At 37.1% G+C, this 144,179-nt stretch overlaps 5 protein-coding genes across 10 annotated transcripts in view; 3 read left to right on the forward strand and 2 right to left on the reverse strand.

Annotated features, from left to right (window-relative positions):
- The first annotated feature begins 10,409 nt into the window (after positions 1-10,409).
- Positions 10,410-40,603, forward strand: cntnap1 (contactin associated protein 1). Its single transcript, XM_067375277.1, has 24 exons — positions 10,410-10,473; positions 19,156-19,257; positions 19,911-20,104; positions 20,384-20,537; positions 23,192-23,395; positions 23,913-24,097; positions 25,098-25,250; positions 25,397-25,658; positions 25,833-25,982; positions 26,275-26,446; positions 27,058-27,164; positions 27,282-27,401; positions 27,497-27,700; positions 29,430-29,586; positions 30,106-30,233; positions 30,499-30,672; positions 30,789-31,007; positions 31,090-31,329; positions 33,582-33,824; positions 33,896-34,023; positions 34,115-34,208; positions 36,689-36,919; positions 37,487-37,531; positions 38,611-40,603. The coding sequence occupies exons 1-24, from the start codon at positions 10,410-10,412 to the stop codon at positions 38,808-38,810; spliced, it is 3,930 nt and encodes a 1,309-aa protein (XP_067231378.1). The 3' UTR covers positions 38,811-40,603.
- A 2,190-nt stretch (positions 40,604-42,793) lies between these two features.
- ezh1 (enhancer of zeste 1 polycomb repressive complex 2 subunit) lies at positions 42,794-67,465 on the reverse strand. Of its 2 annotated transcripts, none has more exons than XM_067382179.1 (20): positions 67,164-67,465; positions 66,131-66,278; positions 62,047-62,172; positions 59,537-59,659; positions 59,013-59,130; positions 57,971-58,204; positions 57,268-57,370; positions 55,319-55,482; positions 55,017-55,108; positions 54,748-54,904; positions 52,543-52,724; positions 51,955-52,046; positions 51,804-51,832; positions 50,296-50,415; positions 49,460-49,638; positions 48,600-48,695; positions 48,418-48,499; positions 48,187-48,267; positions 48,024-48,108; positions 42,794-46,496 (listed from the first exon to the last, which is right to left on the reverse strand). In XM_067382179.1, the coding sequence occupies exons 2-20, from the start codon at positions 66,263-66,265 to the stop codon at positions 46,436-46,438; spliced, it is 2,259 nt and encodes a 752-aa protein (XP_067238280.1). In that variant the 5' UTR covers positions 66,266-66,278; positions 67,164-67,465; the 3' UTR covers positions 42,794-46,435. The 2 variants fall into 2 exon arrangements, with proteins under 2 accessions (XP_067238280.1, XP_067238279.1); XM_067382178.1 differs by having other exon boundaries at positions 42,795-46,496; positions 50,290-50,415; positions 67,164-67,463.
- Positions 67,466-77,166: 9,701 nt separating this feature from the next.
- On the forward strand, positions 77,167-86,436 carry ramp2 (receptor (G protein-coupled) activity modifying protein 2). Its single transcript, XM_067382180.1, has 6 exons — positions 77,167-77,300; positions 78,159-78,223; positions 78,359-78,416; positions 84,472-84,501; positions 84,645-84,810; positions 84,908-86,436. Exons 1-6 carry the CDS (start codon positions 77,246-77,248, stop codon positions 85,155-85,157), a joined length of 624 nt encoding a protein of 207 aa, XP_067238281.1. The 5' UTR covers positions 77,167-77,245; the 3' UTR covers positions 85,158-86,436.
- Positions 86,437-101,130: 14,694 nt separating this feature from the next.
- abcc6b.2 (ATP-binding cassette, sub-family C (CFTR/MRP), member 6b, tandem duplicate 2) lies at positions 101,131-124,003 on the forward strand. Its single transcript, XM_067382188.1, has 31 exons — positions 101,131-101,247; positions 105,368-105,544; positions 107,340-107,465; positions 107,978-108,115; positions 112,333-112,458; positions 112,578-112,639; positions 112,750-112,881; positions 113,085-113,291; positions 115,201-115,378; positions 115,454-115,615; positions 115,872-115,964; positions 116,280-116,483; positions 116,582-116,728; positions 116,814-116,901; positions 118,395-118,464; positions 118,549-118,675; positions 118,759-118,935; positions 119,089-119,256; positions 119,711-119,894; positions 119,993-120,065; positions 120,145-120,262; positions 120,566-120,773; positions 120,863-121,173; positions 121,254-121,453; positions 121,540-121,666; positions 121,743-121,844; positions 121,958-122,104; positions 122,190-122,348; positions 122,455-122,621; positions 122,713-122,907; positions 123,001-124,003. Exons 1-31 carry the CDS (start codon positions 101,206-101,208, stop codon positions 123,107-123,109), a joined length of 4,524 nt encoding a protein of 1,507 aa, XP_067238289.1. The 5' UTR covers positions 101,131-101,205; the 3' UTR covers positions 123,110-124,003.
- A 93-nt stretch (positions 124,004-124,096) lies between these two features.
- Positions 124,097-144,179, reverse strand: part of abcc1 (ATP binding cassette subfamily C member 1 (ABCC1 blood group)) — a 22,543-nt gene continuing 2,460 nt past the window's right edge. For 2 of the 5 annotated variants that reach the window (XM_067382183.1, XM_067382185.1), the window contains exons 3-32: positions 143,938-144,063; positions 143,521-143,658; positions 142,763-142,888; positions 142,612-142,673; positions 142,188-142,319; positions 141,844-142,071; positions 141,230-141,407; positions 138,890-139,051; positions 138,701-138,793; positions 138,403-138,606; positions 138,121-138,267; positions 137,808-137,895; positions 137,486-137,555; positions 136,529-136,655; positions 134,929-135,105; positions 133,475-133,642; positions 133,208-133,394; positions 132,949-132,990; positions 131,209-131,260; positions 130,668-130,806; positions 130,281-130,488; positions 129,220-129,530; positions 128,857-129,056; positions 128,602-128,728; positions 128,425-128,526; positions 127,154-127,300; positions 126,819-126,977; positions 126,199-126,365; positions 125,913-126,107; positions 124,097-125,800 (exon numbers count right to left, since the gene is read on the reverse strand). In XM_067382183.1, the coding sequence (XP_067238284.1) occupies positions 125,692-125,800; positions 125,913-126,107; positions 126,199-126,365; positions 126,819-126,977; positions 127,154-127,300; positions 128,425-128,526; positions 128,602-128,728; positions 128,857-129,056; positions 129,220-129,530; positions 130,281-130,488; positions 130,668-130,806; positions 131,209-131,260; positions 132,949-132,990; positions 133,208-133,394; positions 133,475-133,642; positions 134,929-135,105; positions 136,529-136,655; positions 137,486-137,555; positions 137,808-137,895; positions 138,121-138,267; positions 138,403-138,606; positions 138,701-138,793; positions 138,890-139,051; positions 141,230-141,407; positions 141,844-142,071; positions 142,188-142,319; positions 142,612-142,673; positions 142,763-142,888; positions 143,521-143,658; positions 143,938-144,063 (4,371 nt within the window). In that variant the 3' untranslated portion in view covers positions 124,097-125,691. Of the gene's footprint in view, positions 125,801-125,912; positions 126,108-126,198; positions 126,366-126,818; positions 126,978-127,153; positions 127,301-128,424; positions 128,527-128,601; positions 128,729-128,856; positions 129,057-129,219; positions 129,531-130,280; positions 130,489-130,667; positions 130,807-131,208; positions 131,261-131,672; positions 131,827-132,948; positions 132,991-133,207; positions 133,395-133,474; positions 133,643-134,928; positions 135,106-136,528; positions 136,656-137,046; positions 137,081-137,485; positions 137,556-137,807; positions 137,896-138,120; positions 138,268-138,402; positions 138,607-138,700; positions 138,794-138,889; positions 139,052-141,229; positions 141,408-141,843; positions 142,072-142,187; positions 142,320-142,611; positions 142,674-142,762; positions 142,889-143,520; positions 143,659-143,937; positions 144,064-144,179 lie in introns of those variants that run through there. The other 3 variants (XM_067382184.1, XM_067382186.1, XM_067382187.1) reach the window with 3 other exon arrangements.

Consider the following 144,179-nt stretch of genomic DNA (forward strand, 5'->3'; position numbering starts at 1 on the left):
ACTTAAAAGATGCTGATTATATCCTGTGTGTGGATGGACTTCTTGGCTAAAACCGGACGATTACATTACTTTAAATGAGTATAGCCCTCAAGGTTTATGATTATCGACACAATCCACATCAGAAAGGCAAAGGGGGTGGTGTTGCTGTAATTTATAGTAATATTTACAGTATTAGTCAAAAGTCTTTCAAATATAATTCCTTCGAAGTGATGGTACTTTACGTAACATTATGTAAGTTGACATTTGTGCTGGCTACTGTATACAGGCCACCAGGACACCATACAGACTTAATCAAAGAAATTTCAGATTTTCTATCAGAATTAGTACTAGCTGCAGATAAAGTCCTTGTTGTTGGTTATTTTAATATCCATGTAGATAATGATAAAGATGCATTGGGATTGGCATTTACAGACATTCTAAACTCTACTGATATTAGACAACACGTGTCAGGACCCACTTATTGTCATAATCATACTTAGATCTAATATTGTCACATGGAATCGATATTGATGCTGTTGAAATTCTGCAGCAGAGTGACGACATCTCAGATCATTATCTAGTCTCGTGTATACTACATTTAGTCAAGGCAGCTAAACTGCATCCCTGCCATAAATATGGTAGAACCATCACTTCTACCACTAAAGATCGCTTTATAAATAATCTCCCTGATCAGTTTCATCGCCGTAGCATATCATACAGCTTAGAAGACGTCGATGTTGCAACAGAAACTATTGCCTCTGTCTTTTCCAGCACATTAGACTCAGTTGCACCTTTGCATTTAAAAAAGATTAAGGAAATTAATCCAATGCCATGGTTCAATGAGCACACTCGGGCCCTAAAGGTAGCAGCCAGAAAAATGGAGAGCAGCTGGAAAAAAACAAAACTAGAAGTATTTCGCATTTCGTCGAGAGAGAGAATAATTGAGTACAGAAAGGCCTCAAAAACTGCTGGATCAGCGTATTTTTCAAAACTTTTAGAAGAAAATAAACACAACCCTTTTGATACAGTGGCTAAATTAACAAGAAATAAAGCTTCAACTTCTGATGTTTCCAAACAGCACAGCAGTAATGACTTTATGATCTACTTTACTTGCAAGATTGATAATATTAGAGAAAAAAATTATAACCATGCAACTGTCTACTACAGTACCACGTCAGACAGTGCATTATAGTGTCCCTGAGGAAAAATTCAATTCATTTACTGCTTTAGGAGAGGAAGAATTGTCTAAACTTGTTAGATCATCAAAATCAACAACATGTATGTTAGACCCTATACCGACTAAGCTATTGAAAGAAATGCTTCCAGAGGTCATAGATCCTCTTCCTAATATCGTCAATTCATCTTTATCGCTAGGATACGTACCAAAAACTTTTAAGCTGGCTATTATTAAACCTCTTATTAAAAAAACACAACTTGATTCCTAGAGAATTAGTCAATTACAGGCCGATCTCAAATCTTACTTTTCTGTCAAAAATACTTGAAAAGGCAGTATCATCACAACTATGTTCCTTTTTAGAAAGAAATAGTATCTGTGAGGATTTCCAGTCAGGATTTAGACCGTACCATAGTACTGAGACTGCTCTCATTAGAGTTACTAATGATTTGCTCTTATCATCAGATCGTGGTTGTATCTCTCTATTAGTGTTATTGGATCTTAGTCCTGCATTTGATACTATCGATCACAACATTCTTTTAAATAGACTCAAAAATTATGTTGGGATTAGTGGAATTGCATTGTCATGGTTAAAACAAAGAAATGTCATATTGATCACAAGTTCAATATGGAGTACCACAAGGCTCAGTACTAGGACTGTTGCTTTTCACTCTGTGCATGCTACCCTTAGGAGATATCATTAGGAAGCATGGCGTTAGTTTTCACTGTTACACTGATGATACTCAGCTCTATATTTTTTCGTGATTAATGGAATGCATAGCTGATATAAAAAATTGGATGACAGGTAATTTCCTACTACTAAATTCAGAAAAAACAGAGATTCTAATTTTTGGACCAAAAACTTCTTCACATAATAATCTAGAATACTGTCTAACACTTGATGGCTGCTTTAAGTCTTCGTCGTCAGTTAGGAACCTGGGTGTGCTCTTTGATACCAATTAACATAACATCTGTAAAACCGCATTCTTCCATCTTAAAAATATATCTAAACTACGACATATGCTCTCAATGAAAAATGCAGAACAGTTAGTTCACGCGTTCAAGACCTCAAGGCTAGATTACTGTAATGCTTTACTAGGTGGTTGTTCTGCTTGCCTGATAAATAAACTACAACTCGTACAAAATGCAGCAGCTAGAGTTCTTACTAGAACTAGGAAGTATGACCATATTAACCCAGTTCTGTCAACACTGCATTGGCTTCCTGTTAAATATCTTATAGATTTTAAAATCTTGCTAATTACTTACAAAGTACTAAATGGTTTAGCTCCCCAGTACTTGAGCGAGCTCTTAAAGCATTATAGTCCTTCATGTCTATTGCGATCTCAGAATTCAGGCCAGCTGATAATACCTAGAATATCAAAATCGACCGCAGGCGGTAGATCCTTCTCCTATTTGGCACCTAAACTCTGGAACAATCTTCCTAGCATTGTTCAGGAAGCAGACACACTCTGTCAGTTTAAATCTAGACTAAAACTCATCTCTTTAACCTGGCATACACATAACACATTATATATTTATATTTTCAAATCCGTTAAAGGATTATTAGGCTACATAAATTAGGTCAGCCGGAACCGGGAACACTTCCTATAACACCAGATGTACTCGTTACATCGGAAGAAGAATGGCATCTACGCTAATATTAGTCTTTCTGTTTATCCCGATGTAGTAATGTTCGTTGTAAGGAAGGAAGAGGACAGGGTCGGCTTGACTACTGACTGCTTTTATTAGGAAGTGACAAACAAAACAAAAGGTGTGCAGACAGGCACAATGCGGTCATATAAAGTACAAAAGTAAATCCACAGGCAAAGCCTCGGGCATCCGGACGTGTAGCAGCCAGTAGTCCTTCTCTCTCTCACACGCTCCTGTTTCTCCTGACAGAGACAGGTGTTTGTTATTTGCGCTTAATCCACTCACTCACCGCATGTCTCCCGTCTCTCTCTCCCATTGCAGACCTCGCCAAACCACGCCCCCCTTGCCACACCCGAGGTTTACCGTAGTCAACCGTATCCAGGCCGTATCCAGGTGAGACCGAGGACCTGCACCTTGACACGACCACAACGCAGCCCTGAAGTATCAGCAGAGATTGAGTCAACTGGATCATCCATTGTGAAGGCCTCATCAACACGACAACCAGTGGCACAGTTCCTCAACAGACCATCCATACCGGCGTGATGAATATGATCCTCAACTGGATGGAACTGAAATAAATACTTTGAATGTTGCGATCCTATCAGACTTATGATAGCAACCTGAGTCGTAACAAAGCACTGTTCGCCAGAGGAGGACTGGTCCCCCGACTAAGCCTGGTTTCTCCCAAGGTTTTTTTCTCCATTTTAACACCTATTTGCCATTTGTTTGCCACCTGATGTCACCTGATGGAGTTTGGGTTCCTTGCCGCTGTCACCTTTGGCTTGCTTAGTTGGGGACACTTGACATTTGATATTCAACAGTGCTTTGATCTGCCTGCATTGACACTATTCTTTAAGAGCTGCTGTGCAGACAAAATAATGTACCAGTTATCAATGTAAAGCTGCTTTTACACAATCTACATTGTAAAAAGTGCTATATAAATAAAGGTGACTTGACTTGACTTTAACCAGCATCTGTTTAAATGTTCATTTTCTGCCTTTTTGCCATATATAATGATATTAAATATGTTGACAGGAAGCAAAATTGGTGAGAAAAGGCAGACGGAAAAAATCACAAGCCTGGACTCAAACCTAGGATTGTTTGTACACAACTGCACCAGAGATCAGCACACAGTCCACAAAGCCACCAAGAAGTGTCCGATCTCTTCCGCGACAGCCGGAAGAGACAAAAACGGTTTTGCGGTTTCTGATTGCTGAGGAGTTATTTTCAGTTAGACACCATGCTAGCCAACAGCGCTATTAAGATGATAGGCCCAGTTTTTGTAGTCTATTTGCTTTACTCCGGTCATGTCATTTTCATACGAGGGAAAGTTATGTATATATTAGGTTATGTTTTAACCTTGATCCATCCTGTGTACTTGTACTGAGCTGTACAAGCTAGCTACTAAGTAGCTACTAAGTAGCTATAAAGCTATACACTATGGCACACTGGACTTTAATCAGCATCAGTTTAGACGTTCATTTTCTTCCTTTTTGCCATATATAATGATATTAAATATTTTGACAGAAAGCAAAATCGGTGTGAGAAGGCAGACGGGATCCAGAAAAATCCACAAACCTGGACTCAAACTTAGGATTCTTTGTACGCAACTGCACCAGAGGTCAGTGCACTGTCCACAAAGCCATCAGGAAGTGCAAGATTAAGCCAGTTTGATTAATATTAGAAGCTAATGGGGCAGGGGGAACAGAATTCGATGACTAACCAAGAGGGAGATGGTGAGATGAAGGAACCCGGTGGAGCCGCTAGGCTGAGGGTTTTTGGTAGAGCTGAAAGTGGGAGGAAAGTGGTTAATCAGCCAGTCCTCAGTGTCGACTTAGCCGCTGGTGTCGTTGGCTCACACCCCTGGTCATACTTACTCTGTGTCTCCTGTTCCGGGATGATAGTCAGCTCTGTCCTCTTTTCCTCTGGCTCTGGCTCACTCATTGCGGCGGGTAGTCGCTCTCCGTCTGCGGGGGGGCACACACAAAAACTCTGTGGTGGTAGATGGATGGAAGGTGATGGATTGGGATCTGGGTCTGACTATGTTCCAGAGCAGGGGTAGACGCTCTCCAGACACTTGTCAGCTTCCCTCCAGTAAAGTCCTGTGGTGTCTTAGAGGTCTACTGCGTGGTGGTAGGTAAAATAGCCGCCCACGTGTAAACGTAGCCTAAAAGTGACAAAAATTTACATTTTACAGAACATTTGGGACATAAAACGTCCTCTTTAGGTAATGAAACGTTTTAAAACTCACTGATGGTCCGATAGGTGCTTAATAGTTAGGCTATAAGGCTTATTAAACATTTTTGCAAACCCTTTGTGCATCTCTGTCCATGCAATAAATGCACATTCTTGAATGAGTGCAGATTTCTAGCAGATTTACTTGAACTTCTCAGGTAATATGTTTGACCCATTCCAAAATGCAACCAAAATCAGAATTTAAAATGGACTGAATAAAGCTCTCTCAGAACTTGACGTGTGATGCCACACTGACTGACATATGCACATGAATCACGGTCACATGCACACGGACAGAGCAATATTGTTTTAGCTATGTTTTATAGTATTAAAATATTTCAAAGGACAAAAACATGAACTTTATTGGATTTACTTCAAGTCAGCTGTCACTTTACTTTGGCACAAAGCCCTATGCGCTCGCCCACTTGAAACAGCTCTTGTGACGGTTCTGCCGGACACATTACAGTAATTAATATGTTTAGCCTTTTGCTTGACTATGTTATCAAACAGCTAATAATGTGTTCTAATGTTACACAAACCATGCTCCCGTTATTCCCTTTATCCCGGACAGCTGCCTTCTAATAATCATATTCTTACAAATATGTCTTATATCTCTTTGAACAACTCATATTTTTTCATATGAACCAACGTAGAAGGCAACGTTCTCAGGACCTTGTGCAACTTTGCCGAAAAGTTCTCTAAAAGTGACAAAAATTCTGACATTTTACAGAACATTTGGGACATAAAACGTCCTCTTTTGGTAATGAATGTGCTGCAGTTCAAGGTTCCTTATATGACTTTAGGGGGACATTCCAATTTGGTTAATTTTATGGTCACTTAAGAATGTTACAAAGAGAATATTTGGGACATTAACTGAACGTTGCCACATGGTCCTCTGTTGGTCATTTAATAACGTTCCCGATATGAGTTTAGAGGGATGTTCTATTTTGGTTATTTTATAGTCGCTCAAGAAAGTTACAAAGAGGACATTAGGGAAGTTAACAGAACGTCCTATAGTAATAGTCCTCTATACATTCCCAGAACATCCTGAATGTTCCCTGAAGGTCCACCAAATAACGTCCCCCAAACCTTGAAAGAAATCCACATCGTGACCGTCCCTGAACATTCTGGGAACGTTACTAGACAACGTCCTTAATATCAGTGGATGTTCTGAGAATGTTCTGGGAACGTAAAATTTCTTGCAGGGAACATACCGGGATAACTTGGCTTCTCTCAAGACTCTCCTACTTAAGAACAGTCATAGTTGATATGCTAAAGCCCACTGGCACGTTGTCATAATCACCAGTTGGAGTGCCCTATTTAGCCACCAGAGGGCACTCCAACCCGGACTGTTCCTCACCACACTTTTGGACTTCATTTCCCATAACCCACTTCTCGGACTCATTATTACGTTCATTGCACCCAGCTGTTTTGTGTTTCATCATTAGTGTCTGTCTATTTATACCTGGTTTGTTTCTGCTTTTGTTATTGTGGTTTCATTTACGGTCACTGGCTTTTGTTGTTGTTTTCTTTGTTTTATGTTGACTGCTCTGTGGAATTTTGATCCCTGCCTGTCTGACTACATTTTTGGATTACCCCATTAAAGCTGCATATGGATCTTACCTTCTCATCTCTGTGCCATCCATGACAGTAACCACAATCAACTTCAGATCCAGCAGTATGGGGTTTCAGGTTCTTCCTCCGGCCACTGTGAGGGAGCGGATGGCTCTACTTCGGGTGTTGTCGGCTTTACGCAATGGGGAATGGAGGTGGAAGGCTTTGCCCAGTCGTTTTGGACTATGGCGGTGGGGCTGGGTTATAATGATGCAGCAATAAAGGAGATCTTTAATAAATGCCTTGATGACCCTTTACCTCAATGGGAGTTGGAGGGGCTTCAGATCCTGGATTTTGGGGGCTTTGTCAAGTATCTCTCCCATAGAAGCCATTGGGCAACACCTGCTGAGCAAAAACACCCGCTCCAGAGCCCATTCCAGTCCGTGAGTCCTCTCCAGAGCCTGCTCCAGCCCGGGAGTCCGCTCCAGAGCCCGTTCCAGCCCGTGAGGCCGCTGTACTGCCTACAGAGGAGGTAGGCACAGAGCCACCGCCTCAACCACGTGAAAGGAGGAAGAGGAGGAAGAAGGCTTCTTCCATCCCTCAAGGCCCGGAGGCCTTCCCAGAGCCCGTGGTAGGCCTGGAGACCACCCCAGAGGCCGTTCTTGCGCTTCCCAACATCTTGCCCTGCCGCCGCCACCCAAGCGCCTTGCCCTGCCGCCACCGCCCAGGCCATCTGCCCTGCTGAAGCCCACCTGGTTAGTTAGGCACTCAGCCAGGATTCCAGACCTGCTGGTTCCTCCGGCGCCACTCTGGCATTGAGCTAGGACTCCAACCTTCATGGAGCCCCCGTGGTCTGGACCTGGCCCGCCGTCCCTCCCCCTGGTCCTCCTCCAGTCCACCTCCCTCCTGAGAGTTTGGTTTTGTGTTTGGTCAGGTGGAGCGTCTGGTAGCTGCTCCACTGAGAGGTGGTACTGTCATGATCACCAGTTGGAGTGCCCTATTTAGCCACCAGAGGGCACTCCAACCCGGACTGTTCCTCACCACACTTTTGGACTTCATTTCCCATAACCCACTTCCCGGACTCATTATCCCGTTCATTGCACCCAGCTGTTTTGTGTTTCATCATTAGTGTCTGTCTATTTATACCTGGTTTGTTTCTGCTTTTGTATTTGTGGTTTAATTTACGGTCACCGGCTTCTGTTTTCTTTGTTTTTGTATGGACTGTTCTATGGATTTAGTCCCTTGCCTGTTTTTGGATTACGTGTTTGGATTACCCCATTAAAGCTGCATATGGATCTTACCTTCTTGTCTCTGTGCCATACGTGACACACGTTGGCTTGATTGGTTACAAGGTAGTCTGTGACGTCACAGACACCAGCGATTTCAAACCGTGGATTTTGTCTTTTTTTCACTGGGGTTTTAAACTGAAAATACTCAGCAATGGTGTTGACTTATGAATTTGCACATGGTTTGTCTTAAAAACAACCATTAAAAACACCACATAGACATATAAACAACATTAAAAACTTGATTTTCACCACAGGGGGTCTTTAAATCTGGTTCAGTGTTTGCTGTAGAGTATATCAGAGAGTATATGCAGTGAGCTATCAGAGTTCCTCTGAAAACCTCTACCTCCCCCAGCTCCACCTGTCTAGATATTCTAAAGGATTTACTGTATTTATGTCTATTCATGCAGCAACATATCTTAATTGCTTACAGGAGCATGTCTCTGTATCTAGCAAGTCCATACTTGCTCTGCAGCAGCAGCAATAATCAACAGCAGCAGTGTAGTACACAGCAAAATCCCCAGAGTTAAACCAACTCTGCTCAGATTACATATGGTCCCGCTCTATATAGTGTTAAAGTAACACTGTAGCAGAGTTAAAGTTAATGAGATAATAAAGTGATTAATTAAGTTATTATTATGAACACCTGCTGTTAACAAGCAGAATCAATGAAGAGAAACATAATAACAACAAATGACTTCCAGACGCAGCCTTAGATGTAATCAACCAAAGATAAAAGACATTAAATTAAACAACTCCACAAACAGCATATTATCTCATTAACTTTAACTCTGCTTCAGTGTTATTTTAACTCTATATAGAGAGGGACCATATGTACTCTGAGCAGAGCTGATTTAACTCTGGGGATTTTGCTGTGTATATCTAATCTGTCAAGACCAAATACATTAACATTGCCATATTCATTACCATGCTAAAAGAATTGTCATGATTTAAATGCTTTTAATCTTTCTTCTGCCCACCCAGATGACCAGATAACTAATGTATTGGTAACAAATCATGTTACTTGTACATTTTCCTCAAAAGTGGAGCAATTGTGGCTTGAACTAGGTGAATGAGGATAGTGATCTTTCTTAAATAATAAGACATCTTAACACTGCAAATTTCTTCCCAGTGCATATTGATATTTATGAATGAGTATTGATGTGTGTAAGATGATTGTAAGAACAGGGAGGGACTTTGATAAAACTCCAATCTGATTTGATTAGAAACACTGCAAATCCCTCTCTGACCCTGTATATGCCCCTTCTCCCCCCTGCTCAGCTGCTGTCCTACAAACCTACTTCTTAATCCCAAAGCCTTTTTATATCACAAAATCATGGAGAGAACGCCTTTTCCAACATAAATCCGGCTTTTCCACCCATCTGATTGAATCCAGTTGGGTTTATTTTAGTAATGAGCTCGTGGTCTCTGGGCAAACCTGCACTGCAGGGAAGGGACGCACCAGAAATGCAGACTTGTGAATTTTAAAGTCACAATGTTTGATCTCTGCATTGGTGGAAGGGACAACTTGGCTGAACTATTATATTTCTCACATGACACAAATAGATAAATTGAAACATTGCACGTTGCAGTACTTCATAGTGAGCGATGTCTGGATAGTGAACGAATTAATCAGACAGACCAGTTCTCAAATTAACAACTCACTTGCTGAATCCAGAATCTAATGATACTTTGATTGAATCGAGAACAATCTCTTTCAAACAGCATGTCCATCTCACAGTGATCATCAACTTAACCAGTTTATTCAACCATCTTGTCGTAAAGACCTGATAACCAATGAATAAGTTGATTTGAGAGTGAACCGAGTATTTTGCTAATTGGGTAAAAAGTTATTTTTAATAAAAAATAAAAATTATATTTAAGCTTTAAATGATGCATCAAGTCTGCAACAAACTGAACTGGGATACATGACAATAAAACATATTTATTAATAAAAATAAATGAGCTTTTATTAATAGGTGAACTGCAATTCAGTATGTGCCTGCTCAACATCAGGATGTCAAGGACAACGTGAGCGCGTCACTGCGTATAAGAATCATTTTAACCGTCTGTTCAAAAGAACCGATTCGCGGAAATGATTCGGATTTCCATCACTATGACGAACTGCATGAGTCCAAAACTTTTTTTTCTGTTCTCATCTTGCGCCCCCTCCCTCACTGCGAACCCGGACACTAAAGTCATGGCTGTCCACTGTCTACCCAAACCATACGACTCCACTCTCCCTCTATATCAAATAAAAGAGAGTTTATGTATTTATTTCAACCAGATTGTCACCACTTTCCAAGTTTAAAGAATTTCGTTTAATGAAAGTATGCGCGCTCCCGCCAAAACGCAGCATCAGCACCGCTATCTCGCGCGCGCGCGCCTCTAGCGAGCGAATCTATCGCCATCCCGGCCGAGACAGTTAAAGTTGGCCGAAAGGACGGCTAAACGATGCTGTACTGTTCGGTGTCGAGGAGAGGATAACATTTGATTTACTCATCTAAAAACGACTCCGTCTCCCGGAGAGGATGGATATCAAAATTCTTGCCCCAAGCCTTTTACTCTTTCTCGCCTTTCAGCATTGCTCGTCACGTAAGTGAAACTGCATGCAAGATGTAATGCAAATACAATGTTTCTTATCTGCCATATAGGTGACTGTTATTCTGTTTCATAACAAGTGCATCAGTAAAGCTATGACATAATTATTTTGATCTCAAAATTGCGATATTTATAAGCTTGTATTGTTTTAAATAAGCGCGAAATTCTTAAATATTTTTGTTAAATATTTACAGTATTCAGTCTAGAGGGTTTGGGCTGAAAGTAAAGCGCTAATGTAGTCCTGAGTCCGGGCTCGCGACTCTGCCTGTGTCTATGGGCTCTTTCTGCATTGCAGTGTTTCCGCGCGCTCACTTGGGCAAGTTTCTGCTTGGAAAGGTGCGTCTTGCGCAGGGGACACGCGGGAAGGACACACTCTCCTGCTGTTAAACAGAGACTGCTGAACGCATCTATGTGCAGATTTAGCCGTGTTTTTAGTGTCTTACGGGTGAAAAGTTGAGATTGTCGGTGTATTTGAAATGGCGTGGTGAAAAAATCCTATTCCGTGAAGTTGCTTGTGGGAGCAGCCCTATGCGGAGACAGAGGGCGGGCGCATTAACTCACCGAACTCCCAAATTCATATGACGTAGGACACTGCATGCGAATTCTCACGTAAGGTTACCTTTAAGACAGTAATGCAATCTGCAAACCGTCAAAATGATACAAATTATATCGAAATCGATTTTCTTATTCTATACAATTTAATAAATATCCACCAAGCAAGTGCTGCAAGAAAGCTTGTTATATATTTTTTTTCTAAATCTTCTTAAAATAATCTGATTGTGTGCCATGGTATTAAAAATTTGCTTCTGACAAAGTGCATATGAATCATTCTGTAATTCAAGGTACAAATTTGATCTCAAATATTTTATGCACATTATGTTTAGTTTATTTGAAATTGCACAGTTTTGAAGTGTCTGTTTTTGAAGTGAGAAAATAATGAAGTGAGAGAATAATAAATAAATAAGAAGAAAATAATGAATAAAAAATGTTGCAGTCAACACTATATTAAATTATATATATATATATATATATATATATATATATATATATATATATATATATATATATATATATATATATATATATTAAATTGAGTTTAAAATGTTTTTCTTTTTTATGTCTGCAAAACTTCTGTTAACTAAAATATATTTAGGTCATGTCTGGATTTTTCAATGTATATGAATAAGAGTGAGCTCTATACTAAATCTGCTAATATTAACTAGTGATGGTTTTTCAAAACAGTGTTATATTGAGACCATAATAGCACATTGTATCTTGAAACAGTGAGGTTTTGTGAAATCCCAAATGAGGGGGTTTTCTAGGCTTCCACTTCACTATAAATTCTTTGACAACAAAGAGAGTTGATGTATGATGTATTGTGTACAGAGGATAATCCAGCAAGCTCTGAGGAGAGAAATGAGACACATGGACACAGCACTCTTGCTGTAAGAATTCATTTGGCATAAATCTTTGGGAGGGAGTGGAAGCTATCTGAACTGAAAATGGGTGCTCTGACGATACAGAAAAATAGTTTGAAAATGCCATTTTATTGAGATTTAAGATGCCTTGTCTGTCTGTTACATATTGGATCCTGTTGAGCTAGGTGTGAAAGATTCAGAGAAGATGTTTGTGTGTATTTTTAGACTGTAGACAGACATGCTGTGACGTCTTGGATTGGCTTAGTACTTTGAAGTCCTTTTTGAGATTATCTTTTTGTTTCATTCAAAGACAGCCACCTTCTGTGCTGCCAGTCCTGTTCTGAATAATTTATAGCAATGTGACCCTCTATTCTGCATTCGTCCATGCTAAAAATGCTAAACACAGCCTCTCCACCTGGTTGATAGTTCAAATCCTAACCAGCTCAAAGAGATTAATCCAAACCAGCAGTCTTAGTCTAGACCCATGTGTACCGCGGCCTCCTTACAGTGATGAACGATAGCTCACATGATATGCACTCAGTTCTCCTAGAGCAGAAGTGCTGTGTCAGCCTGCAGAGACTGGGGGAGTGCCTGTAATTCAACACATGTGTCGAGAGAGAGAGGGAGAGAGGGGGGGCTGTTCAAGATGCTCCTTCATATGTTTTCCCTTATCTGTGAGTGGAAAGCAACCAAGGGTTCTATGGGTGGAAAGCAACCAAGGGCTTTGGAAGCACTGGACAAAATGTAAATGTTTGTGAAATTAGATGGTTTAATATTTCAGCAAGGTGTTTTGCAAAAATTGGTAACACCACTTTGTGAGCATAGATTGAGTGAGAGAGAGCAAGAGAGGGATGGCTAAAGGCTAAAGTGGAAAAGTGAGAATTTAATTTTGCACTCTTCTGTTCCAAAACCTAGTAGGTGCCCACAGAAGCAACATTTTAAAGGCATTATGAGATCCAAAATGAAGAATGTTCCAAAAGGTAGCCATCTTAAAATGTGATGCCTCATAAGATATCTTCATTGTGTGCACTATGTACTCAACCATTTATTGTATACAGTTTATTAAAGGTTAAATTATTTAAAGGTTATTTTGTCATCCGGCATCTAAATCTGAAGTACAAAAGGAAAGCTGCAACAGTTATTTAATTATCCATACATCTTTTTTTCATGTTACAAAGGAACACTCCACTGTTTTTTGAAAATAGGCTCATTTTCCAACTCCCCTAGAGTTAAACAGTTGAGTTTTTACCATTGTCGAATCCATTCAGCCGATCTCCGGTTCTGGCGGTACCACTTTTAGCATAGCTTAGCATAGATCATTGAATCTGATTAGACCGTTAGCATCTCGCTCAAAAATGACCAAAGAGTTTTGATATTTTTCCTATTTAAAACTTGACTCTTCTGTAGTTACATTGTGTACTAAGACCGACAGAACATGAAAAGTTGTGATTTTCTAGGCTGATATGGCTAGGAACTATACTCTCATTCAGGCGTAATAATCAAGGAACTTTGCTGCCGTTCCATGGCTGCAGCAGTGCAATGATATTACACAGCGCCTCTCACAAACGTCTCCATGGTTGCAAGGCACGCTTCCCTGTGCAAGCAGGGGGTCACAGACGCTGCATAATATCATTGCATTCAATCAACTATGCTAAGCTATGCTAAAAGTGGTACCGCCAGACCTGGAGATTGGCTGAATGGATTCAAAAACAGTAAAACTCAACTGTTTAACTCTAGGGGAGTTGGAAAATGAGCCTATTTTCAAAAAAAGTGGAGTGTTCCTTTAAATTGTGAGCATAAAATATGATATATCAGGCATTTAAGGAACGTTTATTTGTACATCTCTCAATCATCATTGTTGAATTGCATTATTTGCCCCTACAATAAAAAGCTACAGAGCTTTGATCATAATACTAAGCACTTAAGTATTATCTTACAAAGACATATTATTGCGAGATATACAGTGACAACTGATGTTTATATGCATTAGTAGTCTGCTATACAGATCTCATTGATGCTACCAGAATTTCATCCTTACTTTTTGGCCACTACTTTTTGGCATAGGATAGTGCAAGTACACAAATTGGGACACACCTCTTGTTTTAGCCAGATTGTAAAGCAGAATAGTATGAAAGTGGAATATGATTTTTTTTTTTTTTTCTCAGAATTGCAATATGTAAACTCACAATCCTGAGAAAAAAAGTCTTTTTTGGACTTTATAACTCAATTCAATTCATTTATTTGTATTGCCCTTTTCACAATACATATCGTTTCAAAGCAACTCTACAGAGAATGCATGTCAACATAGCTCAGAGATTACGAGTTAATATCTTACAATTCTGAGAAAAGTCATTGTGAGATTGTGAGATGTAAACTTGCAATTGCACGAGATAAAAAGTCACAATTATCTTTTCATTTTTTTATTCTTACAAGCTTCCATAGACAATCCCAGAATGCACATGAAGAATTTCAGTGAAAAAAAAAAAAAATCTAAGATGGTATACATTTACATAAGATTGATGTAAAATACTGATGTAAAATATTTTTATAAAATATTTTATAAAATACTGGAAATGATCAATTAAAAATAGTTTAGTGTTCACACAATATTCATTTATGCTGTGTTTTTATGCCTAATAAAGGATTATGCTGTTAGCTACATGTTAACATCTAACACTATTAAAATCAATTGAGATGAGTCTCCTGTGCTATTTCACAGTTGCTGCCAATGTAGAGAATTCTGAATCTATCACTTATTAAGTCCCATAACAGGAAGCTGCCTTAGAAGACAGCTGTCTATGTGTGCAGTGGGAAGTAAGGCTGCTCATTGGTAGGCTTTGGAGGAGAGCTTTTGTTTTAGGTTTTGCACGGGTGCGTTTGCAAGTCTCTGCATACATCTTCATGACCCTTTCATTGTTTATTCCCATTTTTCCCTGCAGCTCTTCTGCACTGAGTGCTTTAATAACTGTAATGCTTCTCCTTCAGGGCAGGCACTCCTCTCTGCTCTGCACAGCTGCTATCTTAGAGCTGGTGAAAAGGGACAGACAATCTCTGCAGCTTATACTTTACAAAGATTGATGAGGCTGGGTGACATTCAATCGATTCATTTATCTGCCTAATGTGAATCCGAATATTGCACTGCAGCTGTTGCTTATGGGAGAATATGGAAGTGAGGCTAATCTTAGACAAGGGTCTTCAACCCTTTTCAGGTCAAGGACCCCTTTTGGGCTTTAATTGTTCGAGAGACTGAGCGTGAACCTCGTGTTACCTGAATCTTTAAGCTTATGCTTATAGTACCATGTTCATGTATTTACATATGTTAATAAGATGCTTAATTAGCAAGTCCATTTAAATACTCATTAATGATGTACAGATTCTTATAGATATATATAGGAATCTGTGCATAAATACTCACTGGCCACTTTATAAGGTACACCCATTCAACTGCTTGTTAACACAAATATCTAATAGCCAATCACATACCTTTAGGCATGTAAACATGGTCAAGACGATCTGCTGAAGTTCAAACTAAGCATCAGAATGGGGAAGAAAGGTGACTTTGAACGTGGCATGCTTGTTTGTGCCAGATGGGCTGTTCTGAGTATTTCAGAAACTGCTGATCTACTGGGATTTTCATGCAACCATCTCTACAGTATGTTTACTGAGAATGGTCGAAAAAGAAAAAAAAAAACAAGTGAGGGGCAGTTCTGTGGGTGAAAATGCCTTGTTGATGCCAGAGGTCAGAGGAAAATTGACAGACTGGTTTGAGCTAATAGAAAGGCAAAAGTAACTAAAATAACTGTTGCTGACCACGTCCGTCCCTTTATGACCACAGTGTACCATCTTCTGATAGCTACTTCCAGCATGATAATGCTCCATGTCACAAAGCTACAATCCTCTCAAACTGGTTTCTTGAAAATGACAATGAGTTCACTATACTCACCTGGCCTCCGCAGATCTCAATCCAATAGAGCACCTTTGGGATGTGGCGGAACGTGAGATTCACATCATGGATATGCAGCCGACATATCTGCAGCAACTGTGTGATGCTGTCAAGTCAGTTTTGACCAAAATCTCTTAGGAATGTTTCTAGCACCTTTTTGAATCTATGCCATGATGAATTAAGGCAGTTCTGAATGCAAAAGGGGGTCCAAACCGGTACTAATAAAGTGGCTGGTGATCATAGTTTCAAATACTACAGACATCAAACAAACTTTAATCTGTGGTAATCTTAAAGTGATTCAACAGCATGAATGATTGTTTTACCTTTACCAACCACAAATCAAGGCCACAAAGATATCACCCAGACATCTTACACACAAAAACAAACACTCACAGGACATTCCCACCGGTGAACATGTTTTCACCAAGTAGAACATGTTCCTGGATCAACATCCTTGTTGATCCTCGAACAACATTCCAATCAACCAATTAGAATTGAGGGATTTTTTCAGTTTATGTGAAATTTAGGCTTAGAACCAGGGTTAGGGGCTTCTACAATAGTTATCCATCATTTCCCTCTGATTTTAGTAATAATTTATGGGTAGAAATGGGTTTAGGAGTAGGGGTTAGGACTATGTTTTGGACAGGAATGTTGTTCTAGGATCATCAGGTCTTACTTGGCAAAATCACAATGACCTGTTTCCACCACAAGCCATTTCTTTCAGAAGACTTTCATAATGAAGTTCATGGCTTTGTGAATCCGGCTAGTCAAAGGCTGAAAGAGGACTGAGCAGAGGACTGTGAATCAAATGGGAATTGAAATCACTTGAGACTGAACTAGATGACTCATGCAATATTCTTTTACATTCCTTGCGTTTTCTCTCCATATCTCTCTCTCTCCATCTCTCTCTCTCCCCATCAGACGGTTTCTTTTTCCCCTCTGTTTCCTCACTGGCAGTGCAGTGGTGAGAATACTAATAACCTCTGCAGTGTTAAGCAGTCTGACTCCTGCAGTCTCTTTGTGGTAGCTACAGGATATGATCATATTTAATTGAGAAATACACACAATTATTTGAGAACATAACATAGTGGACTTCTTTTGTTCTTAAAGAAAGCTAATTACAAATACTAAAAATATAACTTACTCAATCATTAACCTTACCCGCAAAAGAAAACTATTTACATTATACTGGGACTAGCTTAAGCCTTGTCTGTGAAACTGGGGATTTAAGACTTTATTTAGTTTATTTACTTTATGAACCATTCTTTTGATGACATCCCCAATGTTGGATTTATAAGATCGATGAAAGTTCTTGGAACATTTGTAAGGCAATTGTTGTTGTCATTGTTGCAATGTAATTGTCTTTTTTTTTTTTTCTTAAATATACTGTATGTGTGATGTAATTTATAATATTGGATATTGCATCTAACAATCAATATCTACAAAAACTCAGCTGCTTGCTTATGAAGCAAGGTATCATTTTAAGATATAAAGTAAAAATTCAGTGATTTTATATCACAGTTAAGATTATCTGCTTTCTTAAACACATAAAGGCCTCATAGGACCATAATCCTTCTTTGCTAACACTCTTTATAAAATAGGATCTGCTAGAGAGCTTTTTATTGTATCACAACAGTGTACAAAGTCACTTTCCAGATCCTTCACACTCTCTGTTCCAACTCCATTCTATCAATTTAGTCCTTCACTATCTTCAAAACAAAAAAAGAAAAAAGAAACTACTGAAGACACAGCTCTGCTATAGGCACTTATCTCTCTGCTGTAGGCAGTATCTTCATAACCATCTTCAATAAGGCACATTCAATATTTCTGAAATGATCCCCTTAAAAATATTATTCTACTGTCTACAATTTGCTCATGCATTTCTGTAGAAGCTTCTGATCAACCATAATACTTTGCATTGAATTTTTTCCTTACTCATATATTTCCTTTGGATAAAATCATCTGATACATGAATAATTGTAAATTTAGAGGAATGCTATATTTTGAGTGGAGGATATAGCACTTATGTTCTTTGAAGTCCATTTCTCTTGGTTGATTTTTGATCTTTATAGCTTGTCACGAGTTTCTTTTCATTTCCTCTCCTCTTATTCTTGTTGGTTTGTGTGTCAGCTGTAGTTAGGGAGGTGGATGTGATGCCATTTGGGCAGATGGCTTTATTAGAGCTCTGTTGAGAGGGTGAGATTGAGGTGGGTTTATCTGACTCTGCCATTTAGATTAGGCTGAAATGTTGCCAAGTCTAATTGAAGCAGGGATTTGTGTAACAGAGGTACTGATGAAATGCCATGGCAAGACTTGCTAAATGGGCCTGATTTATATTGTGTCCCATCTATCCACTATGACACACACACACATTATTGTATATAATTCAACTGTAATGCTCATTTCACACATGATCCGTTCATATGCTCATTGTTAGACTCTAACAACATTAACACACAAAGTGGGCCTGTAGAGCCTGTTTTGTTTGGTATTGTTTGATAAAGTATAAGGTCTGAACATACTGTAATTTTTTCTGACAGATGCATATGTTTTGTTGTTTGCTTTGCCATGGTAGGTTAAAAATTTTAGCACAGTGTCAAATGTTATTGTTGTTCATTCGGCCTAGTAATAATCTCAGCTAGAACAGCCACAGCAGTCTTTTATGTTGACCAATGCAAGTTCCAGTACATAATATTTTCACTTTGGAAAAATGGATATTTAAAACCACAGACACTTAGTTCTTATGATGGGTTTTATTGCATTTGTGGTGATTCTAGATGAACTGAACTGGATGAACTGAATACTGTATGTATATATCATATACTAGTTAAAGGTACACTATGTAACTTTTATTTTTCAAAATTTATAAAATGAGTGAAAACATTATGAATCCATCTTCCAAACCGTGTTTTGTCTTATCCTGATTCACTGCAGTATGCCTATAAGTGTTTATACTTGCAATGTTCTAGACCGGGCGGGATGGCAGCCGCTGCGGAGTAGCCCAGTCATGTACATAAACAGAGAGAAGTAGCTACACTAGCGTACCTTTAAAGGACAATTTATTTTATATTTATATAATTTAACTTTAAAAGCTGCAATTTTGGCTGGAAATATTATACATAACAGTAATTAAAAGTACTTATTTCAGGTAATTTATGTAAATAACTTTTCTTGTGTCAAAAGTAAAAAAGAAAAAAAAAGAAACGTCATCTTGCTTTTATGAAAATGCATTCATAATGCATTCATAATACATTTATGAAACGCTTTTGTCATTAAATATTCCCTGTAATTCTCTTTTTCTTTATCTCTTTTCAGGGCCATGCTTAGATCCACTGATTTCTCCTCTCTATGCGTCCTCTTTCCATGCTTCTTCCAGATATAACTTTTTTTACTCTGCACACTTTGCCAAACTGTATGGTAAGTGCTTGTCAAGAGGTATGTGTTGCACTTTGCATTTTAAATAGGTCTGGCTGAGAATAGTGATGAGAAAGAATATTATCCTCCTATTCCCATCTTTGATTTAGCCGATACAGGATGTAACTACTATGTGATATCATTGAGCCATGAATAAAAAAAGTCAACAATAATATGAGAAATAATAAATAAATGTCACAAGATCACTTTGTTCCATTGAAACGAAATTGAATGCTGCACTTTTTAAAGTTTTTTTTTTAAAGATCCAGTATTGTGTATATTATCGTGTTGAATTATCAAAATGTTGTTATTTTATTTTATTTGTTTTGTTTTGTTTTGTTTACCTTGGTGGAGAGAAAATATTAAGAATTTTAATAATAATAATAATTGTAAGACTTTATTTGAAGTGAAAAAACACAGAAGGCATGTTCTTTCAAAAAATATTACAAATCTTTCAGGAATTTCTCTCAATTTTCCCCCAGAACAAAAAAACAAAAAGTAGATTACTTGTATTTTTATGACAATATCTGTCATTTTACATATGACCAAAATATGTAGGACTACTGACTAGCCCATGACAAGAAATCTGAAGCACCAAATATCGACATGCATATATTTTATCAGCTGAATTTTCAAATGTGTGTGTGATGATGTAGGGAGCAGCGGCTGGTCTCCTTCCCCTCGGGACAGGCAGCCATGGATGCAGATTGACTTGGGGAGGAAGTATCGTATCATGGCCATTGCTACTCAGGGTACCTTCAACTCTTATGACTGGATCACCAAATACATGCTGCTGTACGGGGATCGATTCGACACATGGACTCCATATGTCATGAAAGGAGGAAACATGGTAACAAATTATCTATGGTTTATTAGTGTTTGGAAAGCCCACCAAAAAGTATAATATGTGCTGATCAAGTTCTGATGTTTGGTTAAAGGCAGTGGTTCAGGACAGGCGTTTTTATCTAATTTGACCTTGAACATGACTCATTCAATCAGAATTTAGAGTTCAATCATTTATAAATACATTTTTGATGTAGGATTAGTTGTAGGTGAGACAAGTTGTTGATTTGTTAAATGGTGTGTAACATTCATAGAGCCTTTAATGTCAGATTTTTGTGTCTCTCAGACGTTGCCTGGCAACTGGAATTACTACCAGGTGAAGAGGAACGTCTTTCATTATGCGTTCACTGCCAAACATCTGCGCATCTATCCCATGGGCTGGAATACTGAGAGCGGAGGCAAAATTGGCCTTCGCGTAGAGCTCTACGGCTGTCCTTACGGTAACCGGCACATGACTGTTTGAGTTTTATCAGCTGCCAAGAACTTTAGGGCAATTCCACGCAAAGGTCATCTTTACCATGAAAAAAAAAAGTTTTAACCAAAAGAACAAAACCCTTTTTAAATTGTCCATTTAGGTCTGTAATATACTGTATTAATGTGCTCTAACAGAAATTTTAAGAAAATTGCCTTGTTTATCCACAATATATGTGGTAAGCAACAATGCTTAAATTAAATTTTCAACCAACCATATTTCATGCTTTCAAAAAAGGGATCAAAGACCCCATTTTTTAAACTTTATTTTAGCAGTAAGCATTGTGTAGAAAGATGGAGGCATGCCTGAGAAATAAATACACTCATTTAGTCATAACAGCACTGCCTGATGAATTTATAAGAGCTAGAATAAAGAGGTCAGGACGCTTCAGAACTCTGTCACGTCCGTAACGTTTTAAAGATTAAGTTTATGTCATATAACAATTATAAATGCAAATAACTTGAAACTTTATATGCAAAGCTAAATTATGTTTATGCTTATTAGGATCAACAATTCATTTCACTACGTTGCTCTGAACAACCATAATAAGCGTTACGGACGTGACCGTTACGGACGCTTCATATTAAATCCTATGAGTTTGCTTCTTTATATTGCTATCATCTGTTTCAGGCTTACCATATCAGAACATATCCAATAATCGCAATACTCTTTGTGCTTTGTTAGTTTTAATATGAAAAAGGTTTAACTTTCAAATTCAGTCGATTTTATAACAAAATTTAAACAATAGATGTCGCTCTTTAATAGCCTACGGCGCGTGACAGATTAGCTACTGCAGCGCCTGTAAGCGGCGGATCAGGTGCACATGAACCGATCTTCTCTTCCTCTTGCCAGAGAACGAAATATGAACATCAAAAGGTAGGCCTATATGATACAGTACAACTTATAGAAGAGCATTGTGTCTCATAGGACACTTCCCTCGAGAATTGGGATGTCGCGTTACCGGTTGGTTAAAAATGAATAGCCTAGCCTATATTGATCACAATCCGCGCGATCAAGCTGACAAAATGAAAATAATAAGATTGCAATAATTTTGACTTGAAATAAAGTTTGATCATTTTGACTCAAGACTCCGCTTTAAACTCTGAAAACTAGACGAAAAACCGTGTGGTCATTTAGACACAAAACATAAAACTGACATGATTGCGATTGGCAATAGTGTCAATCGGTTCACCTGACTGTGGGGAAAACATGCGATTTTAAACTGCTTTATGATAAACATAAATATTTGTCAATGTATTTTAGCAAGCAGTTCTGTAAGAAGGAAAATCATGGTCTCTAAATTGATTCTTGAACAACGCACATGCTGGTCAACATGAGAAATAGGTCTAATCCATAACCTTTTGCACTACAGAGTATAACGTTACATTTGTATAAAGTTTAGTAAAAACTTGATAAATTGTGGAGTCTTACCATACTGGTATCCCAGATTTCAGTATTTGGTGGTTTAAATGCTTGCTTGAGGTCTCTGTGAAAGTTTTAAAGCAGTTTTAAACCAAGTCTTTTGTGCCGCTTTCAGACCGGTCACATCCGTAACGGAAAACTGTCACATCCGTAACATTGTTTTTTCCTCATTAATGCGAACATGAAAAATTAAATAAAATTATTATTTTATGCTCTGTGGAGAGCCAACCCTTCTTCATTCAGTGGGCAGTATTACTTTTGGTTTGCTCAATGTAATTCACAGAATTCTTAAAAAATATGTTGTCACCCAAATCTTAGTGACTTTTTTTGTCACGTCCGTAACGCTGTATATTTCCCTCATCTAAAATATAAAACAGTTGAATAGACTGACATTTTTCTAATGTCTGGACTCCTTTAGTAAGGGATTATGAATATATAAATAGACGGTTCAATATGTTACTATTAAATGCATTCTTTGAGCGTTTATATTTCAAGTTTTGACTCCAAATGTCACGTCCATAACGCTGGAATTGCCCTTTAGCATATCATGATACAGAAAATCTCCTCAGTGCCTTGTAATGTGAACCGGTCCTTTGAGTTGCACAGCAGAAATTCATTTTTTAATCAGTATTTTTGTCTTGTTTTCAGTAAATATATCTCAACGCCCTACATGCACTTGAGAAGGAAATTGGCTTGCGATAAGTTGTTTTCAGAAAAAAATGTTTACAACAAGGAACAGTTTCCCTCTAAATGAAGTGAAAGTTATTTTTTTCATACTGCAAGACTTAATATATCATTTTTCTTCTCAAGTACTCATCTTGTTTCAAGGATTTTTAAATATTAATACTGAAAACCAAAAGAAAAATTCTGTGTATAAAATGTATTTTGCAGTTTTCCATCATTTAAATGTTAATACATTGCAAAAAATACCAATATTTTTTTCAGATACAACATCAAGCACAAACACATACTGCCTGTAAAACGGATGTGTAAATTCAGTAACTATGAACACTGTAATGTGCTGATTTGTGCAAGAAAAGAAGCAATGTGTACCTCTTGATGACCTGGGCATCAATGTAGGCCAAAGTCAACTTCTTCTGTTCTGCTTGTATATTTTGTGTTTAATTTCTAGCATAAATAGAATTTTGTAATACAGTTTTTAACAATCCTCTCCATACTCTTGACCTTTGACCTTAACAGATTCATATGTGATGCAGTTTGAGGGGGATGACATGGTGGCATACTCATTCCCACGAGGCAGGATGAGGACACTTCAGGACCATTACGCTTTGAATTTTAAGACCTTGGAGAAGGATGGTATTCTCCTGCACAGTGAGGGTCTGCAGGGAGACTCTGTCACTCTGGAACTAAAGACTGGACGCCTCTACTTACACATCAGCCTGGGTAATGATGACAAGATCTATCTATCTATCTATCTATCTATCTATCTATCTATCTATCTATCTATCTATCTATCTATCTATCTATCTATCTATCTATCTATCTATCTATCTATCGTTCCATCTATCTATCATTCTATCGTTATATCTATGTATCTATTTATCTATGTATCGTTCCATATATCGTTCCATCTATCATTCTATCGTTCTATCTATGTTTTATCTATCTATCTATCTATCTATCTATCTATCTATCTATCTATCTATCTATCTATCTATCTATCTATCTATCTATCTATCTATCTATCTATCTATCTATCTATCTATCTATCTATCTATCATTCCATATATCTATCATTATATCATTCTATCTATCTATGTATTTATCTATCGATCCATCATTCCATATATCGTTCCATCTATCATTCTATCATTCTATCTATCTATGTATTTATCTATCATTCCATCGTTCCATATATCGTATCGTAATCATGAGGACATGTATTCATGATCTTTTTAAGGGAGCAGCACAGTCCATAACACCAATGGGATGACCACAATGATGCTGGGAAACCTGCTGGACACACAGCACTGGCACTACGTCACCATCAGGCGTTACGGGCGAGAGGTTAACTTTACCCTGGATGGACAGACTGAGACTGCTGTCCTTAACGGAGAGTTCAAGTACCTTGATCTGGACAAACAGGTGACATGTTGGATCAAACGCATGAACTATAATGCACACTGTAACACTCTTCACTGATAAATTACATATAACTCACTTTTTTACAGAACAAAGAATTAAATAGAAAAATAATCAGTGAATCACCAAATGGAGTAAAATAAATGATGTTTTATTAACAAAGTTTGGGAGAAACACATTCAAACGGTCTTTATAATCAGCTCGAGAGGAGGAATATATACACAGACGAGAGCCGATTCGCCTATAGTTACTTCGACAGTTTTCTGCATCCCTCCGGCATCCCGCTCCTCACTCTCAGCTGGGGATACAGGGAGAACTCTGGGTTTGGGCTAAATTCCAAGCTCGGAGCCCTTGATCCCCTTGGACAGCACACCAAATACGCTTATTATATATATGTTTTTTACTCTATTCATTTGTAAGTGTGAACTCATGAAAACCACTGCCACAGGTAATCAGAAAATATTTATTTATTTATTTGTTAAAGTCTCATCGTAGATTCAAATCTATAAATCAAAATGTATTGCATTTATGAAGAAAAGGTTCAGCACCTAAGGCTCAATCGCTTTTGCCTCAATGGTGTTCAGTGTCTTTGGGTGGATTAGGACTGTTTGTGATTTGGTCTTAGTGATTTAGGAGTCCTCTTGACTACTCCTAACGTTTCACAGATTTAGGAGCTTGTTTTAGTGCTAAAGTGCTTTGTGAAATAGTCTTAGAGCAAAAATTTAGGACTCCTAAAATTAGGACTGACACACCCATTATTTTTAAGAATTTCTCCTAAATCGGCAAGTTAGGAGCTACTTTTAGCCTTAAGATGTTTTATGAATACGGCCCCTGATTATTTGTAAGTGTGAACTCGTGAATCACTATTAAGTAATTAAGCAGGCATCACAAACACTACTCCTGTCTGCCATTGGTCAGACAATCAGATAGTCCCGCCCCAAACCCATGCCATTGGTGAATGTTTCCTGCATCCTGATGATAACAATTATCCATTTCTCTTTAGATTTATGTTGGTGGTGTGATTGAGAAAGACACGCCCCACCTGCCTGGTAAGGTTAACTTCCGTGGCTGCATGGAGAACGTCTTTATCAATGGAATCAATGTCATCTACAAGACACAGTACCAGGAGCCTGAAATTCGACTAGCTCTTAAAAAGGTATGTAGAGTTTTCCTAAACTCACACAACCTAAAGCAAGTGTGTAATGTTGGATGAACTTATAATCTCATTTGGATATCCATTGTATTGCAAAATATTTTAGATATTATTTGCATATTTCCATATTCTCATCTGTCCTTTTTCAGAAAAAGATGCATTATACCTGCCGTGACCTCCTCTGGAAGCCCATGACCTTTGCAGGGCCCAACAATTACCTGCAGCTGCCTGGGTTCTTCCGGAAGAACCGTCTAGCGGTAAAGTTTAAGTTCCGCTCATGGGACTACACAGGGTTACTGCTGTTCACCAGGTTTGCAGATGATTTGGGCTCTCTGGAGCTTGGCCTCAGTGAAGGACAGGTGAACGTCACTCTCATGCAGCCTGGAAACAAGAGATTACGCTTTGCTGCAGGTACAGTATGATTGAGGTTTGTGTCCGTAACATTAGTTATGACATTTTGAACTCCATTTCTATAAGAGAGGACTGAATGGAACATCTATAGACCAAAAGTTTAGCAGGACCAAAACTGGTCTGGTCTAAGATTATATACAGTAAATATTTAACTATTTATTTTTCGTGTTTAAGGGTACCGTCTCAATGACGGCTTCTGGCACACAGTAGACCTGACCGCCAAAGACAACTTACTAACTATCACTATAGATGAAGATGAGAGCTCACCACTGAAGATCACCAACCCCTTCACGGTTCGCACAGGAGACCGCTACTTCTTCGGGGGTAAGTAACAAATCACTGAATATAAGGAGGATTAGTCTGTTATGATTAAGTGCCTCAGGACTAAAACCGAGTGCCAATCTTCTCTAAAACTGCCTCAGAAATGTCTGTAAATCAATGTTAACGTAAACAAGAATGCTTAAAAAAAATATGCATGTTACATATACATAAATATGCACATCTAATGCCATAAATGCTGCCTTAATGTTCAAAATATATGCTAAAATGAGAATGTGATGTTTATTGCCTTATAGTTGCATAGAAGATAATTAAATGAATATTTCATATTTTGCAGGTTGTCCTAAGACCAATAACACGGCTCGCTGCGTGACCAAGCTGTCTCGCTTCCACGGCTGCATGCAGCAGATCTTTATAGATGATGAGCCGGTGGATATAGATGTCATGCTGCAGAGAAAATGGGGCAGATATGCCGAAATCCTGCTGGGCACCTGCGGAATCACTGATAGGTGTGTATGTGTGTGTGTGTGTGTGTTTGTGTGAGAAAGAGAGGGGTTTGTGTGTGTGTGCAACTCGAGTTTGTGTGTGGGGGTTTTGCCAACACTGAAGGTCCAAATGTCCTCACAATGATAGTACCCAAGCAAACAGTCCTCATCAGGAAAACTGCTTAATAAACTCAAAAGTATGTATTTCAAAAATGAAAATGTGGAAGTAGATTAAACATATGAGCTCACTCTATAAAAACAATAGATACAAAACCTTTGTGTGTTGGATACACATTTAGTGTTCATTTCTTACCTCAAAGTCTAATGTCATAGTCTGCAATGGCATTTAGGATGAAAAATGCACTGCAATATTGTTTTCCAGTAAAAATATATAAATTTCTTTTAGCAAAATGACTTAAGATGTTAAGTCTTGTTTTCTAAAAAAAAAAAAAACTTTTGCAGTGTGTCTGTTACTGTAAAAAAAAAATGTAATTATCAATAATATAACATGAATATATAATCATAAATGCTCATAAAGGACACACAAAGTGTTGCAAAGGAGAAAAACTAAATGCCCAATGTTGAGATTTGTATTATTAGTGCACTACAAGTGTCAGCCTTTTCTTTTTTTTCAGGTGCACTCCAAACCCATGTGAACATGAAGGCAGGTGTATTCAGTCCTGGAATGACTTCTTGTGTGTGTGTAACAACACAGGCTACAAGGGGGAGGTTTGTCATAACTGTGAGTGTCCTTAACCAAGGAGATTCCTCTATATTGACTTTTTTGTTGGTGAAATATGAGAATCGCTCTTTTTTAAGTCTCTCTCTGTCTCTGTCTCTCTCTCCCCATCCATCCCAGCTGTCTATAGGGAGTCATGTGAGGCCTACAGACTGAATGGGAAGTACTGGTCAGGAAACTACACCATAGATCCAGATCTGAGCGGACCACTGAAGCCTTTCACAGTCTACTGCAATATGTGTATGTATGAAGTAGAAGAGATTGACATGTTGAAAGCAATTTTGAAGGATTTTACATGATTTTGGTGAGTTAAGATTGATCACATCACATTTTAGTGCAAAAATCATGGACCGTCATTGAGCACAACCGCATGAAAAGCACCAAGGTGAGTGGCTCCACTGTGGATCGACCTTATATTGGGGACGTCCAGTATGTAAACGCATCCTGGGATGAAGTCACTGCCCTAGCAAACACCTCCTTATACTGCGAACAGTGGATTGAGTTCTCATGCTACAAGTCACGCCTCCTCAATACTCCACGTAAGTTTTCACAATGATTGGTGAAATTCATAATGTTGATGTCTTTGGTCATTTAGTGCATGAATGAAGTTAAAGGGATAGTTCACCCCAAAATTATAATTTTGTCATAATTTTCCCTCAGGTTATTCCAAGCTTGTATGATTTTCGTGCAACTCAGAATATGAATTTTTGAAGACATGAGGCAATTCGCAATGACTGATTCATGAACAAATTATACTTTTGAGTTGAATTTTTTCAATCAGTTGATTAAAGCTGCAGTCCATAACTTTTTTGGTTAAAAGTTATTCAAAATAAATTTGAGCAATTACATAACCATCTACTGTTTGAAACTATCTCCCTAACTATCTCCCTACCTTAGCCCATTTCGCAATTGTAAACTTGTAATAATGTTTTATGATAAAATGAGTTCTGGTGGGTTTCCGCGGGAAATTCAAGCATGCAGCTGTTCGTCTTTGCGTCATTACATCACGTCTGTAAACAGAAAGAAGGAGTCCCAGCTAGTAGGCTAAATGTGAGGATGCTGCTGGTAGTGGATAATTTATAGCCAGCAGCTGCAATAATTAAACTTATCATTTTGATGGTGGATTGTAATCCAGAAAGATCCAAATGACAATCATCAGTGACAACTAGAGATATGAGCTAAGCTATTGTTAGATTTAATCACCATTGGCAGCACGGTTTATTGTAGGCCTAATGCTTTTTTTCTCAGTTGGTCAGAACAAAAGTGGCAGACATGTTACTTACTTGTTTAGATATTTTCCAGTGAAAATTCTTATTTTGGTCATACTTCCAAGATGTAGAATCTGTGATTCTGAAGTACAGTATCCACACAGGTGCGGTGACTGACAGCAAAGATGATAATTCCGCAAATAACTGCAATTGCAGGTTTCAAACAGAGATGGCGACAAATTTACAGACTGCAGCTTAAGTTCACAAAACTGGTCTGAATGATTTGTTCACCATTCAAACTGATCCGGTTGTCAAACTATCACTATCACAAACTATAGTCAAACGATCACAATAGAAACATGTAGTAAAGTATTTGCATTAGTAATGACATGCTTTAAGAAGACTGGAAGTAAAATCCTTTTGTTATCCATTAGGATGTATTTTTGTTGTTGTTGTTTCTTGTTGTTGTTTGGTGCTTGACATCCTCAATTCTCATTTACTTTCATTTTATTAAAACTTGGAAAGGTGTTCTTCAAAAATTCACAGAAGAAAGAAAGTCATACAGGTATGGGATTTTAAATTTGGGGTGAACTATCCCTTTAAATAATTGAACATATTTAAATGTTCTGTTACTGTGTAGTATATATCTGCAGCCATCGCTGTGTAGCTGAACTGTATAACTTGGTAGAAGAAAAAAATCTTGTGTTAAAGGAACCACAGCTGTGAGTTTTTAGATGGCTGTCCAAGTATTGATCTGAGCTAGGGATTTAGTGCAAAAACACTAGAAGAGTCTGACTCAGCTGAACTGTCCGGAGCTTTAGCATAATTGACCTGTGTCACTGACCTTCTCAGCCTTTTTCTCTGCTGAGTAACACTAATAGGAAGCTGCTTAGTCACTCAGTCTTTACCATTGAGTATTTTATGTTTGCAAAAATATATTAAGGCCCAGTCATCATGGTCCCCTGCTCTGTGGACCCCAGTGAGACTGGTTCGTCTAGACTGCAGTGGTTTGCCATTGCTCCATTTAGTTTTTCTTTGATTGATTTATTATTATTAACAGATGGAAGACCTTACACTTACTGGATTGGTCGGCATAATGAGAGTCATGAATACTGGGGAGGAGCTTTCCCTGAAAGTGGAAAATGTGGATGTGCTGTCAATCAAACTTGCACTGACTCCAAGTATTGGTGCAACTGTGATGCCGACTACCGCCAATGGTGAGACTGAGATGAGAAAGAATGACTTTTAAGATACCTTTTAAAATAACTTTTAAAATGTGTCTATATCTAGACTGTTACGTAACAGTCGGTGTTATATTGAGATTCGCCTGTTCTTCGGAGGTCTTTTAAACAAATGAGATTTATATAAGGAGGAGTTTGAGACTCACTGTATGTCATTTCCATGTACTGAACTCTTGTTATTCAACTATGCCGAGATAAATTCAATTTTCAATTCGATGGCACCTTTAAAATATCAACTTCAGACAAAAAACTGTGTATATATACTGCTGTTCAAAATTTTGGGGTCAGATTTGTTTAAAAGAAAGAAATTAACATTTTTATTCAGCAATGATGCATTGATCAAAACAGAAAATGCATTTAACGTTAAAATGTTAATGTTAAATGTTAAAAAAAGACTTCTATGTTGTATACACTATAACTACAAGCTAAACATTCATTGGTAATTTTAAAGGCTAGTTTCACTCTTACTTCACACTCGATCTTTACACTTACTAGGCACTCAGATAAAGGCTACCTGTCGTTCCGAGACCATCTGCCTGTCAGGAGGATTGTCATAGGGGACACTAACCGCACTGGTTCAGAAGCTCGCTACAGTGTTGGGGCGCTGTACTGCCATGGAGACAGTGAGTAATGAACATTACATACAGTGTTTATTCAATGGATGAAAGGTTTTTCTTATATAATAAGAAGATTCTTCCTGACATGTAAGTAAAGGGAAATGTACAGTTTTTTGGTTTATTATAACAAAATATACTCAAAGCAGAGCATCCTTATATGATCGTTATGATTATTTTAATGGCTGACCCTACATTATCCTCCTAAATACATGTATATTTACTTCTACCAAATAAAGCACTGCTGTATGTTAATGAGAAATCCTTCTCTTAGGGAGTATCTGGAACACCATAGCTTTCACCAAGCCCACCTATCTGACGTTCCCCACCTTCAAACCCGGCACCAGTGCCGACATTACATTCCACTTCAGGACCTACCGCACTAACGGAGTGTTTGTGGAAAGCTCCGATGACCACCTCCGTAATTTCTTACGAATTGAACTCAACTGTGAGTGTCGTTTCTATGGCTGTGGCATTGTGAATACCATGGTGAATCTTAAAACTATATGGCATATATAGTGATTCTGATATCTCCTTCATCAGTTTCTCCTTAAATTTTCACAGCTACAACTGAGGTGGTATTCATTTTCATGGTGGGTGATGGAATTAGAAACGTGACCCTGCGCTCTCCTAAACCGCTCAACGATAATGAGTGGCACTATGTAGAAGCTGAAATTAATGTTAAATTGGCTCGACTAAAAGTTGATTTCTTCCCTCCGGCCATACACAAGTTCCCAGGGCAGACCTACATCACGATGAAGTTCACACAACCCCTGCTCGTAGGTAAGAAACATAGAGCTGGAGTTTATGTGAAAACATTGCTTCAAGCAGTTGACTCAAAAACATACCACCCATTTGTATTCAGGTGCAGCCAATCACACCTTAAGGCCTTTCCTGGGTTGTCTGCGTGGGCTGAGGATGAACGGGGTGCCTGTGGATTTAGAGGGGAAGGTTGATGAGATGGCTGGGATACGTAGGAACTGCACTGGAGCGTGTCTGAATGCCTCCATACCATGTCGAAACGGAGGCCAGTGCATTGATGGCTACGCTTCATACGCCTGTGACTGCAATAACACAGCCTTCGATGGCTATTACTGTCATTTAGGTGAGTTAACACAAATTTGCATTTGTATGTGCTCTCTCACACTCACGCTGGTTCAAATTGACATGGTGCAATACAGACTACAGATGTTTCTTAATAAGCATATGCAAATTTAAAGCTGGGGAAAGACTTATTATTACAAACGCATTTTAATTTTATGAGATTTAAAAGATTAAAACAGATTCAAGTGCAGAATAATAAATGGGAGGAACAAACAAACTGGTGCCTCTGACAACATGTTAAAGAGAGAGTCAATGCCTGAATAGAGAGTGACAGACTTTGGCTTTAGTTTCCACTTTCCATTTCAAGCCTCTAAATCCAGAGCTGATTTAGGCTAACAGGGATTTGTCTGATCTGTGAATTAATATGCTTTTTTTGGGTGATCTGTGTGGGAATATTAAAAATTTTGGCTAAGAGCTGAATTGTGTTTTACAATAAACCATAATTTACTCACCCGTAGGATTCATAATGGTTCAATGTTCAATCAACAGAAGGTCGAATCTAAGAGTAAATTACATATTTAGTAGGGCTGTCAAAGTTATTGTATTAATGTATGCAGCTAAATAACTAAGCATCCTCTTTTTTAATGAGATGCAGAGAATATGCATTTTTTTAATTGGATGTAGCCAGTCACATTTATTTGGCGAATGAATGAATGAAACCAGTTGATTTAAATATTCAATGACTCATTGCTGAAGAACAATTGAGTTTGAACTGATTGAGTGAATCATTTAAAGGTACCCTTTTTCGTGGTTTTTTGAAGCTTTGATTGTGTTTATAGTGTGCAATATAAAATGTGTTCATGTTTCGCGTGTAAAAAAACACAGTATTTTTCACATAATTTACTTATCTGTATACCGCTGTTTCCACTGTCATAAAAACGGGCTGATGACTTCCTTGTTCTATGAGTCCCTTCTTCAGAAATATGTAACGAGTTCTGATTGTGCCAGCGGTTCCTGTGTTGTGATTCGACAGCAGCTTAGCGCTCCTTGCCCGGAAAGGTCACGCCTCTTACCATAACGTGTGCTGCACATAGTTTTACATGTGGATTATTGTGGTGTTGTGCCGAATGAACACAAAAGACAATAATTCCCGAGAGACTGAACTCTTTAATCTCCACAAGCAGCGACAGAAAATGTACAACGTTAGCACTCACTCAGAAGAGTACCTCATACGGAAAACAGCATATACATAAACATAGTCCCCTCTTGTGGCCATTATGTGCACTGCAGTCCAACATTAACTATTGCAGTAAGGATACCACAATTATAATTTTCGGGAACTGAGTTAAACATAAATTGTAACCATTGATCTCTAAGTACAGCGTCCCTGGAAAGGCCAAACAAAGGTGATTGGACTGCGGGATGAAAATAACACCGTTTCGACGACATGGCGACAAACACACTCTACAAACGCAACTTTTGCTCTTCTCCGTGGGAGCACAACAAGACCACCCCCCCTTTTTTGTGTATTCCTGTGGGCGGAGGTTAGTCAAAAAACTGTTTTAGTGACCTCATTAAAGAAGGAAGTAGAGGGATGTAGTCCAATCTGGCCGTTCGATGTAGGCGACTTCTGTTAAATAAAATATCTCGCTTGGCATTGAACTTTGAGCTTTAAAATTGTACAGATTTTATTTATACTCTAACAACAACATTACACACTAACTAAAGTTTGAAACATGGGATCACGAAGAACGGGACCTTTTAAATGACTTACTTATAAACTCACTTGTCGCCACCTACTGGCGTAAAAATTGAAAGAAAGAATCACTGTAAAATACCCACAAAAAAAAACGTAAAAAGTCTTAATGCTGTTGAACTGAAACACGCTTGACCATTCAGATTTGAGGACCGGATTTTTTTATTTAAGATATATAGATAAGGATATTAATGCGACTGCATACATTATTTAGTTTTTCTCTACATTTGTGTTATGCTTCCTTAAAAAGTAACTGAAAGACACAAAAAAATATTAATTGCTATCAAATATTTGAATTGTTTGACAGCCCTAATATTACAATTTAAAGACCAAATCCCACAGAGGTCAGAATAAAAACTTCTTGTACTACAACATTCTAAACTGTTACATTCCTAGGTAAGATGGATTGCCAGTGATGAGACTATTCAAGTCTTATGATGAGTTATGAAGATTTCTCTAATATGTCTATTTGATTTTTTTATAAAAAGTTAAATCAGCATGTGGGAGGGGTACCCATAAACAAAAGTATGATCTCTGCTTGTGTCACATCCTTTTAGATATCGGGGCATTCTTTGACGTGGGAGCGTGGCTGCGGTATGACATCCGCAAAGAGCCCATTTCCTTTGACGCATGGTGGGCGAACTTCTGGATAGAGCCTCACTGGCACAACTTCACTCTCGGCTACAACACGACAACTGATGACATAGAGTTCAGCTTCAGCACTCTACAGGCCCCAGCTGTGCTCCTGTATATCAGCTCCTTCGGCAATGATTACATCGCCGTCTTGCTCAAGAAAGATGGTAAACACACACACAATCACACCAGAGTATACAAACCATTAGCTTTAGCACTGATGTCACTTCCTTTGCAGGCACTCTGTCGCTGAGATACCGACTTGGGATAATAAGCTACAAATTTAAGTTGACTGACAGAAACATGGCCGATGGCTTTCCTCATTTTGTCAACATCACTCGACACAACTACACAGTATGGACACAGGTAGGATCTCAAACTAGATCTGACATGTTTTTTACTGTTATTAGCATACCAAAAGCACAGTGTTTGTATTTGTATTTGCACCTGGATCTAGGTGGACTACATGGATCCGTGGATTGAGAAGTTAATACCAGGAGAGATTCCCAGATTTGACTCACCAAAGTCTATATTCTTGGGTAGAGTCATGGGTAAGATGAGCATTTTTATCTTAAAGGTACTTTGTAACTTTTTCAGCCTCTAGCGGATAAAAAAACAAAACTGCACGCATTTTGTCGAAGAACATTGTTTTGGTTGTGCATGGGCTCTGCGTGTGCGGATGAATATGGTTATTTTACTGCTCCTAAAACATTCACTACTAGGCTTAAGACATATAACCAGTTTAGATGGAAAGGATCTCAAGCTGACTAGCTGATGATGTTACTGGAGCTATAGCCATGAATAGATACGGTACTTCCTTGAAAATAAATTCCAGCACAGTGCAAAAACAACCATAATGAAACAACCCTTTACAATAGATAATGCTGTACAATTAACTCTGTTAGAGAGCTACATATGGCAATTTATCTGTTCAATAAAATATATTACTCACCTGTCGAGTAATAAAAACAGTAAAAAAAATTCAAATCCATCACCATCTCTGAAAAGCCAAGCCAATGTTGATTCTTGTTTTATTACAAGCTCTGATGGTTCTCTTTTTGCCAGCAGACTGATGCACAGAGGTTCAAGATTTAGCTGCTCCATGTCAACCTTTCTCGCTTGTTGTGACAGCTAACCTATGCCACTCCCACACCATACACGTGTCAAAGTAGAGATGAGAGAAACAAAGCTTTTCAAAGCTTCGAATCAATTGAATCAACTGCTTCACAAAATGACTCACTGTTTCAAAGCGTTTGAAACACCACATGCTGTTGACGCCTGCTTGTCAGAACAATGTAAATGCAACAAAAACTCATGCCAAACACACATAAAAACAGCTTTTTCAAACCAATTGCAAATGTTTTATTGAAATTATAATCTATCATATGCAATTAACTAACCATCTAATACCATTAACCCTTAAATGCATGACTGTTTCACCAATCATTCTTACATGTTTGGGTCTGTATCGACCCGGATCTATGTCTAACACGGATGGATCTCTACCTGTCGCAATAATATAAAACTCTAATATTAGAGTAACAATTACAGAAGAATAAAATAAATCATATTTTGTTACCTTTTGGAGCTTGAAAGGGCTCAGTTTGAGCAAATGTTTTATGCCATCATCACTGTCCTCATCAGAGCTCATTTCCCAGTAAATTCAGCAAATAATAGGCTAGTTTTATGTTTGAGGTCGCGAATTTGAGCCCATTCGCAATCTCAAACATATTCTCAAAACTATATAATTTTCAGCATCTTCAAAATCAATATTTCGATTGCTAACAGCTTCACCAGATCCATCCAGTGACAGTTACAGTCATATTTGATTGCGTTCAGTACTTGATCTGCAGTAGATCGGTGAGCCATTTCATGTTTCTCTTATTATTTCGTTTTTTGTCTGAGTCGTCACTTCAGCATTGTGTATCAGACATTTGCCACCTTGTGGAATAGAGGTTAATTGCACTTATTCCGTCATCTAAGATTCAATTATTGCTGTGCAGAAAAAAATATACATACACTTATACACACCTCGGGTCGATAGCGACCCTATACAATTTTTACAAAAAATGAATACATAAACAGGCATCCTTTTATAATTTTATGATTTTTTTCTTGTTATAATCTTTATAATGAATTGATTGAGGAATACCAAGAAGGTTGATTTCTAACTTTAAAAAACGAACGAGGAGGAGGGTAGTGAATGACATCCCGGGTCACTAAAGACCCGAGGTATGCATTTAAGGGTTAAATATTAAGTGTCTGTATAATATGTATTCTTTTATCAATTTTCAGGGCTTGTTTTGTTTGTTCTATGGATGGGTCAGCTAACAGAGATTTATTAACTACTATTATTCATTTTAATTATACAAATACCTCATTAAAATGTCTACAAATATATAAAACTCATCAGAGATCAAGTAATAGAAACTTATTAGACACTTAATATTCAAGTAATATACCTAGACACTTGTTCAATGATTCGCCGCTGGGGGGCGATCTCAGTGAATCCACTTGATTCATGGATTCACATAGATCGCCCCCAGCAGTGCACTATTGAAATTTCAAAACATTTTGAAACAGTTATGATGTAACGAAGCCTCGTTTAATGAAATCTCGTGACTTTGGCAGTTTGAAACATGCTCTGAAACACTGCTTCGAAACAAAAGATTTTGTAAAGGTTTCGAAGCTTCATGAAGCAGTGATTCGTGACACATCACTGTGTCAAAGTAGCCAGAGCAACTTTTCTCTGTTTACAAATATGACAAAACACGCATGGGCAAGTGATGTATGTATGCAATTTCCTGTGAAAACCATACTGTCAGGTCTAAAATATAAACACTTATAATAGGCTTACTATAGTGAATCTGGGTATGACAAAAACACGTTTCGGAAGAAGGATCACATATTGACTTTTGTTCATTTTGAACAAAAAAGTTACATAGTGCACCTTTAACTTGTTGCCTGTGAATGAAAAGTTGCATTTAGTAGAGGAAGAGTAGATTGATTTGTTTTCTGGTCTTCTTAATAGAGGTGGGAGGTGTAGACTACGAAATCCAGAGGCACAACAGTCCAGGTTTTATGGGCTGTATATCAGGGGTCCGCTATAACATCTTTGCCCCGCTCAAGGCCTACTTCCGACCCAATGTAACCAATCCACCCGTGACGACTCAAGGCTATGTGGTGGAGTCTAACTGTGGGGCGTTTCCCCCCGTCTTAGGATATGTTCCTTGGGAGGATGACCCCTGGTTCACTGGCCTGTGTAAGACTACATATCCTGACATCACATGAATGCCTAACATATACTGTATTGTTCACGTTTGTGATCAGAAAGATATTTTTTAAAGAAATTAATACTTTTATTCAGCAAGGATGCATTAAATTGATCAAAAGGAACAATAAAGACATTTGTCATTTTTTAAAAAAAAATCTATTTCAAAGAAATGCTATTCTTTTAAACTTTCTAGTCATCAATTGATCCTGATTTTTTTCAACACTGATAATAAGAAATGTTTCTTATCACATTGAGGAGCAAATCATCATATTAGAATGATTTCTGAAGGATCATGTGACACTGAAGACTGGAGTAATAATGTTGAAAATTCAGCTTTAAATTTTAATAATATTTCTGTTTCTACTGTTTTTTTGATAAAATAAATGCAGTCTTGGTGAGCATAAGAGCTTTATATAAAAAAGAAACTTCAAAAAAATCTTTTTGAATGGTAGTGTAAGTAAATAATAGTAGAGTGAAATTTCTAATCTTACAATATGTTATAGTGCTTGTACTTTTCACTCTAAGTAATGTTTTTTTCTTTTCTTTTCATTTTAGTCTTTTATTACATTCATGATGATGTTACCCCACCTTGGATGACACGTAAGTTTACAGTCACAGTTTATTATCTTCTTTTAAATAATATTTAGCACTATTTTCCGAACATCTGTTATACCTGTTGCTTGCTGTCACATTTCCACCATCCTCTCAATAAAAGTGACAAAAAACTATTTCTGTTAAAAGTACAATTCTGTATTCTGTTCTCCTTGTTTTTTTATTTTTGCATTTCTTTCCTTTCAGCCAGTCTTGCAAATTATGCTGATCTTCACTGTTTGTGAAGCTAAAACCTATTTTTAAAATCCTCTTAATTTGCAGAACACAGGATTAGGGAACATTCATGGGAATATAAGCTTCTGCATAAAGCCGAGCTTCTGCACATGACAAAAACGTATCACCAGTCATAAAGTGTCATAAGGATAATATACTGTATATATTGAATAAGGTGTAATATGCATCAGATCTTTACAAATGACCATGACAATGCTATATATGTTACTATTAATATTTTATATTCATTTCATTGGGATCAAAGACCCATTAAAACAAAGACGAAATTGAACACTTCAATTTTAAAAAGATTTATCAGTATCCTTGCTCATTTTTTTGCAATCATCCTTTGTTGCTTAACTCAAATCCTCTTCTTCTCTAACTGTCTGATTGTCATCTCTTTTCCAGGATAAACAAGACTTGTTTCTCCTACACACCCACACACTCACCCCCCCCCCCCCCCTTAATCCTCTGCCAGCGGGTGCAGATCTCAAGAACATCAAAAAAAAAAAAAAAAAAAAGCCATCAGTTACGATCATAAAAGTAATACATATGAATTGAGTTGCATTAAAATTCTCCATTTGTGTTCCACAGAAAAGCATACAGATTTGGAACGACATGAAAGTAAATGATGGCAGAATTTAATTTTTTTTAGGTGAACTATCCCTCTAAAGCTTATGAGTAAAGCTTATGCGGGCTGACAGTCAGCAGTCGCTCATGTGAATTCTGCAACATGATACAAATTATGTTTAAGCCATCATTTGCAGACAGCTCAGCTAGAACACCATAAGAGTATTAAGCTTAATGCTAACGACTGCTCTCTCTATGTGTATGTGTGTGTGTTTTTCTTTCAGTAATCGTGACCGTGTCTCTGATGTTGCTCTTCCTGATCCTGTACGGCCTCTACATTTACCTGTACAGGTATAAAGGCAGTTACCATACTAATGAACCGAAGCAGCTGGAGTCCCCCAGCTCTTCTCGGCCCCTCACTGATACTCTGCGCAAGGAGAGAAAGAACCTGCCGGAAATACAGGAGGAAAGTCCCAATGAATAACACACAACTACAGAGTGAGGGATGTCTGGAAGAAAAGAGAGTAATGGTGATTATGAGGGAGGTAAAAAGACTGAGGAATGAGTTGCAAAGGTTATTTTTATGTATCTTTTTGCCTTTATGGTAATGTAACTGTATATTTATTTTTTTGTCCCATTATTTTTACAGTGTAATCTGATATTTGGTGCTTTTGGCAGGGTTCAAAATAAGCAGGCTAGAGACAATTTACCATCTGATCAATGAGCACTGGCAGTGCGGGCTGACTGAAGTGCCTCAGCAACATTACAGGAAACTTTTAAAGACTGATCCAGGGTTCCCACAGTCATAGAGACCTGGAAATATCAGGGAATTTTAGAATTGTGATTTCCAGGCCTGTAAAAATGTATTGGAAATGAATACAATCATTGAAAGTCATGGAAATTCGTGTTGAAAATGAATATTCTTTATAGTTATGCCCATCTCAACAATATTTCATTGGTCACTTTTTTTTTTCTTTTTTTTTTTTTTTTACAACATTTTAAAAAATCAAGAATGACTGGAAAGTCATGAAAACAACAACAACAACAAAAAAAAACTGTATAGCTCATGTAAATCTTTCTAGTTGTGCCGAAATTCACTTTTTGTGACTAGAACTGGCTAGAAATGTCATGGATATTGAAGAAAATCTGGAAATTTCTGTAGTCAGTATATCTTTCTAGCTATGTCCATCTCAAAAATATTATATTGATTGAAAATTCAATTAAAATGATTTAAAAATAAATAAAATACAACTAAAATAAATAATATAATTAAAAATCTGTATTATAAAATGTCTGGAAAATTTGAAAATGCATTTGTCTGATGGTGTGGGAACCCTGTATATAATAAGTGAAATCTTTATGGCTCATTATTGTGTACTGGCAAAAGTAGTGTAGATTTACTGTAAGCGTTTTTCATAGTCATGCTGTTGTGTTAATGAGAGAATCTGCACAAAATGCACAACAACCTTCAGACTACAAAGTTTTGAAGATGCAGATATGTTTACACATATCCGTTTTATCATCAGTGAAACTTCATTAACATATAGTATGGAAGATTTTGCTCAGACATAGCTAATGGTATTTAAGTATATGTATTATACTGCCTAAATTCGGTCGCGGCGCTTATAAGAGATGGAGAGTCAAATGGCATTGAATGGCTTCAGCTTCTTTAGAGCACAATGATTTTAATGTGCTGAACAATAATATGTATGGGGAAATATTATTACTGTGGCATTTTAAAAACTGCAGAAAGGTGTTTTTGTGATAGTAGCCATATTGCATATTGCTTGTGAACAACAATGAGGTATAACATTAGGACATTTTTGTAAAATTGGATCCATGAAAGGTTTACAAAGAAAAGTTTCTTGACTAAAGGCCAATGGTCGATGTGTAACCATCTGCCCAAGCATCAGACATGAAGACGGTGTGTTGTACTGTATGTCTCAGGGGTGGTAACAGTGATCATGATGGCACTGGATAGAGAGTTACAGTACGTGTTCTTCTCACTGCTGCTACAGCAACACACACCAGCCTTTTCAAGCCATTCTCTAGGCATTTTGACACTGAACTTCTAAATGACCTATAATGAAGAAATCTCTTTATATTTCACAAACCCAATGCAGGCAGGAATAATTTTGTATTGTGTCAGATGAGAATCATCCCACAGATCAGAGATTGTTTAAGCTGTTTTCCTCCTCGTGTCTTCTGTCTGTTCAAGAGAATTCTTCCTATAGGCCAAAGCAAACTGATAGTGTTTTTTATAATAGTGTACAGAGATGTCATACTTCTCTTCAGTTTACACAATATTCATGTCACGGGATTGATAAAAAAGTGTTTTAGGCCAGTGAATCCCAACCAGGAAGAATGGGAAAAAACTTATTAGAATTAATATATTTCCCCCCCCCCCCCCCTTTTTTTTTTAAAGAAAAGAAAACATTTTGTAATGCGTGCAAGTTTTACATATATTTATTTATATATTTATTTATATTTATGTGGTCGGTTTTGCATTCATAGCACATTTTTTCTTCAAAACTAGTTTTGTCTTCAGTAAAAATAATAATGGGGTACTTCGGCCTTATTGATGGGCCTATCAGGTACACAAGACAAAAAAAGTTTGGGAAACTGTTCTAGACAGACTTTTATAGTGTGGATCTTCTGCTGCCTGAATGTATTTACTTGTAGTCGTGGGGCCTCATTTATAAAATGTTGCGCAGAAACCATCCTAAATTTGATCTTACCATCATTTCGCAGATGTGCATACGTGTGATTCATAGAATGAACGCACACGCAGAGAACGAGAGTACGCCTCTCTTTCAGATGTGAAATCTATAAATCGCAAATGATCTTGAACTTGCACACAGCTGTATGGTTTCAGTTCTCTGTGTTGTAAACGACACCTAATTAATGTCATTTACATCTAAAAGATCACCAGTCATCTTCCAAATCCTTTAATCTAGCCCTTGTGCGGTCTTCGTTTAAGGGACTACACTCGTGGTCTTCAGGTCTCTGGAGACCCCGGCAACAAAATGCAATTTTGTAACAATATAATATTTTTTTTTAAAAACAGTGTAATTTTATTCTGTTTATTAATGTTTTTACTCAACATTTGTGCAGTTTTTGTGATATCTTTTAAATTTATATAAATAAATTAAAAAATATTATTTATTTATTTATTATTTATTATATTATATATATTATAATATTCATTGTTTTTATTGTTATAATTGTGATTTCATAACATTTAGATATGAATCCAACTGAAAAAAACTTGTGAAAAGAGATATTTCAGTCATTCAAATAACACATAGCAAATAGTGGAGCTCTGCAGCCATCTACTGGTAAAAGTGATAGTTTTTTTACTTTTAAAACTGCATTTTTCAAAAGATGGGCAAAAATCTTACACTAAACCATGTCAAATTATCCATGTTATCCACTTGAATGAAAGTTAGAAATCTGGGCCTTTTATAAAGTGAATTTTACATAAAAAGCTGTTCATGCATAAAAACCTATTTCAAAAAATATTTTTTTATTTATTTTATATATTTTTACTTATATATTTTATATAAATTTAAAAGATATCACGGATCCTCCAAAAACTGCACAAATGTTGAGAAAAAACATTATTAAACAGAGTAAAATTACATTGGTTTTTAAAAAATATATTATATTGTTACAAAATTACACAAACGTAACTTTTTTTTTTTACACCAACATAAAAACAAGATATCACTCCAATTTTTTATTTTTATTTGTAGATCTTAAAAGTGTTAACCACCGTACAAAGTCTCATGCCATTTGGACAAAGAGAACATTTTTGATCAAACATCATTTGCGGGTCAAAAAGACCCCGAAGACCGCACAAGGGCTAGAATGGAGAGCTGCAAGAATATCTTAGATTTCCAAAAACCTGCAGTAATCTGACATGAAAAAGTGCGTACGTGGTGCTAAGCACTTTTTCTGTTGGCGTGAATTTAAGTGTACGCACACTCTAAGATCAAATCTGTGCATAAGCATGCTTTATAAATGAGGCACGTGGAGTCTACAAACTATAGGGCCTATATATTAATCAGATTAAGGTGAACAGACTTGTTTTAGCTTTGGATCAATAACTCAAAGACAGAAACACTAAAATACAATCTTTAGAATATAGGGGAACAGCAAACTTAACATGTTCTAATATCATAAATTGCAATCTGGGTGTTTAAGGTAGTTCAAAATGAGACCATCTAGAGTTTGGACAGAAATAGTCATAAAGCAGCTGATATTTTTGCATGAGGTCACCATCGAAAGCTTTCTTAGCATGAAACACTGAGAAGTTCAGCACAAGTTTGGTTGTTGTGCTCGAGAGGCTTTCGCACATCACAGACTGAAGTCTGTGGATGGAAGACGCCCTTGTATAAAGTCTTTTTTTTTTTTTTTTTTTTTTTAATTCATTCATGCATTTGCTGTATGACACCATTATCGCTGCTGCTGCTTCTTAGCTGTTTTGACTGTGGTCTTACTCAGAGCTTAGATCACTTCCATCATCTTTACAGATGTAAAACAAGCTAATAAAACAAAAGAGCAAATAAGGTAGAACACATATATTATCTTTAGAGGCTATGCATTTTGCATGACTACTGCACTTTTCATCGAAATGCAATAAGAAAAAGAAGAATCTGCTGCTTCCAGTGCCAGGCACATGTTCTTTAGTCTTTCTTTAAAAGAGCCATAAGAGCTTTTATCAAAGAGACTGCATAATATTCACCCACAGATTATGCTGTTTATGTATATGTACAAATAAAGTGTACTTCTCTTTTTATCATTCTAATTTGTATAAAAAGGCAAGCAAGTGAGAGTATTTTGAATAGATGAGTGTTGAATGGATAAGTTCAGCTTTAACCTCTTAACCTCATGACCTCTGCCAGGTTTCTAAACCTTCTCTTTTGTCTCTTCTGTTATTCTTTTTTTTAAATGTATCCCTCATTCTTTTACTTCTTCCCTCCTGTCATCCTCTAAACCAGTGGAATATAGACTTTCAACTCATTTTTACTTTGAAAAGAGTCTTGAATGAAGAATGAAATGCTATTAAATTGCACAGGGACAAACACCTTTCAAAGTCTCCTCATACTTGACATTTACTTAAAGTTTATAGTGAGTATATTACACCAGATTGTGATAGTTTTCCAATGAATGTTCATGTGAAATGAGAAAAGAGCGGATGGTATAAATGGCTGGTACTCCGCACTAGCTGTGTGATGTATGTTTGTGTAAATGAGGTATTGTGCGTCGTCCCTGTCAATGGTTTTACCAGCTGCAGCTAATAGGAACGTTACCTCACTGACATACATTTGACTGAATGTTTGCAGAAAACCACATAACTTATCAGCATGTGGAGGTCTGATTGTTTCATTTGGAGATATGCATCACTTAATATGCGACCTTGACCTTCACTTTTGTAGGGATCCAACATATGTAAAACATTTTTTCATGTGTATATAGAAACACAATAATTCACTGTGAAATATTTTCTTTATCATCTTTATCATTTTAAGTCCTGTTTGACCAAGTAGAAAATATCTGTTGCTACTGTATTTGTATTTGGTGCAAACAGTATATAACATTATTTACTCTTCAGTGCATTGCCATTTAAAAGTTTGGGGTAAAATTGATCAAAAAAAAATTGATCAAAAGTTTAAATTGATCAAAAGTGACAGTAAAGACATTTATATTGTTACAAAAGATTTATATTTCAAATAAATGATGTTCTTCTGAACTTTCTATTCATCAAAGAAAAAGATGTATCAGGGTTTGTACTACAGTAAGCAGCACAACTGTTTTCAACATTGTTAATAATAAGAAATGTTTCTTGAGTAGCAAATCATCATATTAGGCTGATTTCTGAAGTATCATGTGACAGAGTTAAACTTCAGCTTTTAATCATTACATTAATAAAGTACATTTTAAAATATTTTACAATGGGGAAAAGTTCATTTAAATTGTAATATTTCACATTATTACGGTTTTACTGAATTTTGGATCAAATAAATGCAGTCTTTGGAAGCAAGAGACTCAACGAATCTCAAAGACCCCAAACTTTTGATCGGTAGAGCATCTACTGAGGGTAAATGAATGCTTCTGACATTTTTTTTTCCCTTTCCAGGATTCATGCTACCTTAGAACTACTAACACAAAGGTTGCAGATTTAGTCTCATGTTGAGGTGATCACAATCATCTTTTATTACCACTGTGCCCATGAGGTTGATTCAGGGGAACTGTAGGTCCTGTGAATGCAAAGCATCTACCGAAATAATTCCTGTGAGAACGCTCTAGGCAAAAAGATGAACTAGATTCATGGGATCAGACAAAAACTCAAAAACTTGCCGTCCCTCAAAGTGTTACAAGAAGGTAATTTCAGCTTTGTGGTCAGGTGTGACATGGTGTTAATTTTGAGTTTTCTTCATTCTTTAGTTCTGGTTTTGATTGTCATCCTCATTGTAAATGACCATGACTGTAGAATCAGTACAAATCCCAAATGACACTTTAATAAAAAGTCTGAAGGAAACAAAAACTCTGAGTATTCTTTCTAAAATTAATCATTTCAGACAGGCACTTCTCTTGTTTTTGTCACTTGCCAAAAGACCATTCATGGGTTCATTACTACATTTTCTACACATATATACCTGCTTCTAAACATATCTGTAAATTCAACTGCACTTGACTTTTTCGGAAAGCTCTTTTCTGTGGGCTTTTGGGATAAATATAAAGCACAAAATAGTTCAGATAAAAATGTAACTAAATTTACAAGACATTAGGAATTATTTTCTCAGCATATTTTCCATATGTTCATTTAGTAGAAATGTGATGTGCAGTTACAATCTAGGGCATGCATGTTAAACAAATATGATCATTTGGTTTAGCTCTTTATTTTACATAAAATGGTACAGTGGAACTCAAACCCTAACCCTTGTTAGGCCTATTTTGTACACTCACTCTTAAAAAAAAAGCCTGCTAAACAATGTCCTTTAAGTCGCTCTTTAGCTCACAGTTCACATTCAGTCTGTCGGTTTATATGGTTACTTGTTTTGTTTATTTCTACACAACATTAACAATATTTAACCTCATACAGTTTAAGCAGAAATGAAGATTAACTGCCTTGGTGCTATGTTAGTTAGAATAGTAATATCTGACAAAACGAGCCAGCATTGTGCAATACAGCAAGCAGCTTACAGCTGATAGATAGATAGATAGATAGATAGATAGATAGATAGATAGATAGATAGATAGATAGATAGATAGATAGATAGATAGATAGATAGATAGATAGATAGATAGATAGATAGATAGATAGATAGATAGATAGATAGATAGATAGATAGATAGATAGATAGATAGATAGATAGATAGATAGATAGATAGATATGGACTGCAAGAGCAATGCACATTACAGTAACAGGCTAACATCAAATGACACCAGGTAGCAGACATGTTTACTGAAGTTTGTTCTAGAAAGAGAAAATACTGACCTGACTGACTATAAGTGCAAATGTAACAATGAAATATTGCTTGATGTTTTGCACTACAGAATATTTTGAACAGAAACCACAACGACGGCTAGGTGTGATGCATTCAGTTTGCAGTTACAGTATATATTGAGCATATAGAGGTTATAGCTATTTCAAAAGCTGTTTACAAAGCATTTTGAATGGAAAAATTTGACGTATTAAAAAAACAAAACAAAAAAAAACCTTCATGACAATTGTCTGAACTGGCATTCTTCCTTCCGTGACAGAGAAAATGATGCCGTCTATCGATATCCTGTGGTATTGGCCATATAGTGCAAATGTGGAGGAGTGGATTTATCATTTTGAGGACACCTTTTGGTTTCTTCAATGTCATCACAAACATCATCACAAAAAAGTAAACAAAAACGCTTGTTCAGACAATTCAGTTAAACCACAGGTTAAAGTAGTGACATCACACTCTGACTGCATCATCAGATCAATATGTGATGTCATTACAAAAATATGCCCCATGGGAATTCTTAAATCTCACCCTCAGTGAAGTGCAAAGCATTGTGGGTAGGCAAAAATGTTACCAGCTAAACGTGGACACGCTCAAGATGCATATCTACACAATGTCGATTTCCCTCTCAATGCCCACATACTTCAACGCATCCGCTTGACTGTACCTAAGAAGCAGAAAAAATTAAATAACACCACAAAATCATCAATCTCATTAAAACGCTAAATGAGTGTTTAGTATGGAGTCAAATTAATGCCTTAAAGTTTTGCACAAAAATAAAGTTTTGTAAAACACAAAAAAGAATTGAGCTATAAAAAAATGTTTTGCAAACAAAAATAAAGAATTGCAAAGGAAAATAAAATATTGAGTGGAAAAAAAATAAGTTTTGCAAACAAAAATAATAAATTGCAAAATAAAATAAAGTAGTGCAAAAATAAAAATATAATCAATTACAAAAATCAATGACAGCTGTAATCCTATTTTATCTTTGCCACATATTTTTCATGCTCAAACCTACAAAATCATTTGTAACGCTCATTTTATTCTGCGTTTCAGTCAAGCGTGCGCTCACGATACCGGTTTTCTTTTGCGCTGCACTTTTCTGTGCGGATCTCTTTATGGCACTGGTTTGACGTGGGGGTGGAGTCAAGAAACGGAGGCACGCCCCCGCGAAACACGTCATCGGCAGGAGACGCAGATCGCAACAGAACAGGGCAGCGTTTCCCAAAAGCATCATAAGCTTTTGGAAACCAATGGAGCTACGATCAACTTAGGCTTACGATGCTTTTGGGAAACGCTACCCAGATCAGATCAAGCATAGAGACAGAGCGCATTTATTATAATCTGAAAACCACGCCCACCGGGGGAAAAACAACCCAACAGTCTCCATTGACTTTGTATTGCGTGAGGCTGCCTTCTTGTCTTTTCTGACTCATTACAATAAACAGAACAATGCCTAAAAGCTGCTGTGTGACAAGGTGTACAGCTAACAAGCTAAAAAAAAACAGAAATAAGTTTGTATAAGCAGTCGACCCCAAAAAACGAATGTTTAAGGACACAAAAGTGGATACAGGCAGTGAGACAGAGCGCAACGGGTCATATTACTATAAGAAATGCATTGGAGGGGGTCGTAATCGGTGACAACATATGCTAAACAAACCAACAAAAACAAACCATGCATTATTTTTCACCATGTCAAATAATTATTTCACCTGTCGCCGATTACGTTCCCTTCCAATGTATTTCGCGGGGGCGTGCCCCCGTTTCTTGACTCCACCCCCACGTCAAACCAGTGCCATAAAGAGATCCGCACAGAACAGTGCAGCGCAAAAGAAAACCGGTATCGTGAGCGCACGCTTGACTGAAACGCAGAATAAAATGAACGTTACAAATGATTTTGTAGGTTTGAGCATGAAAAATATGTGGCAAAGATAAAATAGGATTACAGCTGTCATTGATTTTTGTAATTGATTATATTTGCATTTTTGCACTACTTTATTTTATTTTGCAATTATTATTTTTGTTTGCAAAACTTTTTTTTTTTCCGCTCAATATTTTATTTTCCTTTGCAATTCTTTATTTTTGTTTGCAAAACATTTTTTTATAGCTCAATTCTTTTTTGTGTTTTGCAAAACTTTATTTTTGTGCAAAACTTTAAGGCATTAATTTGACTCCATAGTTTAGCAAAACCTACCTGTAATCAAAAAAGAGCTCTTCTCCTCGTTGTATGGAGCGCTTGGCAAAGATTCCGATGCGGTGATCGCCGTTGACCATGACAACTGCAATAATAACCAGTGTCAAATGTGCTTCATAGCTTCAATTCTGCACTATGATATTTATATGATGAAATAAAGTACCTTTTGCGTAACAGTTGGGGTTGACAGAATGGTTGGCGAATCGTATTTTATTCCCTTTTCGAGTGGCATCCACAACAAAGTCTGGAATGAAATAAAAACACTTGTGAAAACTAATAATATAATATAATATAATATAATATAATATAATATAATATAATATAATATAATATAATATAATATAATATAATATAATATAATATAATATAATATAATATATATTGAAGCCAGTACCATTGTTCAAGTTGAACAGAAAGCTGGACATGTACTTGTCATAGATTCTGCCCCTCCTGTCTGCTTCATCCTGGGAAATAAGCTACACACACAATGCATTAATCAGACCACTAAGAATATGTCACAGAAGAATCACAGAATCTATTGCTCATCATTAAGGGGTGCGTGTGATTTCCACACACCTCTCCACAGTACTCAGAGATGAACTCGTTCTTCTGGACTGGCTCTTTGATAAATGTACCCCAGCCTGCAACATCAGATGGGGCCAGGAGCAGGTGCTGGAAAACAGTACAATATTCACGTGACTAAAGCATCCTCTTTATCTTTTATTTCCCTTTCATTATCAGCATGTAACATATTGGATGAAAACTACATAGAGAGATAGCAGTTGTGTACACAAATCAAGCACTTGAGTAAAAGTACAGATACCCTTTTAAAATATTACTATATATTCAGTAAATTTGTCTGAATAATATATCATAGTATTTTAAAAATGGGGAAAACAAAATTTGTGAAAATATGTGGCAACAATTAGTATAAAAATACAATGTACAGATGTCACATGGTGCAAAATCTGTTAACATTTTAAGAGGAACTCTATGCAAACATACTAGTTTATATCATCTGTAACTGCTACAACAGCAGGGAAGATCCTTGGGCATTAACGCACATTTATTTTACTTAAAATCCTCTACCTCATACAGAAGGTGCAACACAAATGCGTACGTACACTCATTTTGAACAGGATAATTGAACCAGCGAGTTGTCGACTCAAGAATAGCTGCAACTGGATCAGTCCAATTCACAAATGATTTTGTTCAGTGTTATGTGTGAACCAATTCAGCAGGTTCATTGGAAAAATCAGACATCGCTTTTGTGGTGATTTCTTCAGTTTGAAATAACGATGAACGATATGTTCTTATGGAATGTAGTGGAGTAAAAAATATATTATACTTTGGAATAAAGTGAATAAAATTTTACTATAAAATATAGGGTATAGATACTTGAATCATGCACAGTGTCACTGAAAAGTAGTTCATACCTTCTTGAGTCCTCTCTGGATGCTGCAGTTCTTGCAGGAGACCTGTTTGCTGTCCCAGTGGTCTGCGGCCCCACAGGTCATGCAGAGGTCAGGGTCACACTCCCGCACAGCCAGGTAACATGGACACTGCTTGGTGTTACATTGAGTCTTGCAGCGACAGCCAGGAAACCGATTCGGACCTAGAACCAAACACAGAGGGAAAACTTGGTCAGGGTGACCTGTGAATTTTTGAGATGTTCATATGCCTAAAATAAATGGATGTTCAAAATGACATGATTTGAGCAAAGGTCAAAATGGTACAGTGACCTTTTAAAGATAAAGTGTATAATCTCTTCACTGCATCACTAGGGGTCTGATGATGTTTTGTTGTCGCCCCCTAGTGGTGTACAGATATTGCACCTTTAGCATTGAAGAACTTCTAATGTAAACAGGAGCAATAACTGACCACCAGAAATTCATATAATTATATAGACATTGTATGTTTTAAAGTGTAAGATAAGGTCAAGGAAGAGAGAAAGAGGAAGAAACTTAAGAGTACACAACTACAGTAACTTTCCTTAACATTTTCTCTGTATTACAAAATATATTCTCTATATTACAATATATATATATATAGAGAGAGAGAGAGAGAGAGAGAGAGAGAGAGAAACTGAAAAATTTATTTTATTTTGTTATAAAATTAAATGTTATTTGTTTGTTAATTTCCTTAAACAAAAAGTGGATATTTTTATCCCTTTATTTCATAACCGTAAACTTGAATTTGTATGTTTTTGTATGTCTATATTTAATGTGTTTGCATGTGTGTGCATATTCATTTGTGTTGAACTCACACTCACGATCACACTGGCAGAATTTCTCACAAAAGTTTTGTGTCAACACACATGGACAGGAGCTATCACATGGGTGCTCAGGGTGGTCACATGGCTGATAATTGTACACTTGATTGGATGAGTTGTCTGTATGAAAAACAGGAAGGTAAATGAGAGTAATAACAAAGGTTCCCATGCAGTTTGAACAAAGACATTCCATTATGTTTCCAGTCATTTGTAATTACTGCATAAAGAGGTTTTAAATATTAAAAACAAACATCAAACAAACAATCTTCTAACATTAGATTAATAAATGCTGTAAATTGCTGTTCATTGTTATTTCATAATGCCTGATGCATTAAAAAATTAAGCTTAAAGCGTTACTGCAATTTTGTATAATTAATAATTATATTTAATATAAATGTAATATTTTATAACTAAAGACAATAGGCCTTCTGCCATTTTTTAACAAAATGACAAGAATTGTACATTTTAAAATCTTAAAAGGTATTAAATATTATATAAAGAACTTACACATTTAGAATATTTTGTTAATGTCATTCTAACCCATTTTACAAAATCTTAAAAACTTTGTTTCCACATTTAATAAGCTTACAATGTAACTAATGCACATGAAAAAAACAGACCATTAACTCTTTCCCCGCCATTGACGGAATTTTCCGTCATGACAACGCTTCCCTGTCATTAACGCAAATTTCCAGCAATCCATGTTTTCACTGTTATATGGCTTGAGGGCGCTATTACGCATCTTCTGAAAGAGTACAGAATCTCCGGATCAAAACACAGACAAAAAAGAAGCAGAAACAAGTGATAAAATCATTGCTTTAAAAAGCATTGCAATAAAATAAAGTGATCATCAAACATTAAACAGCATATAAATCAAGTCTGCATAGCAGTACCGAATGAAAGGTCGACCCAGGAACAGGGTATAGGCCGGAGAATGCTTTGGGGGTGTTGATGAACTATGCTATATCTATGCTTTTTGTTCATCATTCTGAATCCGATCCGGACATAGCCTTTGACAAAAATGTGATTTTCTCAGCTTTTTTGCTTTTGAAACATAACCACGTTCAAGTGATGATCAAAAAGAATGCATGAAGCTAATATAGTATTTTTTATATATATATATATATATATATTTTTATATATATATATATATATATATATATATATATATATATATTTTTTTTTTTTTTTTTTTTTTTTAAGCAGAGGCCTTGTTCTTTTATATTTCATGTTTCATGATCAGCTATTCATACAAAAATATTCTAGGGGCCATGAAAAATTTGTGAAAATGATCAAAAAAGGTGGCAACTTCTTTTAAAGAACGCTGGCAGGGAAAGAGCTAATTTAATAATTGCCATTATCTATCTGACTACCAAATTGCCAGCCAGAATGTCCGAATTGCCCTAACTATAGAAAACTCCATGACTTTTCCTTCAGTTTGTCTATTCCTGAACCTGCCAAGCCACTGAAACCACATCTCAGCCTGGTATTTCAGTTGAGATTCTTACCTTTCTTCAGCTGTATCTTTGCCCATAATCTATCAAACAAACAGAAACACTGTTGATCTCTAGTGTCTGTATTTTGCTGCCTGTGTAACATCCAGCTTATTAAAGCATGAATATAAAGAAGCTGAAGGTGGATGGTGTGTGAACGTCTTGCCTGTGCTTTCGTTTTTTCTTCTGAGGTGAGATCCCACCATCCTCCAGTGGAACACGATGAATCAGCACCTCTTTCACTGCAAACTCATATACCTGACACAAACACGCACAGACATAAATACAGACAGAGCATTGCAACATGTACATTCCCCCACACACACCGCAACACTTAATGGGCGTTAGTCAGTACTCTGAAACCCAACTGAGACGTAACCGCTCATTATCATGTTGATTTTTGCCATATGAGCTCGCACACACTAACACACACATACACACATAAACACACAATCAAAACAACACTCTTCTAGAAAAAGATTTGGACCATTCCCTAAATGAAAGAAAAACACATGATTTGAGGTAATCACATTTCCAGTTAGCCAAACCACAGTCTTTCTGGGAAAAATACACAGGCACACATGCACACAGTCGTACATTTAAACAGACATATTTTTTGTTGTCTTTGCTTTTGAGTAAATATTGTAGAACTTTCTGTACATTCAACATAATTGCATTTAATTTTAATTATCTACAAATGGACAAGCAAAAGATACTTATTTGACCTCCTGTTCTCTGTCATTTTTATACATACCTCTCTACACGTCTTTGTGCCAATAAGTCGTGCAATAGAGCAGAAGTTGTTGTAATATGTGCCGTGCAGGACTCTAAACAGAGACTCCTCTGCTCCACTCCACTGAGGAGGCAACTCAGACTCCTCTGCTCCTTCCTCCCCTGGTCTCAGTTTAGTGGGACTGGGACACCGAGAGTTACCCTCTGACACACAAACATTCACACAGGTTAATGACAGGTTTTCATCCAAAACATTGTGTCGGTCTGACTCTTCACTGAAGTAAATCAGAACTAAATAGAAAAGTTGGGTGTCTATTTTTAAGATATTAATACTTTTATTCAGCAAGGATGCACTGAATTGATCAAAAGTAACAGTAAAGACATTTTATTTTACAAAAGATTTCTATTTAAAATAAAAAAAGAAATACTAGATGGTGCAAACTGATCTTTTTAACGCAACCTGCTGACAATCACATAATTAACTACACGGCACAATTGGTTCCTTTTGCATCTGTAGCCAATGAGCTTGCTGATCAACATTTAAATTTTTATGTAGCACATAAGAGCAAACCTCTTCCTCTTCCCTGCCTGCAATACCGGAGGCTGCACTTTTAGGACCGCAGCAGTTCCAGGACTGCATTTCTAGGACCCAAGTTTTTGTGACAGCGCCATCTAGTTTATATATTTCAATAGGGTTACCAACAGGTAGGTTTAAGTCTAGGGGTTGGTTAGGACAATATATAAATTAAACAATCAAATCGTCTGCTTATGTTCACTGACCAATTTTTACATGCGAGTAAAAGCCTCAATTAAATCTTTTCATCATAACAAGCGATCGATTCTCTTCAGAAAATTTGGACTAAACCGTTTGATTCATATGTATTAGGGCTGCACGATTTATCGTACAATATAAAAAATAATATTGAAATCACTTAAACTCGATTCTTAGAGCGATTATGAAATCGCAAAGGCTGCGATAGTTTTTTATGCGCAGCTTGTCAATGAACTATGGCTCCAAATGCTAAACCATCTGAAAGCACTGCGAGTTTGAGTCACTTATAATGTACGTTTGAAAAAGCAACACGCATCAAACATCTTTCCAGACGTGAGAAGCATTTATTAACATCTTGTCCAACAAAAGACAACATTTAATAACATGGTGTTACTCTAAACTCACTTCATAATGACAGTTGAGCATCATTCTGTGAGATGATGTGGCTGCTTACACAGAAAAAGGCAGTCGTGTGTTTATTAGTCATTTTTAATCAATCAAAGCGTTTCTATTATCTGTTTATTCAGCTACAGCGATATGACGCATGTTATCTTCTTCTGAGTCAGGGCATATTTAGAGTTTCTGCGCGAGAGCGCCCTCTGGCTTTCAGATGGAGAAGCATTTACGATTGATCACAGAGCCGTACAGCTCTGACAAGCTGCACATAAAATAATCACATCCTTTGCCAAATTGCATGCGGTTTAATCATGATAAATCATGCAGCCCTAATATGGATTCGTTTTCCGATCTCTTTATGAACTTTTTGAAGCGTCAAAGTGGTTGTTACATAGGCAGTCAATGGAAGGAAATCTGACAGCATTCTGTCATCAAAAAGATCTTATTTTGTTTATGAAAATGAACGAAAGTCTTACGGGTTTGGAAAGACATGAAGGTAATGACTAACCCTTTAAAAAAATGGTACTGATACATTGTGCATCCCTAAAGAAAGTATGCAATGAGGTTGAAGTTGTTGTTACTGTTTCTATGTGGTTACTACAGTGTTCTGGTGATTGTTAGGATATGTTGATTTTAGATGTTTACTTACTGACTAAAGTCAAAATCAAACCCACCCCCAAAATCTCTATCATACTCTCTAGATTAGGCTTGGATCCCTCCCTTAAACGTAGGTCTGTGGAATTACAGTATTTTGGCTTTTCTAATCTTTATCATCTAGAGTTTTATCATCCAACAGGCAAAAACAGTAATTATTGCCTTCCTAATAATGTTCTTGTGTTCCTAAAACCAATTTCAGTCTCTGGTGCAATACAGTCAGACAACTCACGTCCATGGGACAAGAGTTATTATGGCAATGCTATTTTTAGCAATGGAAGGTTTGCCTGTGTGTTTCATCTCTGTTATTTTGATCTTTATTAACTCTTTATCCACTGTAAATTAAGATGTGGATATGCATATTTTGTTTTGTATGTTCGTGTTTATGCACATTCTTGTGTGTACCTGAGGAACTGGTGGTCTCATGGTCACTGTCTCCTTCTTTACCTTCCTCGCCGGAGCCTGAGGGACCACATGAACTTGAGGGACGGGGCTGTCGGCGTCGACGCCGGGGCCTTTGAGACCTCAGCATGTTTTGATCAGCAAACTCTTTTGCCCCTTTCTGTGACCAAAGAAGGGAGAAAGATGAAGATTATTAATAAATAAATAGATTCTAATTCAATTATAAATTGACAGTAAAGTCATGAAATCATTATGTAGTTAAAAAGCTATACCTGCAGCAGGAAGCAGTCCAGTCCACAGGGCTCTGTCTCCATACGGATCTCTTTATTCTTCCTCTTATATACATTAGGAGATGCATGGAATGCTGAGCACAAACATTACATCACATCTGTAGCATTAATCTTGGCGGACAGCTTGATCAGATCATTTGAGACTAACTTTAATGGCAGGTTTAAACAGAGCCTATCTGTATGTTTGATGTACTGATGAAGACTGTAGATTATGATATAAAAATGAATACTAAACATCAAAATAATTGCACTGCAGACTAGAGAAGGACGTTATAATGTCTTACGGTGCAAGAAGCAGTCGTATTTAAAGCAGCGGCGACAGAAAAGTGTATGAAAAGAGTGCAGACTTTGCTCTCTCTGAACAGATTTGGCAAAGGGGCCGTCCATGCTGGGTGTGCAGAGAGGAGGCAACTTCACAGGGCTGGACGGCTCCAGGAGATCCTTATACCTGCAAGAGAGAGAGAAATACAGTTACATTATTACTTGTAATAGCAGCAAAACGAAATTGAAAATATAAAACTGTATGAACGTGTGATATTCAAAGCCTCAGGACGTCATGAGCTGTATATGAAAACGTGGGATCATTTTCTCACCCTGACTGAGAATGAATGTATCATGAAAAGAGAAATATTAATCTACTTTTCTCATCAAATCTCACCTATATGTGTGTGCTGTTACCTACATTTTCTGTAAAGTCAAAACTATTTTTTTGACCCACTTAATTATTTATTTGGTGGGGGAGGGCTGGATGTCACAAAAAAAACTAAAAAAACAAATTGAAAAGATTGTTCATAATTTTGGGGCTGGAAGAAGTCTCATGTTCACCAAGGCTGCATTTATTTGATTTGAAAAATACAGTAAATAATATTGTAAAATATTATTACAATTTAAGATAACTGTTTTCTGTTTTAATATATTTTATAATGGCATTTATTCCTGTGATGCTAAATTTTAATTACTACAGTCTTCAGTGTCACATGATCCTTCAGAAATCATTCTAATATGATGATTTGCTGCTCAAGAAACATTATGATTGTCAGTGTTGAAAATGGTTTTGCTGATAAATCTTTATCATTATAAATGTCTTTACTGTCACTTTTGATCATTTTAATTTGTGAATAAAAGGATTCATTAAAAAAAAGCGACCCCTAATCTTTGAATGGTAGTGTATGTGGGAGAACAGTGCATTATATGAGGATTTAGAGTATGGGAATCATTTTGTCTTAGTGTTGCATTTTTATGGTGTCAAAGATCAGTAGATGCTTTTAGCATTAGTTCACCTAAAAAATGAAAGGTAACACTTTACTTAAAGCCTACTTACTGACGCTCATGTTATTCCAAAACCATTATTAACAGCCGTGGTCACTAGTATCAACTGTAGTTTTGTATGTAATTTATACCGTGTGTGTATTTTATGTATTTTTTTGTTCCAAAAAAAAAAAAAAAGAAATAAAGTCATACAAGTTTGGGGTGAATACAATGATGACAGAATATTCTGTTCTGGATTAACTATCCCTTTAACGTGCTGAATTTGTTTTACAAACATAACAGGGCATTAAATACAACTCTCACCCACAGATTTCCCCCAGCCAGCGGAAAGAAATAAAATGAGCACAGCTGGTGGAATGAACAATGATGACAAGAAACAGTAAACAGTTGGATGATAATGCAAAGTGTGACGGGATTTTGTTTCCACTGGTGCTGTGGGGGCTGCACAGCCAGCTGACAGCAGAGCCCGAGGAGCTTCCCATGAACCTTCATTTACCACGGATTTAAATTGGCATGACATATTCTTTCCTATTCAAGTGAAGAATGTGCATGCATGTTAGGTTTGCCATTATGGTTGCATAAGCTTGTTGAATAAAGGTTTTTGTTTGTGACAGCATTGTGCAACAGGGTGTGTAACTTTGAAATTAAATCAAAATAAGTTAAATGGAAATTAATTGGATTTAACAGGACTGAACTGAAAATCCATCTAAATTATGCAAACAATGGGAGACAGGGGAGTGTTAGGAAAAAAAATGAAAAGTGATGATGATTCACATTTACATATACTAAAGTTTCACTATTAAAGAGATCAGATGTCATGGGATCTGCGCACGCGCTCTACGTGTTACACATTTGAAAGAGGCAGGTTTGAATCCAGCCTGCTTCACATCCTGATCCCATTTCTTTCTAAAAAGAGTCTAAAAACTAAAAAAAAAAAGTTCCGATTTTCAGTAGTGTGACCTACTTGTTCTTCAGCTCCTCCATGGTGCCTTTGTATGGAAACATGGACGCAATAGCTGTGAAAATCTTGTCATGAGGTATCTTCTTATTGGTGGAGAGCTCTCGTCCTGGTGATGAGAAAGCAAAAGTAAAATCAGCATTTCCAAAATTTGACTTATAAAGTAAAAGTATACTAGTGCTTATGTGTGTGTGTGCGCATGTTTCCTCTGCTGTGGCGTAGGGGTCAGTGTGTACTGTAACGGGATACTGGCCTAATACAAACTGAATGAACAAACAGGTTTACCCAGCTCTCTCTGGGAATAGAGGCGACACTCAGAGCAAACAATTGCACGTAGAGCCAGACACACAGAGGCTGATCTGATGGGCAACACATGTGAGTTCTAGTCAATTTGATATTCAACCAGTGAAATTCAACTCTAGTGTCTCTGGTCGTACAGTGCTATACTGCAAACTGTCTATTAAAAGCCCTAATTCTATGGTAATTTGACACAACATATGACCATCAAACTTAAAAGATCATAAAATAAAAACATATTATTATTTTTATAATACAAAAGCATTTAATTGTTTCATTTAAAAATGAATACAATTAAATTATTTAATTATACAAATAATTAACAGACGTACGTATTATATAATGTATATTTATGTGTATTTTTTATTATCAGAATTATTCATTAGTTTGTTTCTGCTCAAAACCAACTCACCTTCAGCAGTGCTCCTCCTCTTTCTCTTGAAGGAGCCCCCTTTTGACTCCTCAGGTCCTTCTACTACACTTTTCTGCATCCCTTTCTCCTCCTCCTCCTCCACCTCCACCTCCTCCTCCACCTTATTCTCCGCTCTCTCTGTAGGTTCTTCCTCCTCTTCTTCCTCTGGGTCTGAGTATTGGCTCAATGCCTCTACCAGCTCCTTAAAGATCTCATCATTTATGAATCCTCCTTCTGTTATCAAGGTACAAGATTCTTATGTACATCACACTGTCGGTCTAACACTCACAAACATATGATAAATTTACATCACAACAAGATGAAGAACAATATCTGCATTACCATTCAAAAGTTTAGGGTAAGTACGATTTTCTTTCTTTCAGCAAGGATGCTTTAAATTGATCAAAAGTGACAGAAAAGTCATTTATAATCTTAAAAATGACTTCTATTTTAAAAAAATGCTGTTCTTTTGAACCTTTTATTCATCAAAGAATCCTGAAAAAATGTTAAGCAGCACAGCTGTTTTCAACATTGACAATAATGAGAAATGTTCTTGTGCATCAAATCATCATATTAAAATGATTTCTAAAGGATCATGTGACACTGAAGACTGGAGAAATGATGCTGAAAATTCAGCTTTGCATCACAGGAATAAATTACATTTTATCTGAAAACAATTAATTAAAAATTATAATAATATTTCACAATATTACTTTTTTATGTTTTATTATATTTTCCATCAAAAAATGCAGCACAAACTTTTAATGGTAATGGTGTATGTTAGGATTGAGTGGTTGAATTAAATATGGTAATAATAACTGTCTGTCGAGCAGGGCGGGTGAGAGCCGTGAAGGAACGGCGCGAGGCTGGTGGCGCGAGTGTTAATGCTTAACACTCCTCTCTCATGGAGGAGCTCCGGAAGCATAAAAGGGGAGCATCAACAGTGAAGGATAAGAGACCGGTGCAACGCGCCGTTCCCTCACGGAGATTCAGTCTAGTGACGCCTCTGATAATGTGTGTAAATATGTATTTTAATGCTCACCTCTGTCACCATGCACCCCGTCATAATTGTCAATAAGCTCTTCCAGGAAAGCCTCATCCTGTTCCAACACCTCATCTCCCATGTAAGGGATATTATGCAGAAATGTCTCATCTTCCACCTCAGAGACAAAGAGAGGGAAAAAAGATGGTAGGAAGAGGGCTGTGATTTTTTCACTGCATTAGTGAGGTTTTTTTAAATGAGAGAGAAACGCACAACGATATTGTAAATGTGCGTTGTAGGTGGGTGTTTTTGTATATGCCTATATTTGTGCCTGCAAGTGAGTGTAGGTGTTTAAAGACGCACATCCTCCTCTACCTGAGAGATGATTTCAAAAACACATGCTTAGGGCTGTCTGAACATGTGAATGCGCTGCTGCAGGGTGACCTACTTTTAAAATGACCAGTGTCATAAAATGATGCTTTTCTCTCTCCTTCTTTTTCTGCAGACGCAGGCTGCTAATGGTGATCATGACTGAGTGCTTTTTATGTGTTAATGTGTGTGCGCTTATTGTCCACATCCAGTACCATGAAGTTCTGCTGCAAAGGGGACCAGGAGTACATGAATGGTATCCCAGCAACAGTTGTCAAGGGACGCATGGCAACTGCCTGGTTCGGAAAGGACGGAAAGCCAAACTCTACCATGCACAACTGTGATTGGACAAGAAAAGGAACACAGGAAAACAGAGGATAAGTCAAAGTGTCACTCAGAACTATTAGACAACTGTTAAATTGCTTTAGCCTTACATATATTAATTAGCCAATGTAACTTAAATATATATTAATTTTATATTAGTTGCATTTGAATAAATTGTTCCTAATTTACAAACAGATCACTGAATAAAAATAAATAATTATCTATTAATAAAGGAAATGTTTACCCAAAAATGAAAATTCTGTAATCATCATGCTAATGCAAACCGAAATGACTTTCTTTCTTCTAAGGACATTTTCAAGAATTAAACATGTCACTCATTTCCATGCATTTTACAATAAACATGGCTGAAGGCTTTCAAAAAGGATGCAAAAGCATCGTAAAAGTAGTTCATACGATGCATGCACTGTATTCCAAGTCTAAATTTTCTGAAGCCATATTATAGTTTATTATATTATCATTTGAATCAAGTTGAACTGATGAGGCTGATTTGTGGCAAAATCATTTCAATCATGACAACTCTCGGAGTGAATTATTTAACCAGCATTTATTGGCATGGGACAGATCTGCTACTGCAAATACAAGAATTTGTTCAGTTTAGTTAAAATAACATACATAAGGTAAATGTTGCTTTCAGGAGTAATATTAAAACCCCCGTAGCAGATCTCTACAGGTGGTGCTGGGGAGGAGGAGGGGTAAACAGAAGTTTTCATAATCATGCAGCAAGGAGATTCCAGTCTAGGGTACAAATATATGCGTTTATGTGGATTAGGAAGTACATCTGGTTGGCCGATGCAACTGCATTAGAGGAACCAATCAGAACTCAGTTAGAGTTTCATGACTGAACTATTTAGACCAGTTGTGTGTACTAGATTAACTGATTCATTGAAGAGATTCACATCTCAGTCATCAATTGAAAATAAAACGGCACATAAAAATTTTTTAAAAAATGAACTGGCTGCTGTGCGTTATTCTCCATGTATAGCACGTTCAGAACCCTAAATGCGTTTTATCAGAAAAGCCGGTATTGTGTGCGTGAATGTGTGTGCCGATCTGTTAGTGTGTGTGTGCGCGCTTGTGTACACACATGTGTTTGTGTGTTTTAAATGAAATTACAAAGCAATTACTTGGTTTTGTTTAACTCTGAAACATGAAATGTGGAGTTATCTGCTTTTGCTAAACAACAAACTTTTAATATATATAAAACACATACTTTCAATAAACTAATTTTGTTATTACTACTTAATTAAAACAACCCAACTGCAGTTTGATTGATATTACTTGGAATGCACAATAAAAAAAGAATTAATAAAAATGGAGTCATCTTATATTTTTGCAAATTAACTCTTCAATTCTGCTCATAAGCATGGTATTGAGATCAAGGGTGGATGCCAAAAGTGTTAGAGACTTATATTTTTGTCTGTTCATCACTCAAAGCTTGTATGGCTTCAGAAGGAATATAGTGCACTAATCATACAGACCATTTATGATACTTGATGTTCTTGTGTCCTTTTTGAAGCATGAAAGTTTCAGTCCCGCTTAACAACATGAAGGTGAGTAAATAGTGAAAGGATTTAAATTTTAGGGGTGAACTATCCTTTAAAATATCACACCAAATCAGTGATAGAAACTACTAGACAGAAAAATCAAACTGGGTACAAGTGTGTGCCCGTGGATACACGTTTACATTTGTGACAAAATCATAATGCACTAATCAAAAAATATTAGGCTTGGTGTATCTGAAGAACTTCAAGTGTGGTATTGTTTTGCAGTTCTGTTGCATGCAGGATCCAGCTGTGCTGGTATGTGGAGCAGTCTCTCTGTCTTCCACAGAGAACTAAGCTCTGCTGTGCCCGCCAGCTGCTTTTATTGTGGATATCACAGGAGTTTTAGATATTGAGCGCTGACTTGGCAAACATACAAATACATTTTTGGCAACAGAGCAATTTTATAAAAGAAAAAAAAGAAAAGAAAAAAATCACACCTTGCTACATTTTTACCGGTCTACTGGTAATATTTGCCCAGACTAATTAATTAGAGGTTAACTGTGCCACAGTCAGTCCATTAAAAACATCAACAGAATGGTCTAAACTCTTGTCAGGTACTGTATGATAAAGTGGGTACTGCAGGAAATGGAAGGCGAACTGTGGCACCTGATCTTGAGTCATTACTGGCATTTTGTTAGAATAAATTAGGTTTGGAAAATGCCAAGGCAAAGCTGACTATGTATTGATTCAGCTCATAAATCAGCTAGAGGGGACAGTCTTGTGCTGAATTAGCAGCAGGTTCAATTCACAGTAAAGCGATCTAGTGTCATAGAGCAGATGCAGGATGACTGACAGCGGTTAGTGGTAGTCAAGGTCCCTGGCTGTGTCATTCTTGCCTTTTTGTTGGGCAGAGAGCCACTGGTTGTGGACTGAGGAATGGACTGGATTCGGAGCTTGGACCATTCCTCATTCAGCAGCTCAGTTCTTTCTTCAATCTTTCGGCGATTCGACTGGAATAGAGCCTGTGAAAAACAAACACACACAAAGACTCAGCCTAATAGTTAAAAGACTGAGTTGTTAAAAGTACCGACTTCGGTACCAAGTCGCTACTGAAATTTTTAAAATGTGACGCTTTGAGCGCTGTTGAGTGGATTCATAAACACCTCTGATTGGCCATTGTGTTGACATGCTCATCAGATATGTCTGTGATTGGCTACAGCGTTTGAGAGCACACAGGGGTGTTTGAATTTGAAAGCGTTTTGAAAGCGTTTGAAATAGGGATGCTCATTTCGGTTAACTTTCTCGACCGACAACCGACGCTCGTTATCCGATTATTAACCGTTAACTGATAAGATTAAAATGTTGTATAGCGTATATGATGATAATATGACATATATATGACATTAAATAAAAAAATACAATTGACGAGTGTCTGTGTCTTCCACGGGTTTATTTTAACATGCAAACAGCAGCATAGAACAGATAAACAACAGAACCTGGATTCACATTATCAAATTGTCACGCACCTGCATAATTTAAATAAAAAGGCATAAAATAAATAGGCCTACACTAAATATTTTTCACTTAAATGTTTACCAAATTAAGATGACAAAAAAAAACACGGTGAATCGATTGAAGCTTTGAACAACCGGTATTTTAGACATTTTTTCCGTCAAATAAAAATAGCAGGCCTACCTCAAGGATTGTTATTTGTTATGACCACGGACGGTGTACGGTGTCCATTAACTACAAATCCTCACGAAAACTTCAGTCAAGCCAGCTCGCGCGTCAATCTGAGAGACCAGCCTCTTACCTTAAAGTGTCAAATTTCTTGGTTTCTGAATGGACGGTTTTGCTTGATTGACAAACGCTAACGTTCGGCCACGATTTATATACCATCGTCCTGTCCTAAAACGTTAGCACGCTGTGATCGATTGCTTGGAGATCGCGTGTTTCTCTGTTCGAGAGCGCATTTCCTCTTCTTCACATCTGCGACAAAACAGTTGATTATTTATGAAGGAAAGCTCACAGAAACGTGAAAATGGTCTCATTTGAAAGAAAATATCCTAAGCTAAAAGATGATATATTGTGACTGATTGAAGCAGCCCTTATCAAAAGTGCGGGGGGGTCGATTTCTGTCTTTTCAAAAGTGCGGGGTCGTCTTGACCCCCCTGTCCCCCGTGCCTATCGAAATGGTCAGTACTTCTTTTCGCTCGCTTCATTTTGCTTGTTGCTTAGCGAAATATGTCTGGCACGTGTGAAACGCCCCGCGAGTTAACAAATAAGCATATATGTAACTATATATAGCATATTTTTCTTTAACCATGCAGCAAAAAAAAAAACAAACAAACAAACAAACAAACAAAAAACGTTTAACTGATAGTATTAATCGGTTAAAATTCTTACTTTCGGTTAACGGTTAAACGGTCAATGTGAGCATCCCTAGTTTGAAAGCATGCGTCTGGTCAGTGATAGATGCCTGCTTTCAAACGCTCCTGTGTGTATCTGTGTAAGCGCTCATTGAAGAGCGTCATTGATGACTATTTACAACGTTTTTGAAGCGTTGATCATTGAAGCCAATCACAGACATATCCAGGGGCATAGAATACGCAGGGGACGGGGGGGACGTGTCCTCTGCACATTTAATAGAACGTACATTCGTCCCCCACTTTTTTCTGGCAAGTGGGTTCACACAGAGGCCAATGCGAATAAATCTAGATTTAAATTCAAAGAGACAAGATAATCTATGCATGACCTGTCGGTTTATTCTTAACTAAAATGAGGCGATCTAAACATTATAGATTGATCACTCTCATGTAATATATGTTTCATTCATACCGGAAGCCAGAGGGCGCTCTCTCGCAAAAAGTCTGAAAATGGATTCATAGAAGTAATTCAGTTATTCGCTGTAGCAGCAGCTGAATAAAAAGCAGAAATGTTTTGACTGATGAAACGTGAAGACAATAAACACGCGGATGCTACAAGATATGGATTATGTATGCTTTTCAAGCCATCTCAAGGTATTTATTGACGAAGTATATGAATAATGCAGTGCTAATTGACAACCTTTTTTAATGTTTTTGAAACAAGTCTCTAATGCTTGCCAAGGCTGGATTTATTTAATCAAAAATACAGTAAAAACAGTAATATTGTGAAATATTATTACACATTAAAATAGCTGTTTTCTATGTGAATATATGTTAAAGTGTAATTTATTCCTGTAATAAAAGCTGAATTTTCAGCATCATTACTCCAGTCTTCAGTGTCACATGATCCTTCAGAAATCAGTCTGACATGATGATTTGATGCTCAAGAAACATTTATGATTATTGTCAGTGTTGAAAACAGTTGCTTAAAATTGTTGTGGAAACATTTAATTTTTCAGGATTCTTTGATGAATAGAAAGTTCAATGAACAGCATTTATTTTAATTTATTAATTCATTAACATTTATTAAATAGAAATATGTTGCAACATAAATGTTGTCTGTCACTTTTGATAAATTTAATGCATCCTTGATGAATAAAAGTATTCATTTCTCTCTTTTTTAATCTTACCACAATGAACGGTGTCATGGTTTCCACAAATATATGAAGCAGCACAACTGTTTTAACATTGATAATAATCTGAAATGTTTCTTGAGCATCAAATCAACATATTATTATTATTTCTGAAGGATCATGTGACACTGAAGACTGGAGTAATGATGCTGAAAATTCAGCTTTGACAACATATATTGTACATTTTACAATATATTCACATAGAAAACAGCTATTTTAAATTGTAATACAATTTTACAAAAATGCTGTTTTTATTGCATTTTTGAATAAATAAATCCAGCCTTGGTGAGCAGAAGAGACTTCTTTCAAAAACATTAAACAATTGTATGGTTTCCAAAATTTTGATAGGTACTGCATATTTTCTGCCTTATTCTGTGATCATTTTTAACATTGTATAAAATCTATGAGGACTTAATGCACAAGAGTTTGTAGTACATAAACCAATCATAAAATTGTCATAGCCTAAAATATAGGGAAAAAATGTTATAAATATTGCTTATTGTTCAGCAGTGTATTTGATTTCTCATTAAAAGCAAACTGATTTTGAATTAAATAATAATAATTAAAATAAAAAATAAAAAAATCTGTCAAAAGTCAGATAAAACTGACATTTCTGTCCCCCTCTCTTCTGAAACGATGGCTACGCCCCTGGACATATCAGATGAGCGCGTCAACACAATGGCCAATCAGAAGTGTTTATGAATCTGCTCAACAGCGCTCACAGCGTCACATTTTTAAAATTTCAATACCAACTAGGTACCGAAATTCGTTACTTTTGACAACTCTACTGAAAGCTAAATTTATGAAATTAAAACAGCATGGAAAGATATCAAGAAAAATAAAAGACAGTACAATGATTAACAAAAAAAACTAAAAGAAATGCACTACAGTTTAAAAAGTTTAGGGTCAGTAAGATTGTTTTTATGTTTTTGAAAGAAGTCAGTTGCATGTTCACCAAAGCTGCATTTATTTGATCAAAAATACTGTAAAAACAGTAATATTGTGAAATATTTTAAAATGTAATTTATTCCTGTGATGCAAAGCTGAATTTTCAGCATCATTACTCCAGTCATCAGTGTCACATGATCCTTCAGAAATCACTCTAATATGATGATTTGATGCTAAAGAACCATTTCTTATTATTATCAATGTTGAAAACAGTTGTGGGGGTGGGGGGGGGGGGGGGGGGTTGAAAACTGTGATACATTTTTTTCAGGATTCTTTTAATCAATTTAAAGCATCCTTGCTGAATAAAAGTATTAATTTCTTTAAAAATACAGTGAACATTAGTGTATATAAAAACTTTTAAAGAAGAGAAGAGAGAAATGAAAAATACAGAATAAGACATAGTGAAAGTTTTGTAAGAGTAAAAGTAAGAAAAAAAAAAAAGAAAAAAAGTGCAACTGCAATAGACTTTCTACCTTGACCTCCTCAGCTTTGCGAAAGCGTTTCAACTGTCTCAACCTCATGTACTCAGACTTGACTCTCTTCTTCCATTCCAGCAGACTGCGTGGGGGCTTTGCAGTGCAGGACCGGGGACCAGACACCTCCTCCATCACAGGAGCAATACTTATGTATGGAATAAATATACATGTAGTTGAGCTCACATTCAGAAAACATCAACAAACACAAGTTAGGGTGTAAATAAAATGGAGATATGGTACATAAAATCCTCTATATTAATATGTATTCATTTGCATGATTCCATAGCCTCATCTTCAATGTTAAACATATTCTTTGGGATATGATAAACAGCACCTTCCAGAAGGGTTCCCGTCAGATGTGACTCATTCTCTTTCACGGACACACACACACTCAAGGGACCTATAAATCGCATGACTCAAACTTTATCATTCAATACTGACTCCATGTAGGACTCACTCACTGCCCCCTGCAGTTCACAAAACAACCAACATTCCGCATTATACACCATTTAAAGGTCTCCAATTCAGATTAGTACTTAAGATTAACGAAACTCGATAATAATTTAATGGAAAATGATAAGAACGTGTTGGCTGTCAGAAATAAAAACTGGTTATGCAAACAGCATCAAAGTGACACTGCACGGAAAAACACGCGCTCCTCACGCGTACACACTGGAAGTGGGCGTGTCTCTCTCGCGAGCTCATATCACCACAGTGCGGATAAGTGCGTAGTACACTTTTCACCATTTCTTAACCCCTCAATAATGTTTTCTCGAACTTTCGAGAAACTAACATGAAATATAAAAGGTTTGGAAAGGAATAGCGCAAGGCTACACGGGCCACGAACGAAAGCGTTCATAATGAAGGACGCTAAGCGTCAACAACGCCACACGTTGAAAATATTTGCACGAGAAGCTGTGAAGCAAACGATACACGCTAAGACGATTTAAACACGTCGTGCACACATGCTCTTTCTCTCTCGCACATGCTGGATAACGATACTCATAGGCGCTGTCGCAGTTTGAAATACCTTAAGAGTCCCTGCTCCTTCCTTTAAATCCTCGCGAATCAGCTTCAGCTTCAAGTGCGCAGCAAAGAAGTCCGCGTGCCCAAAAACGTCCTGTGGTGAAAAACGGTGTCTTGGCTACCGACCCACTGCAGATGTCGGTGCCAGAATGTTTGTGTTGACGAGCGCAGGGGATGTGAGGATTCCTCGGTCGTTCGTAAGCATGTCGAGATTGTAGTTGTACAGTTAAGAGCTGCGCACTTGGTTGGCACGGTCAAAGCACAGGGTGACGTCTTTATTATGAACATACTCCAGCGCTCTTTGGCTGGACCACAGGCTGAGTGCACTGGGGAGGAAAATAATAATGCAACTTATTTTCTGAATAATTAAAAGACTAAATACAAACATATGCATGAGCTCTGACATTTAACATTTAATTTGCAGAATTAAAAATTATAAATAACCGAATGATAATAACAATTATATCTGTCTATTAGGTATTATTATTATTATTAGTAGTAGCATTAGTATTAGTAATTTTAAAATTACCTAATAGCGTACGTTATTACAATACACATTTTATTTTTTTATTATAATTTATTATAATTTTTTTTTAAAGTATTTTAAATTTGAAAGTGCTGATATCATAAAACCGGTTGCCATATAAACCATTTAAGTTATGTACTTTATAGCAATATACCTAATCATGTATAGACGTGATATGTACACGTGGATGTTAAAATATGCAGAGACACAAGTCTCCGCTCAAAGGGGCTTGGCTTGAGGATCCAATGCTTGTTGTTTTTGCACGGCTCCCTTGAGATCCGCAGCGCATAGCATGTGCTGTTTTTCTCCTGAGAGTGAGTAGGACAGCAAGTATGGCAAGCCGTTTTTGCATTAAAGGGATAGTTCACCCAAAAATGACAATTTTTTACTCATCATTTATTCAACCTCACGTTGTTCCAAACCTGTATGAATTTCTTCTGCTGAACACAAAAGAAGATATTTTGAAGAATGTCGGTAACTAAACTGCCCCATTGACTTCTATAGTATTTTTTCCATACTATGGATGTCAGTAGCCGCGTTTCCACTGCCGGGCCAAAGGCGGGCGTGCTAGTGCGTGCCAGGGCCGGCGAGTTTCCACTGTCACTTCCGGGGCTTGATCGTGCCTCTTTGGTGCTTCCTCGGTGCCAAAGGCACGGGTTTTTAGGGCCGCCGAAAACCAAGCGGGGGCTTGAGGCGCGGTCGAGGTGAAAGGCGGAGCTAATCGTAGTCAGGTGATGGTCTACACTCTGAAATGGGTTGGGTTGTGTGACGTTTGATCAGGGGAGGTGTGTTTAAGGGCGTTTTTTAGATCAGCGCTGCGGAGCTAGCCGACCAACAGTGGAAACGCCTAAAGGCCAGAACACACCAAGCCGACGCCGACGAATTAGTGGCGACAAAAACAAACTGTGGGGTTGGCTCACGTCGGCAGCGTCAGTGTCCAAAGTTGCCCTGCCACACCAAACCGACGCTAAACAGCCGACGGCCAAGCAGCACGTCAGTTCTGCGCCTGCGTGAGATGGAATGCCTTTCCGAAACAGCAGGCGGCAGTAGCTGAGCAGCCAATCAGAATGATCAGATGGCCCGACGAGCTCCAACGCCGATTCAACATTTCGAATCGGCCGAAATAAAGCCGATGAGGACCAACTTCAGCCGACGGTGCGGAACACGCTGAGAAAACTTAGTCGGCCGACGAAGAAAAACTGCCAGATGGCCGACCGTCGGCTTGGTGTGATCATGCCTTAAGGCAGCCTCCTAAGGTCTATGGCCATAGGCCCAGCCCGGTACACTGTTAGCCCTGGCTCGCACTGGCCCGACAGTGGAAAAGCGGCTAATGGTGTCCATTAACTGTTTGGTGACCGACATTCTTCAAAATATATTATTTTGTGAGCTATCCCTTTAAGTACCCCTGGCTCTTCTAGTAGTAATTTAGTCAAAATTCAAATTCCAGACATCTATTCTGCAATTTTGATTTGTTTTAAGATATCTACAACATGATTCTGACTATAATTAGTACTGATTGCGGTACCTAGTCGGCAATGAAATTTTAAATATGTGACGCTTTGAGCGCTGTTGAGCGCATTCATAAACACCTCTGATGCCATTGGCCATTGTGTTGACCTGCTACTCGGGATATGTCTGTGATTGGCTTCGAGGATCAACGCTTCAAAAACTTTGTAAATAGTTAATGACGCTCTTCGCCAAGTGCTTACACAGATACACACGGACCAGTCCGCTGATAGACGCCTGCTTTCAAACGCTCCTACTTTCAAAATGCTTTCAAATTCAAACTAGGGCTGGGCGATATATCGCATGCGATTGTCACGCGCATTTCGTCAGTAAAGCCGGTTCCCTGATTACCGCTAAATCGCCATCACCTGCTTTCAAATGGAGCGCCATTTACTAGACAGAACCGTAGATCACTGACAAGCTACGCAATATTGCGTTCATATCGCAGATGAATCGCCATCGATAATGAACACGATATTGTGTGGCTTATCAGTGATCTACGGCTCTGTCTAGTAAATGGCGCTCCATTTGAAAGCAGGTGATGGCGATTTAGCGGTAATCAGGGAACCGGCTTTACTGACGAAATGCGCGTGACAATCGCATGTGATATATCACCCAGCCCTAATTCAAACACTTCCATGTGCTTTCAAAACTTAAGAGATATCTTGAATTGGAATTCTTCCTAATTAAATGTCACTTAAAAGATTTTCTGCAATTTAATTATATCTCAATCTGATTTTTGACTACAAAGACCTTTCTTTGGAGATATCTGCATTTACCTTTGTGACTGGGAAGAATTTAAATGTAGATATATTTGGAATTAACATTCTTATTGGTCCAAATTAATTTACAGATATCTGAAACATGCAAATACATCTTTGCTACGCCCCACCTTAAACATTTTGGGGCAGTTTCCTGGACAGGGTTTAAATTAAGCCAGGATAGGCCTTAATCTAGAATAGTTAATCGTGTCTTTAAAAATGGCTTTCTGAAACACAGATTAAATATAGATTACTAAAACCTGGACTATGGAATCCTGATTTAAACTAGATTAATTTAAAACCAACTGTGCTAATCTGAATTAGCATGAGAGAGGTTGCCTATAAAACATGGAATGAACCAAGAAAAGCTTAAAATTGCATGGAACTGAGAAGCAAATCCAAGGAAAACAATGGCAGCAGGAAAAGACGGCAATCCAAAAAAAAACAACAACAAAAAAAACAACAGAATAACTTTACTAAACAAGAGACAGTTCTTTTAAAGCAAGCAAAATACATCAGCTTTGAAAAAAAAAGTAATGCCTGGAAATCTGTTTGTAACTAAGAATAGATGAATTATATATATATATATATATATATATATATATATATATATATATATATATATATATATATATATATATATATATATATAATACTATGATTATTAATGCTTTTGTTTTGTCCTTTACACAGAAACAAACTAAATGTAACTATTTACACATGTGATAATCAGTGTTGGCAGTCTAGAAATGATACTGGTTTGATCCAAAGCACTATCAGAGTGGTTTCTTCATTATATAAAAAAGCAGTTCTTCTTAGCAGGTCCTCAACCCAAGCACAAGCTCTACACTTCACCACAATGGTAATCTGCAAAAAACACTAACATAACAAAAACATATTCTCATCTTTTGCTTCTGCAAAGCATGATGGGAAGTGAAAGTCCTGTTTGATTGGGTTACTTTACTAAAACATGTTATTTCAAAATTAAAACATCAGACGAGTTCTAGTAATCATTTCAAGTCAATTTAACATACAGCAATCACATTTGAACCAGAAACATTGGTGTTAAATCAAAATAAATTGTTTAAATAAAGTGAACAGCATCTATATATATATATATATATACACACACACACACACACACACAGTGTATATCAATATCAACATACTGTATATCCAAGTAATACATGTGTCTTCTCTGAAACACAACGTAAATCTGAAGTTAAACCTGCCTCCTGGTAGGTTTAATTTAAGCCTCAGTTTAATCCTGGAGTAGCTCTAGTCTTCCTCCAGGAAATCGTCTGATTAAACTCTGGAGTAGACTAAGTCTAGGACTATTTTAAACCATGACAGAGAAAGCAGATTTCTGTTAATCTGGTTTAAAGGAACATTTTATTCTAGGACTAGGCTTAATCTCTGTCTGTTAAACCACCCCTTTATTATGCTATGGGGCTGTTGAATGCTCGATTCTGATTGGTTGATCAATGTTTTAAGGTGTGCAGTTATTTTCAAGGAAATGCACGGCTCTCACTTCGCCAAATTATTTCAGTTATTTCAAGCCTACATACATATTTATACAGCCTACAACTGCAAAAGAACCAAAACCCACAATGACACAGACCAATCAAATAAATATAGTAAACAATGAAAATAACAAATTATTGTCATGGTTTTTGCCACAAAATACATTTTATTGTGCCCTGAAAGTGCATGTGCCTACTTTCTTTCGACATACAGAAATGTTTGTTCAGCGCTGCTCTGACAAATTAATCAGTAAAATAGTTTAGCAACTTAAAATGCATGACTCACCAGCGAGGAAATAACTGCGGTTCTTGAGATAAACTTGAGGTTTCGCTATTAGTAGAGAGACTGCTGCCATTAGAGACGCACAGATCGGGTAGGCTAATTCATGCTACTTATTTTCTCTCTCTCTCTCTCCCTCTATCTCAACTGCGTTAATACTGTTACAACTGTATTATTGTGCTATCAAGGCTCAAGCCTTCGTTACTAGTTCTGAAATGACGTTTTGGAATTAGCAACGTAGGCTCGGGATGAGATGCGTAAGAAATTAGTCCCACACACAAGAGTGTTTTAAGGACAAAAACCTGACAAATGTCTTGAAATACACCATCGAAACAGTGTCTTGAGGTGTGGTAACCGTAGTATAAGCGGAAAAATTGACACCAGGGCATTGAATTTTTTAGAAAATAATGCTTCACGTCGTGGCCGCATTACCACCTCGGGTGTGCATTATTTTCGAAGAATTCAATGGCCCGGAGTCAGTAATTCCTAACTTATAATACAACACTCCCACCTTGTTGGCTGTTACTTTAATGACACGAGTAAACCTGCGTCGACACAGAAGACAATCCATACACAATGTAATGTACTAATCAATGTCGTCAGTACATGTTAATACCAGTTAAACTTTTATTAAATTGTAATCTTTTTAAAATCTTCATTCTGAAGTATTTTACTTGTCCATCACGCATTTATTTGTACTATATTTCACGTTTTGGGTGTATAAGCACTGTTCTTCAGTCTTGTCTTTTCAAAGTGTATGATAAAATAAGACAAGCAGTTTGCTGGTCTCCGTCTTTATTGAACATTCCAGTTGATCCATTTTGCATGCTGGAGATCTTTTACCATATGAATGCATCCAGATATTATTTAATAATCTATGAAGTAATAATGAGTAAATTCAGTCCCACATCAAACAACAGCAGATTAGACTAACGTTAGTGCAATTATAATTGCAGATATCTCTAATTATCATTCTGACTAGTCAAAATATAATTATAACTCGTCGAAATACATTGTAACTATCTAAAATATATTTAGCTATGGATAGTTAAACCATAGTTTTATATGCCAACTCCGCCTGCCATACAGCGTGAGGTCCACCCGCCGCGCGACGCAGAAGGCTCTGCCCTTCTCTGCACATCACACGTGACCCAACGAGAACGCGCCTGAATGGACGCGCTCGAGAGATAGCAACACAGTTTAATAGTATGATATTGCTACTACACATCTAATATTATAATAATGGATTTTATATATATATATATATATATATATATATATATATATATATATATATATATATATATATATATATATATATATATATATGAATGAATCTTTTCGACAGATGTTATGATATTTATAATTCCGCTAGATGTCGCCATGTAGCAATTTATTGTTAATCTCGGTCCTATTTTTTAAAGAGATAGTTTTCCCAAAAATAAAAAGTTTTACTCAAGATCAAGCTGATCCAATCATGTTTGTCTTTCTTTCGTTCGTGAAACGCACAAAATGAGATGTTAGGCAGACCGACGGTTCATTCACCACTCATTGTATGGAAAATATGCAATGAAAGTGAATGGGGACTTTTCTTGTGTTTCACAGAAGGCTTGGAACAACATAGGGATTTTTATTATCAGTATTTTTGGCTTAATGTCCCATTGACTCTATAAGTTCCCTGCCTATATATCATTAAGTTACAAATGAAAGAACAAACATTTTGTCGTGTTGCAGGAACATGGAAGTGATATTTGGTTTGGTTTCACAGATTAATAGCTTAGGGAAAAACTTTGTAAACTGACTGTAGCATTCACTTTTTGCTGCATGCTTGCACGTGATACTTTAACATTCATACATGTAGAAAAGATGTAGACTAGTTCACTAAAAGAAAGAAAGAAAGAAAGAAAGAAAGAAAGAAAGAAAGAAAGAAAGAAAGAAAGAAAGAAAGAAAGAAAGAGAAATTCTGCCATCATTTACTCACCCTTGTGTCATTCCAAGCATGTATGACACTCTTTCTTCTGTGAAACATTGAGATTTTATTTTGAGAAATGTTTTTTGTCCATAAAATGGAGGTCAATTTCTTCAAAATAACTTATTTTGTGTTCCACAGAAGAAAGTCATACATGGAACTACATGAAGGTGAGTACATTTTCATTTTGGGATGAACTATCCCTTTGAGTGACAAGGATAAATTCTAACATGTGCAAACATTTGTAATGAACATAGTTTGTCAGATGTCAATGTTCTGTTTACAGTTTCCAACTTTCAATAGAATTTCTTTTTTTCTTTTACAATTAAAACTTTTTCTTTTACTGACATTGTGTGTGAGACTGGCAGTGTACAGGTGTTTTAGCTTCTTCCGTCGATGTAGGACTGAGGTGGAATTGCTCATCACTTCAGTATGTAATAGATAAAGTGTTAACACAATTTTTCCTCATACTCTTATCCCAGTAATGGGCCCATCCTAAAAAGTTTTTTTCAGTCCAGTGTTTATCTTGGACCTCACAACAGAAGCAAACACAGGCAGAAAGATAGACATAAGACGGAGGTCTTATCTTTGGAAAGTTTTTAATTATGTGCAGTGTAAACCCTGGATGTTGGTTTTGGCTCGTCAAATGAAGATTAGTATCAGTCAGTGTGTGGGGTACTGAGGGATGAGCTCTTTGCTCTGAGGAAGGAGTTTAGAGGGTGAATTGAAATATAATAGGAACTATGACATTTGAAAGGGTGTTGAACAGTTCCAGATACTGAGTCTTTAAAGGGATAGTTCGCCCAAAAATGAAAATTCTGTCATCTTTTACTCACTCTCGAGTTGTTCCAAACCTGAATTTCTTTCTTCTGCTGAACACAAAAGGAGATATTTGGGAAAATGTTTGTAAGCAAACAGTTAAAGGATCCTATTAACTTCCATAGTATTTTTTTTACTGTATGTAGTTTACCAATTTCAACCATATTCTTCAAAATATCTTCTTTCAGTGTTCAGTAAAAGAAAGAAATTAATTCAGGTTTAGAACAACTTGAGGATGAGTAAATTATAACAGAATTTTCTTTTTTAGGGTGAAATATCCCTTTAAAGCATGTAAATGCAAAAGTGTAAACAAGCTTTCTGTATGACAATGTTTGAATACAAAAGGAGTAACTTTCACATATTTTATGTTGTAATAATGTGACATTATTACCATTATTTTTTTCACCTATTTTTATTTATTAATTTTTATTTTTATTTTTATTTTTTATTTTCAGTGACCTAAGACAGAGGTTCCCAAACTAGGTCCCATCCAAACTTTTAACAAAGAAAATAACAAAAAGATTAAATTAAGAACAAAAAATATTTTTTAACAGAGAGAAAAAACACAATTGAGGAAAATAGTCTCTAAATAGTCAATGACATGACCTAGGTCATACAGTATGTTGTTCATTCAGTGAAGAATTCAAACTAAACTCCAGAGATTGAGAGTCTTTTTGAATGATTCATTAAAATAAATAATAATAATCCTTTGTTTCATGAATCGGACATGGGTCATGACACATAGTTTGAAAACAAATAACTTTTTACACATTGCATTCATGGACAATAAAGAGCATGTTTTCTGTGCACAAACTGGAAGAGCATTTTCATGTGTGTTTCTATGGGGAAAAGAAGTTCTTTGACTTCATTAAACTTTATTTGCATGAATTACAGTATCACTGTGGCAAGGTCAGCACTAGCCTGTGTTAATATCAGCTATTCTTGTGTGTAAAGTACATTATTGTATCAGGAAGTCTTCAGATTTTGTCTTTTGGAGCTCTAATTTTAAGAAATATAAGTGTCCTGAACTGCTAAATAAACTCCATGTTTTCTGTCCCTCTAACTTAATCTGCTTTATAAACAGAGCAAACCAATTAAGGGTGGAAAACAAGCCTCTCCTTACTAATGTGAATCAAATGTGGAAGTAATTTAGGTCTTCAGAACTTCACAAGGCACCAGACCAAGTCCAGCTGAGTGAGAGTGGGGGAATCGCCAGATGACGTTGACTTGTACATCTGTGGCTGTGAATGTGTGTGTGTGTGTGTGTGTGTGTGTGTGTGTGTGTGTGTGTGTGTGTGTGTGTGTGTGTGTGTGTGTGTGTGTGTGTGTGTGTGTGTGTGTGTGTGTGTGTGTGTGCATAAACTCTAAGGGAATGATACTTTCTCCTCTTGCATCACTCCTGAGCTGTACCGAGTGCACGCCAGTGGTGGTCATAGTGTACATGCGTCAATGGCAGTGTTGTAGCTCTGTGTACGTCAATAGTGAGGGTAGACACTCCTCTGAGCCAATACTCAAGGGGTGGATTTGTCATCAGTCTTTATCTCTCCCCTCCTCACTGAAGCATAGTTCACTCTCCAAAGCACCTGGGGTAAGACCCCCTGTAGGGCCCAATGAGGTTAACCGAATCCCAGCCAGAAACATTAAAAGAAACAATCTGTTTGGATTGAGGCTGCTTACTCAACTCTACAATAATAAACACTGTGAGACCTACCACAGAAGCCAGTTCTGGTGTAATATTTGAATGAAATGTCATAATTAAAATGTAACGAATATGTGGAGCCTGTTGTTGTCCATGCAGAAGCATCGATAGGGGAACATAAACTTTGTGTGTGTGTGATATATAAAATATATATATTTTGTTAAAACTTATAATGGAATTAGGGTTATATATATGTATATATATATGTATTAGTCCATTTCCACACTGTTTCCTCAGTTCTGAATAAACGCCAATTGGTCTTAGACCAAAACATCATGCATCACATCATATACTTTACATGATAAACAAATGAACCAAAGTAAAAGTAAATTCTGGCTCATGCTTTGTTGATTTCAAAGCTTCAGTCCTTCCACTCTCCTACTCAAATTGATTGAAATAGTGTTAGAGAAAAAACATAAAACATCCTCAAATGAATGTATCACAAACAACAAAAGTGCTGTTAGTGTTAAACAAAGGTGAGCAGTAACAAACACACGTACTTTAGTAACATCAATTGACATGTTTGGCAGAGCCACAAATGTTTGGTAGAGATAGAAAAACAGTTATTATTAATGCTTTGAATAGTCAGGAATTTATAAAACACACACACAATAAATACTTAAAATGGTGGGAATAAATCATTATAGGCTACACAATGCAAAGCCATGAGACAATATACAATTTACATGGCACACAGTACACAATTTCAAAAACAGATAGTTACGTAAAATCAGGAGAGAGAGCAAGAGAGTATGTGACAGTGATGAGAATATGAGTGCAAGAGAAATTCAGAGAGACAAATGATGGCAACATTAGGATATATTAGACAGCCCACTCTGTAATGTCTCTCCATGTATGAATCCACCACCCCTTTAAGGAAATGAGCACATCCTGTTGTTTTAATAGAGTCTTCCTGTTGAAGAGCTCATATATGTGATTTGTGCAAGCTGAGGTGGACAGTCAGACAGACAGACAGACAGAAGTATCCCAGGAATAAAGCATAATGGAGCACACATCTATAACTACTTCAAAACCACAAGGGACTTTACTGTTTTGGGGTAAGATATGAAACCTTCAGAATAAAAGATTGGTTTTATGTGCTTGATACTTAAAATTGGAGGCATTCTCTTAGAGAAAATGGCTGTGAATGCGCAAAGACAGAATGAAGAAGACCGTAGCTGTCTTCAATATATTTAGAAAATTTCCTTTGAACTGTGTCTAATTAAAAATTTAGAGCTATATATATATATATATATATATATATATATATATATATATATATATATATATATATATATATATAATTAACTCGAGATCACACCAGAATTATTGTATAATAATATACATTATATGATATTGTCTTTTAAATGTATTAAAGGGATAGTTCACCCAAATTCCAAAATTCAGTCATCATTTAACCACCCTCAAGTTGTTCTAAACCTGTACGAGTTTCTTTCTTCTGTTGAACACAAAAGAAGATATTTTAAAGAATGTTGATAGTAGACATTGACTTCCATAATACAAAAAAAAAAAAACTCATAAAGGTTTGAAACAGCTTGAGGGTAAGTAATGACAAAAATTGGGGGGTGAACTATCCCTTTAAACCATTAAAAAAAGAATGGAATATCATGTAAATTATACTGTTGACCTCTTCAAAATGATGCGGTAGATATAGATAAATAAGGAATTAGACGCTTCTGAGGAAATGACTGTCATGATCCAGCTGAACAGGACAAAGGGAGGATGTGCACATGTGCTCCCTCTTCATCTCCTCCCTTCCTGCATCTTTTTCCATGTCTGTCAATATTCCCCTAACTGCAGAAATATGTTGTCTTATAATGACAAATAAATGCCAGTGTGTTTCTGAATTTTAGTGTGATTCATGTGTATAATACAAAGTTTCTTCTTCATGATAGTCTGTCTGTGTCTAATGGTCTCAACTCTGCATACTCTGGTACCAGATGAACAGAAATACACTGTGGTGAGATATTGAAATGTTTTCTGATAAATATATGCACACAAGTTCTATTTAAGAATTCAATTTGCTATCAAAAAAGTATTTTTGTAAACCCATGCTCTGTATCTCATGAACATTTACTTTTCTTCTGTGCTATAGAGGCAGGCTGCATCAACCCCTCCGACAGAAGTACAAACCACTGCCTACACCAGAGCAGGTGAGTCATACAGCTGTATAAATATGACAGACATGTTGGCTCATTTTATGTTTTTCTGAGTTGTATGTCTAAATAAACCCTACTGTGAGGTTGTTTTCAGTGTATGGATTCAATTGAGTGCATATTGAGATGCTGATGTGTTGCAATGTAGCATTATATGGGTCAATGATGTGACGGGTCATTTTTTGTCCCCTTAATAATAATAAAAAACAAAGATATGACATCCAAAGTATGTCAGGTAGTACAACTAGATCACTTTTATTGAATCCAAAAGGTTATGTTTTGCCACATATAAAGGTATTTAAAGATTTTGAAGTGTCAAAAGGTCATTCGGTTTAACCATCCAAAGGCCAATAAAGCCATTTCATTGTGATTAAAATATCTTAAAATGTAATAAATGTATATATTTCTTTATTCTGCCATTATTTTATAACATCATATATCAACATAGTGCAAAATGGTATTAAAATGATGTGTAGAAGTCGTTGCTTTGTTATGAGAAAGAATGTTTGGAAAAAATAATTTCATTGATGTCATTTGGACTAACCGATATAAAGGGACCATTTTGGTTCAAGTCATGCGGTCAGTATCATGTGACAGGATGTGACATCATTCAGACACCTGCAAAGGACCACATGGTTGTGAAGCGAAGTTACTCTCTCTTTTTGAAAAATTCATGTTTTCATGTCCCGAAACATCAGGTCATTCGGTACAACCGCTATAAAACATGGAAAATGTTGTAATTACTAGCTAGCTAGCTAGATATCAGCTTGTTAGCATTGTTTGAAAATATCATAATTTGGTAAAACCAAAAGTGTCATTCGGTAAAACCGAAATTTTGGTTAAACCGAATGACTTTTTTGGTGACAAATCTTGTCCATCTTGTAAAAAAAATTGACAAAAACTGTGTTAATTGATTATAAAAACCACATAATCTCATTGTTGACACTTAATAAAACTTCAAAATTAATTATTTCTCCACTAGTTTTTTTACTTTATTTGTCAATGACCCATATGTATACTAACAAAGAACAGCAGACAATCAGTGCTTAGGAAGGTACCAGCATAATAACTGGTGAAAAGAATATAGTGTTGCAATTCTACACTGTGGTAAGAGATTTTGTTGACACTTTCAATCAGACTTTTTTTCTAATATTTATATTCATGGGAGAGACTCTGGAACAAAGAATAAATCAACTGCTTCAGTTTGAGATTTGGATAAACACATGGGCGCAGGGGAGATTTAGATTGGCCTCTTGTTAGGATCCAAAAACAGAAACAAAGACAGCATTGTTCTGTGAGTGTCACATGCATATGACGTTTAACAACATACGGCGCGCTACCTATAAAGCATCTTCACACAAACAAAACTTTCTCTGTTGTTGTTAACACACATACAAAGGAAAGCCCTAATTTCTCCTCACTTCCAAAAATTTGTGTACATAAAAGAATAAAAATTGGACTCACATCTTAAAGAGCTCATTTATTATTATTATTTTATATTATAGAAAGAAATATTTTATTCTACCTTATTATTAAATATTAAATGTAAAGCCTTTCCTAAATGTAAAGCAAACCAACCAGTTCTGAAGAGAATCTTAATATTACTTTTTGCTTGAAGCAAAAAAAAATTCTTGAAGAAGAGAAACAAAAACCTTTTGTAAAAATGAACTATTTATCCCATGAATAGCTTTGTGAATGACAGCTGAATAAAATAATTAAAAACAACTGTCAGCTATAAGTCTTTAATTCTAATGTAAAATAAAATATATGTGATTTTTCACAATTCTTCTTTCTTTGTTAACAAAGACTTATCTGATTGGTGGATCTCTCTTAGGGTCCGCGAGTACATTATTGGAGGAAGTATCACGTTCTGAAAGGAGGTCTTTAAAAACTAAGGCAATTTTTTTGGTGATATATCATCCAAACGTTTGAAAGTAATACGTTTTCTAAAAAATCAGAAAGATAAACACTTTATTAAAAAAAAAATTATACTTAATTAAATGGTTTCCAGTAGACTTAATCTATTGGCACCGATTGAAGACATACTCACATGGCCAACATGAGATCCACAAGCCCAGAAGTGTTACATAAACTGTTCCAGCCCTCCCTCGGCCCCGGATTCGCTTCTTTCTCTTCTTTTGAAGTGAGTGAGCCGAGAGTTTGTTTCAATCACAGCTGGGCTCAAACCAAAAGTGCGGCCCTTCGAGCACAGATGGCAAACTCTGATTATATCGTTTCCCGAACTAGATCTGTTTAATATGACCCAGTTATTCTTAAAAGTGTCCATTCCATCAAGCCGCCCTGCTCTGCCCCTAAATGTTCACTTATGTTTCCTGTTTGGAAACAGATGTGAAAAATGCAAATAAATCAGAACCACTGAGCCAACGAGGAATCAACCTGAGAGAAACAGGGTGTTTTTTTAAAGGGGGAGACCCGCTTGCAGATGTGCATCTGGCCTGGGTGTTCTCAGCTCAGAAAAGATCCGCACCTCAGGGAAGCAGCTATCTTTTAAACACAACAGTGCTTTACAATATCATGAGTCAAAACCTGATCTGAGAAGAACTTTCATGAAGCTCAGTTAACTTTTCTCAAATGTAATCTAACAGAGTTTCCTCTACTACTTACCACAACACAACTACTAAGAGCATGCTCACACTACAGGACTGTAGACCACCTGAATTGCTGTGGTGCTCACTACACAACAAGGTTTCTTGCCATCTGTCATCATCTTGTCATAGCAGTGTGCATACTACACAACACAACGCTGACGAGGTGCACAAACTACAAGACTTTTGGTCAAGAGGCAGTCCCGTCTAACAGCAAAGTGCTTTACCACTTCACGAGTTCGCCTGCCCATTCAGTCTTAATAGTTAATGGTAAACAAACTTGGCTTGCTGTCCTCGAAGGAGGCTCGAACCTGAGGCTCGGCTCAAGCTCCGAGCTAAAACGCCCTATAACAATACTGCGCAGAGGGAGAATAAGAAAAATAGAGGAGGAGATAGGAAGAATGCTGGAAGAATTGTCGCTGGGATGACGCAGTGACTGCTGCTTATATGTGCTCGTAATGATGATTGACAGGGCTGAATGTTTAGGCTCCTCCCGAACCTACATATAAAATCACACAAGTTATTACAAGGTTTTTCCATTTATACCATCTGCACTGTGATTGGCTAGATTAGTTCCACCTTGTTGTTGCATTGCACGCATATACAAGATCACCTTGCTCAAGGGCACCTCAGTTGTGGATAATGAGAGTGGAAGAGAGAGCAGTTCATTCACTACCCCCATCTATATTTCCTGCTGGTACTGAGACTCGAACTCGTGACCTTACGACTACAAGTCTAACCATTAGGCCACAGCTGCCCCCTAATATATGCAATGCAACGGCAAGGTGGAATGAATCCAGCCAATCACAATGCAACGCTAATAATAACTTGCATGAATTTCTCTCGTAATTTATGTGGGGAAAAGATTTTTTCACTGTTGGTCAGGACAGCCTCTTGATCAAATGTCTCGTAGTTTGTGCACCTTGTCAGCGTTGTGTTGTGTAGTATAGGCACTGCTATGCACAGAGGGGTTTTTGGGGGGGTGGGGGGGGGTTAATAGTTAAAGGGTTAGTTCACCCAAAAATGAAAATTATGTCATCAATGACTCACCCTCATGTCGTTCCAAACCCGTAAGACCTCCATTCACTTTTAGTTTAAGATATTTTAGATTTAGTCCGAGAGCTTTCTGTCCCTCCATTGAAAATGTTTGTACGGTAGACTGTCCATGTCCAGAAAGATAATAAAAACATCATCAAAGTAGTCCATGTGACATCAGTGGGTTAGTTAGAATTTGTTGAAGCATCGAAAATACATTTTGGTCCAAAAATAACAAAAACTACGACTTTATTCAGCATTGTCTTCTCTTCCGGGTCTGTTGTCAATCCGCGTTCACGACTCCGCAGTGACGCTGCTGACGTGTTATCCGGTGCGCCCGAGCTTCGTTTACAGTCTGAGGAAGCTCACGCTGTAAACAAAACAACCTTCGCAAACATGTCTAAGGATTTCGACACAGAGGAAGACTTTTTTTGCTCAGCCATATTTATTTGTACCCGAATACACGGACGAAGAACTAAGAGCGATGGAAGAAGTTCCTACGCAGCAGCAACCGCTGTCACAAGCTTCAGAAAGGCAAAGAGCAATGGAGACCTGGTGGTGTAAATGTCTTCATTGCCATACGATGCCTACAGAACTGGAGAGCTTGTGAGAGCTCGTCTTACGTCAGCAGCGTCACTGCGGAGTCGTGAACGCAGATTGACAACAGACCCGGAAGAGAAGACAATGCCGAATAAAGTCGCAGTTTTTGTTATTTTTGGACCAAAATGTATTTTCGATGCATCAACAAATTCTAACTGACCCACTGATGTCACATGGACTACTTTGATGATGTTTTTATTATCTTTCTGGACATGGACAGTCTACCGTACAAACATTTACAATGGAGGGACAGAAAGCTCTCGGACTAAATCTAAAATATCTTAAACTGTGTTCTGAAGATGAACGGAGGTCTTACGGGTGTGGAACGACATGAGGGTGAGTCATTAATGACATAATTTTCATTTTTGGGTGAACTAACCCTTTAATAGTTCAGATTACTTAATTAAAGGACTGCTTGATCTCATGCTGGGCTATTATCATAGGTCTAATCATGTGAAATTAATAACATCTATAATCAAAGATTATCTACTGGATGAGATCAGTAATTCAGACAACTAAATGATGATTATAGCTTTATCACCAACAAGTAGCCAACATCATCTTATCACATTTTCTGCTCTGGACATAAACAGTTACAGCAGCCAGAAAACAACTAATGTTAGAAAAGTCAAACTGCCCAAATAAAGTAAACACCGATCACCATAATGGTGACATCAAGCCAAACATCAACATTTAAACCTCTGTTAATTCTCAAGAAAAACTCTTTTTTGCATATATGACAGAAATAAAGGGTTGTAACTGGTTTGGTAACTGTTTGTGGAGTTGTCCACGTCCAGTACTTGCCCGCTGAGAAACTGACCTCTAAACACTTTATAAGAATTTCAGAGGATAATGTAACAGTGTTATCACTAAACATTTTTTGAATGTTTTTAAAGAATGCTATCCTACCTTAAAAGGTTCTGGGAACAAAAACAAAACTTGTCACTGAGAACATTAGAAAAAAAAATCTATCTGTGAAGGAACCATGTTGTGTAGTGTGAGCACCACAGCTTGCTATTACTTTCGTCATGTCCAACTCCAGATGAACCAAGAACTAGGCTATGTTATGATAGCCTACTTGGGAGGGCTTGTGAGAAGTAAAATGACAGGTTGCATAGTTAAACATAGCCTAGCTAGACATTAAGTTTTGTAATTAATATTATGTAAAATAATAATAAATAAATAAATAAATACATTTATGAAATCTCATTCACGGTTTTTTTTTTTTTTGTTTTGTTTAATAGGCCTATTCAGTTATGAGTATATGGCGCCTAAAAGTCAGTGAAAATGCATTAGAAGGTTTTTTACTGTTTTTCTGTTCAAGTTGAAGAGAGAGAGAGAGAGAGAGAGAGAGAGAGAGAGAGGCGGTCAGAGGTGGAGCATTATTACGTGGGAAAATTAAAGCGTTTTCGGTCAGCAGCTTTCTGAACATCTGGTAACCCCGATTCCACATGTGGAGACGGCGCATCACGCTTCCACCCGTCGCGTTTCCTGTTATGCCTCGCGCTCTTTGGTGTAAAAGTTCAGGCACATTCAGTGGCGGCTTGAGACTATCTCGCCAGCGCTCGTTTGCTCTGATATGAGGGTATCGTTCAGCTTCTTTGGCGTCTTTCTGTCTTTTCTCTATGGTAAGTTTTGTGTGCGTCGATATACAACTGCAGCTTTCATTTAGACACAATGCAGTGCATGACAAATCTGTGTTTGGAGGATGGATATGTCACAAACGATTATCTAAAGTAATAAGTTGAATACTGTGTAAGATTTACGATTCACTTATATTATTATTTATAAGATTTAATTATATTTTTTAGATCCTGGACATGGAAATGGAGGAACATTTGGTATGTAGCTACATTACTTGTCAAAATAGCTTAAGAGATAATTAGCCTAGGCTACTGTATTTATATCAACCTAAAAGATGTGACATCATGATTTATATTGACTTATATCAATAATTATTTCTTTCTTTTCATTTACATCACAGGCTGTGGTAACAAGAGCGTCTGTGACCTATACTGTTCATTTTGCGTGAACAGTTCCTTCAGAACATGCTATGAAGTGCTGGTGGTGCACTTGTGTAGATATCATTTTAATGTGGCTATGGCGTCCATGAACAGTACTGTCTGGTGTTCTTTGGAGAGAGTAAAAAGGTAGGCTGTTTTCCAAGGATTCTTTATCAAATGCCATATAATACTGTATGTGCTTGATAGTAATTGGTGGCTTTCTTTCTGTCTCTCTCTCTGGCAGTGCATACAACAATTTCACTGTGTGTACTGAGACTGTTGCTGATTGTCTACTGCTTCCCTGGCCGAATCATTTTGTTGAAAGCATATTTGTGGATATCCACACCACCTATTTTCAAGAATGCCCCACAGAGGCACTGAGGGACCCCCCTCCCAGCATCGTCCTTGCCCTTGTTATGACCCCCATATGCCTGATCCCTGCTATGGTGGTCCTAGTTGTTCTCAAGACTAAAAATGGAGACAGGAGGTCCTAGAGAAGATTCCAGGTGCAAGAACATTTTGTTCTTATTCCTTCATCTGCTTCATTTCTTCTTCATCCAGGATGGTATCCCACCGCGGGATAATGTCCTGGCCCAACACTCCCCAGTGAATGTGCACATGGGCGTCTCCAGGTTCAAATAAACCAGAATGCAGGATGAGCATTTGCTCTGGGGGTGACATCTGACTGGAAAATATTACTGTACTTCAGTGAAATGATTGGTGGTTAGAAAAGTATATTTTAAACCTACAGCTGATGTGCATTGCAGACCATTCAAGGCATTGTTATGACAATCACATCTCCAAATTGCACATATATGTTTTTGTTGCCTTCGGTATGTAAATGCATAATCTAATGAAATGTGAAATAACAACAGAAAAAAGGGGTTCATTTGAAGCAGTCAGATGTACTGTATATGTAAGCAGGTGTACAACACAGAACACAAACTGATTTGAGTGTCCACTTTACGCACTGTATGAAATATTTAACCCATGTTTTAATGTAGATTTTGTTGTTAGTTTGGGGACAAGAGCTGTTTAGCTGACTCTGATCATAACGTCTTTGTGATTTTACTTCTATTTTGACACAAGTCATAAAGATTGACTTTTTAAATTTATTGCGACAATTATTGAAAAATTTACCATAAACGAGTCAATCTGAATGCATGACAAAACAAAGCCAAATGAAAGTCGTCCATTTCGACAGGCAGCTTATTGAATATCTGTTTATTTATATAAGTTAATGACATATACACATGTCTCCGAAGAAAGAAAAAAAACATTTGAGGGAAGGGGATGTCAGAAAATGGAGGTTTATTGTAATGTCCACTTGCATTGTCCATGTTCATTTTACTCTGCCCTTTACACAGAACTGCATTGTAATTTACTTAGCAATATAGTTACTACATCAATGTGGGCATGAATGAGATTTACGTTTGTGTTTTATAATTATTTCAGTAATGGGTTATTTTAAATGAAGGAAAACTTAATATCTAAGATTTCATATCTGTCTTATAAGATTTTTTTTTTTTCAGAGAACCACTTTAAGAGCCTGTGAATAATTTTATACTGTTATACTTCACCTTTTACTTTGATTGGAAATGTTTTTATATAATTAAACCACATGTTTTACCTGGAGTCTATCATTGTGATTTTAGTAAAAGTGTCCTTTTTGTAACTTTCATGTTTTGCACTGCCTCCACATGGAAAAGGTATGTTACTTGTGACAGAGAGCTCATATTCAAGCTCAAAATTTCCCTCACACTGCAGACAGAAAGGTTGATGTTGGAGAGGAAAATGCTGGAATGAGTGAGCTAAAAGCTGTTTATAGTCTTACATCATGTTCCAGTGAACTCTATTAAAGTAAATTAAAAATACAAGGTCTTATTTGTTCATAACATAAACAACTGAATTTAAGATGAAAATCACTGCTGTAAAATCAACCATCCTAAACTTGTTTAAGATCCTGGTCTCCCAGCCTGGTCAGTCTAAAACAAAAATAAGAAAAAGAAAACCTCTCTCAAAGCAGTTTAAGATGTTTTCTGCCGGTATACTGCTGACTACCTTCTCTCTTTTTAGCGTCTTTTGTAGATGTACTAGTATTCCACACTGTAAAAACACACACACTCAAACTCTTCTGTGAAATATTAAGTGTTTGTCGGGACTCGGCCTGGCAGGGTGTGGTGGGAAAGAGAGCAATCACCCACACCCACCTCCTTTGTCTCGTTCCTCGGCTCTCCTCCTCCGGCTCAGATCAGGCGCACGCCACGCCCTCCGCAAACAGCTCATCCAATCCGGCGTCGCTCTCACAGCTCCCGGGGGAGAGGACACACCTCACATCTTAAGCATTCAGTCATTCACAGCCGGCCAGATGCTCCAGACCTTCATTACTGCCAGATTTCACTGTCAGATCCCCGGCACTGACCCAAAACACAGATTCACATCTGTACCCTCCTCTCGCCAGCGACTTCTGCAATTAAGATCTTACAGCGTCAGTGTATACAGCACTATTCACGAGGCACGAGCTTCTGACAAACCTGTTAGTGGTCTTACATATAAGATTCACATTATGGAGTATGGTTTGTTGAAATAAATTTAATTTGAATGCATCTTAAAATAAACACTTCTATAAAATGTGAATGTACCGGCTGTTCCAAGCCTCATTTACACTAAAGTCTCTCAGTTTAGCCTACTAACAAAAAAAGAAAAAAAAAATGAGTTAAAAGAAAGTTTTTTTTGACATTACTGCCACCCAGCGGTTTAAAATCCAATAAACAGGCTATAAAAGGAGTTCCTGTATTTATAATCATACTATTGGTGGTTGGAGTTGTTGCTCATTGAAAGCATGGATATCACACTAATGTCCAGTATCATGTTGTGTCCAAATGTTATCTTGACAAAAATGTTCATTTGAATAACTTCATTCAGACTGCTGCAATATTTTCTGCTGTTGTTTGCTTCTGATCTGTTTCACAATCTTTGTCATTAAAGACACAAGGTCACAAACAAAACAACATTGTTGATGTCGCTGAGATACAAGACAATGCGTTGAGATGCGTTTTTTTATTTATTGAGGGTTTTATACAAACTGGTGGCAAAAGAGTCAAATGCATTCTTTTTTCCCTCCTCAATAGATGTTAACAATGTTCCTTCATACTATTTTAACTAGTAGGCTACTCAAAGTTTAACATATATTGATTTGAATAAAGACATGCAACAAAAACTGAGGAGCAGAGAGAATGATTAAAGCATTACTCAAAAAACATGAAGTAGAGATGGACACAATGAAGAACCATTTGAAATGTAATGAAATTCAAAAAAAGTTTAAAATAATAAAAATTATATATATATATATATGGGAATGTATTGATGAATCTCCAGCATGATTGTGCTGCCAGTGCTGTTGTATTTTTTGCAATATCACTTAAAACTGCATACATAATAATGTGACACATACAATCAATGGTTTGAACAATCACTTTGGTTGTGTAAATGAATGGAATCAAAAATATGAACTATTCACAGAAACCTGTTCAAAGAAACCGATCAAGTATTTTACTTTAAACAATACAGTGTTTATACAAGACATTGGTCAGTTGGCGTCAGAACTCTCATAAGGCAGACACACGAGCCACTATCAGTGGAGATTGTCTTGTTCCAAAGTATAAGACCTATTTTGGTCAGTCTGCTTTCTCTGCAAAGGGGCCAAAACTCTGGAATGCTTTACCTACTAATTTAAAACTAGAGACCAATGGTAATGCTTTTAACAGAGGACTAAACAATGGTTAAGAACAAAACGAGTGCTCACATGAATAGTCTTTCATATCTAATTATTATTGCGATATTGTGTGATTATGTTGCTTTTGCTCTGCAGCTTATGTATGTTTTGTTTTGTTTTAATTTTATGTTATTTTTTTTTCTTTTCCACTTTTTCTTTATTAGTATTGTTATTATTAGCATTGTTATTGTTGTTGTTTTTTTCCTTTTCTTTTTTGTTCTCTGAAAAGCCTCCCGTGGACTGATGTTGAAAATTTAGCATGTGTGCTAAAACACTTTAGCAAGTGCATATGATTTGTCCAATGTAACTGTGATGTCCATGTCAAATAAAAAAAATTAATAATAATAATACCAGCAGGCACCTACTGCAACTGTTAAAGAAATAAACAGAACAAAGACTTGAAGACAAAGACACAGGAGAGATGATAACTGAACTATACTGATGTTTTTTTTTAAACTGTGATGTTGAATCTTGATGTTTTAACTTTATCTAAAATGATCATATTTCCAAATCAAACATTTTTAATTATATGGCTTAAAGTCCCTGTAAAGTCATTTTAAAGTATGTGTTTTGAGCTTTTCACACCACAGAAAAATGTGTTATTAACCACCCAGCCAAATTTGAATGATTAAAAAAATCTGCAAGTAAATGAAATAAGTTATCAAAATCTCGAAAAAATAGGCAGCGCTCTCTGCTCTCAAACGCTGGGGGCGTGTCCGCTGTCGGCGATGAAACCACACCCACTCGCCAGAGCTGCCGTCTCAACTTACTTGTCTAATGAGTCAAACATACTGATGCATATAAACAAAAGAATCACGTTTGAGGGTTGCACATTTTAGTAGAGTTACTGTGGACTACCTACTAATTATAACATACGCAAACTCGGTAATTTACACTCATTGGTGGGCACGTAGCCTACTGCCGGACTGTTGTCGAGTCGACAAATGACGGTGCCGCGAGACGGGAGGAAATAAGAAAACCGAGCTGTATTGTATATTATAACAACCATGTTATATGCATTTGCGTGACGAAGGCATTACTAGCTAAATGTACAAAGGGCTGTATGACTGTAATGACACTCGAGACCATAAGCTCGAGACACAGCGAGTGAACCGCTGTAGAGGCGGCGCCACGCTCGGTGCGTCATCGACAGTTATAGTGTTAGGGGAGGGGCTATGCTCGGGGGACGATGTGCGTCATTAGACCCCCGTTTTAGCTCCGCCCAAAAAATCCTGAGCAGAGACTTGGTGAAAAACTGTTTAACGCTCTAACTTCACAATTAAGCATTACTCAATTCAAACACTTTGTAATGTGTTTTAGCAATACATTTGTAACATTTATAAAGTGTTTAGAAAGAATTCTCAGAATTGACTTTACAGGGACTTTAACACTTACCATGAGAAGATTACAGGGCATAACTGCTGTGGCAATATTACAAGCAACTTGGGGAAGAAAAAGAACATCTTTGGAACCTTTATGTGATCATTGATAATCACTTTTGAAAGAGTGAATGATACATTTCTTGATCCACATTTAGAATGCATATTACACAAGCACTGAAATGGAGCTTTAAAAACTTTCTTTTTACTACTTTAAGATGCAGGAATTATTGATTAGATAACATTAAACAATCAATTTGTTAATTCCAGAGGTGATTTCTAAGAGCTGGTGGTCTTCTACAACAAAAGATGAATCTGGTGCAGTGAAACCACAGGCTTTAAAAAAAAAAAAAAACACACATGTATATACATATATAAAAAAAAAAAATTACATGCCAGATACCACAACACACCTTCACACACAACAATATGACCACCTTCCTAATATTGTGTTGGTCCCCCCTTTCGCTAATACCCCTTCAAGGTATGGACTCCACTGAAGGTGTGCTGTGGTATCTGGCACCAAGATGTTAGCAGCAGATCCTTTAAGTCCTGTAAGTTGTCATGTCAGGCCTCCAAGGATCAGACTTGTTTGTTCAGCACATCCCAAAGCTGCTCGATTGGATTGGATTGAGATCTGGGGAATTTGGAGGCCAAGTCAACACCTTAAACTCATCGTTATGCTCCTCAAACCATTCCTGAACCATTTTTGCTTTGTGGCAGGAGCATTATCCTGCTGAAAGAGACCACAGACACTAGGGAATACCGTTTCCATGAAAGGGTGTACGTGGTCTGCAACAATGCTTAGGTAGGAGGTACGTGTCAAAGTAACATCCACATGGATGGCAGGACCCAAGGTTTCCCAGCAGAACATTGCCCAAAGCATCACACTGCCTTCGCAGACTTGCCATCTTCCCATAGTGCATCCTGTGTGCCTAAGTGAAGCACACACACCTGACCATCCTGGTGATGTAAAAGAAAACATGATTCATCAGACCAGGCCACCTTCTTCCATTGCTCCATGGTCCAGTTCTGATGCTCACGTGCCCACTATTGTTGGCGCTTTCAGTGGTGCACTTTAGGAGATGCTCTGATCCAGACCTCTAGCCCTCACAGTTTGGCCCTTGTCAAACTCGCTCAAATCCTTACACTTGCCCATTTTTCCTGCTTCTAACACATCAACTTTTAAGGACAAAATGCTCACTTGCTGCCTAATATATCCCACCCACTAACAGGTGCCGTGATGAAGAGATAATCAGTGTTATTCACTTCATCTGTCAGTGCTCATAATGTTATGCCTGATCGGATTGTATTATGATTGTATTAAATCATAGGGATTTTTGAGTGGCTCTTTAATTCTTAGGATGTAGCTATTGTGCCAATAGATGGCAGCAATTCTTTAGAAATTACTTTATTTAGTGTTCAGTATTTTGTTTTAGCTCTATACTGGATTACAGGGACGTGCACAGGAATTTTGAGGGGCAGTTGCTCTGACCTAAAAAAAGGGCATGTTGAATGTTCGTAGTGTAATGTTGACTTCTCTCTACCAATCAGATGCTCCGAGTCCGACTATAGGTGAAAAGTGAAGAATATGAAGCTGGTGATTGGCGAATGGTGATTATTCAAACATGAATGAAATCACTCTGGGTTTGACTGACAAAACCGAATATCTTCTTCGTCGCGTATTCAAAATAAAAGTTCAAAATGTACAGTTTTTGTTCCTGCGGTGTATAGGCTAATTTTTGGGTGGGACACATGCAGCATTTTCCAATATTGAGGGGGACACGTCCCCCCCGTCCCCCCCGGTTCCTACGCCAGTGTATTCAGAATAAAAAATATTTTTATACCACTTTTTAATGTGTGATTGTGTAAAGGTTTTCACGAGATACCAACCTTTCGCGAACTTGCTTCCAACACTCGTTCTCATGGAGGCGCGGTGTGCACGGAGGGGAGGGGCTGTGCGCGCGCGAGTATGTGAGAGAGACGCGTGAGTGAGAGATGCAGGGAAATGAAATGAAGCTGAACGTTTGCTCTATGAAAAACATTGACAAAGAGGAAAACTAAGGACATTTAGTCTATAATTTTATTTTATTTTAGTTAGTTTTGCCAAACACACATTACAGTTTTGGTTAGTTATCGTTTTTTTGTAATGCCTAGTTTTATTTTTATTTCAGTTAACGATGATGTTTTTTCCCACCTAGTTTTCGTTTTCGTTAACGATTATAACCTTACTCACCTTTCCGACAACGTTAAGTCGTCTCACCCGACAACTGCGACAATCTCCTTCTAGTGCCGCTCATGCAGGCTCAGCTCAGGTGCCGGTCGCGTGCAGCGCTGCAGCCACGTAAACAGAGTTTGCCCTTCCCCTACTGACTTTCACTTTCGTACGGGTGCCCGAATATGGAAGTGAATGAGGCTTTGCGATTTTTTTATTTTATTTTTTTTTTTTTAAATCTAGGCCTACGTGAAATTATGCATCCATTGTACGATTTTTTTTTTTATTTTTTTTTTCCACCTCGGAAGGGCAACGTGAGTCGAGAAGGGCATATGGGCAGTTGCCCGGGCAACCTGAGCAACCCCCCTGTGCACGTCCCTGCTGGATTAGCTTTTTTTTCTCTCTTTTTTTTAATAATACAGAAATATGTAGCCAATTATAGCCATGCTCATTCATTGTAGATAGCTTATTATATTCCTAATTTAAAAAGTGGAAGATAATCTCTTTGCAGCACCGGATCACACTGTGATAATTTCAGACACATTAAAAACTGAAAAATGCTGAAGTACTATATGTCAGAACAAGGTGTTTCACTGTGTCAAACTAGACTGTTGTTGATACAAGAAATTACCCAAGAGTGTTGTCGGCTCTGCTGGTGTGAAATGTGGTCTGGCTTGAGGTCAGCCAGTGTATTTCATTTGGACAATGACCATGGCATGGTTGTTTCAGACAGGCAGCTGTGGTCAGAGGGGGAGGGTGGGATGCCACTGTGGCAAGGGAGGAGTGGTTCAGCGGAATCTGCAACGGGAGAGAGAAGGAGGAGACGCGCGGTGACTGAGTGGATTATAGGCGCAAATAACAAACACCTGTCTCTTGTTTCAGTAACTGGCGTGGAGAGAGTATTTAACGGCAGGAGAAACAGGAGCCAGCGAGAGAGAGAAGGACTACTGGCTGTTCCACTCGTGGATGCATGCCTGTTCGTGCTGGAGTGAATTGTGGATTATTTTTTGACTGTTTTGTGCTTGTCTGCACACCATTCTGTTATTTTTATTATTTCACTAAATAAACAGCCAGTAGTCAAAAGCCGACCCTGTCCTCTACCCTCCTTATATCCGAACTCTGTTACAGCCACATTGTGAAAATGTCTTTCACTAATGTCATGATAGGAACTATTTGTTGATTATCATTGTGTTACACAATATGTCTTCCCACTCTTGTGACATAAGAGCATAAAAAACAAACAGAAGAGGCTATGACCACTAAACGGTGATGGTCTGCTCTTAAAGCAGAACTAAGTAACTTTATTTTACCTCCATAAATAGTTTTCTAAGTCCTTACGATGGTTAATTGACTTGTAGTGGTGTGTTTGAGGCGAGCACTAACCCCCTCTGGCACGTCTATGCCAGAAAACAGCACTTGCAAGTTGAGCTGCGCCGACCCGACACAATCTCGCCTCCTGTTCACGTTCACGCGAGAGTGACCAAATGCTTTACGGTAATTCAAAAACAATGTATATATTATGACTTTATAAGACAATTTCGAAAATTACCCACCTCCATCGAGATTTCTTGTACTGTATTTGCAAAACTACTGTGCTGGTGAGCGTTGTAGTCGTTGTAGTCCAGAGCTGCGCTTGGAGTATTTACGACAGTGTGATTCACTGAAAGAACCTGTAGGGGGAGCTTCACAAATCTTACTGAGTTCCGCTTTAAATGAAAAGATTTGCTGAAAAATGAAAGCTACTCATATATAAACAGAAATTAGTCTAAAATTAACCATAGTACACAAGTATTGTTCTTTTTTTCTTCTGCAAGTTGCTACCTGTTACACTTACACAATATTTATCACAATTTTCCCGAAAGGTTTTCGTTACCTGTAAAAACAAGCAAATGCCTGTGGTCATTTTGCTGTTATAATTATATGCTATAGGCCTATAATTATGCAAATAACACAATTTCAGCTGTCATGAAACAATAAGTTTAGTTAAAATACCAGTTCAAAAGCATATCTGAAATAAATATATTAACCTTAGCTATATTTACAATTTATTTTATTTAAAATAATGACCAATCAAGTCAAACAAAAACTAATTTGACAAAAACCAAACACCTCATTAAAATGTGTAGAATACTGGACATAAATTCAAATGAAATAGCTTTTGTTGTAAAATCAGTTATACTGGTACAGTCTTAAAATCGTATGGGAAATTTATTCTGAACCTCTGAAACCCTCTGAAAAGAACAAGGGCTCATCATCATGACTAAGTCTTTTGCCTTTGGGCTCCCGTTTCCTGAAAATCATCTGCATACACACCAGTTTCTGAAAGCAACTGATACTTTTGGTATTCTATGAGGAGATGAGGTTGTCTTATAATGAGAGAAAGACCACTGGTTTAGCCAGAGAATAATTTTCCACCTTTAGAATCCAGAGCTCATTTAAAAGTTGTCAAACTATGTAAAATGCACCACACACCATGAACTGTGAGGACATATTATAGTAAAGACTATAATAGTTTCTGACACATCTTTGAGGTAAATCCTCAAATGGTTTCACCAGTTTGCTCTTAAGGCATATTTTGTTAGTGGAATAATCTGTCAGAAAGCAGAAAATGTCCTATGATGGTATAAAGATTTAGAGATTGAAATGTTTTGATTAGTGAAGCAGAAGTATTTAATGTCAATAATTTAAACACATTATTACAATAAGCCAAATATTGTAATAATTTAAGAACCCACATTTGAAAAACACACCAGTCGACCACTACTTTGAATTTTGAGGGAGTTAAATGTAACTACTAATAAGTAGTCCAAATGAAAGAGTAAATCTTTTGAAGTAAATTAGAATATATCCTTCCAGTCCATCTTGCATTTGAAGTTTTATTTTTTCACATCCCCCACGTTGAACCTCTTAACAGATGAAGTAATGAAATTAACTCTGGGATACTTACAGTAAGCTAGCACAAATGGGAACAATAAAAGACACTGAATTCATGAGGATGTGCTTGTGTAGTTGAGCAACATTATATTTCATCATCTCATGTGCTTTGTCCTACATTATGTGACTTAGTATTAGTCCTCAAGCAGCATTAGGGGCTATTCACACTGAATGAATTTTTGCATTTAAAACGTGAAACACAGTGAAATAAAAAACAGGAGCACAATGTCTGGAGACATATTTTTTTAAGTTTTAACAGTGGCACTGAAAAAGAGGAGTGCAACTGTCAAAAAATGGCCAGCGCATGTTTACAAAGAAAAACAATGGACAATCAGCACAGTTGAATGCAAAATCATGTTCTCTGTGAACAGCCACTAACTATTTCCATTGGTGGGCCAGAGAAAAAGATACAAACTGGCCGAATTTTGTCAGATATTCACTCAATATCAGTTTGTTTGTCTGTCAGTGAACTGTCAATATCACATTTGCAGCAATTGTGCTGTTGGTCTGAATATCAACATGTTGGCTAATGTTCAGTACAGCAGTACAATATTGCTTAATCAGGATTGACTGCCGTGTACGGAGGCCTAAATGTTTTCTGACATGAGCATGTTTCCTGTTCATGAGAAGAATTATTTTTTGTCTTTCTGTCTCTGCCTCCATCTGATGCGAGTATATTTACACTTTGTCTGAGAACTCCATTATTTTGACTAGACTGTGTTTGCTGCAGCGCGAGAAGCCAGAGGAAGTGTAGGTGATCTACGTCTGGTTTACCACTGCATGGCTGCTGCTCCCAGCCCATCTGGTGGAGGCCGCTTTTTCGCGGCCAGCCAGAAGTGGTCCAGCCAAATGCTGTAATTGAGAGTGTGGAGGTGGCAGGGATCCAAACAGTCTATCTCCTCACTGCATCCCCACAGGCATTGAGTCACCTCCCACAACATCTTATGCAAACAGGCCGCTTATGTTATCCTCAGCGGAGCTCTGATTTGAGGCCTCGGAGGCAGCTGTCTGTATGTTTCTGACAATTCCTCTGTCTGCTCCCTCCTTCTGTTTTGGTTTGGGAAGTGCTCATGCATTACGTTCCATTAGAAGGGTCCAACAATGGGACAGAAAGAGCATGAGGGTCATGGAGCTCATTCTGGGGGGAAAAAAGACAAATTTAGTAACACTTTATTTCAAGCCTGTATTATATATAGCACATTATAAAGGTATTTTTAAAGAAATGTCTGATGCAAACTCTATATATTAACAGCATGCTGTCGGTTACTACTGCAAATAATTTTGACTTGCCCCTCAGTGTGTAAAAATAAACTCATGTTTACAGAATTGCACTAACAATGGAAATTTTTAAGGCAAGACTTTGCTCCAGAATAACACACAGTATACACAAAGTATAACCATAATAAGACTTCAGAATTAAGTGTTAAAGGGATAATTCAACCTGATTCTGACAGAATGAAGATCATTTACTCACCTTCATGAGTAACTTTATTTTAAGCTTTATTTAAAAGAATATTTAAGTTGCTCTTTTCCATATAGTGAAAGCAAAAACCAAGAAACTTTAGCTCAAGTATACAAGAAAACTTTTCACCTATGTGACCCTGGACCACAAAACCAGTCATAAGTCGTATTAATTAAGTATATTTGTAGCAATAGCCAAAAATACATTGTATGGGTCAAAATTGTTTTTGTTTTTTTATGCAAAAAATCATTAGGATATTAAAGGGTTAGTTCACCCAAAAATTCTGTCATTTATTACTCGCCCTCATGTTGTTTCACACCCGTAAGACCTTCATTCATCTTCAGAACACATATTAAGATATTTTAGTTGAAATCCGATGGCTCCGTGAGGCCTCCATAGGGAGCAATGTCACTATGTCAAGATCCATAAAGGTACTAAAAACATATTTAAATCAGTTCATCTGAGTAAAGTGGCTCAGTATTAATATTATAAAGCCATGAGAATATTTTTGGAGCGGCAAAAAAACTAAATAACGACTTATTTAGTGATGGCCGATTTCAAAACGCTGCTTCAGGAAGCATCGGATCATAAATGAATCAGCGTGTCGAATCTGCGGTTCAGAGCGCCAAAGTCACGTGATTTCAGCAGTTTGGCGGGTTGACCCGCGATCCGATTCATGATCCGATACACTGATTCATTTATGCTCTGATGCTTTCTGAAACAGTGTTTTGAAATTGGTCATCACTAAATAAGTCGTTATTTTGTTTTTAATTTCGCACCAAAAGTATTTGTGGTCCAGGGTCAAATATGGCTATTTATCTGTAGAAGCCTATTATTAGGCTTATATACGATAACTGCCATTACAATTATTCACAAGAACATACAAATGATATAAGGGTACATTATAAGGTATTATGAAAGCATTAGGAATAACTATAATATATTTGAGCTGTAAGTGAAGTGACTGCCCTCTGGCCTGTAGGTGTGTTCAGTAATGAGGTATTCAAAGCAAACATCCTAAGACTGCAAGTTAAGCCATTCAACTGGCAGCCATACAACATATTCCAGGCCTGTTTTGTGGTTTACGCTTTACGGTAAGAAATAAGGTTGTGCAACATTGCATACCCACTCTATGTTTGTTTATCCTCAACATCATCAGACAGAGGAGCTACAAAAGGCAGATGCATGTAAATTATTCCTGTCCCAAAGGCAACAGTCATCTGTGTCTTCAGATGTATGAGGCTGCAGCATAGACTTTTACAAGCACTTCAGAAAAACTGGAAAACTAGACAAAAAACAAAAGAGTCTCACTTCTTGTTGACTCTTTTGACCTGAAAGCCAAAGGCCAATGATCTCTGTTAACCTGTAAAACAGTCTCTCCACATAAAGAAAATCAGCAGGAAAAATTGCAGTATACTTCAAGACACAAAGCAATTCTTCAGCCACATGTCACTGTTGTGATCTTCATTTTCAGGTGACAAAGCCAAAAGCATAGGCCAGTGACTCCTGCATGCAATCATCTCCTCAAGCTTTGGAGAATGCTGGCTCTAAATGGATGCATCCCAGTATATAAACATAATGCAGTATAGTTACCCTGGCATACAATTAAGTATTCATCACAATAAATCATAAGGAAAATTCCAGTGACTACATAATGAAAAGCCACTGACTAGTCATGTGTATGATTCATATATATGACAATCTGCATATTTTGGGGGCATTCTGTATCAGTTCACACATTTTTAATTTTTAGCCTATAAATCCGTTGCTTTCTGAAAATAATTGCAGCTCTTTTTGAAAAAAAAAAAACAGTTTCCACTGTCATCTGAAATGACTATTCATTAAGAGTGGAAACAGGCTGGGACAGTAACCATTAATGAATACAGAAATAGTGAGCAATGTCTCACTGTAAAAACACTTACAAGCAGTAAAGTTCCACTGAAAATGAAATGTTTTTGTGGTTGTTTCGAGTTGTTTGCTCCACATCAACATGTTTAGATGAATATTAAATGTTACCCATCAACCGCTATTCTCATTTGTAAAGGATGATAAATTTTCCAACGTACCATTAACATTCCTGTGTTTGTTTTGATGTCTACAGGCAAGTCGGAGTTGAATGAAAAATAAAGAGAGAAGCTTATGTCATAATTCCTCCATATGTACAGGAATAAGGATGTGTGTGTGTGTGTGTGTGTGTGTGTGTGTGTGTGTGTGTGTGTGTGTGTGTGTGTGTGTGTGTGTTGGTTACACTGCTTCATTAAAGCATTGTTCTCCCAAAAGGAAAATCCTTTTTTAAATTCTTACTTATTGCCCTTTTGTCCGAAAAAAGACAGGAAATAAGAGGGTAATGGGATTGGGAAATGTGATTCGGTCACAAGTGGGATTCAGACTCAGTATATTTACATTTTTACAGCTAATGTTGTAAGTCTTTAGAGCCTCTAAAAATTCAAATAAAATCAAACAAACTATAGCAAATTCTCTGTGTCAGAACAGAGAAAGACTTTAACTGCTGGATATTACATAATCACATAAAACAGCCTGCACTCACACACCTAAACACACACATACAGCACACAAAGATGTTGCATTCCTCACGTAGTTGTTCTAATAGCCGATATAAAGGCCATCCAGTTAAACTTGCTTCTGCAACCCAAGGCAGGGATGGGCTGCTTTTCAAGAGTCCTTCTATTGATCTGACCTCTCGCAGAACCTCTGGACACACTCGCTTCATCTGAGCCATTCTCAGCTCTGTGCTGGAGAACATTTAATACTTGACTTAAGTTCACTATACAGAAAGTCAAAACATACATACACAAACATACACATACATAAAAAAACAACAACCATAATTTATCTTCACCTATAGCCAACAATATTGAAAAGACAGAAACTCCCTTAAAGAGTTAGTTCACCCAAAAACTATCCCAGAATTTTCTCTCACTCAAGCCATCCTAGGTGTATATGACTTTCTTCTTTCAGCTGAACACAATCAAAGTTATATTAAACAATGCCTGAGTTTTTGACACAGAAAAAACATAAGCGTGGGTGACAACTGACAAAGGATAGAGCAAAACAAAACGCCTGTCACAAATTAGAAGAAGTTTTATAGAAAAATGTCAGGGGATTTTGATATAAGAGAAGAGGAGCTGCGTACATCGTACGTTGGGTCTTGTGAACATGCGTACGGCCGTTGCCGGAAGCCAGTGATTATAGTTCATAAAGTTTTAAATATGGATATTTTTCTTACAAAAACCCATCGCTTCCCTTCAGAAGGCATTTATTAACACCCTGGAGTACTTTTATGATGAATGGATATGCTTTTTGGAGATTCAAAAACTATTTAATGCCATTACAAAGCTGTGAAGAGCAAGGATAATTCTATTTAATATAACTCCAATTGTATTCGGCTGAAAGAAGAAAGTCATATACATTTCATATACAAGTCATATACAAGAAAGTCATATACAAATTTAATTTAATTTAATTTATAATAATTAAATTTTTAATTAAATATAATTTATTTTTAAAATTATACAGATTTATGTAGCTAATGAATCCCTAAAATATTACACATCTGTTTAGAGAAAAGACTTTTGTGATTAAAATTAAAATTTCATTTGCATGGCAAAAAAAGTTCGACATTGGGGCCATAAACCACCAAAGACATTGCAGGGGACAAGTCCTCTCCAAAAATTATAAATGGCCAAATTCATTATGCAGCACTCTGTATGCATTTTGTTAGGATGACAAAAAGGTTTAAAGGATTTAAAGGATTTTTTTCTTGAATAGAAAATATGAATTTACGTGCTTCATATAATTCCTGAGTGTGACGAGACAAGAAAAGTTTTACATTTGAGACACGTGTACACATTTTAATGCAAATTAATTCAAATGTTATTTGCAAAATATTAAAAAAATTGTATTTCCTAACTAGAATTAAAATTTCCGGTTACACTAATATATTTAACAAGGACACTGTAAAATACCGAATTTCCTTCACCGTTCTGATTCTTTATGCTTTATAAAAAAAATTGTTCATGTTTGATTTTTATAATTATTTTTATCATTTCTTTTACACGAATTATGTTGCTCCATCAATGTTCAATTAAAAAAAAAAAAAAAAATTCTGATATCATATCCAAAGGAAAGAATTAATGAATGTCACATTTCCTTCAGGGACCTGTAGCCCCACTGAACCCCACACAAAATGCAATTAGCACCGCCCGTATAAATATATATATATATATATATATATATATATATATGAAAAATGACACTCATATTCCTTAATGAATAATCACACTTACCATTAATCATTTTCCCTTTCTATTGAAAACCAGGCTGGAAGGTGGAAGGGTGGGTTTGGAGGAGTTTACAGAGGCAAGACCTGAAGGAGAGCGGGGTGTGGCCACATCTGTGGCACTCTCAACTCCTCCAGGGGAGTGTTTGTGGTACTGTGGCCTCGGCACACGTGGGCCAGAGCGACGAAAGAGAGCAGGGAAGATAGTTTTACAGAGTCCAAATCTTCCACCCACCTGGCAGGCCTGCGCTCATAAACAGGACAGTTACACAAACCTGGTCTCAGACTGTAGTTTTGACGAGACGCAAGTCAGGAGACAGGAGGCTGGCCTACAAAAAAGGGGCTGAAACACACACACAGGCACAATTACTATCAAACATACTTTGCCAACAGAGACTACATAGACAGGAGAGTGGGACACTGCTGTGCCCAGGGAGCAGGGATTTACTACAGGAAGTGAAGAAGAGAGTAACCTGGATGGACAACCTCTGCAGTCTCAGTGGCCTGGACCCTCTCTGGGTGAGTCTCAGATGAACGATGCATGTCAGTGTAGAGAAATAAACTCACTTAAATAGCCGATTAAAACAGATATTAAGGTTGCTTAAAAAGAACTGCATGCTTGTAAAGAACACAAAATGTCATCAGTCATCAGTTTCTGTTATTTAGGGCCCTTTATTCTTGGAAGTGATCATTGTTTTTAACACTATAACAGACATTTGGGGTGAGTCATGAATTTTTCTCCCAATGATTCATTGACTGAGATTGAAAGCAGGACAGAATGCAACACTTAAAGCTTCAGTAATATAGTTATTCTGTCTCACTCATAACCTGTGTTAAATGTGTGAACTGTTTAAAAAATGCTTTTCACATGCTTTAAATTTCTTAGTGTGTTTACATTCAAACAGCTGATATCAGCAAGAGTGAAGTGCATGGATGTAACTGTACTTTCACCTACATTTTTAACGATTACAGATGTGCAATGTTGAAATTCGGGTTAATAAATAAAAGATTAATGAAAATCAGATGTAATGACTTTGGTGTGTGTGACAGAGCCAAGACGTCATCGAGAGAATTTTGCCTCAGGGCCTGTGATGAGGGGGTCTATAAGGTCTTCTATGATAAACACTAATAATTAAGCAATATTTACCATTGCACAATGATGGTGGACCAGATGATGTACATTCAATAATTAACTGACCGCATAGATGATTTTAAAATGCTGCCAAGCTAACAGGGAGCAGTATCAGAAAGTTGTCAAAATGTACAAACAAAGCATTCTTGCAGTAATGTTGACAGAGCAATCTTTAACGCTATCAGGCTTTATGTACGTTTTTAAATATATTAACATGCAAACATTATTAATACATTATTAGTCCACCGTTCTTTAAAAGTCACTACAGGGAAGTTTGACCATTGTTGAATCAACAAGTTTAGTTTACTGAAAGACTGTATATATACTGTGCCAAGGCGGTTCACTCATATTACTATGAATGGTAACAAATAAACATCAGTTTGTGAGATTTTATAATAATTTCCCCATTCAAGTAGATAAGAGTTGCAAATATAGTCACACCTGCATCACTTCCTGAGACTTTTGGTTTAATACAGTGTTTCTTTAGTTCTATTGTTTAATTATTTTATTTTCTGTTTTACTGTTGTTAGAGTATAATTTTGTGCAATCCTGTTTAACCCAATGGAATGTTAATTCAGAACGTCATATAACCTAGAAAAAGTGTTTCTAAACATTACAAAAACATTTTGAATACTCTAAGAACTACGTTTTCATAACGTAATGGACATTACAGGAAAGCGTGTGGAATGAGATGAAGAGGTCAACGTCTACTGAAGAATGTTTGACAGCATCGCTCTTTGACTTGCATTCTTTGAACATTTATTAAGGGCCATTTCCTAAAGAAAAGACTGGAGATTTGTGAACTACAAGCCACCCTTACAAATTTCCTCTACATGAATCCAAACATCACTGTTTTTAAAAGTTAGCCTATTTGTGCTGACCGGCAGTCTGTACTCCTACACTTGCAGGAAGGGTACACACACCACTCTGAATCACTTCCTGAGACTGTGGTTTCATTGGGTTCAGACCAGTGCAAACATAGTCTTAAAGGATACAGGATGGGTAGAAGATGGTGTCCACTGAGCTCCCTGTGGAAAACTGTGACTGCCACATGAATGAGAATCTCTTTCCCTTCCTAGGCCCAGACCACAGTACACCCCCTCATAGATGAGGACATATCCTGGCCACAAACAACAATGTAATGAATCGAGTGTCTCATATCTTGAACCTGCAGCATGTGTTTGGATTGCACTTGCAGGGTTCTAGATACTGGTCTAAAAAACAGAATCTAGCAAACAGATCACCCAAATGAAAATTACTCTCCAGTTCTTCCGTGGAACACAAAAGATGAATTTGTGAAGAGACTGAAGCAATTAAGCTCTAAAATGACAAAAAAAAAAAAAAAAAACTCTAATAGAATCGGGTCATCCAGTTCACAAATCTAGTATGAATCTGATCTGAAGCCTTCAATAACTCAACAATATGGTTGCAACAGTGAACAGATCACTGCAGGGAAAGATTATAAGTCAATAACAAGTAAAATATTGGTCTATTCCTAACAAAAAAAGTTATTGCATGACCTCAGAAGATATATGGATGACTTTTATGATGCTGTTATGATGCTTTTGCATCCTTTTTGAAGTGTAAAATCTTCAATCAGTCAAAAATCTCTTATTTGAGTAAACTAATTCGTTAAATTAAAATTGTTATGTAATCTCAATGTAAACATTTTCTTAGAGGAAACTTAGCTAATTATAACTGGCTAACACAGAAAATGTTAACTTGCAAGCATGGTATAGCACTTGCTGAACGCGTACAGCAATATAAAACATTTAACATACTTGCTCTCAAGCCAAGCCGAATGCACCATTTGTCACCATGATGGTAATGCTCCAAAAACCCATATTAACAGAAACTCCTCTAAATTAGCATAACAATCACTATCACATTATCACAAAACATTAATCTTGCACAAAAAACATTATATAACACTTAATTTTAGCATTTACTCTCCCTTTCGAGTGCCATGGGCAAAGCATGCTGGTAAACAAATATCGTTTAGAGTTAAACTTAACTTCATCTAAATTAAACGAAAGAGTTCATTGAACTCAAAGCAATGAAACAGTTCAGTTTACTTAAAATATATCAGTTCTGTGAACTCGAAATAAAAAGAAAGTGGCAAATACTCATAAAAGTTCATTTGACTTTGTCCTGCTCAAACCAATCAAGTTGAGTGTTAGGGTTCACAGTGTGGAAAAATGGGGTTTACATAAGGCTGAGTAAATATGTTAGTTTTTGAGTAAAACAATGCACTGGAGAAAAATAAGACCTATAGGACAGATATCTGTTGAACTTCTCCATCAGGCAACTGTATGTACATGAGCAAACAAGCTTAAACAGAGCTGTGCCTGGTGCTCATGGCCCTTCTCATGGTGTATATGGGGTTTACATTGTGGCTTGCCAAAGGTGCACTTCTTTTATACTGCCATACCACAAGACTCCTTCCAACCAGCATGCAGTATTTATCAGAGCTGTGCCATTGCCGAAATAACCACAGCCAAACAAGTTCTCGTTAGTCCAGAGAAAGTTTGAAAGAGAAAAACGTAACATAACAGCTCTACAGCTGCGTTTGGACATCAGCCTATTTTCCAACATAGAAAAGCCAGAAATAACTCAAGAGATACAGTGTGAATTACTGATGTCTGAATAGAACAAGCCTGTGAAATTCAGCTTGAGAGAGAAGTCTTGGCAATGGTTTCAAACCGAGTTTGTCCAACTTTGATGTATTTAAAATGCACACATCAGCATTTTTGTCACGTATCAAAGCCTGTTTGCTTTCAACTGTGAAATACATTTACTTTAAATATACAGTTAAAAGAAAACCACACTCACTTCAGACTCAGAACCAATGTGTTCTGCTGCTAGCAATGCTTCTGAGTGGAAACAATATCTGTCTACAACAGTGACATTTTGAAATCAATTCGTTTCTTTGTGGAAATTGTGGTTTTTCTACAATCAGAAGAGAATCAGAAAAAAATCTATTTAATTCCTAGGGCTAAAACAAAGAAATGCACCTTTAATATTTGAACGACATGTCGCATCACTGCCTCAATAAGGATCAGTGCACTTTTGTGGAGATAAAGATGTTTTTTTCCTGGCATTACTTGAAATAACAAGCAAGACAAATCCACATATACTCATAAACCCACTTGGCAAACGAAGTGATATTTAAAAGCACAGAAAAACAGTGAAGATTTACTACAGGAGCTTTACCTTTCACCTCTCTGCAATTTCACACAATTTGTCTCTTGCAAACACCACAGCACTGCAAGACAACTAACATAAATCACAAATACACAGAGCCATTTGGACTGAACAAACACTGGGGAACATCTATGAAAATTCAGCAAAATTAAGAATTATGTTTTGTTTACCGAGTAACTATTTGTGCAGAGAGTGAACAAAATCTAATAAGTTGTAAACTGTGCCTAAGTAGTTGTTAATAATTACAGAATACTGTAACTCCTGAAGTTAACAAGGACTAATGGTTTAACATTGCATTTTCAGGACTGGAACGTCACATGGTACACACCACATCCAGACCTCACCAAGTGTTTCCAGCACACAGTACTGGTGTGGTTCCCCTGTTTCTATCTCTGGGTTTGTGCCCCTTTCTACTGCTTGTACCTCAAATTCTACGACAATGGATGCATATCTATATCCAGCCTCTGCTGTGCCAAGACGGTGAGTCATCTACACTCAAAAAATGATTTTTTGATGCTGTTCACTTTATTTAAACAATTTATTTTGATTCAACACCATTGTATCAGGTTTCTGGTTTAAATGTGATTGATTCATGTTAAATTGACTTGAAATGATTACTCTTTGACTTAACTTGATGTTTTCATATTGGAATAATATTGGAATGTTTCAATCGAGTAAACCCAACCAGGACTCAATCAAACAGGATTTTCACTTCCCATCATGCTTTGCAAAAGGGCTGAAGTAGAAGTGTAAATGTTGAAATAAAGTGTTATTTTAAGCAGTTTTTAGGAAGATGAGAAAATGGAAAGATTTTTTAATGTTTACTGTTCTGTTGTGTTGGTATTTAAAAGTTTCTGTTAATTAATAGTTTTAGGGTTACCATTGTGGTGAATTGTTGCACTTGTGCTTGGGTTGAGGACCTGCTAACAAACTTTCAAATTACTTCAATAAGAAATTAATCACCTTGGTAGTGCTCTGAGTTGCATTTCCCAAAAGCATTGTAAGCCAATGTTGATTGTAAAACCATTGCCACCAATGGACTTATGATCAATTTAGGCTTTACAATGTTTTTGGTTAAGGCAGTTTAGGATGAATCCAGTATCACATTTAGATTTCTAACACCAAACATCACAAAAGTTATATAAATCACAAAACTAAACAAGAAGAATTTATTGTAAAAATCATTGTATATGAAAACAATTTATTATTTATTTATTTATTGCTTTTTATTTATTTTCTAAAACATTGCAAATTAGTTGGGCTGACACTATTAAATTAAGCTGTGCCCAACCATAGTAAATAAGATGAATCAACCTTAATAAATTAAGTTGACCCAACGTAAGTACATTAAATTGGAATACCAGAATTGCATAATGCTGAAATAAAGCAACTTAATCATGTGGAAAACCTTTCCATGATTTTTTTATGTTTGTTCAAAGAGTTATTTTTTTGAGTATAGACTTGACTAAATTCTAGTGAACACATCTCTGTGCCCCTGATTTTAATATAGCATCAGTCACCTGAAAAACTCACAGATTATTGTTATGTGCATGGAAATGTAGAAATACGTGACACAATTAAAGAGCATCTAAAAGTCAGAAAAATACGGGAAGAAAACAGATCAAATCAAATCATATAATGTCATACGTTTTGACCCAGTTGAAAAGTATCAATTCGAAAAGAGCACACACTATTGTTCAAAAGATCAGGGTCAGTAAGATCTCTTCCTTTCTTTTTTTAAATAAATTAATACTTTTATTCAGCAAGGACCCATTAAATTGATCAAAAGTGAAAGTAAAGACATTTATAATGTTCTTTTGAACTTTCTATTCATCAAAAAATCCTGAAAGTATCAGTTTCCACATAAATATTAAACTGTTTTCAACATTGATAATAATAACAAATGTTTCTTGAGCATCAAATCATCATATTAGAATGATTTCTGAATGATCATGTGACACTGAAGACTGGAGTAATGATCTTGAAAATGACATGAAATTATATTTTAAAATATTTTAATTAAAATAAAATTATATTTTAATTATATATTAAAATATATTCAAGTAGAAAACTTGATTTTAATTGTAAAAATATTTCACAATATATTTTTACTGTATTTATTATAAAATAAATGCAGATGAGCAGGAGAGACTTTCAAAAACATAAAAGAAATCGTCCCTAAACCTTTCATCAGTAGTTTAAGTAAATCATTTTGGGGGGCATGACACCACAACGTTGCAGTTAATGTTTACATGTCTGTGTGTATCTCTTGCAGGGTTTGGGTCTCTGTCTGGCTTCATTCGGTTTCCTAGAGATGGTCTATCTGCTGGTGGAAAGGAGGAGAGACATAGAGCGTCACATGGTCTTTCTCCTGAGCCCTATAATTCGCAGCCTTACCATGGTAAATCACAATATTACTATTCTCCTAAACCTCCCCTTTCCATTAATGACTGTTGCAAAACACCATGTTGATTTCAGAAATATAAGGGCCCAAATTTATGTTCTGAACTCTATATATTTGTTCAGTGGAACTCTTTTAGAGGATAGTTAAGATTTATGATCTGTTATATTTAAGCTTGAATGAACAAATCTCTTTGTGGTCAGACGTCTGGCAGAAGTTTCCTGAAGGGATCAGGATAAATAAGCTTCTTTTACTTCTGGTCACAGCAGACAGCAATGTCAACAGTGGTTGTAGTAAACGACTTTTTTTTTTTTTTTAGATCTGTCCTGACGCAGTAGTAAACATTCACAGTAGTCTATGCTTATCTGTACAGAATCAATACAACATTTTTCAAAAAAATAAATAAATCCATGTCTAAGCTGTCTAATGGTATTCAGTCCTCTTCTTCTAGTGTGTTTTGGATTTCTCTATTGACCTCAACTAGCACACTGACTGAAATAAACTGTCCACAGATACTGGCAGTGTTGCTGATCCACTTGGAAAGGCTGAGGGGCTTTCGGTCCTCCATCTTTCTCTTCCTGTTTTGGACGCTGACTGTGGTCTGCTCACTGGTGCCTCTTAGAGCCAACATACAAGCCATCATAGACGAGGTTTGTATATCCCTATTATATCAAACTACTGTATTAAATAAAAAAAAAAAACAGTTTTCATATCTAGTTGATGAAGAATTGAAAATAAACTTACCGGACTTCACCCAATATGTACAGAGGGACTCAAAAGTCTGATAGTACGCTGAAAATCTTGAACTTGAAATCTAATTTAAACTCCAGAAAGTTTTATGATTCTGCTCTATTTTTAGGAGTTACAATTACTGCCAAAGTAATTGTAATAATAATAATAATAATAATAATAAAACAGATGAAATTGAAAAAATGCACAAAAAAAAGCCCCTATTACTAAAGGGTTGCTAATATAACAGCCATTAATGGTGCTTTGAGAAATGAGTAAATTTGACTTATTGCCTTCATCTGTGAATTCCTGGCAAAACAAAATGTCTAGGATTTATTGTTCTCCCTTTACATATGCATAACACTGGTCCTCGTATGGTTTTCCTACTGAATATTACTTAATCTCACGCTCTAAATTTATCTGTGTTGTGTCTGTGAGGCTAACACAGCAGTGTGTAAACAGAGTGCTTACAGATGGTGCTCTTCTCAGGCCTGTCGGTTTTCCCTTTCCACTTCCCTCAATGCCCTCTGTGTCCAAAGCTGAGGCAGTGCTGAGAGCAGTCACAATCACCGCTGGTGCTTTTCCAGACAGATAGGAGAAGCCGCATACGTCTGCGGATGCCGTTACTGTCTCCCTCAGTCTGTGTCTCGCCTGCTGTGATGCTCCCACTCCATAATTATTTTACTGTCTCTATATCACAGACACAATAATAAACATCTTGACACTGGAATGGAAATGTATATGTAGCTGACTTGCAGAGATAGTATATTGAGTGTGGAATGTATAATCTTTAGGGCTATGTGCATATTTTGTTTTATATTTATATTATCTGGCTACCAGCAGGGCTGTCCCAAGCATGGGGCGGGGCCCATTGTGAGGTAGTGGAAGTGGGGGCGCTTGCTCTGATAACGTACCTCGGGGGAGGGGTTGCCCCTCGATCGGTTCGCTGCAGGGCCCCCTCAAGTGCTGTCCCCCCTAAAGACAGCCCAATCTACCAGAACTGATGAATAGTTATGACAGTGTGACAACAAAACATATGCCACTTTACAACAGTCTGATGGACCAAAACAGCAAGATATTAAATGTAATAAATATACTTTTTAAATTATTATTATATATAGATTACTTGTTTAAAATTACACCTTGCAATAAGGTTCAATGCACTGATTTTCATTATTATTACCAAAAGTAGCTTGCCACGTACAAGAAGCGATACAGAAATATGCCCGCATACAATAACATTGAACACCTCAAACTTTTACAGATAATTAAGTCGTGTACAATCTAAATATAACTTTCATATTTAGACAAGACTAAAATTAGTAGACATTACTGACTTAATTTTCATGCCATCAGTCTAATACTCCAAACACTAACGCTCTGGGAATTATTTTACTCTCAGTTCTTCACTCATTTTAGTCATGCCTAATTAAAGGTGCTAAAGAGAATGTTTTGTTTTATACATTTTTGCAATATTACTTGAAACTGTCTTTACTAACTGATAAAAGACTATTTATTAGGTGCACTGACAGGAATAATATTAATATACATCATCTGTGCACGAGGTAGGGCCTTAAAAACATCAGCCAATCATTTACGTGATCATCGTGTAAATGATTGGTCCTCTGGCTTGTCAATCACTGCCATGACGTTCCTTGTGAGAGACGAGCGCGGCTGTGCGCTCCAGTAACTTTCCACACTCCACAGGCGCCGCATGCAATGTTTTTGTCCGGAGACAGGAGTAACAACTGCAGATTATGAGTTACCTGCGGTGAGTCCCACATAATGAATCCACTAACACGACACAGCGAATGCCGGTGGTAAACACTCATGTTCCAATTCCAAAGATTTGGGAGGCGTTCCTTCGAAGGAGGGGGGTTGTTCTTACGCATGCGCTCATTTCAAAAACTCAGTAACAGTCTTTGGTTTCTCAGTCGACGAAAAGATCCTCTTTAGCACCTTTAACTGAGGTAACTGTTCTGGGTAGCGTTTCCCAAAGGCATCATAAGCCTAAGTTGATCGTATCTCCATTGGTGGCAATGGCTCTATGATCAACTTAGGCTTACGATGCTTTTGGGATACGCAGCCTAGATCAGTATGTTTCATGAATGAATCATTCATTGCAATTAGTGAACTGATTCAACAAGTTCATCGAAAAGAACCGGTTCATGAATTGGACATTTGAAGAAATCAAGAACGACATTTTAATGAAATGTAGCAGAGTATAAAGTAAGATATTATGCTTTTGGAATGTATTGTAGTAAAAGTTTCCCAAAATGAAAATACTGGCTTTTGAAAATAGACACTTGAAAAAAATGTAGGCTACTTAAGTACAGTAAGGAAGTAAAAATACTGTAAGGAAGTGGGGAAAAAAACAAAACAATAAAGCCGCATACAGCTCAGTGATGAAAGCCCATACGTTTACATAGGAACTGAAGCTTGGTTTGTGGTGAGATCTGTTGTGCCCTAAATGAGCCCTCAGCCAGTGGGCAGCAGGTCCAACAGCTACAGCAGAACAACGGGTGCTTGGTCCTCTCATACCACACTGTGGGAGGATATGTTCCCAAACCAATCTGAGTTTCTTCAAACTGTTTAAGCACACGGTGTGGCAGGCAAATAATCACAATATCCTCCATTGTGGTGTCCAGAGTTTGGACTGTAACCATTTGAGTAAATGAAACTTGTGTTTACATATTCTTAAAGAGGCCTGCGCTTGCACTTTCTCTTGTAGCTTGGCCATTTATCACCATTTCTGTCCGATGTCCATGGGAATGGATACCTTCTGTGGCCCCCGTAAAACTTTCAGCAGCAGATCCAGGCCTCTGGCACGGCTGCTGATTTGAACCTAAAGCCTGGGCGTTTGTCAGCATATTTTCTCTCTAACAAATCTTAAACCTTCTTTAATGCACTACACAAATAGATCAAGTGCTTTGTCCTAAACAACAAATGCGAAAAATGGAATACAAAAATACACTGTGTGTGTATATTTGTATTTATATAATTTGCCATGTTTCATTGTGTTATCACACAAACACAAAAAAACAATTGACTTCTAGCACAACTAAGAAATATGCCTACAAAATCTTTAACAAGTTAATATTTGAATAAAAGATGTAAATTTTCCTAGGGTGGACATATATGACAAAAGCATGGATGCCAGGAGAAAACTGATAAGATGGGTTCGTGGGTCAGTTGTTGCAATTGAATACTCAATGAATTACTATACCAACAACTTTTCTACTCTTAGAAGTTGTGAATGAAGAGTTTGTTGGCATAAAGATGTGTCTGTGGTCTGTATTTTTTATACCATGATTTAGAAGTGCTCATAAATAGATTTGTTGTGTCATTAATCCTAGTTTGATGGAACATTTAGGTCATTATAATAAGCTGAGGTCTTCAAAAGGAAGGGAGGGGAACAGCCGGCAACATCCCCAAAAGAACACTCCCCACATCAGCCACCAGTCCCGCCTCCGCACACTGTGGTGAGACAAAGTGGGCGGCTGATCTCAGATCTGCCCTGGTGCTAGGGCAGGCAGAAGAGAAATATGGATATGGTCCCATAGGAAACATGCAGGTTATGTGGTGAATGACTCCTTAAGAAATCCCTGGCAAATTACGTGCCTGGTTGGTCATCTCCACAGACAGGGAGAATGAAAACATGCAGCGTTATTTAACAATTCATCTGTATAATTCAGTTTGTGCTAAGAAAACAAGTTCAGTTATTGTTCAGTACTGCAGGTGCGGGTCTACAGGGGATCTACCGATTGTTGTTTGATCTCATTTTTATGAAGAAATGAAAACATGCATTTAAAACAAGGATACCAAAAAAAAAATTGATTATGAAATTGAACTGAATATAACCTTTGACTGTGAAATGTTAAAGATAACAATATCAAAGATTAAGTTGATTGTAATAGTTGGATATAAGAAGTGAAAGACACCCTAAGAGGGAAAATCCCAGTTGAAAGTAGAGGGATACAGAAAAAGGGTTTGTTAAATTCTAGCTAGTTAATTCTATGTTATATACTATTTTATGTAACATCACAAAAAAAAAAATTCTTTAAAATGAGTGTACCGACTGTATTGTTCTCCACACTGTTGTCTACAGTCTACTGATATCCAGTCATGTGTGTTACAGGATTTCTCTGCAGATGCAATGAGATTCGTGGCATTTTTCACATTCTTCTCTCTCCAATTGGCTCAGCTCATCCTCAGCTGTTTTGCTGATAAACGCCCAGCTACTTTTAAACCTGTATATGTAAAGGTAGAGTGTTATCAATGTTACGATTTTTTTTTTATTTTTTTTTTTTTACATGTGCAAAAACTAAGATTTGGAAAATGGTCAGAAAATAATACCTGGAAGTTTTTTGTTTTTTCCACTAGAATCCATGTCCAGTTGAGGATGCTTCTTTCCTTTCAAAAATACTTTTCTGGTGGTATGGCAGGTAGAGTCATCTTTTTGTCTCTCATTTCATGAACTTCTGAGATTCTTGTGAAGGTCCAGAGAATAAAATCCCACTGAGAAATAGAGAAAACACATATTTGTGCTCCACAGATTGGTGGTAAAGGGCTACCGCTCACCTTTAAAAGCTGAAGACCTCTGGTCTCTACGAGAAGAGGATACATCTGAAAGAATCATCTGTGATCTAGAGAAAGAGTGGGCCAAGCAATGCGCCAAACTGCAACAGTAAGACACCTGCTATTTCCTTAACTGCATGTTTTCCATCCTGAGATGAAGACTGTTGTGCACACATATGAGATTTAGTCAGCAAAATATGTGACATCCATAATTTGTCTGCTCAGAACTACTGGTTTATTTGTATTATTAGTTAACAAAGTGCACATTTTTTACTTTTACTACAACTGTTGTGTTCTCTACTTCAAACACAGGCAAGAGAGCTCTCTGAACGAAGCACAAGGTCTTGGTTATAAGCTGAGTGAGCAGACGCAGCTGCTCAGAAAACTCCATAAAGAACAAAGCTCAGGCTTCTGCCTGCTCCGTACACTAACCAAAAACTTTGGCCCCTACTTCCTGACTGGGACTCTCTGTCTGGTCATTCAAGATGCTTTCATGTTCTCCATACCACAAGTGTTAAGGTGAGAGAGGCAGTAGTTCTGTCATGGCATGCACGGTGATACTGTATTTTTTTCTAAAAAATGCTGGGTTAAAAACAACCAAAGTTGGGTTGAAAGTTGACAAACCCAGCGATTGGTTTGTTTTAACCCATCGTGCTGGGCAGTTTTATTTAACCCAACTATCGTTTAAAAATTACTATATGGCTGGCTTAAAATAAATAGTTTGGAAATTAAAAATCAGACACATAATTACTAGAGGCAACACAATAATCAAAAGGTGAACATTTATTAAGAAGCAATTTATTATTCATTAAACTTATTAAAAAAAATTTATTTTCCAAAATACTTTGGGTTCATTTTAAGCAAGCAATTACAGTAATTTTTTAAACAATAGTTGAGTTAAATAAAACTATGCAGCAGGTTAGGCAAACATTTAACCCAATAACTGGGTTAAGACAACCCAATTGCTGGGTTTGTCCATTTTCATTCCAACTTGGGTTGTTTTTAACCCAGCATTTTTAGATTGTAGTACAAGACATACATTTTTGGGGATCTGTAAGATTTTTTTTAATGTTTTTGAAAGTGTTTTCTGCTCACCAATGCTGCATTTATTTGATCAAAAATACAGTAAAACAGCAATATTGTAAAATATTATTACAATTTCAAATAATTGTTATTTATTATAATTATATTTTAAATTGTAATTTATTCCTGTGATCAAAGCTGAATTTTCAGCATCATTACTCCAGTCTTCAGTGTCACATGATCCTTCAGAAATCATTCTAATATGATGATTTGCTGCTCAAGAAACATTTATTATCTATCAATGTTGAAAGTAGTTAGCTTAATATTCTTGTGGAAACCATTTTTACAGGATTCCTTGATGGATAGAAAGTTCAAAAGAAAATAATTTATTTGAAATAGATTAAAAGGGACAGTAAAGACATTTTATGTTACAAAAATGCTATTTAACGCATCTTTGCTGAATAAAGGTGTTCATTTATTTAAAAAAAAAAATCTTACATTTTTTTTTGTGGTAGTGTATTTAGAATGTTGACTGCTTTACTACAAAACTTTACTGCAGCTCTAAAGTCAAATGTCATCAAATATCTTTTTAAAAATATTTTTAATTACTAATCATGTAAAACCAAAACATCTGCAGTATGTAAGGGGCAGTTTTTTATTTTTAGATAACACGTGCCAATATATAAATGTAGAGCAAGACCTTTGGCACATAATTGTAAAGTGTTTTGCAACAATAACAAATATTTGTAAGGGGAACCCTGACTGTCAATGAACTTATTGCCCTTTCTCAGTATTGAGTGTGAACTCAATACTGAGTTCACACTCATCACCCCACCCCCACCCCCCACATCCTGCTGTGGTACAGCCACACACTGTTAATTTTGTCTCAAGCACCATGACGCTTAGGAGAGTCTGCTCTCTGCAGCATCATATTGTTTGTGGCTGAGCCATAGTTCTGAAAAGGCAAAGAAACTGCAGTTAGAGCATCACATTAAGCCACTTTGTCTGGCATATGACTAGCCAAGAGCACTGTGGTGGGTTCACTGCTGCAGAACCACAGGAACTGTGGCCTCACTACCATTAAAACACCCAATATTACAGTGATTGTGCACTTTGATGCATGTACCTGGGATTATTGTATAGGCTCATATTTTTTGTCATAAATTAGGCTCAACCCCTCTTTTGGTTTGACTTGTGCTTGCTGTAGATAAACCCTGCGTCTCAATCAGCTCCCTAGCTCGTGAATCAGTTTATAGAGAAAATGAACATGGCCGACTACAGAACTAGGGACCTGATTGAGACATACCCAAAGAAAAAAATAAAACGATAATCAACTCGTATATAAGTGTTGTGCTACTGTCTGGGTTTCAGTAAATCATGACAATGTCTGTTTCTTGTTTTTCAGCTTACTGCTCGGCTTTGTGAGGGATGAAGATGCCCCCTTGTGGAAGGGTTACCTCTTTGCCTTTTTGATGTTCCTGTTGTCTTGTCTGCAGTCCCTGTTCAACCATCAGTACATGTATACCTGCTTCACGGTGGGCATGAGGGTTAAAACTGCAGTTATGGGCCTAGTGTACAGGAAGGTAGGTTTTTGAACTGTTTCCTAACAAATGCAAAGATGCATATAATGGTTCTCACATTCATTCTGGTCTCCACAGTCTCTGGTCATCAACAGCGCGGCCCGCAGAACATGTACAGTCGGAGAGATAGTTAACTTGGTTTCGGCAGACACCCAGAAACTCATGGATTTCGTGGTGTACTTTAATGCAGTGTGGGTGGCCCCGATTGAAATCGCCTTATGTCTTTTCTTCCTCTGGCAGGTGAGAACAAATGCTTCTACTGTAGAAATAAAGATGGACAGAATTTTCGTTCATGTTTATTCCTCTTCTAAAATATGTTGGACTGTTACACTGTCAGAAAAAACACCTAAAAAGACAACTTTGTACCTTATCTAACCCCAAAAGGTGCTTGTTAGCACCTAATAGTGGTAATATGTAAGCTACTACTAATGTTTTGGGGATAAACAAGGTACAAAGATGTAAAATTCATTAATTTCAATGTCTCATCCCTGTACAGCGTCTTGGCCCATCTGCCTTGGCTGGCATCGCCACTGTGATTCTCATCTTCCCTTTGAATGGGTTCATTGCCAAAATGAGAAGCAAGCTCCAGGTATCATCCATTTTGTTCAATGGAGTCAAATAGTATATTTCCATGATAGTATTCGTGCTGTGGCGACTGAAGTCGTGTAATCCTAGGAACTTCATGTCTACAGATCATTTAAAAACTGAGCATGAGGATAGTCTGTGTAGTTCTGTCCATAAAAACACAGGATTTTGCTTTGTTGTATAACTGAAATGTCTTTTGTTTGCTTTGACTGAAACATCCAAAGAATTGAAACTTGCCCATATTGGTTTCTTTCTGGTCTTGTAAACTTTTCTTGCATGATTCTCAATTCACGTTTTATAACATGTTTTCTGCTCTCAGGAGGTCCAGATGAAGTACATGGATGGCCGCATTAAGCTTATGAATGAGATCTTGAGCGGAATAAAGATCCTGAAGTTTTATGCCTGGGAGAATGCTTTCAGAGAACGTGTTCTTGGCTACAGGGAAAAAGAGTTGAATGCTCTGAAGAAGTCACAGATACTTTACTCCATATCCATCGCCTCCTTCAACTCCTCCACTTTCTTGGTACATTTCATAATTCTTGGATGATTTCATCATCTCAACATATTAATATTGTCCAAACAACTGAAAAATGTGAATTTTGTTCACCTCTTTGCCTTCAGATTGCCTTTGCCATGTTTGGGGTGTATGTGTTGATAGATGACAAGCATGTTCTGGATGCTCAGAAGGTCTTTGTGTCCATGGCTCTCATCAACATTCTCAAAGCTCCACTCAGTCAACTGCCCTTTGCTATGAGCACTACCATGCAGGTGAGCGGCAGTACTGTAATTCAAACATTTGAACACTTATGCATTAAGAAATTTTAAGATATCTTTGTTTCTTCTCGTTTCTAAGGCTGTGGTTTCTCTCAAACGTCTCGGAAAGTTTCTCTGTCAAGACGAGCTGAAACCAGATAGCGTGGAGAGAGCTCCGTACAATCCTGGTGAGTGCATTAGCTTGTCATTGTTTTCAGACTTTACTGAAGCTTATAAAATGCTTTTGATATAAAACATTTTATAAGCCTCAGATGACCAACATTGTTATACATGTTGAGCACAATAAAGAGATTTTTCCCTATCAATGTGACGGTGGAATCCTAATGCAGGAAGCCATAACAAAACCCAACGTCCAAAAAACAAAAATAATTACTGTTCTGTACTGATCTGCCAAAAAGGCCCACCTTGAAGAATATTTTTGCAGTTCTCCTACAAGACATGCCCATTTGTGCAGGCTGTCAGATGCATTAATTTAAATGCTGTGATTCAGCAAACACTACAAGGAAATTGTGCGGCTATGAGGTGGGTGTTGGTAGTGGCTTTAAATGCGAATGATGACTTCATGCAGTGGTTACTGGAAGGGGATTTTCAGCTTTGGAGCTGTAATTATATTTCTATAACTTTTTCCACATTTTTATGTGTTAAAGACCTATTTTAAAATTTACTTTTTTAAAAATACAACATTTTTGCTTTTATATCAAAGGTCAAAGAGAAGTTGTTGTGAGAATGCTTTGGTCTTTCTCTCTACTTCATTCGAATATTGGAGAAAGGACAATAATATCTCATGGATGATGGTTAAAAAAAAATAATGTAAATGTATTGAGCAAAATAATTATCACCCTGTTCCCTCATTAACTTGTGGTATAGTTTTGTGAGCCTCAAATGCAATGAACACCTAAAAGAACAGTTCACCAAAAAATGAAATTTTGGTCAAAATGTACTCATCTTCAAATATAGTTTCAAATCTGTATGACTTGCTTTCTTCCATAACCAAAAGCAAATATTCTGAATAATGTGCTATCTGCTATTTACAATTAAGCTAAAGCTTTTAAAGCTTCAAAAAAGGATGCCTTAACATCATAAAGCAGGTCCATATGAACCATGTGCTATATACTAGGTCATACGATAGCTTTTTGTAAATAAATAAGTAGCCCAATTTATGTTGTTATTCATGGATAATAACCAGTGAGCTGTTAACTTCTGTAACAAAGTCATTTAATCAGTGAGCTGAACTTGAGAACAAAATCAGTCTGACTTATGATAAAAATTCAGATTCAGTTCATTTCTGAAACAGGTTAGCCAATTCTTTGAAAACACCAGACATTTAAAATACTTGTCAATGAACTGGACATTTCTATTTCTCTCATGAACAAAACATGGAAAGATCTTTTTGAATTTTCATGTTTTTTTCAGTGAAAATAATTTTAGTTTATGTCTCTTTCACAAAGATATTATGTCTTCAAAATATTTAAAATATACTGTGATTGTATGTACCACTTTTATGGTATTTTTATGGTATCTTTGTGTTTTGAAGCTTGCAACTGCACTGGAAAGAGCATGGGAAAATCTTCAAAATGTATTTAAATATTCTGCAGAGTAGGGAAAGTCATACAGGTTTGGAACAACATGAGCTCACCTCTTCATTTCCTTCTTTTGTCAGATGTTGATAGTGTTGTTATTGACGATGGCACTTTCAGCTGGTCTAAAGATAGCACACCATGTCTCAGGAGGTAGGTGCCTTTGAATATATATTTGTAGATCCACCAATTCTAAGCATATGAAGACAATAATCTGGCAACAATTAATTCATGCAGGATCAATGTCAAAGTGCAACGCGGTTCACTGGTGGCTGTGGTAGGTCATGTGGGCAGTGGAAAATCCTCTCTTCTGTCTGCGATGTTGGGAGAGATGGAAAAGAAAAGTGGCCACGTCATAGTTACAGTAAATCATTCAGAAACATTATTAAAAATATATTGGTATCATTCACATATTCCACATATAATTTTGCTAGCACTTTCTTTCAGGGTTCTGTGGCTTACGTGCCTCAGCAAGCATGGATCCAGAATGCCACTCTTAAAGACAACATTTTGTTTGGACGCGAGAAGAAAGGCAGCTGGTACCAGAAAGTGGTGGAGGCCTGTGCTCTCCTACCAGACCTGGAGATCCTACCTGGAGGAGACTTGACAGAGATTGGAGAGAAGGTAAACACAGTTTGAGAATGATTGTTACACCATGCCTGAACCAGACATGATAGAATAAAGTGAAAAGCTATAAAAATCAAATTATTTTAAATTTCAAATATGCAGGGTTATCAGTGGAGTGAAACTCCCACTACATTTTTACAATGTTCACAGGGGCTGAATCTGTCAGGAGGACAGAAACAGAGAGTGAGTCTGGCACGTGCAGTCTACAAGAAGGCTGATATCTATCTGTTTGATGATCCATTGTCAGCTGTGGATGCACATGTGGGGCAGCACATCTTCGAAAAGGTCATTGGACCTAATGGAGTTCTTAAAAATAAGGTAAAACTTAAAAAAATATAAGTGAGATAAACAAAATATGTGACCCTAAAATCTAATATGTGAGATGAAAAAGGATAGTGAATCACAATTTGAATTTAAATGCTAGAATTAAAATAAACTGAAATTCAAAATGCAAAGTGTAATTTTAAACGGATGGATGGATGGATGGATGGATGGATGGATGGATGGATGGATGGATGGATGGATGGATGGATGGATGGATGGATGGATGGATGGATGGATGGATGGATGGATGGATGGATGGATGGATGGATGGATGGATGGATGGATGGATGGATGGATGGATGGATGGATGGATGGATGGATGGATGGATGGATGGATGGATGGATGGATGGATGGATGGATGGATGGATGGATGGATGGATGGATGGATGGATGGATGGTAACTGCAGTTTAGCAAACTTCTCTTCCTGTCAACGCTTGCTAAAACAGACACGTGTTTTGGTGACCCACGGGTTGAGCTTCCTGCCCCAGGTGGACCTGATCCTGGTGATGGAGGATGGAGAAATCACAGAGATGGGCTCTTATGCAGAGCTTTTGAGCAGGCAAAACGCCTTTGCCAATTTTGTTAAAGCCTTTTCTGTTAGCGAACGCAAGGAAAGTACCACCCACAGAGGTAAGATAAAAAAGATTGAGTGCCCAGCTTAACAAATGACTTAACTACAACACTATTTTTATGTTAACAGTTAAAAATGCAGATTCACCTTGTTTTAGGGACCAGGAAATCAGTCTCTCGTCTCAGCATGACAGACTTCTCAATTGACCTCTCTCAGGAGCAACTCATCAGGTAACAAAGTCTTGAAAATGCAAATGCAACAGTTGTTCAAGAATACATATTCACCTTTCTGTCATTTTTTTTAATGAAGTGGAGACATGGGAAGTGCCACGATACAAACCATGGAGGCTATATCTGACAAGGAACAGGAGCAGGACCAGGAGGAAATTGGGAGACTGACCCAGGCTGACAAAGCCCATACAGGCAGAGTACGTGATAGAGCCACATTCACAGACATTGCAAACAATGGGTAAACGCATCAAAATATACCTTCACATGCAACTCAATACCAAAAGCCAAACAACTGGATTGAAAGGTCAATTTTAAAGTTCAGCTACAGGTTAACGACAAGTGTTTCATATTCTCTTGAGTCACCACAGAGATCTAACTTTAACCCCTGATTACAGGCCTTTGAGTTTCATTGTTCTGAACACCATAATATAGCCTGAAACTGCACTATATCATCTAGAGAAATGTTCCTCACACATTCTTCTTCATAATGGGTCACATAGGTGAAACTGGAGCTGTATGTGGAGTACTTCAGGACCATTGGCCTGGCCCTCATCATCCCCATCATCTTCCTCTATGCGTTCCAGCAGGCTGCCTCACTGGCCTACAACTACTGGCTAAGCCTTTGGGCAGATGAGCCAGTTGTAAATGGAACTCAGGTCAACACAGATCTGAAGCTTGGTGTTTTTGGAGCTCTCGGCTTTGCACAAGGTTAAATATCCCTTATATTTCTCAACCAGCATTGAGTATCCTTGGGCTTTGTATTGTTCTTGATCATTAACTGCGATGTCATATTGCAGGAACTGCAATTTTTGGGACTACTGTGGCTATTTCACTTGGAGGAATAATTGCATCCCGGCATCTTCATTTGGACCTTCTCAACAATGTACTACACTCTCACATGTCATTCTTTGAGAGTACACCCAGTGGTAATCTTCTCAATCGTTTCTCGAAAGAGATAGATGCCATTGACTGCATGATCCCTGATGGTCTAAAGATGATGCTGGGCTATGTGTTCAAACTTCTGGAGGTTTGCATTATCGTGCTGATGGCAACTCCTTTTGCAGCAGTGATCATACTGCCTCTGACTCTCCTCTATGCCTTTATCCAGGTATGCTACTATAGATCGCTTAGCAGGCAAGAGTATTATAACAATTATAATATCTGACATCTATTCTCCTGTGTTTTCAGAGTTTCTATGTGGCCACGTCCTGCCAGTTGCGTAGACTAGAGTCTGTGAGTCGTTCACCCATCTATACTCATTTCAACGAGACAGTTCAAGGAGCCAGCGTGATCCGGGCCTTTGGTGAACAGCCTAGGTTCATCCTCGTGGCTAACAGCCGAGTGGACCACAATCAAACGTCCTATTTCCCAAGATTTGTGGCCACCAGGTCAGATTCAGTCTTATTCATTTTTTTGTTACTGGTCATGTCATTTAGTCTAACTCTGTACAATATCTTTAATGTTATTCCAAAAGGTGGTTGGCAGTAAATCTAGAGTTTCTGGGTAACTTGCTGGTCCTTGCTGCAGCTATTCTCTCTGTTATGGGAAGGGCAACTTTAAGCCCTGGAATTGTGGGGCTAGCTGTGTCCCACTCTCTACAGGTAGGGATCTCATTAAGAAAGTCAAAAAGCCACACATGTTATTTTCAAGAAGTTCTCAAGAAAAATAACATTTCAGGTAACTGGGATCCTGAGCTGGATTGTGCGGGCATGGACTGATGTAGAAAACAACATTGTGTCTGTTGAGCGAGTGAAGGAATATGCCGAAACAACAAAGGAGGTAATGTTGGTTTGAACCCTTTGTTTTCCCCATAAATTCCTTTATGGAAAGTGACAAAAGTATATTTTTACAATCATTCATGAGGTCACTAATTCTGTCTTGGTTTGTCGCAGGCACCATGGACATTCGAGGACAGTCGACTCCCATCACACTGGCCCAGGTCAGGATCCATTGGATTCCAGGAATATGGACTTCAGTACCGCAGGGGTCTTGACTGGGCCTTGAAAGAAATTTCTCTCAGTATTAATGAGAGAGAAAAAGTAAATATAACATCTGGTGGAAATGGAACACATTTTGTGTCTTTATTTTTTATTATGTACTAAGCCGTTCATCTAATCCACTCAGGTTGGAATTGTGGGAAGAACAGGGGCTGGAAAATCATCTCTAGCTCTCGGAATCTTCAGAATCCTTGAAGCAGCAAAAGGAAAGATCTCCATAGATGGGATAAACATTGCAGATATTGGGCTGCATGAACTGAGGTCTCGTATCACCATCATCCCACAGGTACACCTGAAAATATATTTAAAAAATATTTAATAGCATTGACACAAACTTTCAAAAAAGATTCAATGATTGACTGCTTTAATTACAACCTCACATTTTGCCCAAGGATCCAGTGCTGTTCTCAGGTTCCTTGCGTATGAATCTGGATCCCTTCGATGGCTACACTGATGAGGAGGTGTGGAGAGCTCTGGAACTCGCACATCTCAAGAACTTTGTGTCTGGCCTGCCTGACAAACTCAACCATGAGTGTTCAGAGGGTGGAGAGAATCTCAGGTACAAACTCTTGACAAGATTCCTCCCTCTTCTTGGCAATGTGCTCTAATACCTGATCTGATTGTTTCTGACTGGATATTCTGGGCTTCAGTTTGGGTCAGCGGCAGCTGGTTTGCCTGGCTCGAGCTCTCCTCAGGAAAACCAAGATTCTGGTTTTGGATGAAGCCACTGCAGCTGTGGATCTGGAGACGGACAATCTGATACAGTCCACTATCCGAACTCAGTTTGAGGACTGCACCGTCCTGACCATCGCACATCGCCTCAACACCATCATGGACTACACAAGGTGCAAAAAAGTACACATGTGTATTTTGAAGAAGAATATTATTATGATTTCTGACAATGTTCTAACTCAGTCCTATTCAACTGTTCCCAACAGGGTAATTGTGATGGACAGAGGGCACATCACAGAGATGGACTCTCCATCCAATCTGATCTCTCAGCATGGTCAGTTCTATCGAATGTGCCAGGAGGCTGGGCTAGTGTGATCCTACAGGAGAACCACCTGTGACTGGATCAATTCTTCACTCATGAGAGACTATGAAAAGAATGGTGCGGAACATCTCACCAATACACCTTCTGAGACTACCTTTTCATGACAGTATTTACCAAAGGGCATGTCTTGCCTTCTCAATCAAGAGAAGCACAAAGCTCAGCATGAAGAGATTTTGCCTGTGATAGCTGCTCTACAAGAGCAGGTGTCCACATTTTCTCCAGTATTACAGAAGCGTTGTGCTTCCGCATTCTCCTGCTGATTCTTTAACTGACGTCTGAGATGCGAAAGGAACAGACTGATTTTCTCATGTCGTCAACAATCTCATCTCAGAATATGAAGACTTGAGGAACATTTACTTACTGCAGAGGTCCTTCAGTAGGTCAAAATAATACAAAATGGTCAGACAGTGTGCATAGTCATGTTCATCTCTCATTGCTGTCAAAGTGAAGTTTTGTGGAAGTTTGTATTCTTATAGATTCTGACAAGACACAGCTGTAGAACTATTTCTACTTGACAATTAACAATTCTACTTGAAGAGTTTATTAATCATCATGTCAGCACATTAAACCCTAAATTAATTCCCATTAAGGTGAAAAATGCATCTATTTTAAGCTATTTATGATGTGAGAAATATCCTTTCATGTTAAAAACAATGCAACACCCATCCTTATACAGAATTTGTCTGTTTTAATACTAGTACTTTTCCCATACTCTAAAACTTTAAATCAGTATTTATGTGTTTTGTACTGTATGATAACTGTATTTTTTATATATTTATAACATTTCCATGCACACTTAATGTGTGACTATCAGACTTGAAAGTGCTTTTTATTCTCTGGACAGCTTCAGTAAAATAAATGTTGGCAGTATTGATTCAAATAATTGTTTTCTTTCTCTCTCTCTGACAAAATAAGAAATCAGGTTCTTAAAAGGTTAAGTACAATGAGAAAAAAAAAAAGAAGAAAAACTAAGGGCTCTTTACAAAAAATTTATTAATATATTTCTTCTTTACATATCAGCTTGATTTATGAAACTAAGTACACTTAAAACTAGTGCATGTATGCAAATATCAAATAACCTTTATGCGTAAATACAAATCATAATGTAACAAATCAGTGTTTCATAGTTTTTTTTTACTTCATTTAAATCCATCTTTGTCAGTTGTTTAAAAAAAAAAAAACTGGCCTTCAAAATTACTCAAAAGGCTTAAATGATCTAGAGTGGAGGTACTGATGAATGAAACAACATGGCGCACTCGAGCTTACATTCAACAGATATATGGTATACAACATACAGAGTGAAGCACACAGCACACAGCTCAGCAGGTACAGCCATCTGCAACCTGTCCTTACAGAACTACTACAATTTGGGTATCTGACCTTAAGTTGGTTAAGGACAATTCCTACTAGTTTTAAAAATAATATCACCCACACCAAAACTGAAAAAAAAAAAAAAAAAAAAAAAAAAAAAACACACTGGTTTGACCTTTTTTTATACAAAACAATAAGTGCATTCATTGTTTTTGGTGAAATGATCAGTGAAAAATAATAACAGTAAACGGATCATAAATCAAATACGCCAGCTAAATACATTCACCAATGAAAGCAGTAGGCCAATGTAGCCTCTACTGCATGATATTGGTAAGATGAGGCTTAAGTCACCATCAGTGGGAATTACCCAATAATAAATATGTTATACAATAAAATAATTTTATATGAAAGAAGATAAATTTTGTAACAGATATTCTTAAAGTATAAATAAAGTTTAACTGAGAGAAAACAATGGCTATCTGGAGATGAAACTCAAAAGTCTCTTTGATGATGAGAATAGCTTAAAATATTAACTTTGGCTTGGGATGAAGCCCCTCACGCTCATGGAGGGATTTCCCAGCAGCTGTTTGGTCAGTATACAACTGACCATTGCATCAATGGTACACTGAACAAAGAAACTTTGTTCTTTACTCCTTCTAGTGAAATAATGTTGCAAACATAAAGGTTTTCATCATTAACAATAAACCACTAGCAGAAAGAGTGTGGCTTAGTGGTAAAATGAGAAGTCTTTCAAATGAAAACTGACAACAAATACACGGCTATGAAGAAATCAAACTAGTCCAAACATCCCAAATGATGGCATCAAACAACCTTCAATGCAGCAAAACCTTTAAAATTCGAAAACGGAGGGCTATGGTAGCTGATGAGCATAAGAATGGAGTGGTGTCATATTCACACTGTGTGTGTGTCTGTGTGTGTGTGTGTGTGTGTGTCTGTGTCTGTCTGTGTCTGTGTCTGTCTGTGTCTGTCTGTGTCTGTGTGTGTCTGTGTGTGTCTGTGTGTGTGTCTGTGTGTCTGTGTGTCTGTGTGTCTGTGTGTGTGTGTGTGTGTGTGTGTGTGTGTGTGTGTGTGTGTGTGTGTGTGTGTGTGTGTGTGTGTGTGTGTGTGTGTGTGTGTGTGTGTGTGTGTGTGAGCTCCAGGCCCACAGAAGAGGTACCTTCAGAGTCCATGTCTCGCCAGGTCCACTCTCCATGGCCAGTGATATGTCCTATATGAGCAGAGGGCTCTTTGGTCACTCTAATTATCAGACCAAACCTGAGTCTTTGGCCATCTTGTAGAAAATTCCCTTCTTGGCAATTAAACTGGATGGAGAATCAAATTCTGCCATCTGGCCTTTATCGAGAACCAGCACCCTTTTGAGAAAATATTATTAATTAATATTAATATTAATATTTAATTAATATTTTCATTTAATATTTTTGCAGATTCATTATTCCAAAAACAAAGAATAAGCATGCAGATTACCTTGTGTAGTCCATGATGGTGTTGAGGCGATGTGCGATGGTCAGGACGGTGCAGTCCTCAAACTGAGTTCGGATAGTGGACTGTATCAGATTGTCCGTCTCCAGATCCACAGCTGCAGTGGCTTCATCCAAAACCAGAATCTTGGTTTTCCTGAGGAGAGCTCGAGCCAGGCAAACCAGCTGCCGCTGACCCAAACTGAAGCCCAGAATATCCAGTCAGAAACAATCAGATCAGGTATTAGAGCACATTGCCAAGAAGAGGGAGGAATCTTGTCAAGAGTTTGTACCTGAGATTCTCTCCACCCTCTGAACACTCATGGTTGAGTTTGTCAGGCAGGCCAGACACAAAGTTCTTGAGATGTGCGAGTTCCAGAGCTCTCCACACCTCCTCATCAGTGTAGCCATCGAAGGGATCCAGATTCATACGCAAGGAACCTGAGAACAGCACTGGATCCTGAGATAGTAGGGCAAGGTGGATATAAATATAAAAGACAAACAAAAACAGTGTAGTTCAGTTTTCATTGGCAAGTTAACTGCAAAAATAAAATCATTATATTCTGAAAGGAAAACTACGGAGCCCCGCACATGACATGCGAAAAAAAAAAGTAAATCGTGTGCACGATTTGCCATTTTGTTCCCTCGATTTGCTAAGTAGTCAGCACGATTTAATAATTCATTCCCTCAATTTATAAATCATGTACATGATTTAGCAAATCAAGGAAACAAATTATTAAATCGTGCGTGTGGTTTATAAATCGAGGGAATGAAGTAGTAAATCATGCACACACACTTTTTTCCTGAATGTCATGTGCAGGGCTCCGTAGAAAACAACGATGTGACAACTGTATTTTTGATAACAGCAAATGAGTGACTTAAATGAGTGTTTATGTCTACTCAAGCACGATACCTGAGGAATGATTGTAATTCTGGATCGGAGCTCATGCAAGCCCAGCTCAGCAATGTTCACTCCATCTATATGGATCTCCCCCTGAGCTGCCTCAATGATGCGGAAGAGCCCTAATGTTAGAGAGGACTTTCCTGCTCCTGTCCTACCCACAATTCCCACCTAAGAAAAACACACAAATATATACAAATATATATATTATATATACAAATATATATATACAAATATATATATATATATATATATATATATATATATATATATATTCCTAAATGATCATTGTTTATTGATAAAGTCAAAGCATGAATAGACTTGGATATTGAAATGGTTTCACGCACTTTTTCTCCTCCCTCAATGTTGACCGAGATATCACTAATAGCCAGCTCTAAGTCCTCTCTGTATCTCAAGCCAAAGTTGCGGATTTCAATGTGACCAATGGTCGGCCAGCCGGCAGGCAGAGTTGAATGTTCCAACCTCCATTCAGCCTGTGAACAGAGACATCAATACAGCACAGACCAATCACATCTCAACAATTCATCTTTAACATTGAAACAAGAAGTAAATGAAGTTAACTTGAAATACTTGAAATTGTCATGAACTAAAACAATTCATAGCAGACATCCAATACTGTTTTAATCTGCTAATATTTCTAATTACACTACCATTCAAACACCAGGGCTGTGTTTATTTTACAGTAAAAAAAAAAGAAGTAATATCTTAAAATATTATTACAATTTAAAATAACTATTTTCTATTGTAATATGTTTTAAAATGTAATTTATTCCTGTGATGAAAAGCTGAATTTTCAGCATCATTACTCCAGTATTCAGTGTCACATGATCCTTCAGAAATCAGTCTAATATGATGATGCTTAAGAAACATTTTTATTATTAATATCAATGTTGAAAACAGTTGTGCTGCTTAATATTTTTGTGGAAATTGTGATACATTTTTTTAGGATTCTTTGATGAATAGAAAGTTCAATAGTATTTATTAGAAATAGAAACATTTACATGTATTTATTGTCACTTTCAATAAATCTTTCATTCATCCTTAATGAATAAAAGAATACATTTCTTAAAATAAAACAAAAAAAAAAAACAATTTTACTGACCCCAAAATTTTGAATGGTAGTGTATACGATTAAATGTAACATTTAATAAGTGTATGTAATACACATAAAAAATGTAAATGTAAAAAAAAAAAAAAAAAAAAAAATCTGTCACACTGCAGGTCCATTTGTCATGAACTAGGTTTTTTTTTGTTTTTGTTTTTTAAATGATAAGACTTGACCAGTGGTTTAGTTACCAAATGGTAAAAACTGAACAGTTACAAGATCTTTGTTAGATATACACATTCCCTTTACACATTCATATAAATTTTAACCTAAAATCCTCATGTTGGCAAAAGAAAAAGTACATGGAAACATCATCTTTCTGCACACTAGTGCCTCATCTTGTACATAAACTATTCCCCACCCCTCCTCCCTGTGCGCTAACTGTTCTTATCTCTTTAGTACAGTGTGAGATAAAGAAACAGGGCTAATCACAGATTGGACTCTACAGAAGCACAGCATGAACACACACAATCTGCCTGCTGATGCACTGACCTCTTTCTCTGTATCTCCATATTCCTTCACCCTCTCCACCGCTACTATGTTAGTCTCCAGCTCAGAGGACATCCGCACCAACCAGTTCAGAGATGCTGTGACCTGTGTGAAATACAAGACTAGTAAGAACTTGGGTGGACATCTGCCCTGTATCTCAACATTTGTAGTCAGACTGACCTGTAGCGCATAGGAGATGGAAAGCCCCATGATTCCTGGACTCAGACTGTCCCTGGCCATCACAGCAAAAAGCGCTGCAAATGTCACAATACAGTTCCCCACAAACTCCAACCTCACCGCCAGCCATCTGCAGGACACAGAGGCACAAAGACACAGAAAACATCAACTTTCTGAATGACAAAACACTAATACATTAATGATTAATGAGACCTAATACAAAAAAAAAAAACCTAGTGAGGTTCTGTGAGTTCTCACCGGTTAGCTACAATGCTGGGGAAATAAGCTTTTTGGTTGTAGTCCACTCTGCCGTCACTTTCCCTGATGAAGCGCTGCTGCTCTCCAAACGCTCTGATCACGCTGGTTCCCAGCAGCGTCTCATTGAAGTGCGTATAGACCGGAGAGCGGCTCACAGACTCCAGTCGTTTCAGTTGCCGGGAAGACGCCACGTAGAAACGCTAACAAAAACAGAAAGACCACATTAGAGCAGCAACTCTATCTCTCTCTCTCTCTCAAATCTTTTCTATTTGAATATAAACTACTGATACAACATTATATTTTAGCCTAAAGTGTTGCTAGCCTATCCTAACAAGCATTTGCAAGGTAAAATAACTGACTGACTTGTACATAGAAGTACAGCAGGCCCAGAGGGGGGATGATGATGGCTACCAGTGGCGTGGCGATGAGGATGACAGCACATGAGCCCAGAACATTAAACATGGAGCCCATGAACATTTTTATGATGCTAGGGATGACCGAATCAATGGTGTCTGTCTCTTTGGCAAATCGATTGACCAGGTTGCCACTGGGTGTACGTTCGAAGAAAGACATGGGAGATCTCAGGACATTGTAGAGCATTGTCTGGTGCAGGTAGCGGGAGGCTAAGATCCCACCAATAGACACCGCCACAGAATAGCAGAACACTGCAATGCCTGCCACAGAGAGAAAAGAAAAAAAAAAAAAAAAGAAAAAAGAAAGAAAAAGTTTAAAAAGCTGGCTCTTCAGAATCAAATTAGTTTGTGGACTAATTTACTAAAATAATAATAAATAAAATATACATATATAAAAATGAACTATACAGAAGTAAAACAGAACTTTGGATAATGAAAAAAATGCATTAAATTAATAATATTAGGGGCTATAATTTAACATGTTAGTATTTTTAATTTGACCACCAGTAAAAATTTAATTACATTAAAATTAATTCACCAAATTTTCACTATTTTTAAATGTTCACATTTGAAAATATTATTTTTTTTTGTTTGTTTTTTTAAATACTATCATTATTAATTGGCAGTTACATTTAACCAAGTGCTAATGAAATAAAGATTAAAAAAAATAATAATTTTCGAAAAGCAAGTACTTATTATCAATTATTTATTATTGTTTATAAACAAAATTCTGAAATGTTTTCAATTGAAATATTCAGAGTGAAATGAATTTTTTTTTTTTTTGCAATTCAATATGGACTTTTATCCCAGTATACCAAATAGCTATGGTGTATGAATATATCCATATAACTACATTTAAAAGCTTTACTTTGGTAAAACATTTAAGAAAGTTGTGTAATGCACTTGACCCTGAGTAAAAGTAGTCAAATTAACAATAGTGTTCAGGAATTTAAAATGCAAATTTATACAAATCATACACAACCGACTGAACATCAGTCCTTTTAAAATCACCTTGTGACAGTCCCAGGGCTCCATACACCCCTAAGCGCATCTCTCTGTTGGGCTGGGTGTTGTTGATAACAGGGTCATCTGTCCAGAGACTGAGCCAGTAGTTTGAGCCCAGAGAGGACAAATGATGACAGAAGAACAGAAAGACACTGAAGATGGACAGCGGCAAGCCGATAGCCTTCATGTACTCCCAAAACACAGACAGCTTCACCTGCACGAAAAACATCATTCACTAAATCTCAGAATCAAAAGGAACCAGTTAGTTTCAAGTGACGCAAATTAAGCCTAGACATGATTTTGAGAGAAACTATTGAACATAATCAAGAACAAACAACATGTCCTCAGGGAATCATGCTCTCACATCCTGACATAGAGATGGCTGAGTCATACCCTGCCAGTGTTGGCCTTGTCTGCCTCAGTTAGTCGGGCAGATTCTGCAGATTTGGTCTTCTTTGCGTCAGCAGCATCGTTAGGTTCAGTCTTCTGTATTTTACCTGTGCCTGCTGCATTAAGAGCGTTCTGACTCTCCCTACAGGACACAGACAAACACAAGGCTAGTCAATCATGTCAAAATATTATTAATACATGACTTAAACATTAAATGGTTAATACATATTAGACGGTGTTCTAATCAACCGTAACAAGACATTTTAGTATCTGGCACCAACGAGTGAGTGCATATATCTGATGCACTGGGTTTACATGGTTTTGTTCTTGGTTTTCGTTCTGATGGACAGCATTTGGAATTCATGAGAAATGTAGCAACGAATGATTCACGGAAATTACCAGTGAATAACCAGTTACATTTCACTCTGTTTCCACTCTAAGCTGTCATATGACATCAAAAGACATATACAGAATGTAGCTCACAAATCATGACTCTGCTGCTGAACAAAGAAATGAACTAGTAAAGTCATCAGGAATCCCTTACCCCAACAGGGCAGCAGGCCCCCCATTCTCGAGTCCTTTCCGTGGGACTGAATCTGTGGATGAGAAAATATTGACTAAATCAGACAGAATTACATGCTTCATGCCATTCCATGTCCATACTTACACCACTGACTCCATTCTAACAGAACTCAATCATTCTCACTATTATATTATATATATATATATATATATATATATATATATATATATAATAAGTCAAGTCATTCAAAAACACCTATGCAACAACACAATCTTTTTTCAACATTTTTTTGTAATCATGCAGTGACTAAAGCGTCGGTCTGCCATTGAGTACAAACGTCTACATTTAAAATGGCAGTAAAAGGCAATAATAATTTGCTTCTAAGCAACCACACCTCTAAGGCCAGATGAATTGAGAGACAAAACCACAGACACTAAAGCAATGTTTATAGTCTCAGAGGTATTGGTTATGGTTAGAAGAATCACCAGCAGGCTGTGCTGTAACAATTCCCAGCATCTCAGACACAAGTCAGGTGGATGGAGAACTGCCACAGTGACAAGACTGGTGAAGGTCAAATGTTGAAGCCCATTCACAATGCTCCATTCTAGCAGAGAGTGATGAGTGTAAATGTCCTACACACACTACAAACACCTTTCCCTGAAATTAAATGATCTTATTTACAAATATCATGTGTCAAATTAATGCTATTTTAATTAGTGAATTTTAAAGAACTGTAATAACTTAAGCCCCGTTTCCACCGCAGGAACTTTCCCTAGGAACCAGGGAGTTTCTAGGAAAAAGTTCCTGGGACGAATTGTTCTGGGTAATTTCCGTAGAAACAAGGCTTTTTATACTTTATATATTTAAATTATTTTAGACCATTTCATTAAAAGCAGCCTGTGATGGCATAAATATGTTGAATTAAATGACTTTTGATGTTAAAATGCAAATGTAAAAATGTTCAAATGTATGAGGTCAGTAAGATTATAAAGAAATTATTACTTTTATACAGCAAGGAGACATTAAAATAATTAAAAAAGTGACAGTACAGAATTACAAAATATCTCTATTTCTATTCAACAAAAAATCCTGAAAGTTTCCATAAAAATATTAAGCAGCAAAACTGTTTTCAACATTAATAATAATAAATGTTTCTTGAGCACCAAATCAGCATATTTGAGTGATTTCTGAAGGATGTGAATTCAGCTTTGCAAAAATATATTAAAAAGAGAAAAAATGTATTTTAAATTCTAATAAAATCTCAAAATATTAGGGTTTTTACTTTATTTTTGCTCAAATAAATGCAGCCTTGGCAAGTATAAGATTCTTCTTTTAAAAAAAAAAAATCTTACCAGACACAAACATTTGAATGATAGCTGTCAATGGACTAACTAATGAATGATGTTCTCAATTAATTCTCATTAAAGCACATTTATGTTGTGTGCATATTATGCAAGTTACGTAGTAACAACTAGTCAGTTCCCTCATTGTTCAAGTAGATATGCGATCAAATTATATTACTGTGAAAAGGAGTACCACTTACTCCATCAAAATGGAGCACAGTGCAAGGATGTATAAGGTAAATTTAGGGTTGTGAGCTGTACTCCAATGGTAATGAAGTGGGAAAATACTAAAGAATCTAACTCTTTAAGAATCTTAAATATTTCAGGCCCCAGACCTGATAATAACCCCTACTCTGTCATGCAGTGCATGCAGACCTATTCAATTTATATGGCCTGGGGACCAATTACACCCTCAAACCTTCAGATTTCCCTTTTTCGTCCTCTGTCTCCCCTCCCTCTTCTGAAGAGCCAACAGAGGGGACACAAAAAAATAGGAAAACATGGAGATGAAGACATATAGACAAAGAAAAAGATTTTTCTCTAGATGTGGATTACTTGGGATGAAAAAAGATCACACTCAATGTGAACAATAGTAATCATTCAGAGGCAATGGCTTTGTGAAAGGACAGATGCATGAAAGCATGAAAGAAGTACAGACATGAGGAGGCCAGCCTCACCTCCCACTGACTCCTCCTCCTCCTCTTGCTCTGTGTTGCTGTAGGTATGCAGGAACTCAGCGAAGGCGCCCTGTCTGTCCAGCAGCTCTGTGTAAGAGCCCATCTCTGTGATTTCTCCATCCACCATCACCAGGATCAGGTCAGCCTGGGGCAGGAAGCTCAGCCCATGGGTCACCAGAACCCGAGTCTGAAGAAACACCATGTGTGATGTGAAATGTCTATAAGAGATGTATACATATTTAGATAATATATGGGAAATGGCCTTACTCTGCCCTGTAGCAAGCCCTGAGGTCCGATGACCTTCTCAAAGATGTGTTTTCCTACATGGGCGTCCACGGCAGAGAGCGGGTCATCCAACAGATACACAGCACAGCTGCAGTACACAGCCCTGGCCACGCTCACCCGCTGTTTCTGACCTCCAGACAGATTCACGCCCTAAGATTACAATATCACACGATTAACCCAAGGCAATCTTACTATAAAAAAATTACAACATGTAGCACAAGTACATGTAACTTGTGTCTTTACCTTGATTGACACATTACAATGTCACACGATTAACCCAATTACCTGTTATTATGTATTTAAATCAAGACACCAGAGGTGAATAGGGTAAAAAATGTCCCATTCTTTAATCACAGTACATTGACACAATTGTTTTGTATTACAAGTTTTCTGAAATGTTCTGTTTAAATATGCAAATGATACATTACCTAAATAAATATATAGTAATTTGCATACATTTACAGAACAAAACTCTAAACACTGAATAAAGCCAGTTTCAAAATTGTTTCATTTTGCTGACATGCTGTCAAAAGCCAGAAAAAAAAAAAATGTTTTTAAGAATAAAATGTTATATAAACCAGGCAAATGGTTTATATAACTCATGTAGACCCATTATATACCCCCTTTATAGACCTCATGTAGACCCACCCATTTTCAGCACTGCACTCGTTGTGTTCTGTCTTCTGGTTTGTATTTCCACAGGATGAAGGCAGAATCTTATGGATTTATGAATGAACCGGTCGTTTTAAAATCTTCCCGGTCTACTGACATTTGTTATGATATCTGCTTTAAACATTACAATGCTCATGATAACTTTTGTTATCTCAACAATTAGTAAATCCATTTCTCCAGCTAATTACTCTTCGACAGCGATGCCATAGAAATATACAGAGGTATCGCAAAAAGGGAAGCTCAAAGACAAAATTCTAAAGATGGCTGCATTTCTCTGGCGCATGAAGTCTATAAAAACCTTTAGAATATACAGTCAAACCAAAATTTATTCAGACACCTTGAACATTTAATTCATTAATACAGTTTATTCACTACAGTTAAAAAAAGGTAATAAAATATGACAAGATCTCAGAGTTAAACTCTGTCAGAAAAAAAAATATCTTAATTATGTCAGATAACACTTGAGCAAAACATGGTCAGGTCAAAGGGTCTGAATAATTTTTGTTCCCAAATTTTTATCAGTTTTACTGGTAGTCCACTGTATGAAGAATTTTTTGGTATAATATGTCACAGTTTAATTTATTTCACTTTCCTCACTGACATAAATGAACTATAGTGTCCTGCACACACTAGTAAAAATATACCAAAAATATCAAAAACGTCTGAATAATTTTTGGTTTGACTGTAGAAAGGAATAATAATGAGAAGTTTGTGGGTATTTGTGTGAGAGAAAGTGTAAGAATCACCCTAAAATCTATGATTACCTTCTCCCCAATCTCTGTTGAGTCTCCTCCAGGTAGGATCTCCAGGTCTGGCAGGAGAGCACAGGCCTCCACCACTTTCTGGTACCAGCTGTCTTTGCTCTCGCGACCAAACAAGATGTTGTCTTTGAGGGTGGCGTTCTGGATCCATGCTTGCTGAGGCACATAAGCCACAGAGCCCTGAAAAACAGTCAAACACTCAATGTATCTCTTTATTATCCCATTATTACAGTTATCCAAATTCACAGTGGGGACCAAAAGTCTTGGACCAATTTGAAAATCTGACATTTTTCTTTTATATCTTTATCATCTTTTATTTAAACCTTAAATATCTTGAAATTGTCTTTAAGAAATCAAAACAAAACAAAAGTTATGACATACAATGTCAAGCATTTTAGATTCTGCACCATTCTAAATCAAATAAGTATATTTGGGATATTGATCATGTGATGGTCAGATGTTCTTGTTTCCATTGAAGCACAAGATGCTTTTGGGATTATTTTCAAATCATGTGGAGTTCATGCAGCTCAAGTGCTGCTGTCATTAAGGGTTAGTTCACCCAAAAATTAACAGCGGCATTTATAATGGCATTTATTACTTACCCTCATGCCGTTCCACACCCGTAAGACCTTCATTCATCTTCGGAATTAAATAAACATACTTTATTTACAAAAATATTGATCTACAACATGCATTCACAAGAGCATCATGACACACGTGTTTTGTGTTCATGCGAGAGCTGACATTGTTGCTTGAACACGCTTTGGATAATATTATTTTGTAAATAAAGTGGTAAATTAAGTTTTTTTGCACAAACAAAGCACGCTTCATAAAATTGAGGTTAAACCACTGGAGTCACATGGATTACTTTAATGATGTCTTTACTACTTTTTGGGGCTTGAAAGTGGTAGTTGCATTGGATCTCAGATTTCATTAAAATATCTTCATTTGATTTATGTAAAGGAATGAAGGCCTTACAGGTTTGGAACGACACAAGGGTGAGTAATTAATGACAGAAATTCAATTTCTGGGTGAACTAACCCTTTAAGACATTGTTTTGCCTTCTTGAACATTACCTTGCAGATTCTGCAAAGTGTACATTAGGTAAACTTATGATTGCAACTGTACATTGCAATCGTTTTGGTTAAAATATTAATTTAAGAGCTCAGTGTTGAGTTTACAATTGACCTTTCACTGGAGTTTGATTGACAGGCGGACTAAGACTATTTCATATCGAAAGTAACCTGCTCTTTCTTGTCTGTTGGTGCATTGTCAGCGTCGTCTTTGCTTCGCAATGTATTTTTCACTGTGTGAGAACATGATGTGAGGCGTGAGAGCGGCATGGCTTGTCGGACATAGCAAAAGTAACTAAGAGGGGAGGGTCTTTGCAAAAGGTCAATTGCAATTTCAAATCATTTTGGACTCGGCTGGACTCGACTCGGACTCGGATGTTAAGGACTCGGACTCAAGTCCGACTCGGCCCTTTTTGGACTCGGACTTGGACTTGATTGTTTAAGGACTTGGACTCGACTCAGACTCGACAAAGGTGGACTCGTACCCAACACTAACATGTAGCACAAGCACATGTAGCTTGTGTCTGTACCTTGATTGACACATTTCCTTCTTGCTTCTGCATCTCCCCAAGCAAAGCTGAAAGCAGAGAGGATTTCCCCGAACCCACATGCCCTACCACAGCAACCAGAGCCCCCTCAGGGATACACACATTAATCCTGAAGAGAGAGAGAAACATGCTGACAAACAGTTCAAACACCATGTGGACACAGGCGGCATTGTGTCAAAAAGGTATAAAGGCGTTTCTTTCATTCATTCATTCATTTGGATTTCTTTTTTCACTTCATTGTTGATTGAAGATTATAGGCAAATCTTTTACAGTGTACTGATATTAACAACTGAATTTACAGTGAACAATAATGCAAGACAAATTACATGGTTTAATGCATGATTTGAAGTAGATAAGGTAGAAATCAAGATAAGATTAAAAGGAATTCGGCAACCCAAATTTCTTCATCCTTCTCATTAATATCAGTGGAGATTCACCAGATTACATTTCCTCTGGCAATTGACGCTCTCCAGTATCGGGGTTCATGCACATGTACTTGCCTGTCATGTCCTCAGTAGCCCATTTCACTGGTTCTGCTCTATGTAACCGCAATATGCAAGTCAATGCTAAAAGTCATTTTGATGCATTGAATATAGTATAGCTACATTTGCGTAGAGTACTTCATAGGGCTGGGAATTGAGAACCAAATCAAAAAAATCTAATGAATTTCATGACATTGTTATGTGAATGGTTCTTTATTGTAATAAATTGTACTTCAAACAATAGTGAGAAACATTAAAATCTTATCAAAAAATATTGTATTTGTTTAGTTAGGACTAAGTGTTGAGGGAGTGTGGTGCTTCTGTGTAAGTAATAAAATAACTGTTCATGGAATGGTTCATTAGAAGCAGGATCTTAAAATTCCATACAATTCCCATCCCTAGTACTCTATAAAATTGCTATTCATTGTATCATCTAGTACTTGCAAAGTGATGTTACCTCTTCAAAGTAGGGGGGTCGTCTTTAGACCAGCTGAAAGCTCCGTCCACAATCCTGATGCAGTCAGGAGCTGAATGAGCAGGAAACAACAATGAAGTCTCTTAAGTGAACATCAAAACACATGGGAGGATGACTTTAAACCCCCAGATTCATCGAACAGCTGTGTTACTCTCTCATACAATACTTTTTTCTGTCTGTGGAAACTGCTTTGGGACTGCAGAGCTTTGAGTCAAACAAGCAAAGCATCCTAAAAAAAAAGATGCTGAACACGGCACATTGGCTTTATTGTAAATTTGAACTGCTTGTGAATCACTGGACTTACATCCAGTGATGGCTGGCCGCTCCACACTGTCTTCATCCAGCTCCTCATGGGACAGAAACACACGCAGACGCTTCATAGACACACTGGCCTAAGGAGGCAACAGATTTCTCAGTCAGAAATCAAAATTAGGGAGACAACGATTTCACCGATCACCGTATTAACACTCATCTTGCTTGAGAAGATGCTCTGGGTCCAAAACCTTTTGAGCTATCATGACATAAACCATATTCTCATTATGACATGCTTAGTATACATGCAGCTTAAAAAAGAGAGAGAAAGAAAGAAGGAGAAAAAAAGAAAAAGACAGTAATACCTGCACCATGCTGCTGATGACCATGGGTAACATATTTAGAGGGAAGCGCAGGATGTTGAACAGAGCCAGAGAAACAAACGCCTTCTGCGCATCCAGAATATTATGTTCATCCACTAACACATATACTGCAAACGTGGAGAGGGCAACCTTTGTGAAAGAAACAAGATCAAGAGTGAATGTCTCCACAACCATGGAGGTAGAATCAAAAACAATGGGCATAACAAAAGAGCCCATGAAAGATAAGAACTCTAATCAAATGATGCACTCAAAGGCACCACCTACCAAAAATGGTGCACAGACCCAAGTAAAGGTGGACACGGCACCAAGGTAAGCCGTTTTCTTCAGCACCTGCAATTCACTCTCTCGGATGGCAGACACTTTATCTTTGAACGCCAGTTCCCATGCGTAGAGTTTAAGCACTTTAATGCCATTTAGCACCTCGTTCATAAGCTTGATCCTATTGTCTTTGCTTTTCATTTGGGCAACCTGTGAGTGAGTGTGTCAGTTTAAACAACGATGATCTCATGGTTAATGAAATTGAAGGTAATAAACCTGTCGAGCAGGAAAAGAGGTTAAAAACCTGGTAGGTTTTAGTTTTCATGGCAATGACTGCATTTATGGGAACCATCAGCACCATCACAGCAATTCCAGCAAGCACAGAAGGACCCAGATTCTGATAAAATGAGAGCAAAAAAACGGGTATTAGTGATGTATAATGAAACGAGCACACAAATTAAACAAGCCAAGACCCCTTTGTTTGGACACATACCTGCCACAGGAAGTAGAGGGCCAGGATAACTTGCAAAGGTGCCGACCAAATCATGTTGATATAGGTGATGAGGTCCATAAACCGCTGTGCATCTACAGACATCAGATTCACAATCTCTCCGACAGTGGATGTTCGACGGGCAGCATTGGTAATAACCAAGGCCTAGACAAAATCAAGGAAAACATTATAATTCTACACTACCGTTCAAAAGTGTGAAGTCAGCAGTGTTGTAATTAGTTATAGTTACTAGTTACTTCTCACAAATGGTAACAGATTTAGTAACATCATTAGTTAGTTACATCATTATAAAAATAACTAATTACCAGGTAAGTAACTACTGCGTTACTTTAAAAAAAAAAAATATGTCAAATAACTTGAATGCCCCCAATATTAAATATAATAAATATAATATTATTATTTTAAGAATAAATAATTCTTGATCCGATTTGTGACTCATGATCCGCTCTTGCTTATGAAATTTCTCTGTACTGTACTACGTGTTGGTAGCCATTAAAGAAAATGTAGTTTCATATACGTTTAAATAGTCCTAAGCTATGTTTTAAATTAATTTACTTGATTATGAAAAGTGAACAGCATGAGTAAGATGCATCATAAGATGCGCAATATATCGGGAGTCATGGAGTGGTTCAGACATAATTTTGACCACTTCATTAAGTTTTGTTTTATAGAAAGCCTTTCTTTAAAGTGAATTTCGTTTTGTAAAAATTGTATCTTAATTTTAATCAATGTTTCATCAACCATTTGCCTGGATTTAATAAATAAGAAGCAAATATAGCAGACAATATAATCATGGATGCGCTGGCGCGATCACTGGCGCGTGAACTGGAGTGCGACTTATAGGCTAAATGAACCGAAACTCAGTGGCTGTTTGTCTCACAGACATGAGAAATATATCTATAGAAAGCTAGAAATGTCTACTTTTAAACTAAATAATTCAAAACGAAAAGCTACTCTCTGATTATGTAGGCCTAATCCGAATGAAATCTGCGGAGATGATGAGAATCAGCAATGTCAACTTCATCTTTGCAGCTGACACTGATTCAGAAAACATTACTTTATTAATAAACAATTAAAATGTCTCCTTGCTGTTTTTTGACATATTCATAATTATTACTTTAGCCGGTTCTTTATGGCAAGCTTTATGCGAGCGCTTGAGTGCATAGCCTATATTACATAAACGCTCATTATTAGTTTATTCTCTCCAGTATTTAAGACATTAAATTAATATAAATGTGATTAGTCAACTAATGGGTTAAATGAACAACTACTAGTCGACTAGAAAAACTTATTTCACATATTTTCTATCCAGCATGTCATAAAGGGTATTCTGGCTTGAGCTCGCGCTCAGCTCGCATGCGCTGTCACACACACACACACACAGAGCATCGTACATTATTATTAGTTTAAAATTATATTTGTGTATGACTAACTGCAGCACACACCAGAGAAAAATCTTTGCAGGTCCTATGGCTGAGAGAGAGCTTACTCGGATGAAAACCGCTTCAGTGAGCTCAATTACAGTAATGCGGCATTTTTTTTGCCAGTAACAGTAACGGCGTTGTAACGGAGAAAAAGTAATTCGTTTTGATTACTCGTTACTGAAAAAAGTAACACCGTTTATTTATAACGCCGTTATTCCCATCACTAGAAGTCAGTAAGGTTTTCTCTTTTTTTGGGAAAGAAATTAATACTTTTATAGTGTTTATTTCACTCAAACAAATTCAAATAGATGCTGTTTTGAATTTTCTTGTTTACCAAAAAAATTATCCACAAAAAATATGAAGCAGCACAAATGTTTTCAACGATGATAATAATAATAAATGTTTCTTGAGCATCAAATTGGCATATTAGAATGATTTCTAAGGGATCATGTGACACTGAAGACTGAAGTAATGATGCTGAAAATTAATCTTTGCATCACAGGAATAAATTACATTTTAAAATATATTACAATAGAAAATAGCATTTAATAATATTATTGTTTTTACTGTATTTTTGTTCAAATAAATGCAGCCTTAGTGAGCATAAGAAACTTATTTCAAAACATTTAATTTAAAAAATCTTGCCAACCCTGAACTTCTGAACTGCAGTGTATATGAAATTTAAAAGTCAGATTCTGTATTGTATTAAAACAAATAATTTCAATAAATAAAATGTTTTTTGTTCTGGGAGTTAAAGTATGACACATTCACACTGGACAATGCATTATTCGAAGTTTTTTGCTCTAAATGTGAAGAAAGTAACAAATACTCTTGAAATGTCCACAAACACCTTATTACACCATGTTATACACATTTTATCAATCAAGAGTCCACTTACTTTCCTATATACGGCACCAACGATGGCCGTACGTAACCTCATGCCAGTCACAAAGCAAACGTGAAAATATTTCTGCAGAATGAGGGTTTGCACACAGGTACAAACGAACAGCAGGGTGGTGTAGAAGTAGCCAAGCCAAGTGGGGGCACTTGAATCATTCACAAACTGGATCAGCAGCCTAAGATATAAAAGATCAAAGTAATGTGAGAATAAATTGATACATCAATCCTGTTTCATGTTGCAGCAGAATGCAGTTCTTCTGCATTCAAGTGAAAGGAAAGTGGGCAAACTGGTTAAAGGCTTAGTGCCGAGAGTTCAGGTGATATTTTCAGAAAATTAGAGAGGATTTGAACATGGTCCAATGCACAATTTTTGATGGCATGACTTCTAGCATGCCAAAACTAACTCTCCACTGGAGCTCTTTTTAAGAGCCACAGCTGTTGTTATGACAGTGTGGTGATCCCGCAGTCATTTCTAACCACATGACTGTGAAAACACAGTGGGAAGGCTTGCACTTTCCCCTGTAGAGTACTATAGTTCCTGAACACAGCACAGATGGGAATAATTACACCTGGAAAACATAAATAGCTCATTTTGATGCTGTAGATTCATACCTGAGAATCTCGGGTCCAACAAACATCAGGATGTCATGAATAATCTTATAAAGAGAGCTGACAAGAAAGTATGGTCCAAAGGTTCGGCAGAGTGCACAGAAGAGAGACGGATCACCACTTTTCTGAAGGGTTTTCACAAGCAAAATCTCAGACTCTTCTATTGGTTGTCCATCCTTCTTTTCACCCTTTGCTGCTCGTTTTGGGGAGTAGAGTGTCTTATCTACTGGCCTAACACAAAAACCAAGGATTAGTCATTTGAGTAGCAAATCTACAGACTTCATTTAAAAAATACCTATGTACCTCCTTGAGAAAATAATAAAAAAAGGTAACTCCTCAAGTCTAACCTTTTGACCTTATTGCATTCTTGGTCCCAGCGCCGCACTAGCTGTGGCACCACTCTCTGAGATTTATCCTCCATGTTGAGCGACCACAGATCCTTCTCCTCCAGAGGCCTTTTATAACCTTTCACCAATAATCTGTGAGGAAAAGTCAGGGACATGCTTTAACTATCAAGAAACAACATCCAGTCTGAATACGAGCTTAAAACATTAGCAAAATGAAGGATCCTTAAAAAAAAAAAAAAAACAAGTTAACTCAGATAAAACACTTTTTCTGATATAGATAATAATTATGGGACAAAAGGGATAAAAAAAAAACATGAGTCAGACTGAAACTTCTAGATACCTCAATACACTGGAGGCAATGCACTAACCACTAGGCAATTCTAGAAGCGCAGTAATTTATTTTTTATTATTTTTATTTGTTTACCCTGTGATCCACCAGAAAGTGATTTTGGACAGGAACGAAGCTCCCAACTCTGGACATGGATTCTGTACACAAACATTCATAATATTGGCCATCTATTCAACATCCACTTAATGAAGCATACCTTTACCTTCATTAAGTAAAGTTCACAAACCAAGTCTTTGACAGCCTGTGAAAAGAGCGGAGGCTGGTCGGACAAGCAGGCCAGGATCAGAGAGATGAGCAGCATGGCGTAATATATGTAGAAGGTGGTATATTTGAACACATCCACACTGGCAGGCTGAAAAAAAGAAAGTTGGATCAAACAACACTTTAAGGATTTGCTCACATTACAGACCAATCTGATTTGGTTTTTGAATTGGTACATTAGGACTGACTATCAGTTTGCAACTGATGAACTATGATTTATCTAGTTTATTCAATATCCTGTGTATCAATGATTATGTATTAATTGCCATATTAGTAATGATGTAACAGTCAACGTAATACTGAGAGACTTTCTTCTACAGAAACTGAAGAGTAGCCGTCAATGTGGGAAGAGACAGGAAATTTGGCCTGTGCTGTGGTGCAGAACCCACATGGCACATGAGAGATCATGAGTGACAGAGACAGTTCACACATTTGTGAATATACTGCAACTAAAACTGCTGATTCATTCACTCATGCACACATTTTGACATAGTGAACATCACATGAGGAAATTTATGAGGACAGAATGAACCAAAATGTGTGTATTCATACGCTGTGCAATTTGTGTGATATTACATATGCAACACATTCTGAATGACAAAAAAAAAAACTAGACTGAGGTGAATTTCTCAAAACAACAAAAAAATTAATCTGATTTCAAATCACATATGAATGTGGATTGACTGCAGAAAATGTCAGTTTTAACGCAAAAGCAATATTTACTTCATTCAACGCAAGCAGGATCTTGGAGCGAAAGGTGACCGTAGCGCACACTATGGCGATCAGCCAAAAATTGAGCATCACCCCTGAGGACTGGACCCCCTTCATCCGCCCATACTGGATCAAGAATGTAGCCAGCAACTAAAACATATAAAAACACATTAAATTACAAAACGCTTCAATTTGGTAAACATCAGGCTAATAAAAGTACTTGAATAGACAACTTTTCAAACTATAAAAATATGACTTCAGGGTGCATTTGCATAACTTTTTTCCCTTTCCTCAAGGAAATAGGAACAAATTCATGTCATTTGAATATGAAATAAATGCAAAGAAAAGAGTGGATTACAAGCAAAGTAGTTTAATTCAACACTTCCTTTTGTGAAAAAAAAGAAAGAAAAGAGAAAGAACAGGTCTCACCATTGTAATGCCAAGCATTGTGGGGCTGACTAGGTAGACTGGAGCTATTGTAGCCCCACGGCTTCTTTCCCAGAAAGAGTAGAAAACATCTGCCCAGCAGATAAGCCATAGGGTAAACCCGATAACCTGTTGGAGGAGAGTCACATGACCTTGTAACAGCTGTTGACCTTGGAAGATTTATCAGGAAACTCCTTTACAAAGCATGCTGCTAGATAAAGTGAGTTGTTTACTGTTGTGTACCG

The sequence above is a fragment of the Chanodichthys erythropterus genome, chromosome 3 (assembly GCF_024489055.1).
Source record: "Chanodichthys erythropterus isolate Z2021 chromosome 3, ASM2448905v1, whole genome shotgun sequence".
NCBI classification, from domain to species: Eukaryota; Metazoa; Chordata; class Actinopteri; order Cypriniformes; family Xenocyprididae; genus Chanodichthys; species Chanodichthys erythropterus.

Excerpts from the sequence above, each read along its gene's own strand:
- ramp2 (XM_067382180.1), top strand. The coding sequence starts at position 77,246 with ATGGAGCACACATCTATAACTACTTCAAAACCACAAGGGACTTTACTG. Across the intron at positions 77,301-78,158 it reads AGGGACTTTACTGTTTTGGG|TCTGTCTGTGTCTAATGGTC; the intron begins GTAAGATATGAA and ends TCTTCATGATAG. Across the intron at positions 84,811-84,907 it reads TCTTTGGAGAGAGTAAAAAG|TGCATACAACAATTTCACTG; the intron begins GTAGGCTGTTTT and ends TCTCTCTGGCAG.
- cntnap1 (XM_067375277.1), top strand. The coding sequence starts at position 10,410 with ATGGATATCAAAATTCTTGCCCCAAGCCTTTTACTCTTTCTCGCCTTT. Across the intron at positions 27,701-29,429 it reads ACGCCTCCTCAATACTCCAC|ATGGAAGACCTTACACTTAC; the intron begins GTAAGTTTTCAC and ends TATTATTAACAG. Across the intron at positions 33,825-33,895 it reads CGTCTTGCTCAAGAAAGATG|GCACTCTGTCGCTGAGATAC; the intron begins GTAAACACACAC and ends CTTCCTTTGCAG.
- ezh1 (XM_067382178.1), bottom strand. The coding sequence starts at position 66,265 with ATGGAGGAGGTGTCTGGTCCCCGGTCCTGCACTGCAAAGCCCCCACGC. Across the intron at positions 59,131-59,536 it reads CTTTGCAGCAGAACTTCATG|GTGGAAGATGAGACATTTCT; the intron begins GTACTGGATGTG and ends TTTGTCTCTGAG. Across the intron at positions 50,416-51,803 it reads AAAGATACAGCTGAAGAAAG|ACAACTCATCCAATCAAGTG; the intron begins GTAAGAATCTCA and ends TTTTTCATACAG.
- abcc6b.2 (XM_067382188.1), top strand. The coding sequence starts at position 101,206 with ATGGACAACCTCTGCAGTCTCAGTGGCCTGGACCCTCTCTGG. Across the intron at positions 115,616-115,871 it reads GTCTTTTCTTCCTCTGGCAG|CGTCTTGGCCCATCTGCCTT; the intron begins GTGAGAACAAAT and ends ATCCCTGTACAG. Across the intron at positions 115,965-116,279 it reads AAATGAGAAGCAAGCTCCAG|GAGGTCCAGATGAAGTACAT; the intron begins GTATCATCCATT and ends TTCTGCTCTCAG.